This window comes from Parambassis ranga, chromosome 10, assembly GCF_900634625.1.
Source record: "Parambassis ranga chromosome 10, fParRan2.1, whole genome shotgun sequence".
Classification (NCBI taxonomy): Eukaryota; Metazoa; Chordata; class Actinopteri; family Ambassidae; genus Parambassis; species Parambassis ranga.
Window position 1 is genome coordinate 9880134 of NC_041031.1, and position 144179 is coordinate 10024312.

Here is a 144179-nt window from a genome sequence, read left to right on the forward strand (position 1 = left end):
CAACCGAGCATCAGAAAGAAAAAGAAGCAGCTTTTTATCGCTGGCAGGCCTGTGGACCTCACTGCTGCTGCTCAATGTCAACACTTCTACTGTTGAATGTTGAGACAATTTGCGGAGGTATATTAGGAGAGCAGGTTTAGCACACTGATGCCTGAAATTTCACACACGTCTCTCCATGCCTGTGCTAATGACTGACCTTGGCACTGCCGTGCTGCAGTGGTGTGCCTGGAGGACAGTGACGGAGGACTGCTGCCTGTGTTTGTTTGGGCTGGAGATGCACTGCAGGCACTGTATTGTCCTGCTCTCCCAGGACTCGTCATGCATTCCAGACAAAAAAATATCATCTGTTTTCCAGGAAGGGAGCCACATTAATTTTTCACAACTTTTTGTGAAGCTCATCAGCTATGCGTTTATCTAGGCCAGACTAAGAGAGAGAGGTCTTATACTGAGGTAATTAGCATGTGGTGAGAACAAAAAAATGAGGTTTATCAAGTGACATGTGACTGACTCATCTACATTAACCCTGGTTTGTGACCTCATAGTCTGTGGGTGTGTTCGGATCTTTTTTAGAAGTGTGCAAATCGCTGCTCTGTGGGAAGCCTGAAATACTACAGAGCTGAAATCTGATCCAATCTTCTTCATCATTTTGACTGTACAAAGTAATTAGGTCAATTATTGGCAACAAAATGGGGGTTCTGTAATCTGTAATTTAACACAGCTTGTTATCTATGCACGTCCTCAATTTCTTTCTTTGTTTGACTGCTTTCTGGTCAAGTGCTTGACACAAGACCAGGCAGAGGGGAAAAACGTGGAGGAAAATGTGAAAAAGCTGATGGAAGGATGGAGGAAATGATGCCTGAGGAGAGTGTATTTAATGTGAAGGATGTTTCCTTTAAAGGAAGAAAATGCTGACATAGAGTTTTGAATTGTGATTGAGTTGCCATTCAAAACTGTACATTCCTCTCATAAATGGAAAATACAACCAGAATAGAAAGAAAACATATTTTTATTTCACAAATCAATTTGCTTTTTCGCTGAACAGGTTTAAATTCAGTGTTGTCTGTACGCCTGCAGCGGCACTCTGCAGCAGGTCGAACATATTGACTCAAGATGTCAACAGCACTTCATCACACTGAAACACAATATTGCGGTTTCTAGACATCTCAGAATACATTTATTGTCACCGTCAGACATTAAACTACAACCTCAGGTGCATTGCACGGCCTCCACAGGCTCCCTCTCCAATTTTTAACCTCTTATTCATAATCTTATCACAGCATCTATATTGTGGATACCTTCCTAACCCTGCCTGCGGTTTTCACCAGCTGGGTCCTTTGCTGGATTGTGTTCAGTTTTAGTCTGAGGTATATGATGTGCAGACCTGTCCTGAGGCTGTATTTGGAAACAACACTTTTTTTAAAGGGACAGTACACCCTTAAAATCAAATATTCATATTTTGCCTGGATTCTGCAGTGCTGTTTACTGACCTGGATTTCTGTAGTGTGAGTGGCAGCTGCTGATTTCTACACTCTTTCTAACATTAGGAACTAGACAGCACTCTTCATGTGGTGTCCAGAAAATATACCAAAAAAGAAAACACACACACACCTTGCTGTAATCAGGAACTATTTTCTACCAAACTACCCCCCCGGTTACTTTATCGCAGTGTAGAAAATAGCTCCCATGACAACAGGATTGCGCCTTTAACTGTATAACTGGACGTAAACATTAATGCCGTCCATCAGGGATGCATGCTCCCCTGTGTGCAGTGAAAAGAGTTTGTTGGTTGAATTGACCACAGCAGTGTCTGTGGATTATTTTGAGTGCGTTGGTTCAAAGTTTTTCTTGCAACTAGGGGTGAACTCTCCCTTTAAAATTGCTCCTATTACAACACCCACTTACTACAAAACTGCCCTCACAATGCCCTTGCTACAGTAGTGAGAAAACATCGGGGCTTTGGCTGGCTACTGCGTAATCCTACCCTTTCTCCAGGTATTCACTTACAGTAAGTGAGAGCTATCATCAAATATGCAGCAGCTTCAACTAATACTGAACCAAGTATTAAGAACAACATTATTGTTTACAGAATACTCTGAACATGATCCGCTATGGATTTTTTTTTAAACTTTTCTAAACAACAAGAAGTCGTGGTGTACGTATACTCCGCAAGAAGAAGTGATTCACTCTTTAATATGTATTTGTAACAAAGTAATGTCAAAGAAGCACAGATATGCAAGAAAACAAACAGAGCAGTGGGCTGTGAGTGATGTAACACCTGCCATCTCCTCTGCCCTCTTAGTGTGGGTGATTAAAATACTGAAAGCTCTATCGCACAATCAATATGCACACTTTTTCTCTGTCTACCAGATCTCTTGGTAATTCTCATCACAGCCTGTTGCTTATCCTTCTGAAAATTACATTCTGCGCCCCCCCCCCTCCCATTCATTCAAAACGACAACTGAACACATCAACTATGGCACGTTCCCAAACCACATGGTACTGGACATATTTAACAAAAAGAAAAAAAAAGGAAATTAGATTATAATTGTTTCTTGTGCTGAGGCCGCTCACGTCCCTCAAGGCTGATAAGATGTCCAATTATTTGGTAATTTAGTTCAGAGAGAGAGAGAAAGAGCAGGACAGAGTCCGATCTGCTCAAGTATGCAGGCAAAGTATAGCACTGTACATCATGACAACTCTTTGAAGCCCTTTCCCTTATGCCCATATGACTGCTTCAATAGTCATACAGACACACTGGGGCGCTTATTTAACAAAATTAGCTCTTGGATACAGTATTGTGCTTCACCAAGGCAGATGCAATATATATGTATGTATATATATATATATATATATATATATATATATATATATATAGACAGAGAGAGAGAGAGAGACTACAAAAAGGGGATCAGAAGGTATCAGTCTCTGCAGGAGAGGATGTGGGGTTGCTGTGGATGAGAACTGGGGACTACAGCTAGCAAGAGCGATGGGCAGCTTAAGCGAGGGCTGGACCTGAGGATGAGGGGAGGAACTGGAGTTCAGGAATGAGGGGGCAAGGCTGCAGACTTGACCTGCAGAGAAGGTACAAAGAGTCAGAGCAGCGGCTGGGTACTGTTCATAGGATACAAGCTGGAGGCTGCAAAGAGAGATTGAAGGGCACAACATCTACGGTACATCTACTGGTGCAGAAGCCATCAGAGAGAGAAAGATAGGATGGCTGGAAGGGGCTCTTGGAGACAGGGTGAGGGGGACCAGGGGAAACAAAGCCGATAAGTCTCACTCACGGTAGAACACATATTCAGTGTAGCTGGTCCAGATCTTGTCGTCCGTCTGCTCGTGGGCAAAGGCGCAGGTTCCCGTGGAGTTACAGGCCACCATGTGAAAGCCTGCGTCTGCCAGCTTGTCAAAAGCCTGCTCTAGAAAAGTGAACTTGAGATAGTAGCGGGATGTGTAGCGCTCAGGGGGGCGGTCAGGGTCACGGCTCTCGTTCAGCGTCTCCCCAAACACCTCTTTGGCCAGAGAGGTCTTCCCACACACCATGATCCGGGCCACCCGGCGGAATTTGGCATCAGTGTGACTGTCACGGCCCAGGGTGTATGAGCCCCTGTAACCAATGGTGATGAACCCGGAGCGTTTGCCATCCATGGCACCAGGCACCAGGCTGGCACAGGCGGCGGCAGCAGCACCCAGGGAGCTGAGGTTCCTGGCAGTGTCGATCCCGGGTGAGGAGTCCTCCGGGTCGCTCTGACATCCCTCATCGCCCAGGGAGTTCTGCTTACTGATTTTAGGTGCCAGGATCTTGACAAGCTCTGGTAGGTTGAAGAACTCGGCCTCCCTCTGCAGACGCCCGCGTTCTGGGAAGTGGTCTGGAAGAACCAGTTGCTGGTCCCGCATGTAGTCCAGGATGTAACGGAACAGGAAACCATCACGGTCCACAAAGAAGCGGCCCTTAGTGTCCCTGGCCAGTCCTTTAGCTGACTTTTGACTGAACATCTCCCATAGCAGAGAGTCTGGCACACTTGTAAGGGTAGAGTAGCGGGTTATGTACACCTGGCCCCCAACATTGAGCTCTATGATCTCTGGGAAAGGTACCTCCTCTCCTGACAAGCCACTATCTGGTAAAGCCATGGTTCACTTCAGCTTCTAAACACCGGCTCTCAGCTGTAGGGAAAGTTTCAGTTGCAGGACTTGACAGTGTTTCTCAGCAAAGCCTCTCACAGTGACTGCTGTGGCCTGTTGCCTGTTTACAGAGACTCCAGGTCCTGCTGCGGATTGCTTGTGGGGTGGACTGGCTAAAACTGCGGAGCACCCAATTAATGTGCGCGCAAAAAACAAAAAGCTCAAGCCAGCAAAAATAACACAAGCGCGCCTGCTATTCTAACTACAGCTTTCCTTGTACTTACTAAAACATAGCGCCGAGTGTTTCAGGCGGCGGTGAATGGAGCCGTCGTGTCCATGTCCTTTGCGCGCACAGAGACGTGGTATCCTGAGGATGAAATTCTGCTTTTCATGCCAGTTCTCTGAGCAGTAAATGCACCACAGCGTCTCATAACGACTTCTCTTACTCTTAATTTCGGTCGGTGGTCCCGGCGCAGACAGGATCAGGTGGCCCAACTTCAATCAGACAATCCATCGCTGGTCTCAGTTAAGGGTACGAAGTATTTCTGAAGCCACGAGACGAAGACGTAGTTAAAGAGGTAGTGAGACGCGATGAAGACGAACATAAAGATCTCCAGCTTTTCCATAGCTCGCGGGCTGAATGCACGCGAGCTGCTCTGCTGCTCGTTCCCTGCGCTCCCGTCTCGTGCCGACTGTGACTGAACTGCAGCCTTTTACACAGGACACAGCAGCGTCCACGTTAGCCCCGCCCACCTGCGGTGACGCGCCACTGCCGTGATCCAGGTCAGAATATTCTGTCCTGCAAGAACAAAAAAACAGACCCCCCCGCTGTGTTTAGTCAGTGGATTCAAAACAATGATTGAAAAATTGAAAAGTTTTACTAAAAATGCTAATTTAGTCTAATTCACAGATTTTATTATTTATATATCAATTTAAAAAATAAAGCAAAATGTTAGCGCTAACAGATGATTTGGAGTCTCTATCAAACTCATCTAATGTCTTTAAATCTGATGCATTTATTCTTTGAGAGCACTGAACAGTCAGTGCAGCCAGTGGAAGGATGGGATAACAGTGACCTCTAGTGAACACTCAAGAGTTCTGTCCAGGGACTTTAACAGCTTCTGATTCTGATTAAATATATATACACATCTATATATACATTTTGCCGTGCTGCTATTTCAAGTTCCCCCCTGCTCTGCCTGAAATCTTGATCTGATCTATGCAGGCTGCTCATACAACTGCAGTATGGAGAAGAAAGACATTTCCTTTCCAGCAGCTCAACACTGTGTGGAAACATACACTAGACAAAAAGTATGGTTCTTATTCCAAGGTATAGCTGTAGGTCTTCAGACAGGCCAGAAATGACTGTTTGTAACTACAACCTCTCGAGTAAATAATAAATAACATGTACACGTATCTTTGTATCAGCTGGTCTGCAAACCTCACTGCTGATGGTTTCAAGCTGTTGGAGAAATCTCTTGAGATCCACATTGAGTATGGCAGATCGCCTGTGGGCATGTTGCTGGGACGACATATACCGTCGTGTTATTTGTCAGTCTGTCAAGATCATGTCATGGATCTTGTGACTGGCCTTCCAGGACAGGGGTCATTCTCAGGCTCTGTCTGTTGTGTTTGAGTTCAGAAGCCAAGTTTCTGACCAGGTCTCAGCATGTTTATGGAATATATTAGCTTTTCAATCGCATCACACAACAGTGCTCAGAGCTTGCACAGATGTTATTATAATTTTAATCTGAAAGTGAATGATACTAATGATGGATAGCATCATTAGTATAATTTAGACATAATGTAACAGATTAAACAAAAAACAAACACCAGTAAAGGAACAAGGGTGAGTCAGAGATCTGCAGAGTCAACAGGCTGCCTGGTATTCAAGTCATATTTCTCTCTCTCTCTTCTCTCAGTCATGTGCAGCCTGCCACCTTTCTCTGAGCAATCAACAGGCCAATTTTGCCTGTCTCCAAGCAATCTGGCTCTGATTTCCCTGAGGGCCCCACAGTCTCCAGCTGGCTTGCAGCACAGCAGCCTTGTTGCCGTCATCCCCACGATTGGACGACTCCGGTTTATGTGGGCCACTGCCACAGGATCTGGAGATAATATGGCCAATGTTTGTCTGCCAGTGCGACAAGTTGATGACACAGTCCAAGCTCCATTTGCTGTTCATCTTCACTGAAATATGCGAAAGCAATATGCTGCGTAACACCAGAACCCTGCAGAGGCCAAGCCAAATGTCTGACACAATATGCTCTGATGCACAACCTAAATATTATTGTCATTACTATGACTAAAATGAGACTATTGGTGCCTATTTGCACTCACTGCAGAGCAGCATGTGTATTTTTTTACTGGCAGTTTCATCATTCTAATCACATCCACACCGCAGCCCACTGATCCACAGGAATATGAACAAAACGACTACATCAAATAAATGAGTTTGACCTTGTGCAGCGGCTGGATTATCTGTGTATGTCTGTCAATCCTCATCACACTGATGGCCTTCTGAGGCTGCTAGCTATACTGCATGTGTCTCATGCTCCTCTGGTTCAAAGAGGCTTGAGAGGGAGAGAGAAAGAGAGAGAGAGAGTGGTTGGAAAATAACAAAAGATAAAAGAGCATGAATATAAAGACAACCAATCCACCATGCTACTCATACTAAACTGTTGGATAATGCAGTGGTGAAAGAGGGGTTACTTAGAGAGGATTTTATGGATATGTCTGCATATTGATCTCTGCATCCTCAGCGGTTTCCACTGACAGCAGCACCAGGAAGTGATTTATGAGCCATTTTGTGGGATCAACAGAAAATGAACAGACCGTTGTATCTATTTTCTCAGGTGTTTATGACACCCACATGAACCCATCTGCACAGCCTCATTTCCCTCATTATGAGACATCATATATCTTTCATGACAGCTAACATGGGGAGTTGTCTGCAGGACATCTCAGTGAGATTTTACAGTTGCACTTTGGTTGTTGCTGATTTAATAATGAGACTCTTGAATAATGAGGTAGAATTGACAGTAGTCACTCACACAGATGCGCAACATGAAATTAACATTAATCAGCAGCCCTCAAGCATTCGTTAATACACCAAACTTTTAAATTGAATCAGTTCACCCCACTCTCTTTCAGCCTGTCAGCACTTTGCCTGTGTCAGCCGTTACACCCAGATCTCTCAATCAATCAACTGGCGTCCTCCTTCTGTGGTGCCTCTCCCAAATAAATTTGACCACTTTGACAAATGGTTCAACATAACACATCAATCCTTCCCTGCTCGCCTACTCCTAATTCTAAAGTTTGTGGACTGACAAAGGGTTAGGATCTCTCATCCGTCAACACGCTCAGTCCAAAGCTCAATATGTGGCATTAGACAACAATAAAGGTCATAAAGAATTATCTTTGGCCTTAAAAGAAATCAGAAATCCTCGGCAGCCAGATGGTACAACCCCACAGGAATGCCATGTCAAACATCATGAAGTCAATCTATGCACATGCAAAGAATTCCTTAGTTCCACAAAGGAATCATCACAGATGCACAACCTGCTCACTAAATAAGTCAAACCTGAGTGTCTGCTCTTGTTTGAAGCACTTGAACAACTTTCTTCAATAAATAAATGACTATGTGAAATCATTCTCTTGTCATTAAGGCTTATTTAAAGATTGAATAAGAGTGTCTTTTGGTGGTTTTTTGTAAATTTAATGTGTATTTTGTCACTTCTCAAACCTACTTATTTTGCAAGTGTTAACTGGTGATAACACTTCTTTTATGAGGTTTACAATATTATCTTCTTGTTGGAGAGAAAGGACAAAAAGCATAAAAAGATAATTGTTTATTTTGGTTTTTTCCCACCAGTAGTTTATCCACAATCAGACTGAAAGAAAATATAGACTAAGGTACACGAAATGCAGGGATTTTTTTTTTAATATATCCACAATTAATTTCATGGAGACAGCATATGTGCATACTTTAAAAAGACTAATGCCAATATGATGACCACTGACTTAAGAGGAAATAATCCCGTGCTTTGGGATTGGGTTGGGTTATTTAGGACTGTAGGACTAGTGTCTGGGAACTTGTTAGTGAGCACAAAGAAAAACACAAAATCCGATCACTTATCCATAGAGCAAAACAATAAATGGTTTCACCCACCACTTTCAATGACAATTCTGATGCATTAATGGATGGTGCCCACTTGCTAGAAATACACTCAAAAACAATCTTTACCCACTCACAAAGCTCTGTATGCGTTTATTATCTGCAGATATATCTATAATGATAAATCCATAGATATTAAACTCTCATACATGTTATTAAAATACAAAAAAATTATAAAGTGCTTTCTACTGACTCAAACACATAATCTCTGAGAGAATGGCATTGATACAGCATGTTTGAGAGTTAAAAATCACTTATTTTCTGATTAGCTGTGTTCATCAGTGTTTAAGGGATAAAGACTAACAGATGTAAGGCATGATTGCAATCAAATGGTTAGCTGAGAGAGAGCACATCTGTGTCAGGTAACATCACACATACTCAACTTACAGTGGCAGTCAGTTATCCTCACTGTGGGGGCCATTAAACATGAAGCCAACCATCTGTCAAGTTCATATAATAATACAATGCTCATTTATCTGCATGATCACAGCACATATGAGAGCAGATTTCTGTGTTGGAAATGTGTACACTAAAGGGAAATTCTAACAACTGCAATGTCTCCCTCCTTGCAAGATGCCAGAAGGTTTGAGTTTTAACCTTTATGACATATTTAACAGAATATAGTCTATATTATTTATACATGGTTAATTTAACGGAACGCATTGTGTTCAGGTTTGGGAGGAAAATCCAAAATGATGGAAGTTCGGCTGTTTACATTTAATGAAATATCTTTTCAAGACGTGTCAGCATCATTGAAAACCCATGAAAGGCCCTGTCCGTTACAGAACAGAAAGCGCTGAAAACAAACGTCAGGGTAAAAGCTGGTTAATAGGGAAAAGATACAAGTTGGTGCTGTGGAGGCAAACATCTCCTGTACTTATCTGTCATCACCTGAAGAACTAGCATGACGTTCACAAAGCACCCCTTTCTGTTTTACAAGACACAGTCATCATCTTGCAGCATTTCAGCTGAGTGGGTATAAAAATATAGACATTTGAAACCCTGAATATATGTTCATATGTGATTTTTTTCCGCAACAAAACAAAACACATTTACAGCTGTCCCACTCAGTGTACACAGTCTTCTTCTTTTTTTTTTTTTTAGACTTCATTCCATCTAAAATGTGTTCTTGCATTGCCCCTGGAGGAGGAGGATCATACCAAATACAACAAGGAACAGCAATTATAATGTTGTCATCTTCATCCACTGTCCGCATCATTTCTTTGTTAATACACTAAAATTACCTCTGGGTGTGTGACACAGATTTACTAGGGAAAGAGGAGTGTGTGTGTGTGTGTTGATGACATTACAGCAACATGTCTTTGTGGTGCCTGGCTATGTGCTGGCTCTTCTCTGAAGGCCTCCTAAAGCCCTTGGTGCAGTAGTCACAGCGGTGGGGGTAGTCCTTGGTGTGAATTGAGATGACATGGCGTTTGAAGCCAGAAGCGTCCGTACTGTTATACTCACAATACTGGCACTGATAAACCTTTCTACCACTGTGTGTCTTCATATGCTTCTTCAGCTCAGCGGGTTGTCGGAAGCCTCGCCGGCAGCGCTTGCACTTAAAGGGAAGGTCCTTCGTATGCAAGGACAAGATATGGCGACTCAGGGTGAAAGTGTCGGGGGCATTGAAGTTACAATGCCGGCACTGGTGCACCTTGTTTCCCTTGTGCGTCTCTGCATGTTTCTTCAACTCTGAGGGCCTGTGAAAGCCTTTCTCACATACGTCACACTGATGGGGGAAGTCCTTGGTGTGAACTGAGATAATGTGCCGTTTTAAATCACTGGAGTTGGTGCTTTTGTGCTCACAGTGTGGGCACTGATGGGTCTTGTGGCCTTGCACCATTTCTATATGACGTTGGAGTTCCCGAGCATCAGCATAGGCTTGGGGACAGTGGCTGCACTTGAAGGGTAGATCAGCGCCATGTTTGCTCTTGATGTGAGTCTTTAGGTTGGACTGATCTGCACAGCGGAACTCGCAGTGCGGGCAGTGGTAGGGCTTCTCGCCTGTGTGGGTCCGCATGTGTTTCTTCAGCTCTGATGGGTGACGGAAGCCTTTAGCGCATTCGACACACACATGCGCAAAGTTTTTACTGTGCACTGCCAGCAGGTGACGGTTTAGCAGACCTTGTTCGGCAGTCTCGTAATCACAGTACTTGCAGTGATGCAGTTTGGGCTCCCGGTCCTTGACGATGAGCTTGTCGGAGCCCAAGGGACTGGCCTCATGGTAGCGCCGTGTGTACTCAGTATATTCTGGAGATCTCTCGCTGTTATGAGTCAAGAGCTTGTGACTCTCCAAGTGGTTATGGAAACTAACCTTCTTGTTGGTGGTGAAGTCGCAGTCTGTACACTGGTACTTCTTCTTGAGCAGATGGTCTGGGTGGTTCTTCATATGGCATTTAAGAAAGCCACGTGAGCGGAACTTTTTTCCACAGATGTGGCAAGGGTAGACTGTCAAAGGCATTCCATCTGGTCCAATGATAACAGCTGAAAGAGAAGGTTGGAAATATACAAATGTACTCAACTTTGCGAATTTTAAATATATGGGAAATCTACAAACACTAATCATCTATAATCTGTGCTGTATGCCAATCATACCGGTCTGACACTGCCGTGTTTCTCCTTTCTTTTTCTTCTTAGGTTTAGGTTTGAGAGCACGGTTTGCACCCATTCCTTCACGGATTTGCAGGAAAGGTGTAGCTGCTCCATTCTTCACCTGATCAATGGTATTACCTGAACAGACACAGTCAATTGTTGTCAATAAGATAACACCTACACAACTGTCCATGTTCTTAAAGTGGTTGTGTACACATGTTGTACAAAACATGTTGTTAAAAAAAACCTCTTGTTGTTGAGTAATCCATGTAAGGGGAAGTACTGTTTTACAACAACCTCCTTTTCCTGATGTGCTTCAGAACAGTCACAGATCATAGTTCTGACTCTACCTTGTGTATTTACAAACCATATAACCACTCTCAAAAAACACACTATATGCTGTAAAAAAAAAACAAAGAACAAATAATGAAATAAAATAAAATAAAATACCAATGTCCTCATCATCATCATCGTCGTCGCTGTCATTGTCATCCTCCTCTTCCTCTTTTGGGTGGTTCTTGACTGCCATATAGACCATCTTGTCACGTCCAACTCCCAGTCTACCTGACGATGCTGCCTCCAGATCAGGATGGCCATTCTGGTAGTCATCCTCTGTTATTACCTCTGTTCCACCTGGAAATTAACAAAATATTTTCACCTTCATATTTATTTTATTGTATTACTTAACATGTCTGGAGGCTGTTATTTTACTGACATGATGTTAGCAGATTGAGAAAGATGTAACTTGCCTAAGTCATCATCTGCTTCAGCTTTAAAGATGTAAACTTTGATGACCTCAGAGCCATCCTCCTCTTTGGATTCCTTGTCTTCCATTACCTCAGTGCTGATCTCAAGGGGAGTGTCCCCTATGTCCAACTTCTCTCCCACCTCATCCACTGTATTGAAACAAAACCACTAGTTATGCAAAAATATTACAAAATACCTATGTTAATTTTTGTTGGGTCATATGTCAAATTCTTACATGAGATCATGAGGTAATCCTCAGAGCTGCTTCTTGCATCATCATCCTCATCTGTCTGCAGAACAGCTGCCTCAGCTGGCAGCTGCTCATGGATTATGGTCTCGGAGTTGGCTTCAGTCACCATTAACCCTTGTGTCACAAGCTGGTGGTCCAGTGTGTTGTCCTGGTGTTCAGACAGCAGCTCTGCCACAAATACTTGGTCCGGCATGTCATCATGGTGGTTTGGGTCCTGGATGAGGTCTGAGGCTAGGACATGGTGGTGATGGGCCTCCAGAGCTTCCTCTATTGCGACCTCTGTCCCCAGAATATTCTCAGGCATGATCACACTGTGTTCTGAAGGCACCATGTCTTCGCTGGTTATTTCATGGGCCTCTACCCCTTGAGACTGCAGACTTTCCACATCTACCTCAAGACCTTCAACCACCTCAGCTTCTAGACCCTCCACTTCCACCTCCTCCTCAAGGCCTTCAACCACATGAGCTTCCAAGCCCTCTACATCTACTTCAGTTTCCAGGCCCTCTACCACTTGTGCCTCAAGACCCTCCACTTCCACCTCCCCTTCCAGCTCCACAACATGCGTCTGTAGCCCGTCAACAACTTCTGTCTCCAAGCCCTCAACATCTGCATGTAAGCTCTCCACCACTTCGGTCTCCAGTCCTTCAACCACCTCGGTCTCCAAACCATGAACCACCTGAGTCTCCAGACCTTCCACCTCAAGTCCATGCTCCAGGAGGATACCCTCGTCTGTCATCACATCAGAAAGAAGCATGCCCTCGGGTACAGACACTACAATGTGCTCCCCATCAATGTGAGCCAGGCCTCCCATGCCTGCAACTGTAAACATGAGGAAATCAGTGCAATGTTACTTTGACTTTGAGTATTTGGTAGGCAATGAATCCAATTTGCACAATAACCTGACAAAGATACACTTAATTACATGTTAACAGAGATGGTTTGTGAAATTTTTACAAAACAACATTAACTTTAAAATCTCTATAGTTATTTAAACTTCACACATAAAATGTTATGTTCTGTGTCATTTAGAAAAAGGTTTCCCCCCTTTTGTCAAGCACCTACCAAAGTCTTGCATGATCATGGCATGGGGCATCTTCAGTTCCTGAGTGTGCAGCTCCAACACCCCTCCTCCTTGATCCATGTCTTTACTTCGTAAAAAAAAGACTGTGAATTACAGTATTGACTAAATTAGCCAATCATCTTAGTTGCATGCATTACAACATTGTAAAGAGAAAGAAAAAGTAATGCCACTAAGGCAGTATTTAATACATACCTTCACATTTGATGACAAAACCTTTATAATAAAATCAACAGCAAATCAGAGGTGCTTCTTCCATCAAGACAATCAATCACCCTGATAAATAATACACACACAAACAATTAATCAACATGAAATACATGTTAACTGAACACAAAAAAAATAATGGTTAACTTTCATAAAGTGCTGTTGAACAGGTATTTGAAAGCTTCCTAAATGTGTCAGGGTTTATAAGAAAAGTGCTACCCCTATACTACTGGAGCACAGAAAGTAGAAAACCTCCAACTACTGAGGATTTGTTGTTGACCAGTGGCTCCATCCATTGCCTTTCGGGAGTACTGCATGCAGCTTTAACCTGAGGACATATAGCTATACACCTGGTGCTGGTTGAGCCTGATGGCTGAAACCTAACCGAAACAAAGAACTGCCCCGCTCAGTGTACTGAGGGTGAGCTCACAGACAGCGGCTGTGGTGGCTTTAGGGAGATCAGTTCTGCTTATTTAGTGAGAGGAAATGCATTGCCGTCACATGACGATTCAAAATAAGGAAAATATGTCATGTCTGCAGTGGACTGTTGTGACGGTGTGGGTGTTTTGCACAGATAAATCAGTCTGGGATAAAGACGAGCATTGCCTTGCAACGCTAATTGTTTCAAATGCACTGTAATATGAAGGTTTTGTGTCGCATATATATGCTTAGAGACTATGGTCACCAATGAAAGTATCGCGGTTATGCAATGCATAGCGGCTACTGCACCTCCACCCACCGGGGCTAACTAGCAAACAAGCTAGGGCTGATTCTACGAGCGCCATTTTGTTTTAGCATAATTGCTAATTCAAGACACGAAATGAACGATCTAATGCATCCAGTTACGCATCACTTACACCTACCGATACATTAGCAATAATGCGATAAGCAGAAGCAACAAGCAACCGATGAAGTTACTTAATTGTTTGTCACTGTAGTTTAAACGACGACTGCCGTCCGGTCGGCTAGCTAGCTTGCTAAGCTAGGTGGAGCAGCTTGTGCCGCATTATCTTCCATGTTGTTTTTCGAAAAGGCTGAAAGAGGCCCGCTACGTCCGACTGGGCCCTGCCATCTTATTTTGTGTACCCTTTTAATCGATTCAAAATAATTTTACCTGATAACGTCGTCTTCTGAATCTGTCGATGTGTTTCCCCCTTGATAGATTTGTCTGTTATTGTTTTGGTTTATTTTTGACGGTAAGCTAAGTGCGGCCTGCAGTTTTGGATCCCCGGGCACTCTTTGCTAGGCCTCGGCCAATCAGCTTGCTTCCTGACAAGCAGAGGGAGGGCGGGGGGCAGACAATGCGTGGCCTCGTTTACCGCTGATCCCTTACTATTTGCGTCATGCATAGAAGAGCAGAGTTACATTAACCCAGCCATTCTCTTAATGGGGACATATTTACGCCAGGCTCAGACACACAAAATCCAAACTTTATCACACCAACAAATTAAAAAAAAATATTGCACTTGCACACTGCGCGCTCAGACTTTGTATGCGCAGATGAGGCCTGTAGGCCATTTTGTCACAAGGGGTGGGTAGCGTCCAGGGCTCATTTGAGAAGCGGTCGCACCCAGGAAATATCCGGGATGATGACGGTACTGCTGCTGCGGCTACTGCCTGTCTTCCCCTGCTGCAGAAGGACTGCATGATGTGACTAATTGGCCTGTGGCAAAAAATGCGTTGCATTTATTTAAAAATAACCACAAATACCACTACAGCTTTAGGGTAGACTTTATTATTCATTTTCATTACAGCTCCTAATGTTTTTCAGAGGCACTCTTCATGAGGGTGCATAGCTGTCTAAGGCACAAGGCCTTTGTGCATAAACATTTGTTTTTTTTATTTATTATAGTGACTTCCAAACACCAAATCCACTTCTAGATATGCAGTAAAAATGTCTGGAAATACAGTACCTTTAATGACTCTAAATCACTTCTGGAATTAAAGAGTTTGCAGCTGTAATGCACCTTGGCACAAACCATATTTTTCCTTTTTTATATGATTCATAAGGGCAGTGTGGTTTAGAGATGTCACATTGCTTTGTAAGCAAACACATATACAACTTAAATCTGAGGATTATTTTAACTAGGAACCACTCATTCAACGTTTAAAAAATAATATTCACACAGATCACTGTGGGACACACATGGAAACATTTGTCATATTTCAGCAAAGATGAAAGGCTCAGGGAAAACAACATAACCAAGCATGCAACACTCAGCACCTTCGAATGAACAAACCAGCAATATCTTCATTTAAATTGTCTTCATGTTAATTCTATCAACATATCAATAATACAACCCTTCATAAACAGCAGTTTCTCACAGTTACCATACAAAAATACACAAACAAAATCTTCTGGAAGCTCTGAGTTGGTCCAATATAACACATGGTTTTATAGTGTGTGTGTGTGTGGGTCTTCTCATATGCCTACACATCCACTCTGTGTGTGGGTTTACAATGTTTCATGCTAGGGAAAAGATGAACTACAAATCCAGTGCAGCCCAGTGTTCCAGTCTGAAATGAGGGACCGAGCGGTTGTGAGACACATCCATCCTCGTAGTGTTCTTTGTGTTAAGAGGTAAAAGGAGGAGAAGTCAGGTGGGGTTGCAGCAGTGAACGTCCTTCATCACAAGGGGAGCTCAGTAACAGCCATCTTTCCAGGATTCATCTGACATTTTAGTCATGCCCAAAGACCTGTCATTAAAATAGAGTCTCCTTTTACACAAAAGATGGAGCAGACAGGTATAAAAAAAAAAGATAAAAATGGACATAGTCCTCATCTCTTTATTCCCTAAGAGCATTTGATTATAGCACTCACCTCCTTGTAGGGTGTGCAAGTTTGCTTCTCGTGGAGCCTGATGGCAGAGCTTGACCTCGCCCCACTGCAGGCCTTCCTGCCCCAATGGAGGCCCTCCCTGGTACATAGGCTCCTCCGTTAGAAGAACCTGGCGACTGGACCCGGCGGCCTGACCCTGCAGGCGGGGCTTGGACAACAGGCAGGCCTCTGGAAGGCTGACGACCAGCTGCCATGGTGCCCACAGGAGTGACAGCTTTAACAGGAGTCCGCAAAGAGAGAGGAGACTGGCCGTTGCTACGCAGCCGACTACAAGCCATACCTGCAAGAAAGGCACAGTGGTGAGATTCAACCTAAATCTGAGTTGCTTGTTTAAAACAAATACTGTCCACAAGGCACAGCATTTTTTCATTCTATCCTGACATTTCACTGAAGTATACAGTATGCAACAGTTCCAGAGTATTATTGTGTAGCATGCATGATATTAAATGACCTACTTCCATAAATTGTTATTGGAAGGTCAACAGTGAATACAATGCATCAGCAGGCTTAACAGAAAGAATGTGAGGCTCATTGTGATCACTCACATTCACCATGATTTTTAAAATAAGCTGCACCTTTTATCAGTAGAAACTGACTTCAGATGGCAGGTGCTGTGCGCCACAGTTCATCACCAGAACACAGCGTCTCCATAAAAGCATATGAGGAGTCTGTTTTTTTGTGTTGATTCTTGGTGTTGATAGTCATACCATATAGGCCTTAATAACACCATAGCCATACCAAAAAAAATCTGTCTATGCAAGCTGGAGAAAAGCAGGGATGGACAATCAAGGACACCTTCACACATGACTCCAGACATTATCCAGACTTTAACTGATCTTTAACCTGTTGGCTTTCTAGCAATTTAGTCTGGGTAATGCCCAACTTAGCTGATGTGTGAATGCAGCATTCAAAGCGAGAGGGTATGAACATCAATGTTGGTGTGGCAACCATGCCATTTGATTGATTTATACTTTATATGCTGGCCTGCACATTGTGTTATACTTTTTATAATATATATACAAATACATGTGATTTTGATATTAACAAAAAAAAATCCTGAATGAGTCCTTTTCCTCCCTGTGGAGTGGCTAAAGACAGTTACCCACTTCAAACTCTCGGACAATTTTTGGACTTGATTCTCCAGACTTGAACTGGAGGTCATGTGTAAAAAGGGCTAAATATAACATTGGAATAGAGGATTAATCATGTAGCAGGTGAGTGGAAAGGAGGTGATCTATTCATTACTTGGGGAATGTCAGGAGGTGGGGGGGTGGGGTTGGGGGCATGGTATAGGATGCTTTGTGAAACTGTAATTGCTTGTAGTACAAGTCAGTTGTATACAATCACATGGCTAGAACAGTACCATTACCAATAACATTAAAATGGCACGTTTTTAATGTTTATATAGATGATGCTTTTTGTCATTCTACAGGGGAGGTTAAAAAACAATCTCACTTGGTGAGATTTAAGTGACACTGTACCGGACTGTATGCAAGGAAATGCAGGTGGTGTTATGTTAGAGGGGTGGTGGGGACCAGGTGAGGAGGACAGGGTTACCTGTGGAGGGGGAGTGAGTCAGGTGAGACATGCGATTGCCAGAGCTCTGGAGGTTAGCCTCCATGCTGCGGCTGTTCCTGACTGCCTCCAAGGAACGTAGGCTGGTGCGGGGGGCCAGGTTAGGCATGCTGTGTCTCAACTCCTCTGGAACCACACACACAATGCGTTTAACAAGAGAATACATACTGAGGAAGAACAATTTTTCATTTTTTTTTTAAATGTTCTTCACTGTGGATAAAAATGCTTAATCTTTACTCTTCATAGCCTACCCTCACTCTTGGCAAATTTTAGCAGCTCTGCGCTGGGACCCTGGAGAGATCGTCTGGGTGTTCTTGTGCGTGGGGCTCCGAGTCGGCTGCTGTATTCTTGGCCGTGGTTGGAAGTGGAGGGAGAGAGGCACCGGGGTGAGCCTAACGGTGATGGGGTGAAGCGGTGTCGTCGCTGGGGCATGGAGCAGAACTCATCCTCTTCATCTTCCAGGCTGTAACTGTCAAACTCCTGGTCGCTGTATGTGCCGCCCCGGCGCAGGGACTGTAGAGATGCTGTAGAGCTGCGCCGAGATGCAGACGCTGAGCTCGAAGCATAATCCTGCCTCAGACCTGTCACCAATAATATAAAGTTAAAAACCAAAAGGGAACAGAGAGAGACCCACCCACACCAGAGGAGAAAACAACTGTGCACTGACTTAGTCATGCATGAAGGTGCCTTCTTGTCATGTTGGTGTTTTAACTAAAGACTAAAAGACACTTAAAAGCTACAGTGGTTTGGATTCACTACCAGAAAGGTAAAGAACCCAGAATAAAAGTGTTAGAAAGAAACTTTTGTTTCTTAGTTTTCAGCACTAAAATAGATAACGACAGCAAAAAAGTATGTCTACATGTACAGTAGCTGTACTCTCTTTGTTAGGCACACAGATTCATACACAAAGTAAACGTTGCAGAAAACCATGCACAGCTTCAATGCAAAGTTAATGTGTTAGATCTACTGAAGTGTAAGAAAATGACTGTGCCAAGTCCAACTGTGCTAGTTATTTTTCTTTATCAGCCGCCATAAACAGTGAATCGCAAACACATTGACAGGTGGCGTGTACCAGTATGTATCGCCTTTACTCACTCTCTTCCTGTAGGCGAGCCATGATCTGGACATCAGTGAGATCCTGCAGTTTATATCCCATGGAGATGGAATCATCTGATGTGCTCAGCTCACTGTCTATAGATGACTGGGAGCTCAAGGCTGAGTGCATGCCTGCGACACCTGTAAACACAGCAGGGTAGTAGTTAGAACAAGTTGAATCTCACACATGACATGGCAACAATACCGTTCACAGTCCTTCCACCTCTTCACAATAGCTGCAGCAATTTGAGGTGAGCAATGGCAGTATGCTTTCATAATCCCTCACTATTACTGATGTAAACTTTGAGAAAGATATTTATCATGAACAAACAAACAGGTGACAGTTGTTGTCTTTTGTGTATACAGATGGTGGCAGATTTATACTTGGCGCAGAGCAGTCACACTACAGTTTAATGAATAGGGCCCTTTCACATCACAAAATGAGTTTGACAAATTGAGTAAACAAAAGCCCCCCCCCACCAATATTTATGAACACATCTCTCTAAAAGCTCTTCCCTACAGCTTTGTGCATAAGTCTAGAAATGCTTGTCTGCTAGGGATGCCCAGGACAGCAGTCCCCCCCCCTGTGAGGCACGCCTGTCTGACACAGGCACAAAACTCAGACTGAGACTAACGGGAATTGACATACTCCTCCAGCAGCATTTGGTTACATAAAACGTCTGGGATTAAATAGAATCACCTTCTCCAACAAGCTAAGCATTCACATGCAAAGACTGGTTATTTACAGGGCTTTCATCGGTGTCAGCATTGTTGGTGTTTGCACAGCAAAGTGCCACATTTTGGAGTCAATGTGGAAAAATAACAAAGGCTGTAACATCAAGTGCAACATCCACACACATACCATACACACTCAGCATACCAGTGCTCTTTTAAGCCCCATCTTCGATACACATACATACACAGTATATCGGAGTGTAATGCAGGCTTATAGTATGTTGGCTAACTAGAAAGTTAGAAACATTTGTCATGCAATAAGTTATCAATTGCAAAGAGGCCTTTTTAGGAAGTCCATATTTGCCTTTTTTGAGCTCATAAAAATCATGGTAGAAGCAGAAACTCAATCTGGACCACATAAAGTGATCTGTAATATAGAGCAAAGGTATGCTGCAACATGTACGTATAAAACATGCAGGGTAGTCCTTTAAATCCCCACAGTTGGACCCCTGTGAAGACACACTGCCAATGCATTAGTGCACATACATTCAGTATCAGCTGACCGACATCTTTACAAAAACTGGCGTTATTTTCCAGAAAATGAGGTGCACAGTGTGTTAATGCCATGCCATACCTGAGCTGCCACAGGTTAGTAGGGTTTTGTTAGTTGATTTGTGGTACCCAGGAGAGATCAGGCCGGAGCCTGCTGAGCCTGATGAGCCTGCCTCTGAAGGGCTGCTGTACATATTCCTCCACCGAGATGCTGCAGGGGACATGACAGGAGAGATCAGATATTCTCACCACAGCATATGCACCACACAAAATGTGTAGACAGTGTGAGACCTAAGGTGGGTGTATATCATTTCACAAAGGAGTTTTGAGAAACTGTCACATTATCTGCTTGCTAAAAGCATGATTTTGCGAATTTGCTGCCTTCACCTTTTCTTCTGTCTATACTGTTTATTTTTGCATTTTCAGTTGAAACGTTCACTTTGCCACCAGGTAGTTTCATGTGTGCTGTCTCAATAGGACAGCTGTCCCAGAGGGGTAGAAGGTAATTCAACTCAGCCTATGACTTCATGTAGTCACCCAGCCCTGGTGTGAATGGCTTTGTTGTTCAGGTTCTGCAGTGTGCAGGAAGCAGGAGCTGCAAGCAGGATAAATAATGAATGGGCTCTATTGGATCAGATGCAAACGTCTGTCCACGCACACAGACGTAAGCACAGTGGTGAGTACTCAGGGTTCATCATTCAACATAAACACAGATATGTGTAGATGACCAGCAGAGATGAGAAGAATATGATAATTCTCAAAAGGGGGTAGAATGTGGGTGATAGATAAATGGCAGGGATGTGACCCAAAATCTTCAGATTAGATTATTAGGAAAGTTTTTAAGCATTAAGATTGATAGAATCAGAAAAAAAGTTTCTGCTGCCTTTTAACATTCTGGATCTCACACAGCGAGGTGCACTGTGCCACTGGGGATTAGTGTTTTCTTACAGTGGGAAAACAAGGTTTCAGATCAGTGTCTAAAGTGGGGTATGTAGGATCAGAGGCATTTCCTTTGCATTTGTTTGGGGCCATATTGGTTCCCCTGCCACATTTTCACCAGGGTATCCATGGCTTTCAGCAAGAAAGGCACAGCCTTCTTCTGCAAAAGGGTTTAGGCAGCTATGTTTGCATTTAAAGCTACAGACATGGAAATCAGCACCATACAGGCATGGCAGAATGAACAATCTGTGTGGGGTTTTGAGGTAAAAATATGCATTCTGGGCACTTTATATTAGGACAGATAGCTTATAGAGTTTAATGGAAAGATGAATGTATAGATATTTGTTGAATGCATACTCTGGTCCAAGCGGTTGATCAAGGTCCGACATGCAATTTCTGTCTCTGGGCTGCGATGATCAAGAGCCTGCCGACACCACTTTAGCGGAGAGTCTGGGTCTAGGGTGGGTCCTGGGTCTAGAGCGGGTCCTGGGTCTGCTACTTGCTTTTTAGGTGACACATATAACCTGCAGGACAGAATCATACCAGAGGAGAATGTATTATTATAACAAGGAGTGGTGTGGAAAAAGAAGTAAGCCTAATCTGCTTCTTATTAAACAGGGCAGTCAGAAGTGCTTTCTAGAAGTGCAAAGGGGAAAACAAGCAAGAGATTAGTCTGAACGGCTGGAGTGCAAGGTATTCACTTACTAATCCTGGGGAAGCTGTGTAATGTAGGGATGTTTTTCAGAAGGGTGTGACATAGGCAGCATGACGGAAGACGCTCAATCATTGAGAGGTTTTCTGGCAAGAGGACAGTACTGCAACAAAGAACCTCCCCACTATACAAACAACCAGGCTGAGTGAAGTACATAATGTAATCAGACCAAACATTGAGTGACCAAATACCCAAGTAAGTGGTACATCTCTCAACAACTTTATCGCAACTTTAATTATGGTCCAGACCGAGGAAGCAATTTTGGATGTAGTGGCTTAGTAGGGATGTGGATGTAGAGTTCCTGCTCCCACCATCATCAGACAAACGTTCACAAACACCTCTCAAAGGACAAATGTGTCAATGTTCTAAACACTTCCTCTGCAATGTTTCCAACGTTGCCCCAGTGAGAGCAAACAGCCATTAAGTCAGCACGAGCTTTGAACTGATGATCACATGGGCTGCTCCGTTGAGTTGGATACATAAAAGGTCCGGACAGACTGGTTCTGGACCAATCAGCTGCAAATCATCTTTCCATTGGGCAAACACAAAAGGAGCCATTTCCCGCTGGAATGAGCAACAATAGCGAAAGCAATATTCAGGTCACACTTCCTGCCATAGAGCATGGCTTCTCAGCATCAGTACGGGGAGAAAAATCATGATCGTTTTTGATCCTTTTAAATCTTTAGTTTTTAGATTTGGTCACAGACACACTGATGCCCCTTTATAGCTGTTCTATTTCGTTGTTCAAATAATTTGGCTGCTAAATCATAAAATGAAGTGTATAGAGACCAACCCTACATCAGAAGGCACTGCTGATGTTTGGTTTTCAAATAGTCACTACAGTGTTAACATAGGAAACCCAACATTGATGATCAACAGCATCACAGAGCCTCAATAACACAAGACCAACTGCAAATTTAGGTTTATCTTGCTGAAGTGCTGAAGTTGTGAAGCTTAAAGCAACAGTACACTTTCTACACTGAAATTTGCGCAATCTGAAACTGCTTTCTCTTCTCATCAAATGTTAGCATGTTTCACACAAAGATCACACTAAAGTCTCAATATAAGACACCTCTCTGCTTGCTCACAAACCCTAAACTGCCTCAGGGCCTGCTGCCATTACACAATCAGAGACATGCTTTATGTCAACTGTGTATCAATACTGGACTAGACCGACCTCAAGCACAGTGGCTGTTTTGCTGTGACTGCCTCTACTGCCAGCTCAGAGCTACAAAGTGAAAGGGGCCTCTGTGACCTAGGAGCTTTCAAATCGTTTATGTCTGTCGACACCGAGTGAATGATGTGAGAGTGCTGCTTGTACAGAAACACATGGAATTTACCGGCGGAGGTGTGAAAGAAAGGCAGTAATAATTACTGCATCGCTGATGACAGCCCGAGTTATTTAAAACACTGGCTGTCTGAATAAAGTTCTTCACTTGCTAGTAAGGACATAATAATTTAAAAAAAAAACCCTGACAAAATACAAATGAACTTGCCAAACGTGTGAGACCTTGCTGCAGTCTGCTCACACAAAGGGGGGCCTCAGATCACATGCTGTGCAATCCCACCCAAAGCAGTTTAGCCACACGGCAGCATCCAGCCCAGGGCAGATCAGATTATGTTGCTGTTGGGATTACACCGTGTTTTGGCTGTGATAACCTTGCAAAGCACATATGGTATGGCTAATGATGTGAAACTCAAAATAAGCCATGAATAGTCTAACTGTTAAGCTGCTAAAGTAGCCATCAGTAACACAATATGGTACCTGTTTCAGACAATGCAGCGTGTTCTGCATTAAACTCATGTCTGGACTGACCCCTGGCATAAAATAAACATGGATTATAAGCAATTAAAAGAACGGAGGAAATGTTTCCAAATCAAACAAGCTTTTTATAACCTCGCCTACACTCAGGTGGCGTTACTGGCTAGATAGCCATTTCTGTTGACGGTTAGCATGTTGTGTAACGAGGCTTAACAAATGCAAATATGTGTCAGGTCAGGTGCATAACTATTTTCTGTATGAGGTCCCTTGATAGACTTGATAGATAAGATCTGGTGACAGCAGCCTGTTAAATATTCTTTGAGTTCAACAACCATAAATAATAAAAAAACACTTCAACCTGTCAAACAGGTAAGAGGAGAAAGTATAAGCAGCTGCTCATTTGTTTCTTTCTGCTTGTGAAAATAGGCACACAGATTCCCACTTCCTCTTCATCACTCTATTATCTTTAAAACAACAATATTTTCTTCCTGCAGTCACAAAAAATGTCTCTTAAATGTCCACTGAAAGACACCATGTTAGCTGTAGTTTTTGTGTCAGCTCAAAGACAAGTCTAATTTTGTACCTGAACAGCCTGATGCTATGTAGTCACTGTCCTGTGGGGGAGTAAACTCAGAGATTATGAAATGAATGAAAGGGCACAAATGACTCATGTGGCTCAGGGGGGCTCTCTACCTATAGACCGACAAATATAACAGGAAACTTTCATCTGTGCTGCCATCTTCCCCTAAACGCCGCCACATTGTATGAATATTAGTTGTCAGCGTGTGTTAAGCAGCACAGGTAATACAACAGAAATAACTGGGATCAGAGCGGTGCAGAGACATACCAACTGTCCTCGTCCTCTACTTCTGCACACTCATCCTCCAAATCTAGGACATCTACTTCATCCAGTGGAGGTTGGTCCACTCCTGAGTCGCTCTCTGCAAGTGTCTCTGACTCATAACTTTCCTGAGAAGGACTCTCTGGTGTCTGGCTTTGCCCCTGAGACTGTTCTGCTCCGTTGCTGCAGGCTGAAGTTACAAAGCCTCTGCATGGATCCTGGTCCTCGTCTTCCTCTTCATCCTCTTCATCCAGCCTGTTGGCCATGGGCAGAGGGGACATCTCTTCACTGCTGCTGCTATCGTGGGGGGGTGACAGCTTAAAGTCTTTGCTGCAAACCCCTCCGCTGTGGTCTAACCTGAGCTTGGACTTGGACTTCACCCCTTCACACGTCAGCCTCTCGTTGATGTTGACAGCAGCTGTGAGGTTGCTGTTGGCTCCTCTGTGGATTACAGTCTTGCTCCCCCTGTTGCGCAGGGTCTCATTCTGGACCTCCAACCTACGAACGAGTTCCTGTAGCTTTCGGACCTCCTCCAGCTCCACCCCTGCCAGGTCTTGACCCACCTCCCCAGCCCCCTCGCACCCGGGCTCGGAGCTCTCCGTGAGGCCGGTAGGACTGCCATTGTCAGGCGGGGGAACCACGCTGGCGCTGCCCGGGACCACCATACTGCAACGCTGCTAGGAGACACACAACAAAAAAGAGCGGCTCACTATAACACACTGAATTCAATATAAACACGATCACAACACGTGTATGCGCACTTGAACGTACACATTAGGCTGCTGAGTGGGCACTAGCTTGGCAACAACACAACTGTAGCTCACGAACAGATGTTCGTGTTCTCGGACTCACTCAGAGGACGCACGATAACTGCACAGAATCAACACGCCACTGGTGGTTAACAACACTTTAATTTAAAGACCCGCAACTTGCATGATTAGCTACACGAAGACGATGAACACGTTCAAGTGTGACGGCAAATCTGCAAGTGTAGTTATAATATCTACTCGTATGTGTTTTGTTTGAGCCCCATGGTCCATGTTAGCAGGCTAGCATGCTATCAACATAACAATCTTACCAGTAACTGAACCGTGTTGTCCCAGTTCTCCCAGCGAGTTGATGGCTGAGCTTGCCCGCCACTCGGAGCTCAAACACCCCTGTGCACCAGCGACCGCATGAATGAAGAAGCCACTTACGGCCACCTGAAAAGCTCCGCGGCCGGGTAGTGATTGTCAACACACCGGGGAAACTCTCCGCTAGCTTAGTCCATGTTCTCTTGTTGTTGCTAGAGCATCACCGACAGCGTTCACCACGTCGCTCTGCTAACTAGCTTGATGATGTAGGTAGTTAGCCCAGTGAGCAGACCTGCAGCAGTGCCCTCCCCTCCCCCGACCGACTTCCCTGTATTTAGCGCCTCTCTATGGGCAGACGTAGCACTGCAACAACCCACTGTGCAGGCAGTATATGTAGCAGCCGCTGAGTGTCGCTGTTTACAAAAATGCCGACACCATGTTTTTTTTTTAATTTATTTGTATTTAAAAAAAAGCACATGATATTTCTTTTGGGAACTTTTCATCATTTTTAATAGGCTTGACTTAGATGGATAATTAGACAGTTATTTGAAAAATATATATTGATAATGTAATATTAACGTTATGCCTGTGTCAAATTTAATCCTAGCAGTTATTTGTGGAAAAAAGGAGACCTTCAGGAAGTAGCGGTGCTGGTAAACATACCTGTATAACCTGTTCTGGCAGAGACAACAATCACTTGCACTTAATAACTGCACGGAATAAACACAACAGCCACTGAAAGTGCAGGTGTGACTGTAGATAAGCAGTATAATTGTGACACCAGCACAAGTGAAAGCAATGGTCTGTCTATGTTGTGTCATTATTTCTAGGTGGTTGTCATGGTGCTAAAAAAAACATGCATACATCACTTTTTGCACGTTCATGAAAGAAATCAGTCCTTTTATTTATTTTTTTTTATCTTAATTCTGACTTCCATAATCAAAGAGTAACTGAGGCCAGGTTCGTGTAGATGGTTACTGGTAAGTATCTGCATGCATTTGTATGAGCGAGTCTCAGCAGGGAGACAGTCTGGATAAAAGACAGTCTGCCCTATCTTAGGCAATACACACACAGTGTGAGGCAAACACATGTGTCCAGTCAGTGATCCATGTGATTCATTTTTTTCATTCAACTCAGGTTATCACACTTAACGTCTGACTTTGAACTTTACATAAAGATACATGCACAAGGATGAAATACCCAGACACTAAAACCTTTAACCTTTCTTGTCGGCAGTCTGGAATGTGTTACTCCACAGTGAATCCGCACCCATTGTCTGCGGGTTTAGACCTGTTTAGACATCTAGACTGAAATTCACTGGACAAGAAAGATTCATTTTGACATTCAACAAAAATGTGTTGCCCATGTGTAGCCAGGGCGGGATGCACATCAATGCTCACGAGCTAGATTTGATCTGAAAATAAATTGTTTATGTAAATGATGTGTGTCTGCACATAAAAATTATTTCTGCTTTATATTTATTTGCACCTTGTTTGCTTTATTATGAATATAAGAGCACTGGAAAATATCTTAAAGTCTTAATAAATTACACTAAAATTATACTCTACAGACGATTCATTTTTAATTTAGCTGCAATTATTTTTATAGTCAACAATTATTTTAACCATTTTCCTCTGAGATTATTTGACAATCTGTCAAAATAAACACAAATGTAACTCAAGCAGAACTCTTTTGACACATTGATTTTTTATTAAAACAAAAATATCATCCTTTGTTTTTTATAATATTCCTGAATGGCACCATTTACAGGCATACTCATGGTCCTGAAATATGTTTGACAGATTTCTGGTAATGAAATGATTCTTCTCTCTCTCTTTGTAAAGCCTACACCCTGTAAAGTCTTGCTCCGTTGCATGGAAAAAAGCACAGATATGCATTCATTAGTAGTCCAGATTACAGACAGATCTTTTCCTGTAGCATCAGCCCCAACACCCTGTCTAATCAAACATGGCAGCACAGAAAACAGAGGCAGAGGTTGCAGTGATGGATAGGTTTTCTAATTGGAAGACGAGCAGGGTAAGACTGGAGAAAAGGAATCATGGCCGGTTGTTTTCAGTTACTTCCCCTCTTTTATGGCTTTTTTCTCCTCTTCAATTTCTGTGGATCAGAAGACAGGGAGAGATAAAGTTATCATATAGGCTAAAAGCTATCATTTTATATACATTTAAAGACACATCTAAAGCATAGCTGTCAACTATTCTAGATGTTATGGAACTGTAAGATTTGACAGTGCAGCAGATGGGTTAAACCATGCATTTGGCTCTGCTGCTAATCAGCTGCCTGAAATTCCTGTCAATGGTCCGATGTCTCCAACTCAGATGATCCCTCGAAGTACAAAGCAGGAATTTAAAGTGCACTTCCACAAAGTTAGAAACTAAAGCACAGGCAACAACATTTTCTGTTTAGTTCCAAGAATGCAAAATCCTACATTTCCCACAATGCATCATGCTAGTTAGACTATGACGAGCATCAATTTGAAACACAGACGTTCTGGTATCACATAAGTCTACCTATACTTCCTCATGTGTAAATGTGTGCCAGATTTTTTACAAGTTTCTTATTTTTCTGTGCTCTTCTTCTAAAGTCTCATCTTCAGCTGCCAGCAGTTCCAACCTGCTTCTCTGCCTCTTCTCTTATACTAAATTCAGATTAGAAAAGAGCAGAAGTCAGACAGCAGGGAGCTTCTCGCCTCTGGAGAGAAAGGATAAGCATTTTGACATACTTTTTAGAAGATATCTTCTTCCTGCTGCTTCACGACACACCAAATCTAAAGCTGTGTTTTTTTTCTACTGCATCTGAGTCTCTGCTTTAATACTTTCCCCACAGTGCTGTTTCTGAAGCAGAGATCTGACAATAGGGGTAGAGTCTGTTAAACAGGTTGGCATTAACCTGAACCTGGACTACCTCTCCAGGTAGTTGGGTGTGTTCCTGTAGTTAATCTGTGATACAATGTTTGCAGACAGGGAGGAGCAGATCCATAAAGGTGAAGTGTGAAAAGAGGTGGATGAAACAGACTTTTGTTGGGAACACTTACCCTCCTTAGTTGGAAGCCGATTCTTTTCTTGTGTGTCGGTCTTCTTTAGCTTTTGCTTGTTGAACTGCTCCACCTCCTGATTGACTGGATTGCTGTCGCTCATTTTGAAAGAGTTCTGATGGATAGATATGGGAGAGAGAAAAAGACTGATTCTAATCAACCATGCATTCAAAAACACACACATATTCTGACTGACACGGTGAGATGCATGCATGCCCATACAGGTGTGGAGTTATGTTAGGCCATACACAGAATTAACATGTACCTACAGTATACCTCACCTCCACACAATGAACACAGCTGCTCTAATGTAGTGTCAGGTTACACAGCACTGTTATTTACATGCATCCAGACCCACAAGCCTGATCTGACCTGGGAAACATCACGCTGTACCTGCACACTGATTTGCATTTAATGTGCAGGTATGTGAGAGATTAGGTAAATATTGATTTACACAGGGACCGATAAAGAAATAAACTGTGCAGCTGCCTGTGGGGGATAACAAAGTTAAGGACAGAAGCCTGCCTTTCTTCCTGCACTGTTTAGACTTCAGTAGGGAATTTCAGGGAGGTTGCCATCAGGGCACTGCCTTACCGTCCACACCTAGAGATCTAACAGGCTGCCCTCCATGCTTACAGTGTGACAGGTAACAGTGCTCGCCACAGACCTGAACACGACAGGTTAGGTTAAAAAAAAAAAAACTGCGTTTAGTAGCGTAATAATGACGCACAGTGAGTGCAGCAGTGTGTGCGCAGAGGAATGCAGCACTGACAGATACCTACACCCTGCAGCAGCATAACGGAGTGAAAACACTAACTGGAGTGACTTTATGGCCTAAATCCAAATGTTGCATAACACAGGACCTCTGTTACACATTAATAACTGTCTTAAAAAAAATTAACAATGTCCCCATCATATGGCATTGCATGATTTTAATACAGCTTTAAACGTAATGAGACGACGAACAGAGACAGCTGAGGGTGTTTTTACCTGGTGCAGGGCTGCGCAGTGAGACTGTCCTTTACAGGTGAGATGCGTCTGTGTAATCCGTGCAAAGCCAACGGTTTAAATAGAGACAACACGCCCTTCTTCACGCCAACATGGACACCGATGCTCTGCCTCTCATTGGCTCCACCAGTACAGAGGGAGAGTTTTAATTGGACACGCGTTGCGTCCCGCCGCCTCCCTTCTTACTGGCTGTTTCTTGGCCGGAGTTCTTGTCATGCAGTCAGTGTTGCAATCATTTGTCACACGGTCTACCTGCATGGATGTCTAAGACTGAGCTGCAATTGTAGTTGATATGGATGAGATCATGTTGTGTTTTTTTTTTTTTTAACACAGTGCCATCTAGTGGAGTGCCTCTGATATACCAACCCATCAAAGTGCACAGCAGGACTACAGGTGTAATTATATTATATTCATTTATTTTGCAGCTAGAGTTAAAATGTTTGTATGCTGCATTATACATTCTGTATTCTGTATATAGGTATTTACTTGATTTTTCCCATTCAAACAGATACAAATTGTTACTGACATACATTGTAAACACACTTATTTCATCCATATATATTCATACATATCAGCTCTCATGTAGCCCCTCAAGAACCCATGTAGCCAAGCACCTTCCACTGATCTTCATATTTTGGGACCATCTGTGACTTAATGCTGATTTGTAACTATGCACTTTACTTCAGCCAGAGAGCTGCATGCCAGGAAACACTACATGAGTAAGTTGCACATGTAAACTGATGACTTCATATAAATGTACATAGAAACAATATAACAGGCAAGCTGTAAAAAAACAAACAACAAAATAAATGTGTAAACCTGAATGAATGAACTGAACTTATTACGTTTAATACATCAATATATAAACACAATGCATTTATTGACCAGCTGCCTTCACATTTCTAAGTGTGTTTGGGCTGTTCGGTGTTCACACGGTGTGCTTTGGCTGGTATAATGTCAAGTTTGTTTTAAGTTAGCATATCACACAGCTGCAAATCAAGAGGAATAACCTGCTCATGTTATCAAGGCAGCAGTGGGTGTGTCTTCATCAATACACAGTCACCATGCATCCATCTCCTTATGCACTGATTTATGCATTGGGAGTCTCCTGAGAACCAGACTGTCAAAATAAAGATATCAGATGCTGAGGATGCTCAGCAATCAGATTTTTTTTTTATTAGAGCCTTAAAACCATGATCCCAATATTGTGAAGCTGCCATTTCTAAAAGTAAATTATGATTAAGGATTAAGACCACTTCCCATCATGCAGTATGTCCTGCATTCAATTTTGGCTGATGAGATTTTATTCATAATTGTCTGCTATATTAATAAATGTAAAAGTAGCAGTGGCTTTGTGAGGGTTTTCAGAGGCTGAGTCAAGCTTCCAAAGAGGAAGTCAAATAGATTGAGGAGGAGGAGAATGTGTTTAAGCATTGGACAATACAAATGAAAGGCACCTGTGAGTCAGCAGCACTGCATTTACTGTATATTTCAAGTGCATGTCTATAAAACCAGGGTTTAGTTCTTAGCAGTGGTACTGTATTGACATACTTAATCGGCAGTTTGATAGAGTAGCTGAAGGAGCTGATGCATTGTTATTAACACACCCTTTTTTCACAACAGGCAGTGTGCTATTTGGTCAATAGCACACTGAATTATAGCTGAAAGGTGTTTAACTGGTGTGGTTTCAGAGTTCACCGTCATATTGTTGAACTGATGATGTTAGTATTAGCACTTGTGTGTTTTGTCATCATATGCTAGTCAAAATGACACTAAAAAGCAGGATGTGCATTGAAATGCAATGTGTCGCTTCAGCCTGATCGCTTCTCCTGTCTGTCATAAATAGCAGTGGTGATTCCCCACGTGATGCACGACCTTAAAATAACCAGGGAACCTCCTCGGTACAGCAGAATCAAACTCTGCTGCCGAGACTTCCACAGCATCCTCCAACAAGCCATGACCCCTTTCAGCTCCCCTCCTACCTGTGCCTGCATGTTCGCCACCAGCACAGACAGTGGATACAGAGCCAAGCTAATTGCCATTGAGGTCAGTGTTCCTGAGATGAAGGAGGAGGCCAGAGGAGAGAGCCCCTGCCCTGCCACAACAGCACACATAGGCTCCTTTAGGCCAAAGTAGAGGGAGCTGCCCAGGGTGTTGCGGGCTGTGATGGGCAGGAAGCCCCTGTAGAAGCCTGAAGACATTCTTTGGTCCTTCAGCTTCAGGAAAACACTCCTCATGGAGGGAAGTTGCCGGTCATTCTGGCTGTTTTGTAGCACGTTCTGGACACGCTCAAAGGGCGTAAAAACCACAGCTTCGACCAAACCAGCACCAAACCCAGCCAGAGCAGGCAGGGCAGAGATAGAGATAACATTAAGGGATGACGTGGAGAGCTGGCGGAGCAGGGTGTCCTGGAGACCAAACAGCAGCGTGCCAGTCAGCGTCCTCATCACTAATGGTGGAGCCACACCCCTGTACAGCTTGACAGGACCCTCTTTGTAGAGCTGTCCCACTGCCTGGTGGACTGAGGTGTTGTGGATTTGTTGACGGAAAACAGTCTTGTAGACAGGGAAGACGATAAGGGTGGGAAGGGTGGAGAGCAGGCTGGAGGTTCCTCCATGCAAGTAGCTCTGGAAGCATACCATTGTGTCCCCAGGGCCCTCCTCATGTTGTTTATGGTCAGGATTTCCTGACATCTTTGAGCTTAGAAAGTGAAATCACAAATTATTTCAGGTTTGAACTCACAACAGTTAAACATACAATCAACAAATGAAAGATAAAAAGAGGGACATTACAGCCAAACAATTCAACAAAAGAAAACAAATGAACCTACAGTATGTGATCATAAACCGCTACTCACCCAATCAGCTGTCTACGGGCTGCAAAAAACAACAACAACAAAAAACAACTTATTTTCCACCGTTCATTGTTGAAAGCTGAAACAAGCACAGAGGTCCTTTTCTTTATCCAGCACCGCACGTTGATGAAAGATGTTTGTTCTGTTTGTTCGACCAGTAACAGCGGCTGAATACACGATGGAAGACTTGCAGAGGCATTAAGGATAACGGCTGAGCAGTAAGCATTATTGTGCCGGTGTCTGTGATTGGCCCGCCTCACGTAGAATAGCCATTGGTCAAGATGGTTTACGTCACATCACCGGGGATTGGTTGCATCATCTATCAATCAAGTCCGCTAATTCGAGGGAACAAGGGCGTGTTCGAGATCGAGATTGTTTACGTACTCTTATCGAAGTCATGATGTGAATAACATACGTGTAGTCTATAAATTAGCTACAAACAATACTTTTAATATTTACTTACACCAGTACTTACATTTGAACTTGTGTGTGTGGTAGTCTTGTAGTTTATGTCTCTCACTATAGCGAACTGGTGTATGTATTATAGGTATTAATGTGTGTACACACAGTCGTGTCCTGTATTATATTTCACATAGCCTAAATAAAGCTTATGATTTTGAAGCAATTGTGCAAACCTAACAGTTAAGAATATGTTGTTTATTTATTTAAACCTGAAAGTTTCAAGTCTCAAAATTAAAATGTGAGGTAATACAAAATTATTTTATTTGTATATGGAGCTCTACAAGTGCATATGCCACATCAAACAACACGTTCTCTCAATATCCAACAACAGCCTTCTACACCTGACTGCATGCAACTTTTAATATAGTGATTTCAGCCATTTGGTAAGTGGTTCAAAAGGAAACAAAAAGGTGTAATGTATAAGATTTTACGCATATTTAATTTTATTAAGAATGCATCCTCAAATAACTGGCGCATTTATCCTACTAAAAAGGTAAACACAAAGGTCTGGATTATGCACAGTAATGACAAATCTTTCCTCCAGATATACAAAAAGAAATGAATCATGGGGATATTTCTGAAGGAAGCTCCAGCCTGCAGAGACCCCAGGCTTAAAACCCAACAGCTTTGCTGTAGCAAGAACTTCATCTTTAGAATGTTGTAGGTTAAATCTCAGACACTGGGCAAACCCCACTCAATGAGGGCACCTCAAGAGTCGAAAGGAACATCTGTAAATAAATCATTTATGGCCTGCTAAGACACGCAAAAGTGTTTCCACTCAGTGAGAGAACAAACAGCAAAATGAAGGCAGGGAAGAAAGCAGGATAAGACTGAAGGAAAACATTTCATTTCAGACTGTTGAGGCACTCGCGGTTGAGTGGAGCTTCGGTGGCACCGTAAACTACTTAAATACACATTTAATTTTTTGATTATGGTCTTTCGAACAGCAGAGAATAACAACAGCAACATGAAAAACTACATTCGTTCAATGTAACAAAAAGCACTGTAACAGCTTTATATGCCAGATGCTTCTCCTGACCGATGAAACCTGCCAGGAATATTTTTTATGAGCTCTTTGATAACAGATTAAAATGACTCCTGGGAAGGTTAAATATTCAGGAGAAACTCTGCAGCTACATGTTACGAAAGAAGGACAAAGTTCACAGTGGATAAATACTTATTTATCCATACACAATAATTACGCCAGCCTAAGATGATAGCTTGCGATTGCTTTGGTGTCATTGACACTCGCTTAAAGTGTGAGGGACTTAAGTGAGGTGGGGTCAGCATTAGTAACAGACATGACAGTTACCATTTAGCAAAACATCATTTTTAATGGTAGCGTTTGGGATGGGGAGGGTGATGGGGGGGTTCCCTGTTCTGCCATTTAGTTGGACACCATGTGTTACAAGGGAACATGGCTGAACAGGTATGACACAGACTCGCCGTTGTGAGTTCTACGAATGGCCTCTGCAAGGATCATGGAGATGTCAATAACCTGGAGGTAGAGAAGAAGAAATGCAAGTCATTAAGCAGAATAAAGAAATACCAGTTACACACTTCTAATATTGACACTGAAAACACCTCCTGACCTGTATTTTGGGACAATGCTTCATCTTCTCCTCCTGAGGGATTGTGTTAGTGACTACCACAGCTTCAAAGCAGGCATTGTTGATGCGTGAGATCGCGGGACCCGAAAATATGCCGTGGGTCAAGATGGCATAAACCTTAGTGGCACCAGCAGAAATTAATCTAAAGCAGAGAAGAAGCAAAATGCATTAGAAGTCATCCACGTGGCTTTGTAACAAAGGTATATTTATGACTTCTGACCACTGGGTAACACTAATTTTCTGGTTTTCATTTCACCTGCCACTGGGTGAGATATATTGAGTGTTAGTGAACATTTTGTCCTCAAATGTATTGTCTCAGAAGTAGGAAAAACATGAGCAAGCTGAAAGATTTCAGCAACTTTGACCAAAATTGTGATGAGTTAGGTGAGAGCATTTCCAAAACAGCACTTGTGTTCCCCAGCTGTACTGTCAGTACCTATCAAAAGTCCAAAGAGGGAAACGCAAGCAAAGGGTAACAGTGCAGTCTGTTGGAAATTGGGGACAAACTTGTATGTCTACTAGCAGTTGTCAAACACCACTGCAGATCAAAGCTGTAGAGGTAAAAAAATTCTCTGATAACTACATTTGACCCTGGAATAAATGTTGAGCCAGATGTTATGAATGAATTTCATCTATTCTACAATGTACAAAAAACACTGCTTGCTAGCATCTCCTGTAAAAGGTGCTTACTTGTCAGCAGCATGGCAGATTGTTCCACACGTGTCGGCCATGTCATCCACTAGAATGGCAACACGGTCTGTTACATCTCCAACGAGAACCATGCGGTCCACCTCGTTTGCCTTTTTCCTCTCCTTGTGAATTAGTGCAAAGTCCACATTCAACCGGTCTGCTATTGAGGTGACCCTGCAGAGGGATAAGCAAAAAGCCTACAAGTTAAAAGTGTATTTGTACAAGTCAAATTATAAGTTTGTTGGAATTAGGTAAAGTACACAAAAGATTAAACTTGAGTAAATTCCAGAGGCGATATGCTCAAGTTAAGCTATGTTCAAGGGTAGAACACAGATGACAGTGGTGCCGAATATACCTCTTGGCTCCTCCTGCATCAGGTGAGACGATGGTGCAGTTTTTCCACTCAGGGATATTCTCTTTGATCCATTTCAGCACAGCAGGTTCTGCATACAAGTTATCAACAGGAATATCAAAGAAACCCTGGGGAAAGAAAGACAGTGAAGTTACAGGAGCCTTTCCCTTTAATTATGCTGTATATGGCACTGTGAGTGAGATATCTACTGCAGTGAATGAGTCATACAAATGGGTATATACTTGTGTCTGCTTTTCTGTTACCTGTATCTGTGAGGCATGCAGGTCCATAGTGATTATATGGTCAGCGCCCGACACCGACAACATGTTGGCGACCAACTTGGCAGAGATAGGAGCACGGCTCTGTAATGAAAATAGATCTCATTAGTCACATGGAGTAAGTGAACTGGCGAGTATGGCTCATTTCTAAAAATAACACTCAACTGAGAGCTAAGCAATTCAGTTAATTGACACCACCAATATAACATTTTGACTCCTGTTCTTAGTGTTTATATATATGTCCAAAGAGACACTTTAAGAGAATTCAGAGATTGGAAAGTGCAATCCTTTCATGCAATATGATCAAAATGGTGGCATGAAAATAAGTATCAGGCAAAAGATGACAGCAAGGAAAAAAAACAAATACAAAATGCAAATATGCCTGACTGAATGGCTGCTGATGGAAATGGCTGCAGGCTTCTTGTCCTGATGCTGGATGGCAAATGGCATGACAGAAGTAAGTAGACAGATATCCCTCACCCCCACCTTGTCCTTCTTGTCTTGCCGGGCATATGGAAAGCAAGGGATGACAGCAGTGACCCTGGAGGCCGAGGCAATCTTACAGGCATTGATCATGATCAGTAGCTCCATCAAATTGTCATTGATCTCCCCACAGCCACTCTGCACAATGTAGACATCTTCCCCGCGTACGCTCTCCCCTATCTCCACGCTGCCAGAGGTAAAGAGGTGACAAGACAAACAGCACTTAAGGCCATGGAGCTTACACAGAGTGGCAGGCAAGAGATAGATGACACAGAGTAAACAATGGACTGTGTCTGCGTGTCACAGGATCTGAACAAGGGGTAAATAGAAAGAAGAAGCATGCTGAGTCAGGAAGTGAGTCTCCTGATGTGATGTAACTTTAAGTGTGTCATTTGAGGCATCTTCACGCTAGGGGCTAAGAATTAGCTGCTAGATTGTTAAACCTGACTGCTAATTCTCAGCCCTAGCATGAATTCTGACCATGCCCATGCGTTGACTACAAGTTCCTAGCAACACCGCGACACCACGTTTCTCATTAACCTTTTCTCCACACACGGGGGTTGGTGTCGTTGTATCCTAGCGACATACAACATTTGCGTACTGGGTCACAACAGCAAACAACTCACCATGTCTCTTGGTTGCTAAATTTTTTCGTAACAACCTTCCCCAGTTCGAGACCCAGGCGGTCTGCTATTTTTTGAGACAGGTCCGGATGTGAGCTACCGCTAAATATTTTGATGTTCGGCATTTTGATATAGTCCCGGGCGTCGTACAGTCCAAGCGGGCTGCGGCAGCAAGCGGCCGTCGAATCAGAAGGATTGAGTCCAAGACAGCAACTGGAAATAAATCAACAGTTGATGAAACAGTCTCTGTCGAGCTTAACTGTGCTCCCTACCTATCCACCATTATGCCCCACACATCAAGCGTGCGGCTCTTCCTCCCGGGGGCGGCGCGCACGCTTTCACTTACGTCCCGGCGCGATGACGTCATTCTGGACGGCCCTGTCGGCTGGCCACATGTGACCAGCGGGGCAACAGAAGCACATGACAAGGTGTGCAAACAGTGATGTAACTATAATAAAAACAGCAATTAAACGACAGTTTACACGTAACAAGTCGCAGAGAGGAACAAAAGGTCACGTTTCCCCGACAGCTGGACTGTCTAAATGTTTTCTGAAATTCGTTGGTAAAAACATGTCGTTTAAACCGTTGTCATGTCTTCATCTTTCCTAGCACATTTTGGGAATTGTATGAAATGACAAACTCTCACTTTCCCCGTGTTGCGTTAAATGCTTATTTCAGATTGTGTCTTATTTTTATAGACACACAGGAACTTCCCCAAGGACCTCAAAGACAAAATGACAACCTTTAAGAGGCAGAAGTCAACTTTCTCCTTTAAGCTGCACTGCCCATAGAGCAAGAGGTAAGAAGGACACACAGGGACAACAACCATAGGCCTATAAGCATTTGCTCAGCAGACATGTTGTCACCATATGGGAAGCTTTCATTTTCATTTAAAGTATATACAGCAACATTCTGTATAATGAGGTTTTACTGATGTAAAAGATAATCTTATTGACACCTTTCCAACCGATCACATCCTTTCTTATTTTCTTTGACCAAGACACTCCTCTAGCTGTGGCTCTGCTAAAATCTGCAATCTTCAAATGACTATTTAAACAACTCAGGACAAATACTTGTGACAAATGTCAGCAACAGAAACCATTTCTCACATCAGTGGTAGATGTTGTGTCAAGTCAGTGACGTTTGTGCTATTGAGTCATCAGGTTTTTGCCTGAGAAAAATAAATGAAGCAGCCAAAGCCGTAAGAACCTGCTTGTGACACATTTCCTGGAAGTGTATCTTTAACATGACATCATTTGTCAGTTTAGTTTAGTGCATGCAATGCCATTTTCAAATTCTCTGAAAGAGTTTATATAATATACTTTATTGCTCTTTAAAACATGAATTAACTTTGTACACAGACAGAAGACCACAGTGACGACAAGATAATTGACAGTAAATAAAGACAGGAATGAATAGGTGCACATAAAAAAACAATGGATCAAGTCATGGCGGGCCCATCGTGTGAATGAAACACAGACTAATTCACACAGTTTAGCAAAGCAACTGGAACAATGACAACCACAGAAAATGTTTATTATAACGTTGAAATGTTCAAGTGCTGATGAGAAAACATACGTTTGATTTTTTATTTATAAAAATAAACATGTCCCATGCTTTATACTCATAATATATTCTTTAAAATATATGATTTGCTATAGTCTCTATGTTACATGACTACTATAAATATTTACCTTACAGACATGTTTTTTTTTAATCTTTCCTATTTACAAAATAGTGAAGAATTTGGATCAATTTTAATGTAACAAGTAATGTTTTAAAAGTGTTTCCTATCCTCTCAATGCTTTATCCTATTATTTACATTTACAGTGTAAAATTATACATTTCCATACGGAATATCATTTTGCAAAACATTAACATACCCCCCCCCCCATCCCCAAACCACCACTTTATGAAATTATCTGTACAAACAGTATCATCACCTCTAACGGTCAAAGTATCTGCCCCTGTCTAATAAGCAAAGGGAAAGCATGCAGTACAGGAAATGAGAAAAACATTGTGTATTTGTATGAGAACGCCACATTAACAGCAGTGGGAAAACTGTTAAAAGAGAGTGCTTTCAAACAGATTTGTTCATAAATCAAGTCAAAAAGAAAACAAGAGTTATATCCTGTGTTCATTTTTCATATTGAAGACAAAATCCAGTATCAAAGAAGAATTGTAGGTGTGCTGTAAATGCTTAGGACACAGGTTGTACAGAAAGTAGTAAGTGAATATTCCCACTGATGTTTGTCAAATGTTGAACGTTGTGTTTCCAACACAGCATTCTGAACCCTTGGAACAGTACCGCCTTAAGGAAAGGGTATATAATGAGAGTAGGCTAGAGTAGCAGTTTACAACAGTCCAGCAGTAAATGTCCTGCTCATAATTGCAAAAACAACAGCACCAGCAGTACCAGCGACAATGAATACAAAGTTTAAACACCAGCTCTCCGAACTATGACAGCCATCATGAAACTTCATTGTCGGGCTGGTGCATACGTTTTAGGTCATTGTTCTGAAATATCTGGCAACAGAGTGCATTTCATATTTCTAAAAATATTGGCGTGAAGTAGCAACATGTTCTATTTCTTGTCACGAATGTTGTCGCAGCCCAGTTGTCACTTTTAATTTGGCTCCACAGCACTTTCTTTTAATAGTGTTTCCACCATACATGTTAGGCCAGGACAAGTATAAAGCTCTCCAGGAAAAACCAGAGGATGAGACACAAAGAAGATTTCAGACAGGAAATGATGTGTTAGTTTTATTAAAATACATAGAAAACTACTTTGTGTGTTTCGCATATATTTGCTAGATTGCACAACGTTGTGACAGCACATAGAAAGCAAATCTGTTGTATCTGAAAACCTGAATAAAAACAAAGATCTTTTAAAATGGATCAACATCAGCTTTGAAAAGATGAGTAATGGTGTCAACTCAAGTAAGGATTTCAGCAGCAGAGTGATTAAAAAACACCGAATTAAACATTAAAGAATACATTTCCACTTCAGAACAAATTTCAGAGGTTGTGCCAAAACATGGTGATAACTTCAGTCACTTGCAAGTGGATATCAATATTTTCATATTATGATTCACAACCAGTGTGATGCAAGTGAGGTTAGTGGTGGTGTAAAATACACGTCTTTGTGTTAGGTACATGGTGGGTATGTCACCTGCTCTACAGCTGAGTGAGGTATCAACACTCATTACTGTACAGTGGATAAGAGTGTGGCTCGGGCCTCTGCTACATTGTCTGCCCTGAGCAGGTGTGATTCATACCTGCACTGTTATAGTGAGAGAATGGGCCTTTGTCAATCAATCAGATTACAGTGGTGCTTGAAAGTTTGTGAACCCTTTAGATAAATATAACCCAAAACATCAGGAGATTCTTCACACAAGTCCTAAATGTAGATAAAGAGAACCCAATCAAATGGCCAAGTACAAACGGCCTCTCTCATTTGTTTGATTGCATTCTCTTTGTCTGCTTTTGGGATTCAGTGAAAAATTTGTCGATGTTTTGGCTCACACTTATGCAAAAATATAGAAAACTTCACAAACTTTCAAGCACCAGTGTAGTTGTCTTTTAGTGCTTTTCTTTTCCCTATACTGTCACTTACATTTAGACTCTTGTATCAGTACATCAGACACTGTCCACATAGCCAACAGAGATCAGTTTTGCATTACAACAGTGAGAAAATTCAACAGACACATCACCATCTAACCAAACCAACCCTTTGGACTACGCAATTTACAGAAGTCGCTACTTGACGAGATCTCTGAAAATATTTTTGTCCAAAGCATACATTTATTTCTGATATATTATAATTTGAGTTTAGTTCTCTTCATTCAATACATTTCAAATATATTTTTATAACCTTTTTTTTCTTCACAAAACTTCATATTATTTGCTAAATAGACACAACTCAAATATACATTACATATAAAATATTATACTTTAATGACTTATGTATAGTGTAAATATTTATATGAGGTGATTAGCCCTGTCTCACCCAGTCTGTTGTAGGGTTCTCATTCCATTGTGCATTAGTTTGGTGTATCTTAATATTTCAAAACAAAATCCACAAGGCTACCTCAGGGCCTGTAAACATGGGATGAAACAGTTGCATTGTAATTTTTACTGAGGATGAGTCATTGCACATTTTGTAAAAATTGTAAACAAGAAATAAATAATGGATCTGGATAGAGTCACCACCCACATTCTGGACTGTTTTGATTACATTCCTGCCAGTTTTGTCCTTACTGGGCAGGCAGAGTTTTGATGGGTCGAGTGAGTGAGCTCATGTTATTGGTGTTGGAGGAGATTTGAGGACTCACTGTCTTTGTTGGCAAGCTGCTCGAGTGTCCCATTGACTCTTCTGCTGCACGCAGAAGCAACGTGTAGTTGATAGCTACTTCCTCAACTTTTCTTAATAGCTGCAACCTTTGAGATTCGGACCGAACCCCTCTGACCAGTTTGATAAAGGTCTGAGTTAGTTCACACAACACTTGAAAGCTAGCTGAGACGACAGCAAGCATACGTGTTGGGCTTTTTTCAACGCTTGCCACTCGTCGACATGATGCTCTGAATTCTTTGAAGCGTACTGCCAGCTCCTGCTTGTACTCCGCTATCCGTGAGGGCTGAAGACGAGCTTCACCCTCAGCTTGTGGGCTATTAGCACACTGACGCAGGATAGCTAGCAATTCATTTGCATCCAACTGGGCATTTAGGAAACCATCAGGCAAGCTGAAAGTTTTCCCCTGTAGGGCTTGGACCCGCGCTAGGCTACCCTCCAGAGTACTACAGGCTCTCAGGTCTATTTCCTGTGTCTGTGGTTCCTCCTCTTCCTCCTCTTCTTCCTCCCCACTGCAGTCCTCTGCATTAAGAACCTGGAGTGTTTTGCTCACGACAGGGAAGGTACGTGAGTCCAGCTCCATACCTGGAAGGACCTGAAGGGGTATGGAGTATGAGAGTTCATCTTTCTCACTGCTTTCATCTGCGGCCTCACACTTCCTGTAGCAAAAACAGAATGAGCAGCATTTATCCTTGTCATCACTGTCTTCACTGGGCAATGTCAGCAACACCTCCCCAGCCCCTTCTTTGCTCTCACGCAGTAGTTCCTCTCCCTGAATGAAAAACACACCTTTTTTCCCTTTCCCCTCTGTCTGATGAGACTGAGTGTGGATTGGCTCTATTGGGGTGGGGAGCCTCAGCCCTGTTGCCCTCACTCTCTCCATTTCCTTTTCTAAACTTTTGGCTTTGGGCTTCACCTCAGCATACACCGGTGTGCTAGTGCTGTTATCTAGTTCTCCAATGCTGTATCGCCTCTGGAGCTTCTTATACTGTGGAGCCCCCATGCAATCAGTTTGAGAAGTACAAGTGGGCAAGCAGGAGCCATGCTCTCCCCTTGGCTCTCGTGACTCAAGGCTGGTAGATCGTATTCTTGTGGTCTTGATCTCTAAGGTCTGAGGTCTCCTTGTAGCACCTTGGGTGTGAGGGACTTTGGAGACTGCTGGAGGGGTCTTTGAGATAGTTCTCTCTCTGCCTCTGTTTTGTGTTTCTGTTGCAGAGCCAACTGGTGTATCAGGTAGTCGCATGCCACGACACATCCGCTTACAGTCACAACTGCGTCGCTGCTCCCTAGAGATCCCCGGTGCCTTGAGGACAGGACTGGTACGCAGTTGACAAGCACAAGGAGTGCCTGATGGGACAGGTGAGGATCCTTGGGGCAAAAATTCTCCCTGTAGTGACTTGGGTTTTAGCAACTCCTCTAAAAATTCTAGCTCATACTGGCGGACTTTCTGCAACTGAGCCCTTCGCTCATCTGTTTCACGACGCATTCTTGCTGGGAACGTTGCCGAAAGAAGATTTCTGAAGCTTAAGAAAGGAGCACTGCGCTGGGATTTCCCTTTACTGCTGCTTTGCTTCTTTGAGTCCCTAGCTGGGAGGGTGGAGACCTTATCTACAGGGGGGCTAGGTGTTGTTGGATCATCTAAAATAGGCAAAGATTTTAAGGGGCATTTCTGTGACTCAGGGAGGGATTTGACCTGGGCACCCTCAGCTTTAGTTTCTGTTGCTTCTCTTTTCTCTGCTTTCACTGGTAAACGAGGAGAGTGCTTGGCTTGTATTTGTGGGCTGGGCTTTGCCAAAGTAGGATCTGCTCCCACCCTCACTACGTTTTCTTTGCTGTTAGCAAGCTGGAGGCCTTTGGCCCGAAGACGTTCATCATCTGTAGGGGAAGAGGACTGAAACACCACGATCTTCTGAACCTGTGGGTCTTTAAGTGTAAGTTGAGATGCAGGCTCCTGCTGAACTGGACATGTGCAGAAAAGATCATCAACTGTTAGAAGTTCTGTTGAGCTTGAAGGCTTCATGGTCTCACTTGAGGCAGTCTTGGCATCTTGGCACATATTTGAAGTTGAAATCTTGACAGAGGCAGTTCTGTCCACAGGCAAGAGAATAGGTAAGGCTTTATTTGTAGGGTCTGTACTAAGAGGTGCTGTCGTCTTCCCTTTTATACCGTCAGAGAGATTTTGGGTCACTGTCTCATCAGAAAAAAATATTAATTTAGGATCTTTACTGACTTGAGCTGTCAGTGAAACATCAGACACTTTAAGTTCTTCAAGTGGCTTGGAAGGGGGATCAGGGGTGTTTGCTTTGGTAGAGTCAGAGTTTGCTTTAATTTCTGGTTTCTGTTCAGATTGATTAGGGTCTTGATTCCCACCCTGCTCTGTCACAACACTAAGTATTGCAGAGTCTTGGCTGGGGCTGACTTTAAAGGGAACAGTCTTGCTGAGAATTACTTGCTTGGGTGGACAGCCAGCACGAATTTGACCCACAGAAAAGGCTCCAGTACCAATGGTCTTTGCAGTGCAGCCTGGGATTGCAAGTGGAAAGTCACGGCGGCAAATTATACGCTCCTTGTTAATGTGATGTGCCAGCAGGTAGGCCTGGTTCTGGTTCTGCTTCATAGCTGTCACCATTTCAGAAACATCCGTCAGTTCAGAAGAGTTGGTCTCATGGCCTGAGTCCAGTGATGACTCAGGTGTAATGGCAGCTAAGACAATCAGTCCTAAAGAGAAAAAGAGCACAGTACATAGTTAGAATAGCCAAAAATCTACTATTAACACAGATATATAACTTTAGACTAATACTGTATAAACAGTTGAGTTGATAAGTTGTGGTAATAAAATTGAAAACTCAAAAAAAATTTTGAAGTGGTTTTCACCATCAGTCCTTCAGAATCAGATTTACAGTCACTGACTGATTCATGCACTAAAGGGCTTGACTCACCCGATAAGAGCTTGTGCATGCAGGTTTATGTGGGTGTACAAAAGTGAGCACATGTCTTTCTTCATGGGAATTAAATTGAAAAAAAAACATTGTAGACTTTAAACACATAGCATACTGTATAAGCTGTTGTTTTTCAGAAGACTTGATCCAAAACAGTCTTGGACTTACATACAGATAACAGAATGTCTTTCCATTCCACAATGATTTTAATTTTTGTATTAAAAGATACTTTAAATGTGCACAGCTGTACTGTGTGCTGTAAATGTGTAATTTGAGTGGATAGGTACTACTGTGGGTGAGATGTGAGCCGTGGCATGACTGAGGTTGTTGACCTGCAGTCTGTGTTGGCTGTTGAGGGTGATGGGGGTAGTCCTCAGAGGCTGCCAAAGCCTCAAGTGCCTGTAAGGTGGACACCAGGGCATCATCTAGCTCCTGGGCGTGATCTCTGACTGTTCTTGTGGTCACGTTATCAATCAGCGTCACAGGCACATCTTCCTTGGGTTGGGCCAGTTTCCCAGAGCTGACTCCAGTGCTGGCACTAGTTCGAGCCTTCCTCCCTCTTTTTGAATCATCCTCATCAGAACTGTTGTCCCTGAAACCAGGTGGTGGGGCAGCAATTGCAGGTGATGGTGGCTGCAGCTTCTCTTCTCCACCATTTACCTCCTCTTCATCCTCCTCTACATTGCCAGGGGGCGGTAGGGCCATAAGGTCAACAGCACCTCCATCTCGGGAGGCACAAGCACTAGAGCAATGTTTCCCCGAGCTCCCACTAGTGTTAACTACTGTTGATAGGCCTTCCGCCCTAAGCCTGGCTTTGCAAGAGTCACAGAAATATCGCGTGGCTTTTTGGGATTGACCTATTGTTTGGGCACGGATACGAAATCCTGCATTTTCTACTGCCGGGATCTCTAAAACCTCAGCTAGTTCCTCCGTACTTTGTTGGGTGGGATCTGACTTGGTTCGGGGGCGTCCAGGGGGCTCCTGAGGAATAAAGTTCTCATTGATGTCAAGTTCAGCTTCAGTGTGTGTTTGGAGCTCTGGAAAATGTTGTTGCTCTCGAAGATGGACATGGCACAGGCCTAGGTGCTGAGGCTCTGCAGGAACTACGGCCCTTGAAGACCCTGCCTCCCTGTGTGAGCTTTCCCTCTCGTCCCCTCGCCGCCCTCCACTTGGCAAGCCGGTTGCCCCAGTGCGTGGGTGGGCATGGTGGGAACTTCTGTAATCTGAGGATAGAATTGTCAGAGCAGTGGAGAGTTTGAGGTATTAAGAACAGGTGGGGACAGAGAAGATCCAGATGGAAAAAGCGAGAGGCGACAGCTGGTGGTCATATGTGGATTTTTTTTTCAGATGGATGTTGAGAGTTAGAGTTTGCTCGACGTTAGAGGGTTAGATTGTAGTGGAATGTGATGATATGGTATGGTACGATTTGTCTTTAAAGTAGACTAAGGCTGGTTCAGCAATTGGCACAAAGCCTGTTCATATTTGAACAGCAAATGTTTTATGAGAACACCAAAAAGTACAATTCACTATTAAATTCCACACTGTTAGTCTATCTTCCAATGAGTCAAGATGGAGATGAGAGTGTAGACAGCAGAGGGCGCCATGGAATGGTAGCTCCAGGATGCCTGGATGCTGTAAGTAATGATTTCAGTCAATGAAGAAGCAGCGTCCATCAATGTCCATGTAGACTGAACATATAAGGAAGATCAATAATTTCTGACATGCAATATCTAATTTGATTGTATAAACAATGTTGGTATTTATTTATCTGTAGATTTATTTAAACAGTTGATCCACATTCATTTCACACATTTATACATACAGTTGATGTATTTGGCCTGAACTCGACAATGGAAGTCAAGAAGACTTCAGTCATACCTGCTTTGGTCAGCTGAGGCTGACCGGGGTTCCGAAAGTATATGGTCCGTTTGGGGTCCACAAACAGCTTGTAGTAGCCAGAAATGAGGGATGCAAAGTTACTGGCATCAGGCCATTCCATGAGTAGGACCAAGGGCTGCAAGGGGTGGTAGGGAGGGGAATTAGGACACTATTTAGGGGACAGGCAATAAGCATTGCCTGCTCATTTCGTAAAGTAAATTTGGAAGAAATTGCAATGAAAGATTGTATCCTCATTATCTATCTTTTGGTTGTAGTTCATCTTTTGCAGTAATACCTTTGCCTCATGAATTGACACCTCCACACGAGCCACTCCTTGGCTCTCTCTGTACAGCTGGATCTTGGAAACCCTACTGAACTCAGCCAGAACTGTTGTTAGGTTGTTTTTGAGGTCAATCACATGACTGATGCCGTGTCGAGGACCCACCAGTAGTGTTGTAGCTGATTGTTTCTCATCCTATAGAAGAATGCAGGACACTTTTCAGGATCTGCTCTCAACACTGTACTGTTTAGAGTGCTTTAAAATATCAAATTAAATTATTGCCATATTTCAACAACATGCATGGGCTTGAAAACACAAAGGAACACTTAATGGAGCAGGGGGTTAAGTGAAAGAGATTCAAAAATGTATTACCAGCCCGACAGTGTGGAACAGTATTCCACCAAAAGGTGGAAGGTCATTAAGCACACGCATGTACTGCAGCTTTCCTTGGAGTGGGGGGACCTGTCAACAGAGTGATAAAGAAAAAAGAATAAATCTTTGAGATGAGAAATCCTCCTGTACTTCCTGTGGCCTCTTGGGGGCACTGTCGAGCCACAGTTCTTGCTAATAAAACCTTATGCAACAGTTACATCCATAGGGATGAAAGCTTTTCCAAAGGGCTGATTAAGTAGACATAGCCATACAGTACAAAAAAGTAACATCTCGAAAAAGGCAACAGGCTTTTGAAATTTGCATTTTAATTATAAGAAATTATAAGAAATTAATTTACAGTAGTAGTCACAATCATTTACAGATGTGTTTATAGCAGTGTAACCAAAGGTAGTAAACTCATCCACAGAAATACCTGGATATTGCAGTTGTATAAGTTGTATAAACAGTTGTTAGTGTGAATATATTTTATGTAGAGAAACCTTGTTGCCTGATGGTGGTGGATGCTGGTAGGTCTTCAGCAACTGAGACAGGCTTTTACACACATTCTTGTCCTTCACTGTTGGTAGTAGAGTGAGAGGAAGGAAAGGCTCGAGCCCCCACTCTTTTCTGTGAGAGAAAGCAGAGAGAAGGATGGCAGAAGTAAACACATGAGAAAAACCAGTGGAGTGCTTAATCAGAGTACAAGGAAGATGTCATAACTGAGGAGACAAGGGAGGTTTTTCATCCCATGGGAAGACGCATTAAGCTTACATCCTCTATAACTCCTGGTTTGACATAGCCACCATACAAGTCTATCAAAAGTGCAGTGAATCTGTTCTGGTTCTGTGGTTGTGATGTGGAGCTAATTACTTGCTAGGTTGAGGTTTTGAAGAATAAATGAGCAAATTGAGGGAGAGATGTAATTTCACAAAGCACTAGATTTCTTTGTCTCATAACGACCCAGGGAAAATGGTCCTTGAATAATTTGAGTTTTTAATACTATTGGGATTAATTATTAATCATTTAGATATTACTGAATGAACAAACTTCACTGTGGGACACACTGATAAGCTGCTCAGAATTGTTAATGAGTCAAATGTTGCACATCAATTTTGCCTGTAATTTCTCACAAGTTCCTTGACACTAATTTAGTTTGTGAACTTACTCAACATGCTTGAGAGAGATCTTCTGATTGGGCCTCGCTGAGGACACGGTGATGTAGATATGGAGCGCAGCCAATCGTAATGTGGTGTCAGATTTCCAGTCCATGCCAAAGCGCTCCTTGATGACGTCATTGCGACTCTGTGAAAACATGATCAAATCTAATTTCGTACGCAGCTAATAGGAAATCGCTTTTAAAAAGACTGGCATCTTTTAATAAGTATAAATTCTAAATTTATGACATGTGATGTGTTTTTGTAGCATTTGCGTCAGGGCCATTGTGTCTAACTCAATCAAAGAAGGCAAAAGCAGACATAATTAGATTCAAATGAAGACATTCCTGGTTATTTGAACCTAAATGCTTTGGCTCCCTTGTGGCCCCCTACTGCTTTTCAAGGAGACAGCTCTCCAACAGTATCATGAGATTGAATGACATCTGTTTAAATCCCCCTTTAATCCAGTGTTTTACCTGTATATAGAGGTACTCAAATGCAGCGGGGTCCCTTCTTAGCAGGTCTGCAGGGTCCTTGGGGAAGAAGCAGACGCGGAACAGACACTTCATCCCCTGGAAATAGGTTCTATGCACCACCTGAGGGGAAAGTTACGATGTCAGACAGATAACAGCTACATCTTTGGCTTTAGTCACATATCACAGCATCATTTTTTTTTCTTAGTGAACGGGGAAGACTGATTTCTGACACCATGGAGCTTTGCAATGCAATGACTTATGGCTAGATACTTGAAGTGAAGACACCAGCCAACAACTACCACAGCCTCATTAGTGCAAAATATGACAAAGCTGAAAGATAAAACATAATGGTAATTTTATATGTCGAGTTTGAGTTTCTAGAATGCCATCTGTTTTCCTGTGAAAATTGCCGGTGATTCTCAAAATAACACTTTTTCAAATAAGCATTTTGGTGTTTGCGTCCTATGTTGAATTGCAGTTTTTTCACAGTCCTTGTCTAATTGCTTGCTTGACTATAGCAAAACATCATGATTGGGTTTAAAACAAACCTTTTACATCAACCTCTCCTCCTTTTTCTAAGAATTGGCTGAATGAGTTGGTTTTCGGCACTCATCCCTGCCTCTTCTGCTCCTTCATGGTGACATAAACCTTGGGACTTGCAGTCCCAGTCCCAGTTTTGGACACTTCATTTATATGAGCTTACATGCTGAATTTCGTTTTATTATTGGCAGCAATTATTGTTACTATTACATGTAAACCAGATATAACTGGACAGCTATTAACAACTTCAATGGATGGTGTTGAACTTTTACATGGAACACATTTATAATTGAAGGTTCTTTGAGAACTTATTCACTTATTCATACCACCACAGGAGAACGCACACCTGGTTGTTGCTATTTCTTTCAAACTGCTTATCGCTTAAACATGATTCAAACAGTTTTTGGCACACTAATTGCACTAATTTCTCGGTAATGGGTGTCTTACATGCGTCAGTGGTTGGTTCTCTTGCAACAGATGCAACCTCTGATTCTGGTCCAGACCACCTGCCTCCAGCACCAAAGCAAAGTGCTCAATGTAGCGCAGTGAGAGGCGGTCCTGCAGGGAGGAGATCACATCCTGGAAGGAGAAAGATCCAAGGAGATGAGAGACTAGAATACATTTTACATGGTAAGAATACATTACTATAATTCCACACCAGCAGAAAAAAAGGAATAACAGATGCATTTCCACCTGAATTTCTTTCGTGTTTATACAGTGTAGTTTGTCAAACTGATATACTGTACTTGCAGTAAGTATTTTCTGTTTAGACTCTTTAGTTTGAAATAACATTTGTCATTTTGTGCAGTAAAAGCAATTTACTGTGCCACGTGCACGTTCAATAGAAGGAAGTAATGTGTGTGTATGTTGGGCAAACTTTTACTCTTGTGCAGATTATTATCTCTAAATGATGCAGAGTTTTTCTCATATCCTCTTTCTAAAATGCACAGGAAACCCTATCTAAGAGGAAATTCATGGCTTATCACATTTTACTTTGGGTCATGCCGGTTTTATCAATTCTTTGCCCTTATATGTAAGTGTAATGCTATAAATACTGTATTTTTCCTGTAAATTTCAAAACGCAGGCCTATTTAGAGCTTTTAAATAAAAGCATACACTTATAGCCTGCTCCCCATAAAGAATTTAGTTAACACTCACTGATGTATTGTGAGAAGCAGCCACTCTTGGAAAACAAGAGAAGGCAGTATTGACCTGTGCGGCCTGCATTAAATGACTCCTGGAAAGCCGCACGGATTGTGGCCTAAAACACTGCGGGGAAGCTTCTTTAGTTGACAGACATTCTAATGGGCGTACAACTGGGTATCCTGTTGTGCCATTGATTTAATCTTTGCCATTGTATCATTGATCTGAGCTTTCTTATTGTGCTGAAATTCCATTTAATTAGGCTGACAGGAGAGAGCTTCCTTCATCTCTCCTTTAAAGTGCTTCCGTGTTTCTCTTTCCCTGCGTCAGCCTCCATGAGCAGAGCAGAGATTTGTGAAATCTAATAGAGTCCGTTTAATGAGTCTGCTCGGAGATGTCAGGCTCATCTTAGAGGCTGACATAGAGACAGAAATGACCTCTGTCTGAGTGAATTCATTTGTTGCTGTATGACCTTAATCATATTAATGAGATTTAACATTCCAAAAATCCAGAGGATGAATTGAAGTGTCATAAAAGTAAAGTTATTTTTCTCAAAACAATTACTTATTGAAGATGAACTTGAAAGGGATCGTGGCCTTTAGGGATTTATGGAAAAATTGTGTGACAGACGCTAATGACAATGAGTCATATGTGAGGAAGCCTACATATATATTGTATAATTTGACCTATAGTATTAATAAGATGTCGGTGTCACAATAATATTGAAATTCACAGCTGTGCAGATACATACCCTAACAGTGGTGCGGCTATCAAAAGTAAAGGACTTAATCTGTCCGTTCTCCAAGAACACCTTCAGCACATTTGGTATGAGTAGCAAAGAGTCGTCCTTGAGCATTGTCTGAAAGAGATTGAAGGACAAAAGAACTTTGGTTGGGTGAAGAAAACATGGTGTGTGCATGTGCTAATTTGCTAAAAGGGTTATCAAGAATAATTACTTTCATTACCTGTAAGGTTGGTCTGTGGAAAAATCAGTGAAAAGATGTGCAAAATAAAGATAGAAAAAATAAAGATGTTTCATGCAAACAATACTTTAACTGAACTCTAGAGAGTCTGAGATGGAGCAAAACTGCCTTAGGAAGCCCATCCCAAGCATTGAATCATGATCAAAGGGGAGCTTATTCAATTTCTCTGGTATGCTGGTTCAATGTGTATGCCATGCAAAGAAAATTGGACAGTGGGATTCAAAGCATTCACCTCAGTTGTGTTAGAGATGTCATGAGAATAGTGTCCTGATTTATTGTTACTGCTTTTATTCAAAGCATCAGTTAAAGAATGAAAAAGTCGTTCACTCCTTTCTGGCTGTGATCTGATATGCTGCACGCTCTCTCCTCCTTCCCCGCCCTCCCCTGCCCACTTTTTTTTTCAACTTGCTGAAGGCTTTTTAATAAAATGACAAAGTTCTCATTATGCAGTTTCAAAGACACACTGTTGTGATCAGACAAAAAGAAGGTATCTTAAGGTAAGAATTGTAATGGAAGGCAAGGAAACAGCCTTGCAGGCCCACAGGGATCCTCCATGAGTTTTTGCTAAAGCAAATCTTATCCTTTTCCAGTTTTTCTTTCTTTTTGTTGTGTAAAGGGCAGACATCATTGATCATAGCAAAGGAGTGTGGATTTATAGCAACAGTGTAACAGTACAAGCATTTAGTTGTTATGGAGAGCTGTGTCCACAGCAGATGCCCAGCAGTCTGTTATTGGAGAACCTAAGTATTCAGAAGGCTCCGCAAGCTGTTCTGTTGTGTAGTCAGTAGATGAGTAGAGTCTTGAGTTATGAGTGAACAGCTCTTTATCCATACTGCTGCATTAACACAGGGTTGCACTATAAGAGACACTGCAAGCCCCTAGAGTTTGTAGCAGTTGTCACGTGCAGACAGTGTGCTCAGAGGCAAATCACTGCTGAGGATATAAGACTCATCCATTCCTTCTCTCCTTCTCTCATGAAAACTCAAGCTAGGTGGCCAGTGCTGATGAGGTTTCTAAGGATCAATACCTGCCTGTGGGGCCTCATCACTGAAGAAAGAGATTAACAAAAATGTTGGGGGGGGGGTCTGAACTCTCTGCTAGTCTACAACTGGGAACCAGTCACACATTATTGGTAAATAGCAACAATAGCATGTTAAATAACATGTTAACAATAGCGTTAACATGTCATTTTGCCAGCTGGTCCTTTGTTTTGTGCTGCTTGTCATTTTATCTTTCTGCCATGTAAGCTTATTTTCCTCCCACAGATACAGTTGTATGAGAGACTGGACAGTTATTATCACTTTCTGATTTTATTGTATATATGGTTACTGAGCATTGTCGCTGATAGCTTGAGTATAATGTAACCTGTTCTCTCCTATGTGTGTAGTTGTAGTAGTGACGATGTGGAGATGTGTATATCATCTAAGGGGAGAAAGGGGAGAGATAAATCATCAATAAGTCATGTTACTAATCTGCCTCATCCTCTGTATAATCTTATTTCAAATAATACTAATTTTAGCCTTCATTAATGTATTTGGAGTAGCCTTCCCACAACCCTTATTACACCTCTCACCCCAGGTCAAAAACATCTTAACCCTGTGTTATTAGTAGTTTCGAAGTATTGATTAGTCTCTAAGTAAAATAAGAGCTCTGGCACAGGCAATCAGGGAACTCACTGGAAGTTCAAATGACTTAGCCTCTTGGGGCAATAGTCAGTTGTTTGGAGTTTCGGGTGTAGCCTGTGGATATCAAATATCCAGACTAAGACTGTTTACCTTGATACAATCAAAACCCAGCTAATCACATACCACATAACAACCAAACAGAAACTAGTTTTGAGTCCTCAAATCTTCATTGGTCCTTTGAGAAGCCATACTAATCAATACCAACCACACACACACACACACTGGCTGAGATAAGAAGATGGAGAGAGGTGCTTGACAGTTTTTCTGATGCTTTTGAGATCAATGATCAAACAAACAACAGTAGGGTGAGGAAAGGGTACCAGCATGTGCTTGCATGCCGGTGTCATAGACAGACATGACAAGTCGAACTTACTGAGTCTGGGTCGCTGATGGACACTTGCTCTGAAAAGCGCACTTTAGGCGGGTTAGTTCGCAGGCGGGCCTTTTTGGCTGCACTTATGAAGGCAGACTTAGGTGACTGAGGAGACAGAGAGAGAGAGAGAGAGAAACTCTGCTTGAAAGAACAGACATACGTAAATGAAAGAAAAGCCCTTGTAAGTGCCTGTGCTAAAGAAATGTGTTGGAAGAGCTGGCTAACGTTGCTGCAATGCGACAATTGGAAAACTACTAACCTTTTGCTAACATAATATATGTTTAAATATTTATTACTGTTGTAGTTGCAACCAGTTGGCTTAATAACACATAGATGAATCCCTGCAGACTTGTTGTGTGATGCAATCATGCATATGGATGTAGGACTCAAATGATCAGAGCAGTAACCATCTGAGTTAGTCAGCTAAATGAATGGTCCCATTATATTGGTATTGTATGGACTGATAGATGCACACACTATGTTTAATAAATCTTGTGTGCCCAATTGGAGTTGCTCAGAAGGGGTATGGGAAAAAGAAAATCACTCCAATGTGTGAAGCATGTCCATGAATACTAATGTATTCCTGCATTGTATTACATGCACTCTTGGAGTAGTACTGTACAGTGTTTCTGTATGATTCATTGTGAAAGGAGAAGTGTTAAGACTGTAATCCTGAGGGAGAGGAACATGAAAGAGCGTGAGTGTCCCATTATACTACCTGATGGGGCTGCAGCACAGTGAGAACTATAGTGTCTTTGCAGCGTCTGTGGAAAGGCGACAGAGAGAGAGAGAGAGAGAGAGAGAGAGAGAGAGAGAGTGGAGTGGGTTAGATAATGCTAGCAACAGCACAGTGTCTGGGGAGCTTGTCCAGTTTATATCTGCCATTTCCTTGCAGTTCTTCCGCTGCAAAAGGGCTGAGTCATCCACAGGTTTGTGTTGATGTAACGCATCACGTCAAAAAGAGACAGTTTGTTCCTTTTGATCCACCCTGTTTACCCATGTCCTCTTAACTTCCCTTTGCTTCTGCTGCTAGTCACTGGGCTTGAGAACTCCCACCTGTTCCTCCTCCTCCTCCCCCCACCCTCTCTCCTGGGACAGTAAAGGATGTTACCTTACAAGGTCTATGACTCTCTCTCGGGGCGCGTCGCTCACCGTCTCCTCGTTAATGGCCAAGATCTGGTCACCAGGGAGAAGCTTGCCAAACGAGGGGCCGTCTGAAGAAGAAAAGCGAAATCATACATATATAGACACACACAGAAACTAAACTGCTAGCACTCTCTCTCTCTCCCTTTCTCCCTTTCTCACATACTGACCAGCAGAGACGGATCGAACAATTACAGGCCTCTGACTGCCTGCTATGAAGCCAAAGCCTTGAGTCGGGTGGCGCTGGATGGTGACCTGTCGAGCTGAGGCAGGACTTAGGGTACCACTGTCCATACCATCCTGGTCCTCCTCTAACATTGCAGTGCTGCATTCACAGACAAAGAGAGCTGATGAACCCCTTTTTTCATGAAAGAGCAGATACAAAAAAAGAAGGAAGACTTGGATCACTGTGTACCTGTCACATGCGTTCGTGTGTCCATCCTGGACCTTGGCCATCCCCTGATAGGAGGGAGCAGCATGGGACGGGGTTGCACTGCAAAGGCTGCTCTCTGTTTTGCAATCATTCACCTGTTCAATAAAACGCAAGACGCAAACAAACAAATGAGATTCAAAAGTAAAAAAAAAATACTGGTGTTCTAGAAGAATGCTGCAAGGAAAAATAAATGTGAAGCTGAAAAACAACATTTGAGTTCAGACATTTTCCACTGTCAACATCTGGCTTTGTGTAAGATGAAAGCAAAATGTAGGCTTTTACATTAAAAATATATTTGGTGGCATTTGAGACATGCTTTCAGAAAGATTGTCATTATAAAGAAGGTGTGACATAAAGTACACAGAGGATATAACACATTAAGGTCTGAATCTGCCAGTTTGTGTCAGTGTGGACTGAACTACTGCTGTGAAGCTCACACACTCTTTTACAGATGCCTGTGTGGGAAGCGGTGAAAGCAAGATTGCTGAAAGACTGAGAGTGTGAAGTGCAGTGTGTGTGGGTTTCTCTGTTTGTGGCAGAAAATGGAAATTATTGTGAGACAGATATTCCTCCTCATATCTGATCTAGCACTCTTGATGATGCTGACTAGAGATGAGACACTGATTGTGATGTTAATGCTGCAGATGAGCTAAAACAGAGAAGGAGAGAGAGAGAGAGAGAGAGAGAGAGAGAGAGAGAGAGGGGGATAAAGAGCATGAAAGTAGTGCTGCAGATTATTATGCAGGGATGCACTGTTGAGAGCAAATACCTTTCTGAGTGCTACAGGCTGAGAACAAACTGTCAGTAACGCAAAGCTGAGTCACATTAGTCAATAGTTCAGATTCATATTCTTGTCACTTGTTGTTTCTGATAACAGTGGCTTATAGGGGAGCACAGCTCATTTACACTTCCACTGATGCATTACTGATCTCCACCTTGTGTCATGATATCAGATGATGGTTAATCTATCACAGCCAGGCTTCATATTAGGCTCAGTTCATGACAAAAAATCTATTATATTGCACATGCTTTGAATTCCAATTATCCAAATAATTTAATGAGATTTGATTTGAATAAAAATCTCTCTGTGTTCAGTATATACAAAGGATCATCTGTCTGTATCAATGGTGCGCAGTCGGGACAAATGATGCTGCACCAGCTGGTCCTGCCTCTAATAAGGATTACATATTTTGATTAAGAATGATTATTTTCTCTTCTGGTTCTCTCAGTGGATCCCGACAGTGCGCTACCTTTCCCATTTATCCGTCCTCCCTCTGTCCCTCTTAATGTCTTACTCTTGCAAACCATCTGTCTTCCCCTACAGTTGCTAGAAGGACACCTATTGTGTTAGATCTTTTTGGAGGCTCCTCTGACTGGCCATTTGTCAGGTGGGTGTGGGTGTTGTGTGTCATTATAAATGTCAGAGACACCTCAGCTCTTCTTCTTGCATAGAGAGCAAGATTTGTGACCTGAGAATGGAGACCTATTCTTGTTGAGAGTTCCCACTTCACTGTTATCATAGCAAGTGCTCTGTTGTAGAGGAACTGCTGAAAATGTGCAAGGCAAAAGTATAGGTAGTAGTTGAAAGAGAGAAAAATGCTTTCTTTGTTTTGTTCTGTTGCTTTGTGAATACCTGACACATAATTTGGAGACTTGTTGTGGCATTCAAAATAAGAGAACAGGAAGAACTGGACAGAAGGGAGAGCCATTATAGGAGCCTGTGGAATCTAAAGCTTAAGTGTCATTAAAGATAAACAGCAATTCAGCAGCTAGGCCAACCTTTTACTGAGAAAAGACACAGAGGAATTCTGTCAAGAAATGATCCTCAAGGGCATCAGCAGGCCCGTCCGTTGCTATGACTACAGCACTTGGTAGCTTGTTGAAGCCAGGCGGATGGAGGCATAGTGGGTGGATAAGAATAGTGATGTGGCCGCTACTAAAGAGTGAGGGCCAGCTAGACGCTCTCCTGCCACCCTGCAGCCATTGTGACCAGATGCCATCATTTTCTCAGGCACTGCAGGTCGGAGCATACATACTTGCTCTGTTCCGGTGTCCCTGCCTGAAGCAGCTTACCAGGCCTCAGGCTGTGGGGACAGTGACCTTTTATTTATATTCCTTCCAGGCCTGCATTCAAACAGGTTTATCATTAGGTTGGAGGGACAGTGCTTTTCAGAACACCGAATTGCTTTTTTTCCACAGATCTGGAGGTGAAAATGACTCCTTAAATAGATTTTGAATTTGCTGCTTTTCAGGGTGAATAACCAGGAGTTATAGCAAACCACACACCAGAAAACCTAAATTCATTGAAAGGTTTGTCCATGTTTATTTACAGCCTATGGTTCTAAATTATATCCAGGGTAAAGTACATTCCAAAATAGTGTTACATAACAACAGTATGGCTGCTAGAGCTGATGGGCTTTCAGTAAAGAAGGCAAACTGGTCTGAAAGTAATGTTTCATGAGATGGACTTGAAGATCTAAACTTCATTCCAGATACACAATATTACCATTCCTCTCAAACATTGTTCACAAATCTGTCTAAATGTGTGATAGTGAGTGTAACCCATGGTCCAAATAGGGTAATAAATAATTAAAATCAATTAAATAGCATAAATAATATATATCACAAGTACAAATATATATATATAGTTTATAAATAACAATGAAAACATAGCAATGACTATTTAATAAATAACCCTGTTAACATACTCTAAAGCTCCCGTTTATTTTCTCTCAGCTTTCATGTGAGTTGAAATTTAATGTTACTGTCCCTTTAAGACGCTGTCCCAGGCGCTGTGTGCGAGCTCCTGACGACACGGATAGAAACAGACGCTGACCAACTGATACACGCAAAATCTAAAGACCTCGTTCAAATTAAGTTTATCCAACATCTTGTACATTTATTTAACATATTTAGGCAACCCTCCAACATCAAAACAGTGATTTTGATGCGAGTGCTTGATGACGGTTTTGGTAAGTTTACTTTGTTTTTAAACTCAATTGAATTGAATGGACGCATTACAATGTAACAAGCTAGCGATGTAAAACTGTCACAAAGACCTATCAAACTAAATTACTCAATGTATCCACACTGTTTTATGTTAAAGAAGGAAATTTATGTAATGTTGTTCCCTGTCTCTGGATAATTGATCGATTATTTTGCGTCTAAAGTTACAGTTGATTTGGCGTTGCCATAGTAACAGTTAGCAGCGAGAAAGGAGGTGTTTCTCCTCTAAATTAGTCTGAAACGAGTGTGTGAAATGATTAGAGGGTTCATTTATTTACTTTATGTATTTGTGGCCTGTTGTGCAGGCCAGGTTTTTTTTCCTACCCCCGGGAGAGTTGAGGACAGCTCAGAGACAGACCAGACTCACTGGAACCTTCAGTTAGCCGCGAGACAGCGCACACCAACTGAAAGACGTTACGTGAGCATGATGGCGAGCCTACCCACGGAAGATAACCTGCAAGGACTGAAACACAACGGACCACTGTTACGGTTTGACCAAGACAAACTGAACTGAACTGTGATATTTAACAGATCAAATTAGAAGGGGATCCCCAAATTGAAATTATTGTGTTGCAACACAATTATTTAGGAATTATTGAGGTGTGAATAGGTAAATGTATATGCGACATGGTTAAGGTATTTTATTTTTTCTGTGTGTTTTCCTGCTAAAGGGTACCTGAATACTTACCTTTTGTGAAAAGATCACACTAAAACTAACCTAAATACTTACCTGTTCCCTAAAGAAAAGAGTTAACTCCAAGAAAAACAGAACAAACAAAGATAAATAGCTGAAAATTAGTTAAAGCAATTGTTCTAAATTAGCTATACAGAATATAAAAGACCGGTCTAAGAGAAACAGAAAGAACTAGAGCAAACCAGTATTTAAATCTTTTTAAACTCTATTTAAATAAGAAGGACCAAACGGGTTATTTTATACTGTTTATTGCTCATTTTGCACTGTAAATATTCATTGATATTTTTATTGATATTTTAGTACATATTTTATTGATCTATTTATTGATACTTTTATTATTCTATTTATTGATATTTTATTTCATTATCTATTCATCTGTTTATTAACCTGTTAAATATTTATTGTTGTTAAGTAAACTGCCGGCTTATATACAAATCTTCAAGTCTCTGTTCCTAATATTATTAATTACACCACTCCACGAACCTAGAACTGGTCCATCACTTGTTTTCAGCGACACAAGTGTTACATGAGCACTTCTGCTTTGCTGAGATAATCCATCCCACCTCACAGGTGTGCCACATCAAGATGCTGATCTGACATCATGATTAGTGCACAGGTGTACCTTAAACTGCCCACAATAAAAGGCCACCCTGAAATGTGCATTTTGTTTCTGCTTTATTGGCGGTCTGGGGACTCAGAACCAGTCAGTATGGCACCATTTGCCTCATGCAGTGCAACACATCTTCTTCGCATAGAGTTTATCAGATTGTCTATTGTGGCCTGTGGAATGTTGGTCCACTCCTCTTCAATGGCTGTGCGAAGTTGCTGGATATTAGTGGGAACTGGTGCACGCTGTCGTATACGCCGGTCAAGCACATCCCAAACATGTTCAATGGGTGACATGTCCGGTGAGTATGCTGGCCATGCAAGAACTGGGACATTTTCAGCTTCCAAGAATTGTGTACAGATCCTTGCAACATGGGGCCGTGCATTATCTTGCTGAAACATGAGGTGATGTTCATGGATGTATGGCACAACAATGGGCCTCAGGATCTCATCACGGTATCTCTGTGCATTCAAAATGCCATCAATAAAATGCACCTGTGTTCTTCGTCCATAACAGATGCCTGCCCATACCATGACCCCACCACCACCATGGGCCACTCGATCCACAACATTGACATCAGCAAAGCGCTCACCCACACGACGCCACACACGCTGTCTGCCATCTGCCCTGAACAATGTAAACCGAGATTCATCCGTGAAGAGAACACCTCTCCAACGTGCTAGACGCCATCGAATGTGAGCATTTGCCCACTCAAGTCTGTTACGGCGACGATCTGGAGTCAGGTTAAGACCCCGATGAGGACGACGAGCATGCAGTTGAGCTTCCCTGAGACGGTTTCTGACAGTTTGTGCAGAAATTGTTTGGTTATGCAAACCAATTGTTTCAGCAGCTGTCTGAGTGGCTGGTCTCAGACGATCTCGGAGGTGAACCTGCTGGATGTGGAGGTCCTGGGCTGGTGTGGTTACTCGTGGTCTGCGGTTGTGAGGCCGGTTGGATGTACTGCCATATTCTCTGAAACGCCTTTGGAGACGGCTTATGGTGGAGAAATGAACATTCAATGCACGAGCAACAGATCTGGTTGACATTCCTGCTGTCAGCATGCCAATTGCACGCTCCCTCAATGCTTGTGGCATCTGTGGCATTTTGCTGTGAGACAAAACTGCACATTTCAGGGTGGCCTTTTATTGTGGGCAGTTTGAGGTACACCTGTGCACTAATCATGATGTCAGATCAGCATCTTGATGTGGCACACCTGTGAGGTGGGATGGATTATCTCAGCAAAGCAGAAGTGCTCACTATCACACATTTAGACAGATTTGTGAACAATGTTTGAGAGGAATGGTAATATTGTGTATCTGGAATGAAGTTTAGATCTTCAAGTCCATCTCATGAAACATGGGAGCAAAAACAAAAGTGTTGCGTTTATATTTTTGTTGAGTGTAGCTTCAAACAATCAGCTTCATAGATGGTAATGTGAATACTCAGTAACTAAATTAAATTCATATGTGTGACACATTTCTTTAAAATTTGTATTAGATTTCACAGAAACCAAAAAGCATTATCTGGGACATCTTGAGCATGCTTCCTTCCTTGGTGACTTTAACGTTTATGAGCAAAACTCAGTTTAATTGTAGTGAACATTGTATTAAATATTGTAGTAATTTCTGTGGTGTAATTTCCTATCTAACAAACACAGTGGACTCTGAGCTTAATAACACTGATTAATGCATTTCAAACAATTGAATGCAGTATTTTTTTCTGTGTGTGCAACATCATTTAGACTTAATTAGTTTACACTATTCCCACATGCTGGAGTTACGGCTTAGCCTTTTGGATGCTGAATCTCAAATGTTGATTCTTAATTATTGTATAATAATTATATTAATTATGGAATTAAAGATTCCATTTCTGTAACAATGAGAATGGCGCTTCCACATGGCACACTGAATTATCTGGCTATGGCCTGTTGATGCTTGAGGAATTTTCACTTACTTAACTGTTACACTAATTGTTAATCTTTCTGATTAACTACGTCTGGTAAAGGCCCGAATTAAAAACGTATAATTTGAATCAGAGATGGAATCGGCTTCAGAAACCTGGGACTTGTGCTGCACTAATTGGAAGAAAAGTCATAAGTGGCTGTATGTTATTGGATCATTGTCTTGAGATGGCAGACAATAGGTGTCAGAGTGACTGATGGACAGGCTGAGCTCATATCCTCTATCTGAATAAATTATTCATGTGTTATAGAATAGTGGGCCTCAGCATTTTGTGAATTTTGTCTAATATTGGTTTGTCTCTTGGTTTAGGGATGAATTACATTACTGTAGCATGAAGAAACAAGCATGTATGGCGACACAATAATAGCATTAACACAATCGTCTTCCTTTTGATGTTGCTGAGTCTCCATGTATGTAAGTCGTGTTGCATACCGACACGTCCCATTCAATCACAGACAAGATCCTCTGTGAGCCTTAAGTGCAGGCTGCCAACATTTTGTATCATATGTATCAAATCCTTGATTCTAGAGAAATCTTGTTAAGATTATGAAAGAGGCGACACAATAATCTCTGCATTGCGCTGTGAAAGGAGCCTTCCCAGACAAAGATTCTCTGCCTGCCTGTCGCATGTTTGGCCTGTATGAAAGCCGTTCTGGCAACATGATCGCTGTCTTCAAGCTGCTATCACTTGCAGGCTGTGATGAAACTTCAGCTAAATATTTATTGTTGTTTTTTTAAGGGATTTGTGACTTGTGATAGACAGGCCTTTGCACAGAGAGAGCCAATCAAATGAAGCCATCGGCACAGGGCCTAATTCTTTTTGTCAATGCAGATGGCCTCAGCCCATCCTGCAGAAATCCGGCAGGACAACACAGCCGGTTCCTTCTTTGGGCAAAGTGAATGCTGATATATAAAACTCTGGCCTGGACGTTCTTCCTGATAAACTTCATTATGCATTTTATCTGCAGGGATGGATCATTTAAAATCTTAGCAGCTAACATTGCATTTCCATCTTTATCTGGCAAGTCACTCCTCCCCCATCCTTTACCATTACTACACAGTTTCATTCAGTCTGACATCATACCTGTGCACTGTATCCCACAACTCCCTTACATAAATGTTTTTATTTAAAATGACAAATGTCTTGATTCATTGATCAGTGTGTCACACAGCTTCACCTGCTTCCCCCAGGTTTTCTCCTCTTATTCCTGCTGCCAAGTAAACAATAACAACTCAATATTTGCAAGCCTTTCTCGATAAGCTGTCCACACAGCTGTAATCTCTGTCCTATAAGATAAAGATTCAGATTTAGTGGGGATGCAGGAATCACCTCTCCTTACACACATGGCCTCCTAATTAGGCCCATATGGCATCCATTCATCAAGCTATGTAGACTAGTTTATCATTTTTATTCTTGGAATTTGTCGCCCTCTCATCAGCTCTCTGACCTGTAGTTATTTAGAAAGTGTCTGCAGTAGTTCCACAGACAGACTTTTCTTGCTAGACAGGCCACTTGTATTTGTTTTATCTGTTCTGTCACAAACCCTGGGCTCCTGAGTGAAGGTCTGCCTACCTGTACTACAACTATCCACAACCAGCATCCTATGTTGGACTTTTGCAGGATCACATGGTTTAAGACCTGCACAAACTCCACTCAGCCCTGACAGCCAGCTTATATTCATGTATTATACACTGCACCCAGTTATGTAAACAGTAGCCACATTTCTGGGGACAACAGGTTGCAAAAACCCCACTAAGATTGAATGTGTTTTTGTTTCTTGTGTCAGTACAGGATGTGTACTGTCTCAGAAATAAGGTTGGTAGAAAGTTAAGAGGAAAAAGTAAATAGAGTTTGGAGAGGATAGGACTTCTTTGCAATGGAGTTCACAACCTTGATGAATCAGCAACACATCACCTTACTTTCATTTCCAAATTCCATCAAGCAACAATTGAAGACATAAGGGACAAACCCCCCTCTCAAAATGCTGCTGTAGCTTTTAAAGACGGACATCTTGGCATTCTTACCTGAACTAACCTCTACTTCTCTCTCTGTCCTTCTCAGAGTGGCATTAACACTGTTTGTATTAGCACATTGACCAAGACACATGAAGATATATGACAGTCGATCGTCTTTGTTGTGTCGTGATACAGTGTTTTCTGATGTAAACAGATGAATCTACATTCCTCACACATATGTACATTGAAAAGTGGGATGATTGCAAAATAATATTAAATGTGAAAATCCTGATCCAGGAGGTTTCTGAAGTCTACTTCCTGGTGCACAGGGAACATGTAAGTGGAGAGAAGGGGATGTTTAGGTGACACTCCTGGTGAGAGAGAGCAGGCAGATGGGAGTGGTGATGCCTGAAGAGACAACAGAGTTGAGTCCCTTTGGCACTCCCCAGTGTAGAAATGTAAAAAAAAGCAACATCTGCCTGGTCACGTGTTTGAAGGCATCTTGGTTCCACTCGACTTGACTTGGCTGACCTCTTGGTCTTGGGCTTAGCTGTTCCTCTGACTCACTCCTACATTATTAATGTGGTCATTGCACCACATGACCTTCACCACAACATGAAAATTAATATCCCACCTTCCACAGTGCACAGTCTGCTGGCCAGCTTAACCCCACAACCCCTCTCTTAAGAAGAAGCAGTATGGTAGTGCCAGCCAAGAAGACCTATAGGTTTAGATCACTGGCACTTGTTGTTGTATTATTGCAGGGCTGTTATGCTGTGATCTTGACATGCATACTTGTTATGATCCCAAAAAAATCTCTGCTAAATCTGTAAGGTAGCATTTCTAGACAAAAAAAATGTCTAAGATTTGGTGCATCTTTTCTTGCTTGTGTGGTAAAACATCCTGCAGTATCTACAGCATTATTCTGTTTTATTATGTATAAACTTCACTTCAGGTCAAAGAAAGATTGCAGTTGATGACAAACACATTATTTTTCCCCCTGACCTTAACCAGAGGGCTTTGTTTTGCCTAAACCAAAATCTGGACTTGATCGTTTAATAATGAAGTGCTTTGTACACCAGCCATCCATCCCAGCCACCACCTGTCAGCTCAAAGAGCAAACAAAAGGTTTCCCAACTTAATACAACTTTGTCATAATACAATCATTGCACTGCAGCATACTTGGGAAAATAATTTAGTTTTATCGAGATATACAGCATTGAATCTATTTGTAACCGGACAATAAGTTAAGCAGCTTTGATTCCAAGTGACATTCTCTGAGCTTTATTAAAATATAATCTGCATAATGTCACTATGTTGTAAATACAATTCAGCAGTGAATGATTGTTGTTGATTTTATTATTAATTAATATGATGTGACGGGTTAATATTTGTCAGTTTTAAATAGTTGTTTTTTTCTTGTTGATTTTATTTAAACACTTCTCTGGTGGTTGGAGTAGTCTAGTAATCTAGACATGAATTACCAGATTAATTAATTATGGAAATATTTGTTAGTGTCAGCCTAATGCTGTAACACTTTGGACTTGACCACTGGCACAGTGTCTGAATGTAGTTCTGAGATGTTTTTTCTGCACCGTTAATATTGACTGACGGGCTGCTGCAGCTCAGCATGGACCATGTCTCAATGATCCAAAACTGTGCCTGACAGCAGGTTTTCCCCCCTGCCACAGCCATTTAAAATATATCTTTGCTGTAAAAAAAAAAAAAAGAAAAAGAAAAAAAAAGACAACAGGGACACACGTGGTATGAAGAAGAGGGACAGTGAGCGGTGGTTAAGAGACAGTCTGTCACAGAGGAGGGATGGGAGCCAGAGGTTAGTCAGGCAGGTGTTTACTGAGCAGGACTATCTTTGATTAAAAGGTGGATCAGGTTAAGAAATGCAGTTCATCCATGTAATAGCTTGTTACGACTTTCCCCTCCAACGGCCATAAACAGGAATATTTATCGAGGGCAAGAGGCAAACTTTAATGTCCAGATGCTGTGGTAGAGGCCATAAATATTAAGGCAAACATGATGGTTCTGCTTGAAAAGAGCCAAAATTGTAGGCAGTTTTTATTAATCTGCAGTCTGCTCATAACTACTCTCTACTTTACTAATTTGAGATAAAACTCTTTTGCTTTTGTATTTAATTTCTTGCAGCAAGGAGAGGCTTTTAAAGTGAGTGTGAGCTTGTCTGGGTTTAGTGAATGTACAAGCCATCTCTTTAACCTTATGGTAGAGTCCTTTTTCTGTGAAACAGCACATCACTGGTTTGCTGAAGGTCAGACGTACAGTGTACATAAGAGAGGCAGACACACCGGAAAAAAAAACATTACCATAAATTAGTCTGTGTGATGCGCTGAGTCAGATGCTTACTTGTTAGTGTATTGAATGTAAATAGAAACAATGCAAAATCTATCAAATGAGGTAGTTTCTTTATATGCTTTAATGCACAATATTCACACCAACAGTTCTGCTTGTGTATCCGTGCACATGTAATAGAATGTTTTCCTTCTCCTAAATTATAGTGTGGTGGCATGACAGAGCAGTAATTGAGAATTACTTTAAATTAGGCTAGAGGGCAGTAAACGGAAAACAAAAATATGTAAAGTGAAATAGGAGGCCAGGGAAGTAAGAAAAAAAAGGTCATCCTTTGCATTACAATAAGCTTCCTTAGATAGGGAGGAGATACAGTTTCCCCAACTGGTTATTTTAAATCTGTGTTCTTGGGCTTGGGAGGTTCCACTTGACTGCGTTTGATTCATCAGTCAGCAGGAGCTGAAAAGAGACCGTCAGGCCTGCGTACAGCAGTATTCTCTCCCCAAAGTTTACCACTCAGCCTGTTCTCTGACAGCACTGTGAATCTGTACTGCACAGCCTGCCTCAACTTCAGTCCCTCATTTATTCCTTGTTATTTACACAGCATAACCTTTCAAGACATATAAATACTGTAAATAAGACACAGGTTTTAAGTGTTAGCACTGAGACCAAGCTACCACCAAAGGCTAATACTCCTGACCTTTACAAAATCAATTCCAGACTCCTTCATTTTTTTGTCTGAAGTGTCTGAAAATGACACCATTAGCTCGCAGTGGGCCTTCACTATAGCTTTCACATACATAGGAAGAGAGACATGATCAACTGCTTAGGTCCAGTTGCCTGTAGCCAGTTTCTCCCTGCAGTTGCCCGCAGCTGAAAACTGAGAGGCAGAGTCGCTGTGACAGCAGCAGAGCGGCTCTGTCTCTTTGCTGTCACCCTTCAGTGAAGCACACAGTTCTCAGCAGCTCGCCTGACAGCGGAACGACACAGAGTGACACTCATTCTCTACGAAATACAGCATGGCTGCTTCACCCTCCTCCACCCCCTCCTCTTCCGCCTCCTATCGCTGCCACCCATGAGATATCACCCGCACGCCCCTCCCAACTCCGCCCTTCTCTGACTACCAATAAAGTGATCGTCTCCCGCAGTCTGCAGCATGCATCTCATTTCCCATACACTCTTTCTATTTTGGTGCCTCTGCCTAATATTCATTTCTCACAGTGTAAACTAATTTTCTGACTCACACTTCCACAAATCATTTTGTAATGTTAATTCATGCATTCTGCATAACTGCACATAAACTGATGTTACAAAATGCTGTGTTCATTTCTGCAAATCGGCACCAGACGCCCAGTCTGCAGGTGTTTCTGTGTTCTGCCCATGGATTTTACATACAAGGACAAGGAGTGGACACACAGTAACTTTCTGGCCAGTGAAGTGCATTTTTACTGAAGTTGATCTTTCTTTTTTAAAGATAATACATCACTCAGTAAACTGTAAAGCAGGTTCATATGTGTAGTGTGTTGGTTTTGTCTGTCAGAAGGCTCCACCCCAGGTTCAGACCCAGCACGGGGTTGATTTGTAACGCAGCCTCCCTGCTGTCCTGGTCTGGCTGATCTGGAGGCTTGTGTAACATTTCTCCCTCCCTTCTCTCTTTCTATCTCACTCTCTCTCTCTGTCTCTCACCACTGACTTATCTAGTGCTGGTATGTTTTAGTGTGTGTGCAGAGAATACCAAGTGGCTGTGCCATCAGGGTGTGTAATTATCTGGCCTGCTGAGATGCTGTGCTGCCACTGCTTGGATGCAGTCAGGCCACACTTTTCTCCTGCCTCAGCTTGGACCATTGTCCACTGCTGTGCAACAGCTGGACACCTTTAAGGTTTTCTAATGTGTCAACATAGTTGTACCATGTAAAACCACCCAATCAGATGTCCTTTTATCAAACATGACATGGAGCAGCAATCTGGAACACATGCACCAGATTGCTTTCCTGAACAGAGGTGCTGCATCATCTCTATTGAATTAGCATTTTCATACAATGCCTGTAACCAAAACTCTGGTAACTATAACAATTGTCTCATTGCAGATCAGTAATAGGTTTATGTTAATTTAGACAACGGGAGTTGTTTTACCTCTAGCAAATGTTTGCTTTTGAAACATGTTTAATCCTGTTTTTAACACCTAATTAATGCCTAACCACACAGAGACACACACATATATATAAAGAGTTTCAATCCCCCACCCTCAACCACCAAAGATTAATTAATGTTTATATATTAGTGTTTTTTTTCAATGACTTTGGATGACTTTGTTACGAGTTAGGTGATACACAAAATAAACACAGAAAATATATGATGTAGTATTTGTGTGTAACAGTATATTTTGTGAAGATAACCATGTCACAGTTATTCAGCTCCTATGTAATATTGTTGTTTTTAAAGTTGTTTTTTTGCCCGATCCTTCGTTTGTTTCAGCTGTGATGCAGATATAAGCCCCACCCATGAAGGTGAATTGCGATCGTGGATAAGACATAGGATCTTCTACAAAAGCTAGAGGAGATTATTTAATCACACCTGAAAGGCTTTGGGTATAAGAAGCCCCAAGATTTGCCCTGTGTGACTGTGGAACACCTACAGTACAAATGTTTCAGTGGCAAATACAAGGTGTGCACAAGGACCTCAGGGCCTAGTTGACTAGAATTTGCCAGGAAGACTGCAGTTTTGGGAGACATGTATATGGACTGATGAAACCAGACTGGTCATGTGGACCAGCAGTATGTCTGGTGTGTAAAAGTCCAGAAAAAAAAGCACACATGTAGTGATTTATTCTGATGTTGCAGATTTAACGTTATCAATAGTGCAGAAAATCGACTTCAATCGATGGCATGGAACCAACATCAAAACCCATCTAAACAAACATCCTAATGCGTTTGCAACAGTTTTGATTTCTTTGTATTTACAAAGCTTTCACTTGTGAGTATTTGTCAAGCAGGAAACAAACACGGCAGCATCAAAGCTTCTTGATGAAAAAGATTGTATCGAATGTTTTAATCTTCTGTCTTTTGGTTCAGAAAGACAGTCCAGGGACTTTCTGACGCTCCATAATATGCTGTCTGCTGCTCTCACCATCAGTGTGGAGGAAATGAATATATGCTTGGCTGCTCTTAGTGCTTTAATCCATTTAATGCACCCTGGGCAAAGGAAAGGAGAGGGGAATATGTAGCCTGATGCGGTGCATGCATCTAAAAGAGCTTGACTATTGCATTGAAGCAGAACTGCTGACTGTATGCAGTTTTTGTGGCAGTTGTCATTGTCATGTGAAATTCACTTGCAAGGATTAGTCAGAGTGTTCAAAATGTAAAGATGCTTGATATCTTACCAGGAATAAATGAGTGGATTTCCTGGACCTGATCGACAACACTCTCTCTGTAGAGCCATGAGACATTGACCATTTCAATAACAATGAGGAAGTACAAAGCAGGGTTTTTACACGTTTGATTCTGACTTTAGAGACATTAGGAGAGGACAATGAATAGAGACATTTGAGAAGATAAGATCTATCATTTCCTAAACCTCTCTTTTATGAATTCATTTTAAAAGAAGGTGTCTGGTGGAAAACGAACATGTGGAATGATGTTTATTTCAGTTGCATGTGTAGGTGGCCCTCTGAGCGATGGCTCCACCATGATTTGTGATGAATCAGGCTGCAACTGTGCACTTTTATCCATGTTAATGGGGTGCGATCAATAAGGCAGCTCTGTATCAGCAACCACAGAGTGATAACTGAGTATGAGGTGGGAAAGGAACCACATGGCAATCGATGTGAATGTGGTGATAATCAACAAGATTGCAGGTATTGCTCTGGGTGGTCTGTCATATTGAGCCTGTTGCAGGACCATTTGAAGGGATCAATCTCTATTGCGTAACGAGCGATTACACTGCACCTGCATTTGGGGTCAGGATGGTAAAAAAGGCATAAATGGTTGTATTTGCATCATACATAATGAGCACAGGTCTCTTTTGTGACCTGTTGACTTGTCCTTTTTTATTTTCTATCAGTTTGTTACCTAATCAGATTCAGAATTCACTCAGGATGGCACTTGCTAATGACAACAAAATAGATTCAATGATGGTAGATTGCACTTCTTTGTGTTGGACCTGAATAAGCCAGAGGTGTTTAGTGGCCTTGCGGTGTTCACTCCCTCTCTTCTGGCCCTGTCTCAGCTAATTGTCACAGTTCGTCTCCTCTCCTATCCAATTCGCCACTGTGATAGCCTGTGCTCAGCCATGTGTGTGAAGTTTGAGAAAGCAATGTTGATTGCAAAGTGGTGTTGTTATGACAGGGCCACTGAGAGGTTTGTGCAAAGCTGTGTTTGTATGTGTGTCTGACAGAGAGAAAAGACCGATTATGTGCTTCTGAACCATTCAGTGTAATAAGGTCAGGTGCAGCAGGGAAATGTATTTACAGTGTAGTATTTTGTACAGTGCATAAATGTATCAGAGACATGTGCTGGTGATCAGTGTTGGCAGGCCCATTATAGCACAAGTAAAACAAGCTGAAAAGTGTGTAACTGTACTGACAGAAGTTAACCTGTCAGCAGCCTTGCTGCAGCTTTTTGTCGCACTGTGACAAATGTAGCGAGGCTTGTAGGGTTCAGGGGGAAAAAACATCTTTTGTTTTTGTGATAGCTTCATTTTCAAAGCTTCGACTTTCCAGGTGTTCATCCACACATAATATTTTTAGCTTTTAATTAGTTTTTTTTCTGGCAAACAGGGAGAAAATATAAAAAAATGTGAAAGTGTGCACACTTTGCTCACTACAGATTTTATTTTGTGACAATAAGCGGGCCTCCACATGCAATCGGCTTGTGTAGTCAGTCAGTCAGGAGCAGACAGGTGCTGAGCCCCGATATGTTTCTTATCGTCAAGCTGCCTCCTCTTTGCTCATCACAGTCCAGGGCGCATCACGCATACACACACACACACCTCCTTCAATCTGATATGGAGGAAGAAGCAGTAGAGTGAAGGGACAAGGAGGAGAAATAAGAGGGTGTGTGTGTACCTGTTTTGCAAAAGAAATGCCAAATGCAAAAGAAATTGCAAAATAATGAATTAGACTGCTGTGGCTGTAGAGTCCTTCACTCTCTTATTAAGAGTGGGGCCAAGTGCTGCGTTACTCGGGTACCTCTCAGCATTTTACTTAAGCGCCATAACCAAGAGGAAGCAGGGAAACAGCAGCCAGAAGCTCTGAGGTGACATTTACGATTTTAAGATGAGAGCTGTGTGTACTTAATTAAGAAATAGCTGGGGACACCAATGACTCTCTTCTTCAGTGTTCTCTAGGAAAGCTTATTTCATGCTCCAGAAAGCTTCTACATCACACACACATGCACAAGCATGTGTGTGTGTGTGGGTGTGTTTGTTAGAGACGTACATGTAGTAAGAGAATAATAAAGCCCAGACAGACGTCTTTAAGCATGCAGATATATGCAAGCAGGAATTCTGTTCCTGTTGTGTACACAAGCAGTGCTGTGTGCTGATACATTAAGCCCTCTCAGGATATTGCACTCAAATTGTAAATCAATTCATTACTTTTACCCTTATTAGGCTTCTTGTAGACACACATACACACTTGTTTGTGCTTCTATCTGTGTGACGACAGTCATTAACATAATGTAATCCCTAGCTCCCAACCTTAAATGAAAACAAACACATATAGATGACAGAAAGGGTTGATTGCTAATGAATACCAAAAGTACACACTTTCACAAAGGCACTGCTGCATGTCTGAATCAGTATATATTACACACTCCATCCTGCCAGCTCTATTGTATAAAGTCCGTCTGATGTCCATGTGTGAGTATGATATATTTTTGACATCAACAATTGTCATTAATAATGATGATGATTTGTCTTATGGCAGACCCAGTAACTATATGTTACAAGACAAACTTCTCCAGTCCGCAGTATTGCATAATCAGTGAATTGACTAAACTGTGTTAAAATAGAATTGTCACTTTGTCTCTTTTTAGTAAAGACTGACAAGTGCTTACACACCGCTGTCTCATTCCATCCAGTCTCTTATAAAATATAATTTCCTGTCACATTTTTCTAAAATACCTGTGGAGTCGGTGGTGATTTTACATTTTCCTTGGGTCAGTGATCACCATGGCAACCTGTGGAGCACAGTGCTGCTTCCACAGTGCAGCAGCTGTGAGCCTCAGGGATGAGAAGCGGAGAGAGAGGTTATGAGTAAGACGATACACTGTACAAACCCTCGAGACTACACCACCATCCTCTTACACATGTTTGTCTTTAACAGCCTCGTTCTTTGTCTGTTTCTGACTCTCTCTCTCTGTATCCTCTCTGTCTTTCACAATAATGCACTCTACAGTGATATGTTCAAATGTTATGTTGTTTCCATTAATATGAGAGCTAAGTTCGTTTTACACATCTCTCCCTCTGTCCTCTGAAAATTGATCTGATTCTTTGTTAGGCAGATCCTCGCCAGAGAAATGGTGCAGCAGTTGTGAAATTATTGCTATTAATACGAGGTGTCAGCAACTGAAAATGTAACGGTGACTTCTGACACAAGACAAGAACATGAAAGCCTTAAATTGAAATAAGCTGAGTGAACACTTTCCTTGAGACAATTTCTTCCAAATTGTAATATGCATAGGGCATACAGACACATTTCCTCAGTCACCTTTTTGGAAGTTTTACAAACATTTTTATTTACTAGTTGCATTTCATATTAAATGGCTCTGCAGGTTCATGTTATCAAGGTGCTGCATTTTACAGGAATTTAGCCTGCATGACAGCACTCAGAAGCTGTTAATTTGCTGATGGCTGCTCAGAATGACCTTATAAAGGAGATTTTGGCTACACTGACAATTTGGATTTATAGCTCAGATCCAATTTCTTCTTCTTATATATGGCTGTTTACATTATTTATAAATGTCAGATTCCAATTAAAAGTAATCACAGTCCTGGCCTGAACCAGTCACTTCTAAAATGACTGTTTGCCCAGATTAGGGGAAAGAAAGAAAAGAGTATAGAGGACCACGATGAAAGGGGCTGAGAGGATCAGAATCCATATGATTTGTTAAAGTCACACTGTTGTGAAATTGATCCATTAAACATGAGCAGAGTTGGCTTTCGCCTGTATTTGTAACATCTCTTTCTTCTCTTCTGACAGCGTAGAGTTTTTTTTGTGGTGTTGCATCGAGTGTGAGGACACTACTTTCGATTGCATCAGCATAGCAAGAAACTTGTGCATAAAGCAAATATTTCTCAACCAATGCGGTCAAACCTCAGCAACTTTTAATATTTTAGCCTTTGCTGTTGTGGTGTTGTCAACAATGTTACAGCTTTGAATGCAATTAACATGAAAATACAAGCCACAAAATGCAGCCTGCTTTCAAAAACAGATTTCACACTGACTGTGAGGCATGTCTCTTTAGGGATGAAGGGCAGCACAGCTCTTATAAAAGGTAATAGAAAAATCTATAAGTACAAAAAAATAAAAATCAGCAATACTTGCAAAAAGGAGCAGAGCTGTGAGAACACAGAGACTAATACTAATCTACGTCTTGTTCAGAATTACATTTCACTTGTCAGACTCCATTTTGGCTAATCCATTACCACTATGCCTTTAAGCCTTTTACATGTATTTCTGTATCAGTCATTTCTTTAGTGGGAAAAGTGGATGTCAAGATGAAACTCTCAGAATACATAATGACTTCATTAGTGGTCCTTCTCTGTGATTAATTGGAGTGCTGTGTCACCCACTGTGACAGAGCCGTTCATTGCCAGACAGTGTTGTGACAGGAGATGAGTATCGTGTTGATGAGTCTGGAGATGATCACACCCACTGGTGTACACTTGTAAGAAACACACAGACTCACAAGTAAGCAACATCATCACACACATCCTGTCTTAGCCAAGCATGCAGATCCCACTGATATCAAGAAAAAGAATTCACAGAAATCCCACCTGTGATCAGCCAATAGCAAGTTCTACCAGATTTGGTTAGCAACAGCAGTGTTTGCTTCTGTATTTACCACAGCTCTTCCTCTTCTATCAGTGGGTTGGCAAAACCCCAGCTGTGATAACACCCTAAAGATGTTGGCATCTCTCTGTCTAAAACGGAGAGGAAAGACTTCTGAGGGGTCTCACAGCCTTTCAGCTCAAGGGGCCACAGATAAGAAAATTCACTGTGTTTGATGGCTGCTGTAAGCTCAACAACACAGAACTTTCAACTACAAGGAGCATGATGCAAAAAAAAGTGGTATCCACTGCTCACATTGAGTGAGAGCCCTACACATACAGTAGATATGGAGTAGCAGAAAGAAGCAAGAATAAATAGTAAAGTTGAGTGCCACAGATACATGGAGAGGGCAGGGATGAAGTGAGACGAGGGTCACAGCGTCGATCAGAATAAGCTACCAGAGGCTGACAGTCTGTCTGCTGGGTTTGAGCTGGTAAATGCTTCCATCTAGAAAATCCATCCTGGCCTTTGAGGAATTTGTCTGAGTGATGCTGGCTCTGAAGACTTTGAACAAGGTGTCTGGAGCCTGTGCAGCAGGGAAAGCATCATGGTCCTGCAGCAAAACTCAGTATGTCAGACAGAGAGAGCTCTGCACTATTAACTCAAGTGGCAGACTGTTATGTAATCAATTTTATCAATACAGCCATTGAATTTGGTCAACTTCAATATCACTAATGAAGCAAACGAGAAAAAGGCTGGAGGGGATCAGTGCTTGAGGCCAGAACTTGATGTTAAATGGCAGCTTCACTGTATTGAAGCACCTGTCTTTGATGAAAACCTTTGGAACTCACTTGAGGCAGGCCGCCACCTCTGAGCTGACCTGTTACCTGCCTGTGGAAGGTTCAAATAGCTCAGTGTCTCTAAAGGGTCCTATTTAGTGTCTCTTACTTTTTATGATGCCATATCTTAGAGGAGGTTTTACGGGTAAATCCCACAATTATCCCACAATCAGTTTATGAATAATTTAAGAAGATCTTAGGCACAGAAAATGTGAGAGTCCGATTAATACCAGCTAAGCTACATTTACATATTATTAAGTGTTTCTGATGTGGCTTCACCTCAGACTTAATCACCGCTGATATGTCAGTCTGAGCTGGGTTTTTTTTTCCCACCAGCAAGCGCTCAGAAATTATTAAAGGTCGAGCAATAGCTTGCATATTCCAGCAAAGAAAAAAAAATAAAGAAAAAATTGTAACACAGAAAAATACACTCCTGTCTCCATGTTAGTAACACCTTTCATATGCTTCAGTAGCAGTTTATATTACCTCCCCTGGCAAACCACAGAGGGGTGTTTTTTATGTTATCTGTCCCTAGTGCAGGAGGTCCTCTGCAGCGTTCTCCATTCATCATTTTGCTCAAATCTCTGTGAAATTGTAAAGGACACTGGCTTCTCTCCTTCAGAAGTAACTCAGTACTCGGGTTTTTAGGGGAGAAAATATGCAACTGTGAAGCTAGAAGAAAATGTCAAATATATTTACTCCCTTCAATTGTCTGTCATTCAATCCACCTCTTTGGATACAAACTAAAATGTCTTTCCAGCTATGGCTTTCCTACCAACTTCAAGGTACCTCTTTATCATTTAAGATAACACACACATGTCCTGAGGGTGTGTTTTTCAAAATATTCTTCATAAACATATCATTCATATTTTCATTTCATATGCCTATGGTTTAAACCCCTGGCCATATTCTTCATAAACATATCATTCATATTTTCATTTCATATGCCTATGGTTTAAACCCCTGGCCCAAATGGGCTATTTTGTTGTCTGTAGCTTTAAATGCATTTTAGCTGCAGCCTCTTTAAAGAAGCTGGCGCTGTCTTTTCTGCCAGAGAACCAAAAGGGCAAACCTTTAAACCCTTTAAACCATGCAGTTTTAAATGAGCCAGGGTTAGTCCCTTTATGACATCACAAGGGGCTTCAACACTAAATGACTCTTTAGACCCTTTTCATCAAAGGAGAAAGGAAGAAAATGGCATTTTCTCATCATTTGCGAGCCTTTAGACAGAGTATGTGAGTAGACCATGAGCCGGCAGATCTAACACAGCATGCCGAGGGTTCTGCACTGGGTTCTGTTCACTTCATATAATTTACACCATGAGGAACGGGCCCATAAGCCTTCATAGTCTGGCCTTATATGCTTTGTCTCTACACACACTGCTAAAAATAGCTTTGCATAACAATGGGCCATTATTGGGTGCTAATCCCTCTAGCTATCCTCTGACGTTTTAACCTTAATTTGTCAAACTTTGCATGTTTAATTTGGTTTACGATCAGGGATGTTTGGTGCTAAGTAGCAAATATGAGCTTTCTTAAAGGCGATACTATAATATTAAACATGTTGAACATTTACCTGTATGTCAGCATCAACATAAGGCACATAATCATGCAACAGAGCTGCTATAATGCCTGTAGACTGGTAGCTGGGAGTAATTATGAAAGTTAGCTGCTTGAGAAAACTCTGCATGACTCACTAAGGATGCTTGAACACTACGGGCTACATGGGAACTGAGATGAAACCAGCAGCAGAGAAGATGACATTTTTACAGATAAACCCAGACATGTTGCATTGGGAATGCAAATGTTGTTTCCTGACAGGTCCTGATGGCAAGTTTATAATCCTAACATCTCCCATAGACGTTGTAAATATCACCTCAGCGTACAGCCCATGAGACACAGACGAAAATTTTCATTTCAGTTCTCTGCTGCTGACTCGTGCTGAGAGGTCCAAACAAACACAAGTGGCCACCTCTCTTAGACAATAAGTGGGCCCATGCGTTGATTATAAGCCTGAAGCACTGTGGGGATAAACAACTTGTTTTTTGTGTTTGCGAACACTGTGTTTCATTATGCTAATTAGGAAAAGTTTCCAACTGATGATGAGTATTCCTTTTTGATAATACAGTGCTGCGTTATTACAATGAGGAAAAAAAACCCAGATTCTCATTGTGCACGATTTGGTCTACAATTGAAGCACAGTAATAATCCTAATGTTATTTGAATTGCATATATATTGCATTTCCAGACAACTGATTATGACTGCAGCGAATTTGCTAGTGATATTGATGCAGACTCTTTATGCTGCAGCCCTATTATGCTCCCTCATACACATCACTCTGCTATGGCAATAGCCACTGGCTGATGTACCTGGCTATAACAGAGAACCCCACTCTGCATCAGCCCTCTGCTCACTGGCATGGAATCAATGCAGAATTGCAGTTGGGAGCAAAATCTGCAGAGGATGCATACACACACGCACACACACAGAGCTGCGTATGTGATTGCACATTTACTGCAATATCATGACAACAGAGGAGTCCCACACAGACAGAGTTTATAACCTCTAACAGGAAACATGTAGCATTTTTGAAGAAGACATAGAGACGGAGGAGGTCAGAGTATGAAATTGGGCTCATTTTGCATGCCTTATTGTAGCTCGATCAGTCACTGAAGAAAGAGTTTATGCATTTAAGAAGGAAAAAACTCTATAGCTTTTGCCTGTGGCTCATTGATAAAGGATTTAGCACTTTATCCTTGTAATACTAGATTTTAAATGCTTTTGGAAAAGAAGGAAGTAGGAAATCTTTTTTCACATGACTCATGTCTTAATAGTCCCGTTAGCTTTGATTTTGATTCATTTCCACCATGGGAATAATCTCACAGTGAAGATAGAAGGTAGAAGTTTACTTACGATTTTTGAATGCTGACTGGTGGACAAGAGTTTCTGTTTTCAAGCAGGGATCTGCCACAAACACACACAAGCATCCGGACTGTGTATCTGTTAGGAGACACAAAAGCAAAATGAAGTTTAACATCTGTCAATCTCTGTAGATGCTGAATAATCCACTGTTGCTCAGTATCGGAGGATGGTCAAGAAATACGTAAATACAGGGGGAATGTATTAGTTGGTGTAGGTGACATGGGCTAATCAGTTGCATAGGTTCCATCTTCCTGTAATGCAGTAATAACGCATGGCATGCTGATGCTGCCAGTAATTGACAGTGGAAACAGTTTACTGAAGTCTGTTAACAACATCTGCATAATAATGTGCCACAGGGCATCTAAGAGGCGTGCTGCAAACAGTGGTTTATGTTGTGAGGCAGTGACAGGTGTGATGCTCAGATTTGAAATGGAACAGGAAAACAGACTTTAATGGAAATTAATGGTGACAAGATCAAATGTGACATTAGCAGCTCAGAAAGTCGCTGTATTCACTGTTATCACAGTTCATTTCTTTCATGTCCTAAAGAGTTGAACGCGGTATAATTTGTCACTGTAGCACTGCAGCACCAGATCCCTTTGCTGAGGAGGACACAGTCTGAAGAAAGTGACATTAAACATCACATCTACACTGAGTTGTTTTGCTGAAATTCACATTCACAGATTGGTGCCTGTGCTGCTTCTGTTCACACTCTGACCTTTGATATTGTAATGTCAGCAATTTAAACAATTCACATGCTTTTTATTAGATTACAAATACCGTGAAAAACCACCACTTTGAAATTTAAAGTAGAGTGTAAATGGTGTTTGAGTAGTTTTTGCATTCAGGTAATAATAAAACAATAAACTGATTTTCAGACTTTCAGTTGTCTAAACTGCTTTTACAAGGCTAAATGCTCAAGTGTTTATTTGATGCTGTACTATCATCCTCTCTTCTAAAGAATTATAAAGTTTTCTTTTTGCTTTGGATTTATCTAAATACAGATAAGATCATAGGCACTCTTTCTAATTAGATTAAAACATTGGGCACAGATTGGAGCTGGCATCAGTGCATACCATTATGGCTATAGATGTACTTATTAATTCTGATCCTTAGTGGGAAGACACTTTGAGCAGATGTTTCAGAATGGTCTTAGGTAGCTAACCTGCATTTATCTAAACTGCCTGTGGGCCACTAGTTTTCTTGTCTGACAATTATTTTAAGCTGCTGAACAACCTGCACGGTGCACATCCATGTTCTTCTTTGCTCATCTTGCCTGCAGTACAAACCTCAAGGTAAAAATGTAACAACTGTATGTCAGATTGCGTTGTAATTAATCAGAACCTGTCTGATCTGTAGCCTTGTGTATCAGCTTATAGTCTTGTACTCTTATTTCTGGCACATGTTTGAATGTTCTACCTGTCAGCTTGAATGCAGGGATGTTTATGAATTCTGTTTTCCTGATCTTTGTGACTCAATTGATACTGCTGTGTGACTATTTTTATATCGTCTGCAGCTCCCTGTCTCCTTTTCAGGTTATTGCTGTAGTTTGGTCTTTCAGACATCATGTTTCTTAATGGTGAAGGTGATGGCTGGTGTCCATGGTGACTGAGACATTATTCCCCTCTGCTGGTTTAAAATCCTGCTGACAGAACTGATGGATATCCAGTCACAGCACCTAATGCATGTTTAACAAGCCCTTTTATTTATTTAGTTTGTAGGTATCATGACACATGATATGGAACTAACCACTGACATTAATCATAGAAACATGGTCACATTTAATTTTTCATCACCCCTTTTCTAAAAACAGATGGATTCAGATAGCCTAACCCTTGTTGCGCATAGCAGTGTGGTTTAATGGACTCAAGTACATCTGCATTTATTTTATAATTCATTATATATGTTATGTTTTAGACAGACATGCTCAGAACTTCTCACTTGAACAACGCATACAGACGGCCTCACACTCCCTCTGAAGCTGACTCAGGAGAATTTTATGTCTCATGTAGAATCCAAGATGAGAATCTGATCAGACATTAAAGAAGGAGCATGTTAATGTGTACTGTAAGTGAGGCTGAGTGCTCTTATCTGTGATAGTGGGGTAATCACTTCATTATCTTGCACATAGCTGCGACTAGCTGCCCCTACCATAGTGTCTGTGCAGATCTGTGACATCACAGTCTCACCGAGGTCTTCTTTGTAGCCACAATTGTAAAAAGAACACTTACACAGCAGAACTGGACAAAAAGGGTGAAACAATTTGCTGGAAACAACAAGGGTAAGGCTTCACATATTTGAGCACTTTAGAAGAGTGTTGACTTTGCACTATTGACCTGTTTTAAAATATGTTCACTAATCCTCTGCCATACAGGCAGTATACACAGCAGAAAGTCACAGTGGTGAACTTCCACACATATCCAGCTGATACAGAGGGATGCCATAATCCTTTCTAAGTCTCTTTTGTTCTGGTTTTGTGTCTGCCGAGAGAAGAATTGCCCCTTTAGTTGCTAGCTACTCCACTATGTTCACCAGCCTCTGTGTCAGTCAGCTGTTTGATGCTGAGCAGGTAGTGTGTAGTCAGTTTGTGGCATATTGGACAGCAACAATGAGCTGATGCTCAGTTGATGATTGCCATTTTAAAGTATAGAAAAACTAAAATAGGTTTTCATATAATAATTCCTTTAATTTAAAGTCAGAATTTCCACCAGGTACCGTTTCTGTGTTCAGTTCACCAGCCCTTCAGTCTTACATTGTTCTTCATTCAGCCATTGCAGTTTCACCACGTTCTGCGAAAATCTGCCAGAGGAAAATAATCACACATTATGGGAATAATTGGCTTTTCCATCATGAGTCGAGTGACCTTTACATTCAGGATCATGTTGACATCACACTCTTTGATTCCCCAGCCTGTGGCCACTGACTTGTATTGATGCATTACACTGGATTCATGCTGCAGCATACTATATGTGACATCAAGGTTTAGCGTAGGCATTACAATGAAACCCGGTCTCGGTCAGGTTCGTGTAACTTAAGGTCAGGTAGGGTCTTCTGTCGGATAATACATCGTTGCACCATCAGTTCAGGAGTATAAATATTCTGGTATGGTGAGGTTCAAAAAGGCAAGTTTATTTAAATGATTAATAATACAGTTGAGTTGAAGTGTGTGGCCTCCAGAGAATGCCTTAGTTACTTGTTTAGATTCTCCTTCAGCAGCTCTAAGAGTACAGATTTTTGTCGTCTTTGTAGATATTCAGGTTTAATCAACTAATACTGAAAGTCTTGCCAGGTTAGGTGGTATATTGTTTTGCTGAATACTTAAAGAGTCACATAGTTAGACCCTGAGTAAATATGTGAGAGCTGATATACATTTGATTTTTATTTGTAGATACTTTTGAGTTCAGAGTGGAGGAAGGACCTAAATAAAGCCAGCAAAAAGCATTTATGAACATCCAAAAATCCAGCAGAACATTCAAAGTTCAAACAAAAGAGCCAAAGAAGATAAAAGAAAACTAACCAGAAAAAACCTTGAAACACTGGACACACTGGAAACACTAGAAGCACAGGGATGATCCTTCACAGGATGAACTGACACAGACTAAGGGGAGACGAGACTGAGACCCCGTTTACACATAGCCGGTATTTTGAAAAACAAATATTTCCTTCCCTCCGTTTTCCAAAATAACATCATGCACACATCATCGTTTTCAAAAAGTTTCAGTTTACATTAACCCGCATAAATACGCTCCCAAGAGCTGTCATGACTACGCCAGGTCTGTGGATGGCAGTGTAGGAAGAAGGAGAAAGCCGTGCAAGCCAATCAGAAGCCTCATTGATGCAGTCTGGCTCTTTCAGTGTCAGAAGTGCTGAACCTGGAGACCTAACATGTCTCTGCTCCTCTACACAGTAAGAGGAGCTGTATTTGCAAATTACATAAAAAGTGCTTACACCAACAGGAATGCAAACGCTACCCGTAATGCTTCCATTACTAAACTACAGCCTGCTCCGGCAGTCGTACTACATAAAAAAGGTCGCACGAACTGACGCGCAGACTGCCTCCACTTTTGCCGGAGTTTTTAGAAAGATTCCTTTTCAGAGGCGAAAACTCCGTTTATGTGTAAATGAAAGGCACAAACAAAGAGTTTTTCAAAATACTCCTGTACGTGTAAATGGGTTCTTAAATACACAAGGGTTAACACAGGTGATGACAATCAAGGGGCAGGTAATCATCAAGGAGGGAAACGCAGGAGAAGTAAAACAAAGACGCACAAGGACACTCGATTACAAGCATTCCAAAAATTTCCAGAAAAAAACAGCAAAACCCAAGAATCAAAACCAACCAAACTGAGGATCATGACAGAAAAAGTGTTGTTGAGCCACCTCTTGACAATATAACATTGCATGGAAGGCTCCTTACTTCATCCCTCAGTCTCTTTCTCCTCACTCATCTCCTCATTATTTTATCCTCCTCTCTTCTGTCCTCCATCCATCATCTGATTCTTGTGTTCCACAAGACCCTTTGTTCTTAGCAGAACCCTCTCTGTATTCTTCACCCTCTCCTCTTCTCCCCAGACATGCATTGTAACACTTCTTATTTGTCTCGTGCAAACAGTGTCTGCATCTCTCCTGCTCTGCCTCCCCCCTTCATTCCTCCCCACCGGGGGTTATTTCTGTAGCCGGGGCAAACACTCCCAACACTGTGTGCTTTTTCAGAAGATTGTGTTGTGCTCCTGATGTATAAAAAAATACCACAGCTGTTCAATTTTATCTTTACACTCAAACTAGATGTAGTGGAGTGTGGACAGCTGTTAAAAATGTAGAAAAAAAAATAGAAAAGAACATCTGAAGCCCATTTTCAGGTGCATGCTGTTATCTTTGAAATTTTGTGGCTTTGTCATAATTAATTAATGGATAGCATATTGTACACATCATCCATATATCAACACTACACCCACTGGGATGGCACCTGCTGTGTTTCTATGGTAACATCATGAGATGTCTGGTGGCAGGTACAATTAGTCATCATCAGTAATTAGAGCTCTTTAGCCCATGGTCCTAAACCTTTTTTTTTAAAATGTAAAGGGGGAAATAAAAGCCAAAAAAAATTAATTAATGTAAACTGTGCTTTGCATCAGTTTTCAGCACCATGGACAGCAGCTCACCACTTACTGTAGAAGAGTCTTTTCAGCCAACACATTCATTGTTCATTGGTTCATTGGTTGCCAAACAGTTTTTTAGCTTTTTTTTTCTGGCACCCAAAATAGATAAATTAAATAAATAATGATTTAAACTCTAATCTAAGTTATTAATTTTTGTCTTGCAATTAGCCTTGAGAGAAAAAAAAACACTTTAGGAAGCATAATGGGCTGCAAGAATTTCATAATGCATCATGCTTTCCTTCAGAAGTTACTTATTTCTTCTTCTCGGCATCCTTCTGTGTTCCCTCAATTGTCATTCACAGCGTCTGCTCACTAATGGAAGCTTTAAAGGGACCACTAAAGAGGAAAATGATGGTTAAACAATTCTGATATATTTAACAAACCTCTTAGCCATTTCATTTTCTGCATTAGTAGTGATGATTCAATAGGAAAGGCTGAGGTAAGGTGTCAGCTAAAAGCCCATAATGAAGCAGCCTGTTTGTCAGGCAGAAAGATAAGGCCTGTAATTGCTCAAGGTCCTGTATTGTCAATATGCATCCTAATGCCTTCAAAGGTTCCGTGGTTATAAGAGTAGGTGCTTTGGCTTTTGCTTTTTTTTTTGCTAGATAACACATGGCTGTGGCTGATGGAACTGTTGGATGCATGTGGATTGTGGAAAAAAATGGAAAGCTATTTGAATTTGGATAGTAAACCTGCTGAACTGTCCAGACTCGGTGATATCTCAGTGGTCCAGCTGTTTTTCAAGAGTAAATGGTTTCAATATAGTGCAAGTTTGTAGTGTATGTGTGTCCACCAGCACACACGCGCACATCAATACTGTTTGTGTGTGTGTTCACACATGTACAGTTCTCAGTGATTTGTGTGTTTTGCCTTTGATCACCCCGCTGTTAGATGTTCTTGCAAGCTCCTAACCCAGTTAAGCTTTTAATGGAAAGCTGTGGGTTGGCCTTTTCTCACTGTGCCCTCTGCTGTGACATGCTTTACCTTAGAAAAGGGAATACTTGCTAATTAAGATAGTTAGTCCCCAGGGGTTGTTCTCTGCTGCCAGCTTCTGCTCACTGTGAGAGTGTGAGCTTGGCATGTCTGCAGGAACCACAAGTGTCTGTGAAATGTATTGGATAGTGAACTTCATTGGTGCATATGCATGGTCACAACTTCTTAAATATGTCATTCTGATTTCATAGTTCTGCATTATATATTATTAATACACAACAAGTATGTTGACAATTACCAGTAAACAATAATTCATCCACAAAAAAAATCCAATCTGAAGAACTGATGAGATACAAACTCTGCAGCTCTGCAAATCAGGATTGCACCTCTGAATTTTATAATGGGATATACCAGTGTTTGTGTTTTTATGAATCCTATGAAAGCAGCACCAATCAATATTTATGTATTAGTTTTGGGTCAAATTATATGATAGGGATAACACATAGTTAAACGACAAATAATTATTGTGTGACTCTTGTAGTGTTTATTTAACCTTGCTCTAATCCATTAACAACCTAAAACTGCCACTCACCCATAAGAAAATCAAAGAAGAAATAAACACACCAGAAAACAATTTATTTGATTTAGTGGGGATTTAAGTCTTTCAGCTCTCCCTGTCCTACAGTTGGAGAAAAGAATCCATTTCATTCAGTCACTGCCTGAAACCCAGAGAATTTTCCAGTTGTCATCACTCTACCAGTCACCCGAGCCATGACATCCAGGCAAGCGATTCATTCTGAACACCCACAAAGATAAAAACAAATGTCCTTATCATCTAGTTAATCAATGTCACAAAAAATGTACCTTCTTTTAAAAATTACGCCAATGTGCACAAACCCAGAAAAGACTTTTAGCATCTTTCAGCACATTATTTGATTCACTTTCACATCTCATAAGCCTCCTTTCGAGCAAAAGCAGCTGTTTTGAGAAAACTAATAAACCCTACCTGCACATCACCACAGACAAACAAGTCGAAGCATCAGATGTATGTTGATCTGTATCTGCTTAATTTGTGTACAACTGTTCAACTGTCCCTAAAATGCCAAAAAAACATCCTGTGCTACCCTAATGGGACTGGCTGTCACACTACTTGCTCATTTTCTTGTTTATTTCATTCACACCTGTCTGTTTTCACATCCAGTAACTCTGGAGAGGCAGGATCTGCAATGACAGATCATTCCAGATCCTGCCTCTCCCATCTGCTCTGCAATAACCCCAACCTCTCCTGCCATTCCCACACCTGTTCTCCATCCTCTCATTTTCCTCTACAGAACTTAAAGGTTAACATGCATTCACTCCCTGACAGACTGCCTTAAGCTTCCCAGCATTTCTTTCCTGCCTGATTACCTTCACATCTACATTCACTGCCTGTTTCTCGGCTCAACCTTGGCATTTTGATTTGGTTGGTCAAGTATACTTCTGCAAACCTGTTACCAAATACTACACTGTACAGAATTTATTCCTCTCCGATTATCTCTTTTTGCCCATAAAGCTTCTGTAACTTGTCTCTGAGCTCTGGACCTCTACATGTTTTTCTTGCTGCTACATGTGGCTTTAGTAGCAATAACAGATCAAAGTGTTTTTGTTGTTATAATGGCGCCATACAGAGGCAGAACACCATGTCAATTGTAGTCAAATATGTCACAGCTTTGCGAGCACCTATAACTTAAATAGGATATCTACTCAATAAATTTAGTTAAGATCCAGAATTAAACAATCCATCAGGTGGAAGATGATGATAAACTGACACAGTGGTACTATTACTTTGGCAACATGTCATGTCATGCTGGATTAACGGAATGACTAATCTGACTCTAAGGCTGCCGTAGAAAGACCAAAACAAGGTGTATGTTGAAACTTTAATCCAAGAGGCTGGAATTTATGTCCCTCTTTCTCTCCGACACAGTCAAGGCATTTAAACTTCCATGAAAGCATTTATAGTTTGGGTTTAAACAGACCTTTTATTAACATTTTACAAAGCAAAGTTCTCCATTCTGCAACAAGCTTTTCTACCATGTTTTTATTGAATGCTATATGTGCACATTTCACACCAAGACAGCAGCAACACTGGTCCCTCTAAGCTTCTCTTGTGCATTGGTAACACACTTAATTTCCACTAACTCTTTATGAAATCTGCCCGTGTTTAGACATCCTGCAAAGTAATAGATGAAGAGGATAATGTTGAAAACATAATGTCCTTGGTGTCCCCTTCATGCTTCTGCAGCTGTGGCATTAAAGTGACTCCCTCAGGGCTGCATCAGTGCTTTAGCTTCCAACAATGTCAAAACAACAGCAGAAACCCCCTCCTTCTGGAAAGGAAATGTCAGAACCTCCCTCAGCTAGAAAAGTTGGCACTATCTTGTGCATTTTATTTCCATCAGTAAAAATCAGCTGGCGCCGACATCAACTTGTTTTATAATCCACTTTGTTATTAACAGCTACCTGGGTATTAAGTCTTCTTACCATGTGCTCCATTAGCCTTTTAAATACATCACACATAGAGTAACTTAACTAATGTTCGCCACTGACATACTGTAGCTATACTATTCTCCCCTGAGGGCGAGCTGAACAGACCTTACTGAACTCATTATGATGATTTACTTTGCAGCTTGATGTTTACACCCCAGGACAATCAGCATGATTACCTAATGCGTACAGAAGGGAAAATAAATGCCTAAAGGAGAAGGTGGGCAGCTAATTAATATAGTCTTTTCACAGTACGGTCCTGTGTATGAGAAAGCGAGGTGTGTGTGTGTGTGGTGGTGCTGATAGGAGGCTTTTGGAGGATCACCGACTTCTAATTCCCAGCACATCTCAGAGATAAGGTAAAATTGGCTGGAGTCTTGGGACACCTGATTGCTTGCTTGTCTTTAGAATTATCACAATTACCAAGATAATTTTAACTCTGGTTGGGCTAGCAGTGCACTTGACCTCATGATACCATTATGTGATTAGTCCTTATGACCAGTATTTTATTTTATTTTTTTTGCTCAGTCAGGGTTTGTTTTTCCAGGTGCACAGAGAATTAACTAAGCGACGCTGTAATATCGACCTACGGAAAGCATAGGCCAAGCTAATAGATGGGGATCCAGGCCAACAATTTTTACAGGAGGAAAAAGGCTTCTTTCAGCTTTTAGTCTCTGATCAGCAGAACCCTCTTTAAACACATAAAACAGAAAAGCCAACAGCAGCTTGTTGGATTTTTAATATGGCAGAAAATAAAGATTTTAAGAAATTAGAGTGAGGCTCTGTAAATTATTCATGTATTTGGTGATGCCCCCTGTAGGCCTTCATGAATTCAGACGTTCTGCTGTAATTCTTTCTGTCTAAACAGAGAAAAAACAGCTTAAGGTTGAAGCTCTGGAAAAAAAATGGATCCCACATCCACTGTTAATATCCTCGGAGGTACTTCTGTGTTGTTGTTTTTGTAACATTTCTAGATTCAGAGAGCATTCCTTCTAATGTTTAGTCTCTGTCTCTGGTACTGTATGCACTCTGTCCTTTGAGGTTTCTGTTCTTTATATCTCCACTACAGATCAGAAGGCAGTATTCTACTTTTTATTCACTACATTCTGGCAACACAGTCTCTAGATGCTTTACAAATTGAAAAAGCAAGATCAGCTATTAGTTTGCTGCTTTGTTACCATTAGGTTGTATATCAAGAACTAAGGTTCATGGACTTACTATAAAAAATGTTTACCTTTTATCGGGGTAGATATCCAGCAAAACATAAAGGAAATTAGTATAACATAATGACCATGCACCATTTCACGTGCTACTGCATGCCTGAGAGGATGTTTGATAATTATATGTCCTTTTAGAAAAAGCCATTTTTTTAATAGTGTTTTATCAATCATGGTCAACTGAAGGTTATTGCTTTTATTGATTTTTAGATGCAGAGACTTGGGCTTTTCTTCAATCTAAAAAAGTTTTTTATCCAGCTGGCAGCAGCTTTCGTCAGAGCCCTGCAAAGCTTAAATATAGAAGCAAAAAAAGGAAGTCATCCCTCATGTCTGTGACACAAAATATTTAATCCAAACAGAAATGTTAATGTGTTCTGCACTTTTCATTTGAATTCACTCTTACCTAAAATGCACACCTCATAGTGTCTTTCACAGCCCACTCATCTCTGCTGTGGAATCTGTTCTTTATTACATGAACGTACTCTGTGCTCAGCATAAGGAGTTTACGTCAGCAGCCAGAACACCTGTGACTAATCATGTCTTTCTCTGCACTCTCCCCTTTTTCTCTTTTAATGTCAAACAGTGCCCAAAATACGCCCCCGCACCACCACCACTTAGATACTCTGTGCTGAGAAAATCACTATTATTCATGCTGTACTTTGCTGCGGTGTACAACAAAGCGCCGCAGTATAGAGGGCAGAAACATTGGAAAGTATGAAAAAAAAAGCTTGATTACAAACAATCAGCTTAACTTTTGCCTCATTTTCACTCATTTGCCTACATTAAATGCTGCCAACAATAAAGTTCAGTTTAATTTGACTGATACTGCGCTGCATGCAGCCCACGTATCAAATATCAAACGTCACAGTGTTTCAGGACATTTTCTGCTCCTTTTTCTTCTGTTTCCTGCTTTAATGTGGAGCCTGCATTCGGATAACGTAACCCTTTCTACCCCAAGGCCCCTATTTTGGAGGGCTTTTGCAGCTAGCCAACAATAAAAAACATAAAACACTGCACTAATCATGTAAAAAAAATATATTGCATATCAAATTAAACAGGAGAAACTCAACTACAAGCACATAAAAGTCATATTAACACACCTCAAACATAACTCATACATAACATAAAGAATCTTTAGCACATACAGGCTTCACCCAGGTGTAGATTCACTCTGTATAGCACAAAAACATTCTCTGGAAAAAAAAAAAAAACTAACAACCGGCAAAGGTTGTCTTTAAATCTGCCACTTGCCCACAAGGAATTTGCATACTGAAATCAGATAAAATTGCAGCCGCAATCAAGATAACAAGATTACATGTTATGGTGCAAGGACACGTGGATCGGATGTCATTATCCAGTTAATGCATCTGGGTACAGATCACATTTGTTAGTTCATAGGTAAGTAGGATAACATCAGTCATTCATAGTGTAGCACTGTCATTTACAATTAATTGAATTAAATCAAAGTTCTACCTTTTTATCTGCTTCCATGGCCACACAGGTTCATATAGTCACCCGTTTGTTGAGTCTGCTGGTCTGAAAGGCACAAACTATGCTTGTGTTTGTCACACAAATCTATCTTGTGTCCTTCCACAAAATATACAGGTAGATGCAGAGACAGAAAATGCTTCTATTGGTCTTTACGATTTATTTGTAGCCAAATGTTTAGTAATTTCATGTCCAGATGTATCACAATGCGTAGGGAAAAGCTGGTTTTAAACATGACAGTATGGTGGAGCACAGGGTTGCCGATGGTGAGAAGGATGAGATAAACTTAACAAGTCAAACAACAACACTGTGTATATGTGGGAGTGAACGTGTATTCACAGTTTGTCTTTTTGCATCTGACAGAGATCCTTCTTTGTCATGGATCAGCTAGAGTCTGCATGTTGTCAAAAGTACAAGCGCAAAGCTCCATTTGATGGTTGTTCTGCCCACGTGTAGTCATCTCCTGTACCCAAATGCACTCCTGAATAAACTAAATTATATATTTGAAATTCAGAAACCTTTAGGTGGCCCACTTCCCACTGGGAGGATGAGTCCACTGACATACTGAGTGTAATCTCGAGTAGCCAATTATAACTCTGTAACATAAACTAGAACTCAATACTTTGCTTCAAAGGCCACTGCCTTGAACTCTTTAAGAGTCAAGACTCCAAGGGAACGCGGTAAAAGCATTGCATCATAACAGGCTTGGCCCACCGGAGAGCCTGAGGCCATCTACTCTGCTAGTCATGCAGAGAAAGCTATTACACAGACAGAGTCACAGTCTGACGACCTTTTTAAATGTGGAGCACACCGAAAATCTACAGAAAGGCAGGAATTGTGCGGGAATAGATTTTATGATGGGAACCGAGGAGAAACATGGCAGCCTGGAGCCGCAGTCCGACATGGAAGACAGAGCATTGTTAAAGTAATGAGATAATTTAGACATCAAACCACCATAACTGTGAGCAATATCTGTCAGACACGTGAGAATATAGGTTTACCTGCATAGCCTCCCTATTTAAATGTTGTCAGTATTATCCTACAGTATGTCATATTATCTAAATATTACTTTGCCCAGACTAATATAATTGTCTTTATGGGGATTTTTACACAAATGTGCAATTTAAAAAGGCTTTAGTATCAAAATGTATAATAACACAGCGACTGTCCCTCCATAAGACTGTAATTGTAACTAATCAGTATGTTTAGAGCACAGTAACACAAAGAGAGTTGTGTAAAGGAGGTATGATACAGGAATTGTCGCATCAGTGTAATGAGGAGCTTTTTGCTTTCCATGTCAGGAAATTGTTCACCATTCAACAAGATGATGTATCCTCTCTGATAACTCTGAAGAGATCTTCATATGCTGACGCACTGAGAGGACTTAATGACTCAAAGAGTGCAGCTCTCCATCTAAAATGAAACAGTTTGTGCTGAGGGAGACAAACCATTAGTACAAGTGAAGAAAGAAACCTGTCTACAGGGTAACTTCTAATCCTGGCTTTGCTGTGGCTGCCTCGGTGTGTGGCGTAGGATACAGAGTCGGCAATGCAGCAGTGGTTTAATTACAAGATTAGAGCAGATTGTTCGTGTTTAATGACTGGCTGTTACCATGCACACGTTTCTCCTCATTAGCAGGTGACGCACAGTGTCTCTGCCCATGACAACAAAATATGTATTTAGTTGGAGAGCTGCATAAAAGTTTCATCAGGGAAGCGAACAGAGCAGGCTAATGATGAGGGGGAAGAGTCTTATGCTTAGCTTGTGAGGCCGCTTTGATCACAAGATTAGGTGACACTTCATCCTGCCAGGCTTCAAGCTATGTGCCTGGTGCTGAACAACGGTTGTTTGGACCAATCAATGATGTGTGGGGAACTACTGGGAGCTACTTTTGGTTGTGAGCGGGTTCTAAATGGTTGACTTTATCTTGCAATAGACGGTGCCGGTTCTTTTGCAAAGTGTTTCCAAGGGCAACTTCACAAACGGCTCTATGTAACAAACTAGTGTTAGGTTACTTTTATGGCATTGGAATGGTATTGCTAGTAAACCAAAATATAGTCCTCAATCATCCGTAAAGATGGATGTAGTTTCTTTATAACCCCTCTCAGTCTCCTCTCGGGCTGAGAAACTTGACTTTTGTTTTTACCTGCATAGTTCATCCAGTCACAAACCACTGAACAAATCTATGATCTATAGTGCTGTCCCCAAGGGCTGATGGGTAATATGCAAAACAGCTCAGCCTGCATTCAGCAACAGCCATAAATTTCCTGCGAAGAACTGGGAGGAGCTCACAAGGGCTTTGATTAGGAAATGAAGTGGTGTAGTGTTGAGGCTGTGCACCGTATCCTTTTGCCTCTTCAGCATTCTTGTCATGCATCTTTAACGTCATGCTTTACGGAGCACCGTAAAACCAAGATCATTAACAGCACCTGCGCTGCACCACGAAAGCCTAGCCTTCATTTAAACAGAAGAAAGTACAGACACACATTTCATCTATCTTGGAGCACAATGGACGAGCAGCCAGATCGAAATGGGACATATGGGATTCTGCTCGGCTGAAAATGTTGAAGGTTGAGGTGAACATTGATTCCTGGCAGCAGAGCAGGTCACGCCCCCCCACTCTGCATCAATACATCACAGTTGCCCTTTTCGTCTGCCCGGTCCCAGATGTGACTCTGTCTGTCAAATCTGTTTTCTGGAATGAAATACTTGACTTTTATAAAATAATGGGACCACTGGCTACAAACACAGATATCATAAAGCCAATACTTTTATGTACATGCTGTCCACATGCTGTCATAAGCTGCAAAGTAATATTTTTAGCCTATTTACATATAAGCAATGCATGCAGATGATGCCCACATACTTGACTTCCTTAGACGTGTTAGAACACCCTTTGCCCTGTCATGTTTCCTGTCATATTTTATGACAGAGGCTTTGCTCTTTAGGTCTCAGTACAAATGCATACTTGCCTTGTATGATTTAAGGACTTCAGACAGAAGCCTGTTGTGTTTTCTCCATGTTGCTGTCTGTGCCTGGCTGTATGCTTTTTTGCATGGAGGACAGGTAGTCAGCACAGCCACTCTGTTTGATGCACCAACTAACTGATGTAGCACAGCACAAGCCATTGTGAAAACTGGCTTTCAGAGTGCTAAAAGATTCTTTGTGCCCCCTGCTGGGGGTAGCTGTACCTTGAGGCATTTGTTCATAATACAGTGAGATCACACACTGTTTTTACCCAAGTCAAGAATTCATAATTTCACAACTTAACTTTTCCACCAATATCTATCCTCCTCACGGAGAGACCTCTAAAAGTCCTCCACAAGTTTTGGGATTCTGCTGAAAGTGAGTTTCAGTTCATTGGTGGGTGAGGCACCAAACAAACCTAAAACATTTTAATGTATAGCTGAGAACAAACATCTCCAGCAGCCTTTTGTGACAGGCTAATAGTAGCTTGTCAGATACATATATATGTGCTTTAAAATAGCAAATATCAATGTAGTGTGTTTTCACCACTGGAAATCCTTCGTTTGGTTTTTGTGAAACATACAAATTTAAGTCAAGAATCACTGCCATTCAGTTTTAAAGACTGCAGCTTGGGTGACCTTTTCTGAACACCTTCAGAAAGGTACCTCTCATCTTTAATGCCTAATGAAGACATTCAGTACTGTAATGGAAGTGTGTGGGAGTGTGTGGTAGTATTTGCTTTCATAAATGTGGGAAATGCTGAGCTACATATAAATGAATGTAGACTAATCTCCATTTACAGGATGTCTGAAGATATTTGTGTGTTTTCAGACACGTGTAGTTTTGAAGGATATGCCATGTATTTTTGGAAGGAGGAATGGCTTAGTTAGGGGGTTCATAGTACCTTCTCAGATAAATAGATTTTCTATCCACAATGAGATTTCCTGTTCTCGCTGCATTCCCATCACAGCTTAGCCTTGCAGCCTTCTCTGAGAGCCAAAACCTAAGTCAGTTAGTCACATTGAGGCTGCCTCCTCCATGCATCATGCTGTGGTGGCCAGCCTGTCAGCTGAAGCCTGAAAAGATTTTTGAAACTCTCACCTTTTTTACCCCTTTAGTTATCAGAAAAGGAGCTCTCAGTCAAAGAGGCCCTGGTGCTGTCAGTCAGGGAAGGATGAATAATAAAAAGTCTGTGTGTGTGTGTGTGTCGAATATGTTTACTCTTTTCAAACGGGTGTCACTTCAGTCACATCTTAGTGTGACTTGGCCTTGTCTCCTCTTTTGTGTGATTCAGTCACATCCATGCCCCTGCCTTTGGTAATCACCTGCTCAGGTCCTCCTCTCACAGCTGCTGGGGACGATTTACGTAAGAAGGTGGAGATTAAACGTGGCTCTGAAGTTTCTCCTTTTCAAAAGCAACCTCCACTCTGCCAGCTGCCAGATCCCCCACTCTCTTTTCTCAGTGGGCTTTGAAACTTGCAGCAAAAAAAAATAAAATAAATAAAAACAAGGCAAATAACTTGGTGAGTGTGCACAGATTTATATATTTTTCCATCTTCAAACGGCAACAGTGGTAGATATAAAAATAGAAACTGTCATAAATGCATTAATCATTTAACTCTGTATGACTCCAATCAGCTGGGTCTTGACTGTACCACACACAAAGTATTCCCCAGGTTGAGGCTGTAGAGGGAGCATAATCACAGGAGACAGCTTTGTTCTCACAGCCATGTTCTGTGCAGAGATCGTTATCTGAAGAGGAACATCTGTCTGTCTGAACCCATAAGCTTTTGTCATACTAGGCTCCGTCACCCGACTCAGTAAGAAATCCACTTAACTCACAGACACACACACACAAGCATCGGTGCAAACTGATAACAATACGCATCCGAATCCAGCACCAGCAGAAACACAAGGAATGTGTGTCACTTTCTCCCCGATGCTCTGACAAAAGAGCATGCAAAGGAGCCGCATTCAAAGGAATCACACAATCTTTTCAGAGAAGCTGAAAGCGCTCCCTCTGGATTGAAGGTATGCTTGTTATCTGTCCCCGCATCATAAATGATCACAATGACGTTTGAGCAAAGAGGGGAAAAAAACTGAACCCAATCGTTTTCATCCACATACTTATATTCACAAAGAAAGCAAATCTCCAACAAAGGGGCAAGGCACGCATTACAGTGCAGCGTGTGACGTGCAGCACAGCTCCTGGGCTCCTGCAGGGGCCCAGACTGATTTACTGTCTGCCAGACTGATGAGCCTGTGAGAGGCACATTGTGTTATTGGCCCTGGCCCCATCAGCCAGGTGTGAGAGAGATTACAGCTTTTAGCTGAGAGCAGCACCTTTGCCCAGTGAGACATTTGGCAAAACAGAGACTTGGCCACATGTTCTGTTTGCCAGAGAGACACATGAAGTTGTCAAAGACAACGCACAAATTTTGGCCAGTTTTAGATCTGTGTAGCATAACCTGAAAACCTGTGAGTGTGAACTGTGGGGGTTGATGGTAATACTGCATAATTAATGACATTGAATGACATTAAGTCAAATCAATATATTTTTAATAATTTTGGTGAGCTTGTTACATTAACAGAAATTGAAGAGTGCCTGTTGAAACTCCAGCCCTTTAAATAACTTTATCACAGCACCAGATGGACAGTGTATTTATACCTTCTCTGAGCTGCCCTCCTACTGTTACAAGATGTGTACTGTCTACTGTTGCTCATTTCTTTAAATTGGAGCCTATTTCCAGTGCCAACACCACTGATTGGTTACATTGTCTTATAGAACATACAAAACACAACAATGGAAAAAAAAACAATGACAGAGGTTCTTTACACCACAACAACACTTTCCATAATGTTCAGCTATATTATGCTGTAATGGTCATTTGACTGGACAGTCTTACCACAACCTCTACTGAAGCTTTTAATTACATTTTATAACATGAATGTCTTTAAAAAATAGCAGTTATTAAACTGTTTTAGCCACAATAAATTATTTTTGTGTGTGACTAGATTGACTAAAGGCGATGATCACATGTGATAGACATAGTCCTGTTGGAGATGCATTTGCATAATGAAATTTATATGTAAAATGAAGTTAGGGCCTTTTAATCAGACGTGGGCAGCCTTTTTCCCTTGAGAGAGCTTCAACAGACCATGCATGCTGTGTGAGAGAAAAAAAAATCACTTCCAACTTGTTCCGAATTAACATTTTTGTGAATATCACACACAGCTGCTTTGTCAGTTAAAAAAAAAAAGATGTTGGTAACACAGGAGTCTCTGGAAATTGACTCATTCATGGAGCCATCCCCTAGAGGTTGCAGGGTGAACTGCAATTTCAAACACTTGTGCATGGGCTTCATGTCTTATCCCTGGAGGTTGCTGCTTGGTACAACACTTTATACGTCAACAAGCTTAACTGCATTCATCACACTGCAGAGATCAGATGCTTAGACATCATACCAGTTATCACTTTAAAATGAGATCCAAAATGAAGGCAGAATTGTTGAATAATTTCTGTTAGTAATGGTTTCAAAATGGCATGTTAGCTACTGTTACTCTTCTTTGCTTTATTCATCTTTCAAAACTCATAATTAATCCCATTGTGTTCCCTGGAAAAAGGACAAAAAACTGCAGATCAGCTGCTCTGATTGTACAACACTGCTGCATCAAACTGCCAGAATTAGATGTAGCATCCTTCTGTGTATTGCTGCTGTACACTCTGCGAACTGATTACACTTTACTCATTCAAATCATGGCTTGAGATGCACAAATCCCAACACGCTTCTGCCTCGCTATTGTCTTATTTTGACTTTTTGCTTTCATTAGCAGGTGAATTATTCATCTTCTGTGTTTGTTCTGCTGTGCATTGTCAGCACATTTGTTTGGAGCACATGCACACTGAAATATAATTTTACAGAAGCAGTGTTCACAGTATTCTCAGGAGCAACGACAGGCCATTAGCAAAGGATTTGTCTAAATCCAGACTTTTCACCTTGGAGTTGCTGAGTGAAAATATGCTGGGCACAGCACCATTTATCACTGCTGAACCCCTTATAGAAAGATACTTCATCACCAACACTGAGATTATAAGCAGACGTGTCCTTTACTGTGTTGTTTTGGTTTCTTCTGTGTGAATACAGATACGCAGGCGCTTACACATCTGTGATAAATCTGTTTTAGTCAGTGGAAACTCTTGTGGACTTTTAATCATGGCTGTGGTCTCCTGGCAGGTGGTCTAAGTGCCCTTCATTACATGCTGATACTTCTCCAGAGAATGTACTTCACTGCCCGCTGAAGACCCACATTACCTGCAGACCATTAATTAACCAGATGAGAGCTTCATCTTAGCAGTGGCTCTCAGCTGTGCAGACCACGATCAGTTAGAGACGATAAAAAATTCTGGACAAGATCAATGGAGATTCTTTGTTTGGTATAAATCAGCCTAAAAGACATCGAGCCCGGCAGTAACTGTCAGCTAATGACAGGAGGAAGAAGATATTAGAAGGGGATGACCCTAATTCCTGTATGACTCACTCTGGGTGTCTCAGTGTGTGTTTGTTTTGCATCTTCTTAGCAATATGTAAGGCCACATGTCCTCAGATAGGGACCACACTGCAAGGCGATTACAGTTTCCTTGAATCATTTTCTGTGACAAGTCTGGTATGAGTCATATCTGGTGTTTGGATTACATGTAAGGCTCAGACTACAGACACAGTTAATACACTTTAAAATGTTTGACTTCTGATGTACCATGGGGCACCAGCTGATATTAAAGCAGTGTGTAACTTCTGTCTCTCCCTACTGGCTGTCAGAGTAATGACACAGAGTATGATGTGACAGTGGGACTGCTCATGGAATACAAGTTGATTATTGTCTTGGTCCATTTGTCACACTCTCTTCTTTTTTACTTCCATAAAGTTATTTATTTTTTAATTTTATTTTTTAACCTGCTTCTAGAGGGTCGGCCTTCCCTCTAGTTGCTGTGGCCTATTGAGTTACCATGACTACGGTTGCTCCCCTCTTCAGCTTCACTACCAATGTGCCAACATTAGGAATGCTGCCACAGTAATACAAAGAGACTTACCTGGCACTGATTGGTTTAAGCAGCATTGTGTGAACTTGGCAATGCCTTGAACACAATGAAGGTTTATTTAAAAGACCCACACTGTAGCATTAAACAAGGATTATAAATGCGCCCAAAAGCCATATGCTTCAATGAAATTTAAACTTCATAAGAGGAACGATCATTCTGTTGGGCAGAAGTTATGCTCGGTTGTTTAAGTTTCTTGTTTCAAATGAAAGTCTTCAGGAGGCACAAGAAGAGAATTTCATACTACAAGCCTATAAGTGTAAAAGATGCCCTCTGAGTAATTCAGATTGATTAAACCTCAGACAGCTTCAGATTCACTTTGTAATATAGTTTCACACTTAGTGAGCACAGCAGATTTTGTACATGATCACTCAGCCTGAAAGGACATAAGGAAGGGGTTTCTAATGGCCTGCATATAGCAAGAAATACATCACATGACTAAACCTGTAATTTAATCTCTTATATATACCATAATACTCTGCTGTACTCACAGCTATAGAAGAACAAATGTCCATTCATCTATCAGCTAGACATGTCACAAATATGTAACAATGAAGATAACACTATAAATTTCCATGAAGATTAACAAAGAGAATCATCTCAGAACATATGATCATATTGCCTGTCATCATCTGATAATGGGACTGATACATCGATTAAAACAACCTATGAATACACCGCCATTAGACACAATCTATGTATACACCGATACATAGATTGTTAGGAGTTAGGTTGGTTGGACATTGACTTGATACAAACCTTCACCTGGGATCTGAGTCCCCCCCTGAGTGCCCCCATTGAATACATAGATGTGCAGCCGAAGAATTAATGTGCACATATTGAACGTTACATTTTCCTACGTTTTACAGTAAGGAACCTGCAAGGATCAATCATGGACTGCATAGATAGATAGATAGATATTCATGCATAACAGACTGCTATTTCTGTGAGGGCGTCTTCTGCATATTACATAGTTTGCCTGCCAAATTACATTAAATGTTCATGTTAGGCTGCATCCTTCCCTTAGGCTTAAGGAAATTTAGATGTAGGAAGGGTGGAGGCTTTTAAGCATTCAATAAAGCCATCTTTCTATTTTCCTCAAAAGAATCTGAATCCATTAACAATTTAAATTAGTCTTTTCTGAGGAGAATGAATGCACCCTCACACAATCATGGTGTAGGGGAAGCTTTTGTGTGAATGTGTGTGCGTGTGTGTATGTGTGCATCTGTAGGTGCAAGTGGGGGGTTGGGAAGAGACTCTTTTACAGTAATAACTCCTCGTGGGTTGCTCTAGCTGTGCGTACTCATGGATGAGTACACACACACACACACACACACACACACAGAGCATGCAGTGTGCATGCTAACAGACCTGTGGGCTGAAAAAGCTACAACCACCTGAACACTGTCTGTGGATGAAAATAAACCCTGTCTGTGTGGATTTCAAAGCTTTTTACTTACATAGACAATCACTCTCACTCAAACACAATCCGACATACTAGCATCCAACTACAATGCTGAGCTTTTTGTTGAAGTCAGAGCTTGTGTTTGTACATAGATTTGTTATGTTGACAGCAGAATCCAAAACAGCTTTATGCAAGAAAGCATCATAATCTTCCCAGGAATTACACTGTCTGCTTTGACTAAGTTAGCAGAAAATGAATCCACATTTTCTCTGTACAAATCGATATACTATAATGTGTAAATGTGCAGAGAATACATACAGGTTGTAGCACCTAATCTTTTTTTTCACTTGCTGCGACATTCAACTGTAAATAGGGGAATGCGTTACAAGCCTGCTTTCCATAAATTAAGATTATTGCCAGAACTCTTGTTAAAGTAAAAGTATTAATATAAAATTGTACACAATGAAGAAAACCTCTTAATACATTTAGTGTTTCACCTTAATGTGATGCTGAATGTGAGTATTTGTTTTGAACCAAATTATTTAGTCTTTTCTTAAAATAGGCACAATAGGTGTTGACGATACTACGATAATATAATGGTCTAGTTTGCAAACAAATGTCCCAGTGATTTAACTATAACATGCACAATGAATGCACTGTTGTGCATTCTCTAACAAGCAGCTCTGATATCGACAGCTGTCTGGCTTCAGTCTAACAACTCGAAACCAGCTTGATTGGCCGTTTAAACAGCTTTGAGAAAGGATTGTCTGACGCCAAGTGCGTATACAAAATATAAGCTTCATAGTGAATGCCTGTGTTGAAGAGGTGGGCATGTGTTATTAAATTACTGCTTTTAAATGGTGTACAATGACAGGTACTGTGTCCACTGACTCCATGGTGCACTTTGTGACTAGAGGACTCGCCTTGTGCTGTGTTTACTTTGAATGAAGCATGATGGGTTTGTAGTTTTTAGTCTAATAAGTGTTACATTTATAAAAAGTGTTTTTTCAAAGGCTTAATTATTGTAGACTTTGTACTTGCACTCTCACATAGAAACACACACACACACACCTGTAAACAGTGATAGTGTGTCAAAGAGTTTCATTTTCACACCTTTGAAGTGAAGTGCAGTATTATGAGGAAGAGTTTTATCTTTGGTTTGCACAGCTTCGGGGAGAGAGCAGCTCACACATCAAAGAACCCCTCAAATCTCCACAGAGAGACAATAACAGAAGATTGAAATGAATCCTCTGACTTATTTACTCCAACAAATCATTTGTACCAGGAGAGATTCCCTTAGCGCTCCTTCTCATTAGCTGTTTCTTTCAGACAACAGTGTTTTGACTGTAGTAGGAATTATTGCTCTGAACTGGGCTCTGCTGGCACCTTTTTAACGGTTCTGGTTCTGTCTTATTGCACGGCACACTCTTCAAACGCGAGCTTAATGAGCATAATTGTTCCTTCCGTTAGCCAAATGCAGAGAGCACAATGAGTCAGGTACTGAATGAATCTAATTTTAATTATTTCATTTGGTACTAATTACATCCAAGCTGCAGTAAATGTAATTATTATAGATGCTGTCACATTAGATTTATTTTAATGATGTTTCATGACAGCGTCAAAGCCACTACACAGGTAAACATGATTTTTTTTTTAAAGCTGGAAACTAAATAATACGACTGATGAAATATGTCAAATATTGACACATTTATAATAAAAACAGTATTTAATGGCTTTGAAATGGTTCCTGGGTTAAGGTCATCTTGAGCCTGAATGCTGGCAGAGAATCGATCTCTTTTGGTCGTGGCAAGTTTTTACATTAATAATGAAGAATGAGGAGAGGTTGTTGTCCTTTAATCAGGGAGAAAATCTGAAGCACAGCGGTAAGTAAGACTCCGAAATGTGAGTCAGTGAAATGATTTGGATTGTCAGCAAAAGGCTAAGTACAATATATATAAGCCAGACCCTGGGAAACCTTTTGTCACCTGCATTATGTGCAACATGTGTCTTAAAGTTCATATCTTTCTTCCTTTTCATTTTTTTTCTGTTCCCTTGTTGGAAGTTTGGTTTTCTTTCTGCCCCTTTACTTGACTGATGACCACTAATCTGTTTGTAATTATGATGGTAAATGTGAATCATACTTCACAGAATAAGTGACTAATCAGTGGAGGAAAGAGGAAAATTATAAGGTCCTCTGTTTGCAGGCCAACATACTGTACCCTCCATTTTGTGACACATAATTTTGTGTTTTGTGTGAAAGGTTTTATTGTAATGCCTCAAATACTGAAATTGTTGTCTACTAAAAATAATGAAATGCTACCATATGATTTGAAATGTGATTGAACCGCTTTTTTTTCTGCACATAAATTGCCCTCTTCGTGTCTATTGTTAAAAATAGAACACTGTCATACTCGTCTGCCAGTGCTTGTTGCTTTTTATATATGAGATTGTACTTGTTTGATCTTTCTGAACACAGATCTCCATCTTATGAAAAGACTTGCAGTCTTCAGCAACAAAACCCGACAGAAAATCCTCTGTTTTATTCCAGACTTCTAAAAGTGTATTAAAAGTGACGCTTTGTGAGACAAGCAGCAAGGCCACTGAAGGCTGAGAAACCTGAAAGAGCTGCTCTCTCTGCTGACGTGGTGGTTCCACTTCACAGAGCCATATCTGCTCTAAGAGTGAGGCGCTTTCACTCCTGACAGCTTGTTAGGAAATGCCCCGATTTCAGTGACGTTCATTATTAAAAATTGTGTCCTTGGAGCTTCCACCTGTAAGACTATTTAAATACCACAAGAGGGTTCTTAAATCTTGAGTCATGCTTAAAGTGAAGCAAGATTTTTGACACTAAGCTTAATGCATTATACAGCACCATTTTTACATTTAACTATTTTTATTTAATACAAAAAATATACTGTCACTGTCTGACACTCTGGAGGTTGTTTTCTCTGCTGCTGTAAGATCATAAAGATCACCAGTGATCTATAACTCCATGTCTTCACATGCCTCTCCCTTCTTATGTCTGTTTCTCTGACCATATGAGAATTCAGAAAAAATGCATTAACTCTACTCTAGTCTCTTTGACTAAGGGCAAAAAGGCAGAATTGATTACGTTACGACTTAAGAGTATCTTGATTTAACCCATCGATTGTTTTCTCTTTCAGTTTCACGTTTTCGAAGAAGAGGAATGTTATGAGAGGGAAGAGCAGGAAGAAGATGGGTAAGAATCTGCCAGTTAAACCGAATGTTGACTTTCTCCATTAGACTTTAATTTGTCCTCTTGTAGTTTTTGCACTACAAAGTATATTTGATTATAAATTGGTTCTAGCTAACCCAAAATGGCCCAATGGTGATGGAGGTAACAGATATGACTTCTTTCCTTCACCATCACCTGGCAGGGGGAAGAGAGAGGATGCAGCAGCCGGACGTGCCACTGTCACTTCAGTCATGACACATAAAGATGCCTGGTCAGGGTCTGAAAGCATCACTTTACGAAGCAGAAGGCTCTTGTCAGATTTCAACTTGAACAGTCAAATAATAGACTTCAGTGGAAGTGTGAGGAAGTAAGGCATAGCTGCATGAGGCCATGACAGTGGCTCTTTTTAAGGCACCGAATCATGTGATTGAAGGAATTGGAGTTGTTGCCACCAAACTGCAACCCAAACCATGGCCACATAGTTTTCACCCATAAAACTAGCTAAGCAGTTCTTATGCCTAAAACTAACCAAATAGAAAGCTTACTATTCTATCACAGTGAAGAGGAAACATACGTTCAAAAGCTGATGGCCCACTCTCCTGTTTGGACTTTGGATGACCTCTTTGGATGAGGACATGTATGGAGATCATCCATCTAAAAGGGTTAGGTTAGCCATGACAAACAGGGTATAAGGGGAGGTAAACACATTTCAAAAGGACAACCATTCCATTTTACCTTCACTTTAGCTACCATGGCAACATGTCACCGCCCTCTTAAATGCATAGAGATGCAGCCCTATGAAGCGTTTTTTTCCTTGGCTCAACTTGTTTAAGCACAAAACAATGTTGTGCCATTGTTGCTACCTCACTGGTATGAGAGCCCTCTTTTAGCTACTGATTAGTGTCTAATGTGCGTAGAATAAAATATCTATTTAATATATCTAGTGGTAAAATACCATGAGATGCCCCTGATCCTTTCCATCATTGTACTTGTACAGAATAGTTTCCATGAAGAGGAAGAAAAGACACCACAGGGCCAGAGAAGAAGAAGAGAGGTGGGAGACAGTGGTGATGGAGAGAGACGGTAAGAGAAGTCCATTAAATTCTTTTAAAATATTAAGTAAATATATCTATCTGTTTTCAAACATGTCTCCCCATTTCTTGGGTGGTAGAACTGCTATACTGAAAGATTTAGTTCAATCTGAATTTCCACACATGCAGACATGGAGTACAGACTATGATGGAAATTTCTGATTCAGTCTACCCACTACTATCCCCTCTGTGCACAGCTGCCCGTCTTTGCTATTTTTTTTTGTTTCCAAAACTGCCCCAAATGGAGTTTTTTGTTTGTTTAGTTTTTTTGGTGGACAAATCTGTTGCAAGTCTTTGTTTTTTGCCGTTGACAAATGTTAGTGCTGAAACCTAATGAGATAATATCCTCAGAAGAAAAGGGGCTTGGCTGCTGACTGAACCTGCAGAAAAAAAAACCATTTGTTTCCCTTGTATAGCTGCAGAAAGACTCACACACACAAGATGGACTAGATGATGATTTAGTGACGCCCAGCCATGAAATGTTATGGATATTTTTAACAGAGAAGAGAACGTGAAATTGCAGTAAATAAAGTAATTAGCTGTATCGCCCATGGCTATGTTTGTACCCTGCAAAAAAAAAAAGAAAAGTCATCAACATGATCCTAGCGGTAATGATTGTACCTCTACTGTGTGTGCACACTGTGTTTGTGGGTTAAGCATGCAGAGTTGTGATTGTGTGCGAACATGTGAGAATGAAAAAAACTCATCCCAAAGACTGCACTTATCTCCCAAATGATTCATGACCCTGAGCGTTCGTAGCATGCGCCTATTACTGTACGGCCGATGTGGAGCCTCCATCTTTGTCCTGAGAGTTTCTGCAGTCAGAATGAGGTTTTGGAGGCCGGGTTCAATGGATGAATTGGCAAAGCATCAGATTTTTGACAACAGTTCATCACAGTTAAAGCAGAATCCGCACCATGTCCTCTGTTCAAAATCCTGCTATGACCTGTTTTACAGTCAAGCTGCAGGTTGACTGTAACAATGCATCTGTAAAATGAACACAGCTTGTGAGGCATGTTTCATACTTGCGCTGAAAAACGTGCAAACCATCAAGCCCAGTCACATTTACTGCTTCTCTGCTCAGTTTCAGTTTCCATATTTGATCAGTGAAGTGCCATCTCCTTTGCTTGCTCAAGCGTGCTCCTCATCGATGCCCTTTTGCCTTCATGCAAAGTATTCCTGACACAATGGTCCTTCTCAAGAGTACGTATATCATGGATAAGTGTTACCCAGTACAGTTCAAACGGTTTCTCTCAAACGTCTTAAGTGTTTTTATCCATCCAGTATCATACCTTCTTGGTTACAGGTTGTGATGTTTGCCCACGCTTTGTTTTTATTTAGAATGATTTGTTTTGAGGTAAAACATAAAAGACTTTGGTGATTACATTCATCTCTGACACCTGTGCTCCTCTTAATGGAAAATCTACAAATATAGATATTGTGTAGTTACAGATACATCACTGAATGACTATGATTTGTATACATGATATGTATAAGCAGCTAATAAGCCTTCACACTCAGAGATGTGTTACCAAGACTTCCAGATCCATAATGCAAATGCATGATGTTTTTGCAAGTCTAGAGCCATGCTGTGAGGCTATTGGTAGGAAATAGTTTAGAGCTAAATGCTAATGTCAAAGTGTACACACAGGTGAATGAAATATTGACGGCTTTCTCATTCATTAATTCACAGTCCAGTACTCCAGTCCAGTATTCAAAGTACTTTTATTTTTGCATTTTGCACAGCTGAAAATATTTTTGTCTTCTATTTCCCAGTTGATAGTATGGGATCCTGGCCAAGTTAAGTAATGACTTCACACCGCACTGCTTCTCTGCAGAGCAGTATAGCGTGATTCTCAGAAATGTGCTGGCACAAAAGATCAATTAATATGCATGTTGTTACTCAGATATTTATCGCCCCAGTAACACTGCTGGAAGTTTATTACTGTGGCTGTTTTTTTGTGAATGTCTGAGATCACATCTCAGACATCAGAAACATAGAAGGAGAAGGAATCTATCTATCTATCTATCTATCTATCTATCTATCTATCTATCTATCTATCTATCTATCTATCTATCTATCTATCTATCTATCTATCTATGTGGCCACTCATTTTGTCTAGTTTGCATATGAGGTTTAGAGGTTTCCATGGGAACTATAATCGTTGTATAATGGTACAATTCAGCCTTTAGTTGTCATATTTTGACTGAAAATCATCCTCTCAATTACCAACATATGACACCCAAGTGGTGTTTACTTCACCACAAAGCTTGACTGCTCATCACTTTATAGTAACATCACAAACATTTAATACAAACAGAGACATTAGCGGGTGACCGGAACATATACAAAAAACTGGATGTACATCCTCATTGATAGTCTGTGTAGCCATAGGCTGAAAAGGACAATAACATTACACTTAATCATGCATCGCTTGATTACAGTGAAGATAGACATTATCCTCACATGACTTCAGTTTAGGTCTATGTCATTTAGCATGCAGAAGGATCTGCTTCTGTTTTACATTGCTGGAAGGAATACACTTCTGTCTAAGCCATGTATAATTAAAGTAAATACACGTCTCCCAACAGTCGAGTTCACTGGCATGAAAGGTACATCAGACTAAAGTTGAGATGTGCTGTGGGATTTTTTGCATGTAACATATATTCCGGGGCTCAATAGCGGTTGGGAAACACTGTTTTATATCTTGCAGCACTTTTAAAACTGGACACAACTCATTTTGTCTAACAAGACAGAAATAAAGATCAGATTTAACTCCAGCAGGGAAAGCAGTTGGTGTGAATGTGCCCATTGATGTGTATCTCTGAGACTGCTCACGTGTCTTTCAGCAGAGCTACCTACTTGTGCTTATCCACCATGGTAAACTGTTTGTGAGACTGGAATAGTGTGTGTTGTTTCTCCTCATTTAAATAATCTCTACTGTAACTGTTGTAATCTTGGTTTTATCTAGTGCCAACTCCGTTTTTATTCTGTGCTTTAATATGCCTCTGCAGCGCTGCCTGCCCCGTGCCAACTGGTCCTCCTTACATGTTCATCAGACCTCACCTCTTTGATGCTGATGGGATTTTGAAAGCATGTCCAAGCCGGGTATTTGTCAGCAGCAGTCAGAAAATGTCAATGAGCCATATTATAGGAGGTTGTACACTTGGGCAAATGCTGCACCGCAAGTTGTGTGAGTATTGTTGTACCCCACAACCTTGGAACTGTGTTTTGCTCTCTAATGACTAAGCAGAAGTTGACAGAGAAGATAAAATAGCAGCTGCGTGTGAAAGTACAATGTACAGCAAGATCATAGGAACTATTTTTGGGGTTGTGATGTGCTTTTAAATGTATTTATTATATAGAGTTTCTGGAGCTAAAATATAATAATTTTTCCTCTATACCATGCAAACTCCCACAAACTACACCCGCATTTTCTGCAAAAAAATCATCTCATCAACCCCTGACATCCATTCCTTCAAACGGCGGCCTAACCAATGTCGAGCTGAGTGACATCTAGACTTTGCATTATGGCTTTTAAATCCAACCTCAAAATCAGCCGCCATCCATTCTGAAACATGCTGTATAATAGAATATATTGATTATTGTTTTTTTTTCGCATATGCTGAATGCTCTGCCTCTAGAATTAATCATGGCATTGAAAGAAGTGCTCTCCCCTCATCTGACTGCCAGCCAGGCTGTCGGCGCTCTCATTCGCTCCATTTTGCCCCCATCCAGTGTCTCTATGACGTGCACGTTCACATGATGAGATCAAAGAAGCCTGGTCATCTAAGTAATGGATTTCTTACTGTTGATTCCTCCTGGGTCCACGGCCCCTGTGCTCAGTGATATATGCTCTGTGCAACGGCACTGGACAGCTCATCTCTCTCAGCCACAGGCACCTCTGCATAAGCACATTCAACCAACAGCCAATCTCTGAAAGGCACTTTGGGGGTTGCTGCTGCCCTGGTCATTGACGTCCACAGAAAAATAACAAGCACTGTAACCATTTTAAAGTCCTGTAACAAGATAAAGAGAAGTTGTAAACTGACCTTTTCCTTTCTAGCTGAAAAGCGTCCAAGCTACAACACAAGTATTTCATCTTTTCGGCTTCATTTACATCCTTCATTTTCACCTGACTCCAGGTTACTACCCCAACTCATACCCTCCTCGGTTTGGTGTAGCAACATACCCACACTCATGGGCTTTTCCTGCTCTCCAACCTTCCTTTAAAGTCTTCTGCTCCATCAGGAGCACTTTCAGCTCCCCTGCTACACAATGAAACACAGCCTTTACACTTTAATTAAAAAACTGGCCAGATGTGGAGTTTGTGATGAATATATAAATTACAAATGAAGCAATGTGGGAAAACAAAGCCACTGGTCACCCCCCTGCAACACAGCACAAGCCCTCAGGACATGGAACTCACATAAATTACACAAAATGCCACAGACTTTTAGTCGCTCGGTCTCGCCTTCTCTTTTTCCCATCTCCCCTGCTACATCCCTGCTGTACCCTCCTCATCCCTGCTGACATTCCCCAGACATCTGATGGATATCAGACCATGTCCTGCAGGAGACATATTCCATTATTATGCTGCCACAGTGCTCATCCACAGACCCATCTCCCTTCTAATCAATGGCCATGCAGCACAGCAGCAACTCAGGCACGCACAAACAAGACACACACAGAAAAACCTTCAGTTAATAACCAAACCAATAGTTAAACACAGATGACAGTCAAAGAAATGAAGTCATCTATATCTGAAACGATACACAGCCAGTTTCTTTACATTCGCACGAATCAGTATAGATAGAAATGTAGCTGAGCAGCTCCAGCTGTGTTGCCTCTTACCTGTGTGTCTCTGTGGTGGTCCTCCTCTCAAGCTGCGCTGGTTGAAGACCCCTCAGTCTACACAGCCATGCCCTCCTACATGGGCATGCATCTGTGGGGCAGATCAGAGCAGTGCTGTCTATCTGTCAGCATGGAGAAGAGGAGGGATCAAGGATCACAGAGTCCTCCCAGCCGGCAGCCCCATCTAGCGCATCTCCTTGTGTCTCCCGCTTTCCCGGGTCATTCCAGCCAGCCCCTCATCAACCGCAGAGCCAGGGAGCGAGTGTTTGGGGGGATGGGAGGTGCTTAGAGGACTGAAACGGACATGGAGCAGCGAGCAGAGCACCTCCTCCTCCTCCTACATATCTGACTGCAGTCAGTGGACATGCTACAGCTGGAGTCTCTGTCCACCTCCTTTTTTCTCCCTGTGCATATGTGTGCGTTTTCGTGCGTCAGTGCTGGCTCCTCTTTGTGCTGTGTGTGAAAACGGAGTCTATTCCCTCACTGTTAATGCTGCCGGTGGATCCGAGATGCTGAGGCAGTGTGTATGAGAGAGAGAGAGAGAGAGAGAGAGAAGAGGAGAAGGAGTGGGATGGGAGGAGAGGGAGACGTGTGTGTGTGTATGTGTGTGGGAGCAGGGGAGGGACAATGGCAAGGGAGACTATAGGAAAGGTTGTTTTCCCTCCTGCTCTATCTATTAGAATCAATCAATCAGGGATAGATGACTTAGGTAACGAATGCTTCTTACCTGAGTGCATGGCTGTGTGTGTGTGTGTCTGTGTTACACAAATGAACAGGAACAGACATGTAAACAAACAAGAATATGTACCGGCTTGTGTTCAGCAATCTTTGCACTGTGCAAACACATTTCTGTAAGTTCTGTGCTAATGAGTATGAATAAAAATAAATAAAAGGAGAACTTTACATACATGTAAAGACAAGATTACACACATAAAAAAGAGGGGCAGATGCTCTCAGGCGCTCAGTATATCAGCAGAACCTGCAGTCCTAACAGGGTACCTGCCTCCCCAAATGCCCAGGGGAACGATATATCACACCTCAACACTCAGGGGAGCAGAGGAGAGAAGAATAAATATAATGGCTCCTGCAGTGAAAGACACCCCTACAAAGAGAACTAAAAGGCGGGTGGGCCATTTAGTGAGCGGAAAGAACAGGAAAGAAAGACCAGAGGTGAAATGTTCACTTTCACTGACCGGGCACTGTGTTTTGTTCTCTGAGCATGCCGTCTGTTCTGCTTTGACTGCCTCAGAATTATAGAGGGAGGCTGTGAGGGATAAAATGAAGAAGAATGAAGATCTGCAGATAGGAAAAAAGGGCTTTGAAATCGACAGAGAGAAATAGGCTGAGAGAAGCAGACAGAAATAAATGCAGGCAGTGAGACATTTTTCCCTCTGATAAAAAGCAGGGGCACTTACACAGCTCTGGAGGAGCTTACTAAACAACTCCATCCTTTTTTCTAACTTAGATAAGTCTTTGCATGTCTCGCTCTTTAGTTGTACACATGTCCTCAGCGAATCCCTCACTTCCTGTCTCTTTGTTGGCTTTGTAAAGTAAGCCATCATTCATTTTGAAACCAGGATTCATTGCAGGAACAGTCAACCCGACAGAAAAGACTTCTGTCAACATCCCAGCATGTCTCCAGACTGTGTATGTCCAAGGAGATTGTTGGTATCTTTTGATGCATTTAGACAAGTAGATTTTACATGTGTAACATTTTTCACTCAGTCTGACATCTGTGGCTACAAAACTGTTTTGATAAATTGGGAAAATTGTTCTATCCATTCCGAGCACATTATAATCAATAGGCCTGGCCATGTATGTTTGTATGTTTTCCATTGGAGGTCAGTTCTATGCAATTCTGTGAATATGTGTATCAACAGCCTTAAGATACTCGCAGATGTTTTGAATATTTTTTTTGCTTTCTGGAGGCTTATTTTTGCACCAAAGTGCTTTTGGACTGATTTGCTGAGACAGCCAGTCTCATTTATAATCTGCAGCATTTTCCTCACAATGGAATGATTTATTTGATATCATGTGAAGAACTTTTGAAATTCCTTACCAGGCTCATAGACATCGCTAACATTTCGTCTTGCAGGCCTGAGACAGCTCTTTATCACCTTTTATGTTGGCAGTTTCTCTCCACAGCTCGTCATATAGAGTCAATGGTCAGGTCCCCGTGGCTTCACATTATAACACACTGTGTACTTCATTCCTGTTACTTTAAAAAACCTGAATTCAACAGAAGTCCCTTAGCTGCTGCTGTCACTGTTGCTTCTTTTCATGCTATGAATCATATTTTACATGGGGCCAGACTCTCTCCCATGGCAATAAACAAAGTGAAAGGTTTAGTTTTACCCCACACCATCTTTTTTCCCCAAACACTGAGTATTTTTGCTACCTAAAGCTAAACAAAGAGCCAACAGTGAAAGAAAGGAATCCGGGAGCACAAAATAGACTTAGGCTAAGCTCCAATTCAGAAAAAGGTTTGAAAATCTAAAATCAGATCAGGAATCAAACTGGAGTCTCTTAGCCTGTCGTCAACCAATCAAAACATAACATGAGGTTGACATTTATAGTCCTTCAAAACAGAGTTTGAGACCAAGTCATTGTTTTGCACGTTATTCTACAAAATATTATATTACTACAATTTGAAAAATTCTTTTACATTAATACTGTACACTGAAAAATCTGGCTGAAGAAAGTGTCTTTTGTATTTATAGATATAGACATATTTTCATAAGACAACTTCCCTGATGACTTCTGGGCTCCACACTTGCATTGATAGTGGAGTTGTCCATCCTGCAGCTGAAAACAGGACTAATGAGGGTGTTTTAGTGTACAACCTTTGTTTGTTGTTATATGAGACCTAAAGCAAGCACTTGTGTGGTGATGGTGTTCCCATGAACAAGGTCAAGGTCTTCTCTTGTTAATGTCCTACATCTGCAAAGTAAAGCTACCATTTAAATGAACCACAGTCACACACTTCCTGATTGAGAAACATCTACGAATCATAAAGGAACATTTGATGATAGTGATGATGCTTCCATACCCTTGGCAGGAGATGCCAAGGGTATGGAACGTCTGCATGTAATGTAAGAGCAAGTATGAATTAAGGCTGTTCCATACTCCGCGAGACAAAGAGCGGAGAACGCACTCCACGGGTGGTAAGAGATAAAAAAAAAGGTCTTTTCCGCACTGAGGTACCATACTCCGCGAGACGTGTGTGCAGAACTCCTCATACGGCCCGCCCACTAAACTATAAGGAAAGACTTTACTGAGTTTTTTAACACACCACAAGGACGTGTGCCATGGCAAGAGGGCATTATACAGAGAGGGTGCCTGCAACAGCGTGAGATGTCCGAAAATGCGACATTAAAAGTAACAATAGCAAAGATTCAGTGTTTGTGCCTTTATGACCACATTTGCACATCTACTGTGTTCCAATGTGCCTGCGATACTTCAAACTGTCCGGTGATGAGCTGTGAAGATGCGACATTAAAAGTAACAATAGCAAAGATATACAGACATTGTTAACGAGCCTATTATGCCCGGGTATGTAGGAGTATATAGAATGGTAATAACAGTCACCATCTGGTATGTGTGAATGGCTGTCTGGAGTTATTGGTGACAAATCACCCTGACTTGCCTTTCTTTCTTTCTTTTATTGCTCATCATGCAAAACCGGTATGGTCTTATCTAAATCTGTTGATTCAGTGCTGTTTATACACCTACCTATATACCTGGAGAGGCTCTTGCGCTTCTCCACTTTCATCACGCCCACAATAAATTTCGACCAATCACAGCATGGTTGCAGCACAGCCTTGAAAGACAAAGTTCAGCGGGCGGTCAGAGACAAAAAATGACGTCATTTTGTGGGCGTAACGTCTGCAGGGGGGAAAAATGTCTTTGTCTCGCGGAGTATGGATCCAGCTTTATGTCTCAAACGGCCTCCCATAAGACATAAATACCATAGATAAGGACACGTTTCTAATTATTTTCAGGTACCGCTCTGATGCACTCAAAACATATGTCTTTGCATGATTTCATCATGCCACTTACATTAAATGTAAACCAATCAAACAATATTGTTATGATTCTGTGTTACTTGTTTGTTCTTTGTTTTCTGTTTAGCTTTCATTCCTGCCCTGACCTCTTGTGATTTTGTGATGTGTGTTGTCTTGTTTTTTCTGTTTTATTTTGAAAGTCCATGTTTCCCCTTGTGTTCCTGTGTGATTTACTTCCTTGGTTTTCTCGCCTTTAGGATTGCTTGCCCTTCCCTAATGTGTCTCACCTGTGTCTTGTCATCCTCTTGTATTTAAGTCCCGTGTTTCCCTTGGTCTTTGTCAGTCCGTCTGTTTATGGTGGCGTCTCCAGTGTGTTCCTCAGTGTTCCCGAGTCCTCCTGTGTGTTCCCGTCCACCCTTTTGGATCTCCTTTGTGTTTGGTTTGTTTTTTACTTGTTGCCCTTGTTTGGTTTGTTAGTTCCTTTTACTCTTTGTACTTTGTGTTCTGTGAATCTTTTTTCGATTAAAACTCACCTTCAGTTCACCCCAGTCTTCCTTTGTGTCTGCCGTTGGGTCCTTACAACCTTAATACACAGCAAACATCAAAGTATCTAGATTATATTATTTGAACACCACCTACATTTGTGGCTTAAATGTAATGTAATGTCTTTTTCTGGATTAAAACAATCGTCCTTGGTCTAACGAGATGAAATGAGGTTTGTCGTTTTATGAACAGGCTTTGACTGTTTTACTAGTGTCAGTCTTCTTGAATGAACTAACATGGCTTTTGTTTGCTTAATAATAATAATTACCATCAAATCCTCTAAGATGCACTTTCATGCTATAAGTCCACTGATCAGATGATGTCTGGCCATCTGGCATAAACATGTTGTGTTGTTTCTGGGGGATGCAATTACCATCCATATCATTTATTCGTGAGGAAGTGTGTAATTTTGTGGACTTTGATTACGTTTTTTTTGTTGTCGTTTGTTTCATGTGACGCAGCTATTTTTTGATGGTGGTTTCTCTGCATATCTCTTCAGAGACTCTTGGTCAGACTCCCCTTAGCGTCTCATAGTAACACAGAGGAAACTTCCTTTCAGTCCTGTCATTTTTAAATATGCAGTGAGGGCTTCACCACAAATCCCGAATCATCAGATATGAAACCAAAGCAACACTGTGGCTGTGTTCGAAATCACTCCCTAATCACTATATATGGCCCTATATAGTGCCTCCGCCATTTTGTAGTTCTGTCCAAATTCTTAGTGAGAAATTGTAGACCCCATACAGGGCCCTGAATGTATCCCACAATGCATCTTGAATAAAAGTAGTGTCCATCCGATGGTCACTACTTTTAACAATATGTACCGTCATGCATTGTGCGGACTGGTTAAAAGAACGGGAACAGAAGTTACGTCACCTGTCTTATAAATATATTGACCATTTAAATAATGTAGCATGACCGGTTGTGTTTTTGTTTTATTTGTGTTTTGCCATAAAATGTTTATTGAGCTATAATGGCACAAATAGATCGGCTTGTTTAATTTACAACAGCAATGACGTAATTAACGGGGACAGAAAATGATGGAGGTAGTGTCCGAAATGTCCGAAAATGCTTTCACAATGAATGAACACATATATGCTGTCCTACATTGACCTCCCTATATGTGTGAGTAGGGAGTGAGTGAGTGATTTCGAACACAGCCTGTGTTGGTGTCAGGAATTAGGTGACTCAAGCAAGAAAAAGGAGGAGGAGCTTGTTGCAGATGGGAGAATTTTGACTTGTGACATGTGGTCTGTGTTGTGAAAGGTCCTGTTTGATCCCTACAGGTTTTTTCTAAACCTCACAAAGTGGTTTTGTTGGCTAAAGCTTGAGTGAGTAGAGTGAACTGTCTAGTGTAAAATAGAGCAAAACTACTTTACTTTACTTTAAGTAGTAGTAGTAGTAGTAGTACTTAGTATTTTGCTGCCACCTTTCCAGCTTTGTTACTGTCTTCTTACAGACCTCATCTAACATGATCTTGTGCTCTCCTGCACTGTGTGACAGCTTGGGATCAAGGTGTTTTTTTATTTTATTTATCTATTTTTTACCACAAAAAGCCTACAAGTTGTCATTTTAAGTGCATCATCTTTGTATAGACAGTGTCGACTTGTTGTAAACATGAACATTTCAGAATGTACTTTACACCATGTACTTGTGAGCAGTAGAAAACCTCTCCTGGCAGGATGTTCGGCCTGCAGACAACCATGCTCGCTGCACTACGTGACTGGACTGAAAGGGCAGTCAGATCAGTTAGCCACTCTGCCACACTGCACCACGGACCTCTATATCAGCCTTCTTTATTGCTTCTTGTGAGATATAAAGTCTCAACCAATGCCAATCCACAGGTGTGTTTTGTATTTGCTGCAGTAATACAGTTAAAAGAAATGATTTAAAACATGCTGAGTGCTCAGTGTGAGATTAACAGCAGTTTAAAATCTGTCCATTGTAATTCATCCCACCTCAAATTTCTATGTAGCCTCCGAGTCAGACCTGATTGAGCAGGGGAACCAGTTGTGCCCTGACCTGAGGTCCGCTTTGGAAAGCAATTCCTGATGCTTGGCTGTGTTAATTTAACTGTGTCATCTGCTGCTAAATTAGGCTTTAGGAGTGAGCTGAGGCAGTGACTGAGGCAATCTTGTGGAGAAGAATCAACCCTTACGGAGTGTGAGTGTGGGTAATTATGCATGAGGAAGATGGTTAGTGCTGCATTGGATGTTGGCAGAAGACTAACAGATGGTAATTCCCTTTCAGTCTTGCACTCCTGGCAGACGTCTGGATTACTGACGCACTGTTGTCTATACATTCACATAGATGACACTGCCTGGCACACTTACAAATGTACAGTTACAGCTGTTATGTACCATTCATGTCCTCAGGGTTATGGTGTATCTTAGGATCTTCCATGTTCTAATAGCCAGCATTACAAACACAGACTCCATTAAGCAACACTCAAACATTGTTGAGTTTCAGAATAAACTGCAGTATTAGCGATAATGCAGTTATTTATTACCTGTTTTATGCACATTTGTGACATCAGCTGTGACACACTACTACTGACAGAGGAACAGCACTGAATCTTCATTTCTAAAACAGCCTTTTTTTCTTAATAGGATATGCAAAAAACATAGTTTTACTTAATAAACATTTTACATTACAAATTGTAGCTTTTCCTCACAATCTGTGTCTGAAGGTTCTATTTCAATAAATGGCTGTGACCATCTGTAGGCATCAAGCCAGGTCTATTGATAAATCTGCAAGTGCACTGCCCGGGCACAGTGTAATTACACCCAGTGTTTACTCTAAGTCACAGGAAAATGGCACCAGGCTGCCGTGAAATAACGGCACACACACCTCAGCGGCTATAAGTCAGTGCTCTGCTCCGGCTGGCATTGGAGGATCAATCCTGCACACTGTTGACTTTCTTTTTCATCATGTTTATAACACAGGATGAAGTTTACTTCCACTTAGACATGCATGGTCCCATTGATCTGCATAGATTTTATAGCTCTGTCACATCAGTCTTATCATTTCCTTCAGGGTGTGATGTGTGATGAAATACATCACACCCCGTGTCCTTGTGTTACATGGGAATATTCAGCATTTGGCAATTCTTCAGGCAAGCCGGTCTGGTGCTTCTACATCATTGTTTCTTATTTCTTGCCTTTTTATTCCAATTATCTCAGAAACTGCTTGAGAAATTGATAATAATGATTTAAAATAAATTATTATAATTACTATTCCCATAGGAGGTCTGCATTGAGGGACTACACTCTCTTAACTCACTAGCAATCATATCGATCATCTCCTTTATTCTTCCTTCACGACCTTGAACATACTTGTGAGCTTCCAACTTAGTTTTCCTCTGCAGATTTCTTCCTAGCTAGCAGATGCAAGGCAAGCTAATACTTGGTAGAGGGGGCAGATTTAATGTGAAGCTTTAGTTAATCCTCACTTTTGGAAAATGTAATAAACATAATGAAATTAACATGTTCTTTCTTGTCAAGTTACATATTATTTCGCTTTAGTGTCTGTTTTTAAAACAGGGTTAAAACAATCCAGGAAGCAGTAAAGATCCTGTCACTTCTCACTGTAGATGGGTTTTAATGTAAGAACAACTCTGGGATGGATGGGTGGAGTCACACCATAACTACATGGCAGCCATTTTGTAGTGCAGCTGCTGTAATTACTGCAATTTACATTGGAGCTTTTTAACTACTAGGAGTGTTTATCAGTCATCAACATTGCTGTAAATGTGCCAGCGTCTATGTGTTTTTTCCTGTTTAATAAAAATACTAAGTGGTGGAGGAGCCCTGCCAATTAGGAGCTTTAACATTTGGCAGGTGTTTGTGTGTTTTGTTAGATTTTCCAAGCTGAAGCTGACATACTGTGTTTGCCAAGAGTGTTGCAGTAATTTGGTTTTCTGTCCAACAGTGCTTATACATAGTGCTAAGTGTTGTACCTGTTGTCTTACTATACAGTGTGTCAAGAGAGGAGTTTTGTCGTATTTATCCAGTTACGCAGCCAGAGCCTGAACTCAGGCTGTATTAACAGTATCTGATCTGTCTGATCTGTTTGTTGGTCCACACATACTGAATATGCAAATTTGTATCTTGTCTGTTTTGTCTGTATATGCTTGTGCAGGTAAATATTGTCTAATATTGTGCGTGGGAGTATTACTTTGCACAGGGCCAGCATGCAGTGAAATTATTATTCCCTCACAGTTTACATCACATTCCATTAGAAGTTTGCTTTTATTGCTCTTTTGACTTCATTTCCTTCCTCATTCATCCTCACTTTATTTCCGTCACAGTATTGCTCTGTGATGACACAGTGTTTGACAGCTGCAGTAATATTTCCTCACACTACTTCTGACACCACTAAATTTGTTCTGCTTTGGTCTGATGGTTTTCTAGCAGCCCGATGAGATCCACGATGTAAACGTTTCCTTTTTATGTTTGGATTTTGGTAACGGGCCACCTCTGTCACATTTTATTATGCTAATGACCAGTTCTCATGAACATGTTTGTTACATCAAGTTAAAAGTGAAGTTAGTCATGGTGTCACTCTCAAGGGCTTACCACAGATCTATTTTTATATTCTGCATAATGACCTTACAATGTATTAGTCCATAAACTTCAAGCACATTGATAATAGGTCAAATTTAACAATGCATACCCTGTTATGGACTGTCAAACCCTGCTGCAGCCATGCATGCTGTGCATGGACACTCGAGGAACAGCATTTTAATAATTAAATTGGTCATTTGTTTACTAGAAAATGGTTTAATGTATGTTTATGCACATGAATTAAAGGTAGGATTCAAGCTCCCTCTTAGAGGTGACTCATACATATATTGTTTGCCTTGTGAAAATATATTCATTCCAACAATAATATGTTTTAGAAGCTGTAACATAAAATGTATTTGCTGTGACAACCCTGCCACTCTCAAGTGGTTGAGCACTCTCAAGGTTGAGTTGGACTAATAGGAAAATATCATGTTGGACAAACTGAAATACATTATAATGCATGCATGTACTTGTTCTACACATATTTATTAGATGGAAATCCTGCCCACAATTTAATTGAGTTCATCCATTGATGTCATAGATGTTATTTTTGTTTTTTTACTGTCAAAACAGTGTTTTTTTAACTAAAATCACTGAAAATGTGCAACATAGTGGCTCCATATTCAGATGTCCCTTCTTTACTATCTTAGTGCTTAGTGTTGTTTCAGGGAATGTGCCATGGACAGTAAAACATCCATTCCAGTGAAGTGTTAGGAAGTTTGACTGTGAGTGTAATTGCACATCACACAGTTAATTAAAAGAGAAAAACAACCACAGACCTTCACATTTAAAAGTGTAAACAGTCCGTAGTTCTGTTTGTTGGAAGACCTGTGCTGAACTGAAGCTGCAAGCTTCTTCGTACAGAGTTAATAAACTTAATTAAAAACATTCATTCAGTGTTCCATGTGTACAAAATAATGTTTACCCTGTGATTTGCTTGATCTAATGTGAAGCCTAGCCAGCCCTCTTCATAAACATACATTTAGAATATTTCTTTTCCATTCTTATAATATTACATTTACACAGGGCTTCACTGTGACAACTAAGGATCAAACTGAAAGCACATGCTCTCAATGAGCCACCACCACACTCAAAGTCTCGCAGAGTGACAGTTTAGTTTCACACACTCTAATGCTCTGCAACACACAGGTACACACTGATACACACCAGAAATCCCAACAAATCCTAAGTTCTGCCAGCGGTGACCTTGCCTGAGAGGATGTAGCAGCAGCTTGCATGGATGATTGTGATCGTAAGACTTGAAAGTCTTTGATCTGAACAGCGGGGAGGCTTAACAGTCAATTAACCCTGTGATCTCTACTGATCCCCGCGGTTTACAATGCTGTGCCGCCTGTACGTACAGATACAGTACATACTGCACACACACATACACACACAGACATGCACAGGCAGATGCCCTGCTGCAAGATAATGGCTCCATCATCGGTCAAATTTGCACTTCAGATTTATGTACACAGATGTCAATCCATCTCATCGTTTACGGGGGTCATGTGTTACACAGCCTGGTGTTGGCGGTTCACTGAGATCGGATTTCATGAGTGGCTGAGCAATGAGCGAGAAATAAGACTGTTAATATCCACATTGACCTTAGGCTGAACTGACATCAGGCCCAGCTGTACTGTTTAATGACATATCGACTGATTGTTTTGAGAATGTGAGGCCGCAGGTTAAAAACATACGGACTTACACAAGAAAAAGAAACATTTTCAGAAACATGTCTGTGTTTTTTTCCACTCTCGATGTGAAGGAGACAATTTGTCAAAGGATTTTTTTTCTTTCCTTTGAACACGATTTTCCAGATTTGTACCATTCATGTTTTGTAATCGTGCTTCAAAGGGCTTTTTCCCCTCTCATCCAAAGGAGATTTTTGAACAATGGTTAATAAATAGCAAACTGAAGCTCTCGTCCTCCAGGAATGATGTGCCTGTAATAATTAGTATCTGTAATAATAAAAATGGCATTTTAAAAGAAATAAAAATGGTTCAGGGATGATTGTGATCTATTATGTGGTTCATTAGATTTGCTTTTAAAGAACTGATCAGCCTATTACCTTCTTTTATCCAGGGCAGAAAACACAGAAATTTCTTTGTGTACTAAATTCCAAGAAAGGACACAGACAACAACCAGGTGGTCGTGATGATAAAATAATTTGATGTTTTAAGCATGAATGAGTAGTTTCACCTTGCTTATCATCACCATCTCACTCTCTCTAAATTTATTTTTAAGAAATCAGCTTTTTCATTTTTTTATCTGTGTTTGATGTTTGATTACATCCCTTTAATTCAGTTCAACCTTGTCTGCTCCAAATCCGCTGTGTTCTGTCAAATCAAGTTTGAGTTTATTAATTCTCTGCAATTTAAAGAGTGCATTTGGTTCCTAGACCTGCATGAGGCGCTGAACAGTAAAGAATGGACCTGACTGGGTCTCAGATTGTTTGCATTAACCAGGGTGGAGACATTTACACCATGAAAATCTGCATGCTGTGTACTTCCTTCAAGTAGAAGGAAACCTATGAGGTTTCAGCTGTACATCATCCACACATGTAATCTCACTAAGATTTTCCTTCACCAAGCCCAGCCTTTGTTGTTCATGTTGAACACATAAAAGGCCTTAAAAGAACAAAAATAAAAACCAGTGTGTTGTGTTGAAATCTAGTGTTTCCCATTGGGTTTTTTATTTTAAACCTTCAGTTATCTACCAAATGCCAACAAGTCAGAAAGAACAATCATGCAGTGTTGTGCATGAAAGAAAGTCCACATAAACTGTCAAGAGCCGGTATTTATTTGAATAGTTCTTTGCCCGGCATATCAAAGACTTGTCTACGTCATTATAATCTGACTAAAAATAGCTTCAGAGACTCCAACCAGTGTATTACACAGGCAGACATAAAACAGACATGTTAGTACAGAGCCCTGGGCTCCTGGGTCCCAGATCAATTTGAAGGCCTTTTTGAACCTACACAAAACAATCTTGCACTCTCCCTTTCTTAAGAACAACAGGAAGCCTGGTTATTGCTGCTTACAGTTGGTTTGCTTACAGAGCGGAATAAAGTGTCTGTACCCCGATGAATGCCAGATAAACATCCTGTCAGGGGACAAATCAGCAGTATGAGTCTGAGAATTACCCACAGAAGGTCTCTGTATTGGCACAGTATGGAACAGAACTGTGTTCAGATCCACATAGGGATGTGGCTTCTAAATTTGCTTTTTTTATATATACATTTACCAGTGTAACAAGTCACTATTTCCTGTTTTTACTTAAACATAATAAAGTTGATCATTAGACACACGGTTAGTGGCAGCTGACTCTAGTTCCATCCAAATATCTATGACCTCAGCAGCCCATTGTTCCACATGCTTATTTTACTGCTCTAATCTCCACATCATGAGTTAATTATCTTGTTATCTCAAGATAAAAAATTAATGGTTTTTCAAGGTCACGGCTTCAGTATAATTGCTGCTACCTAAATGAAAGGGTAAGGCAGCAAAGCTGATAGTGGCAGGCAGACAGTGGGATTCAGAGGCTGAAACAGAGATGGAAATCAAATGCAGTTTTTTCATAGCTGTTTGTGGAGCAAGGTTTCAAAAACTGATGCAAAACTTTACAAAAAAAACCAAACAAGCTTCACCTCTGTAGGAATAGAGTTATTAGCACACTTGTATGATGCTATTCAGAGTCATCATCATTGTGAAAAGTGTCCTCAGGTTTGTCACTTCTGACTCCCCTATGACAAGGTGGCGACTTCTCAACTGTCGCACTTGCAGCCTCAAAATCAATGGGTGATATTATGGGCTTACATCCACTTCCATTATACACTCAGCGGTTATTTCCTATCGTTGCTACAGTAACAGGGAAAAAATAAATAAATATACTGTGAGGAAAGTATTACAGGGCTTTGCTGTTGGATTGCAAAGCCGAGTCATCAGACTTATTACTTTTTGTACCAGTAACCTAATTCCCAGCATTCCTACCCATTGTATCCCAGTTATTATAACAAGCATGAGGTACAATACCAAGAGTCAGACTGTGCGTCATCCTCCAACACCCTCAGTCAATCTAAACCCCTCTGACTCGAGCCATCTGTCTGGGCCGGCTACTGGGACCATCACTGTTTACCTCAGGGCTCCGCTCTTTGTTCCACTCACATCAAAACAGCTATGTCACCTGACCTTTTTTACTGTTTCAATTCTTGAATTTGTTAGTACTCTTGTGAAATTTACCCTCAGGCCAGTGTAGTGCTTACTATGACAGCATAAGTCTGAGGTCAACCAACTGTCCTGCGGTGCGACTTTATTCATCTATGAACAAATCGATGTGACAAGACAGAGGTAGCCTGTCACAACATTGGTTAGAATGAGTGCACTTGTGTGCAGAAGAGTTGGGAAACTACAGAGAAGTGTGGGAAGAGACTATAATGAACTCACGGTTTTCCTTAATTGGAGGGTTCTACTACACATTATTGAGCCTGTTAGATTAAAATAGATACTACTAAATTTAATTCATTTTATTTTTAGATGTTATTGGTCCTTTCAAATGGCAAAGGAACGCAAATGGGGCCAATTGAGCTAGTAGACAGTAACTATGCTAGCAGTCTGTGATGCTAAAAACCTTGACACCATAGACTATGTCCCATCTGTATGCTTACTGAAACACTTTTGATGCATTATCCACTGTGGGCACAGTGATCATTAGTCTGTGTCAGCTTATCTACCAATATCTACATCTTATTGGCCGATGGTCAATGTTTCCTTTAAAGGCCAATATCTGCAAATGATTGGTCAGTGTCAGAAAGATCCCAGTGCTGCTTGCAGGTGAACTCTCCTCTGATACCATGTGTATCAGGCTTAGTCTGCAGGATAACAGCTATGCTAACCCAGCTTCACTCTAAGTTAGGCGCTGAGAGTAATAATGCATCATCAGTATGCTTTGGCCCACATCTTAGTGTTGGAGCTGGCACCTGTAAGACTCATGATTACCACGGTTGAGGCTGTCACCTTGTAGAGGCTGAGGGGAGACGTGTGGAACTGTAATAACAAGACTTTTAGAAACCTGGCATTCAGATTGTAGACAGCAAGACAACATGCTAGTATCCTTGATCCTATAACACGTGGATTATAATTGATATACTGTGCCTGAAACAGAATACAGATTCATGCACAGTGCAGAAAAGTTTCAGCACAAAAAAATGTTGAATGACCTCTACTTCTCTCCAGTGACCTCTGTTGAAAATTTAGATTTTTCCACCTAGAGAGCAGCTTAAAGGGATTGCTGAGACCATGGAGGTCATGGTTTATAAAGCAATGTCATTTGCAATGGATCACTTTGCCCTTGAGTGTGTGCATGGGTGTAAATGTCAGTACATGTTTGTTTGTGTGAGCTTCTGTGTGAGTGTCCTTGATTATTTTTTTTAAACATGTTCCCATCATCATCATCATCAGCAGCAGCAGCAGCAGCTCTCAGCAGAATAGTTGGTCTCTGGGGAGGCTGAGATAAATGGGCACTGCATCATGGAGTCATGAAGTAGTCTGCTGCTGTATCATCGCCTTGTGATATTCTTTTGGGAGGTGAAGAGGTAGGAGGAAGTGTATTGTCATATGTTCCAATCCAGCAGCCATTACCCTGCTTTTTTCTCTCCCAGCTTTTTGTTTCTGTAGTTTCACTCCACCACCATTATTCCCTCACATCCTGTTCCCTCTCCTGCTCTCATTAGCCGAGGAGACGGTCTCAGTGTTCGGTAACAAGTTACTATTTTCTGTGTATTGCTTGTATGTTTGGATGCATTTTGTGTGTGTGTGTGTGTTATCCCCCCGAGTCTCAGCCTGTTGGCCAGTAGCAGGCTGTGTCTTTAAAAGCAGCTCATTAGTGTGTCCACTTAGACTTCCAGACATCTCTTTCTTCCTCCACAGCTGGTTCTGAGCGCATTAGGCCAATGATGCTCTCTCACTCTAATGGAGCAGAACGAGAGGGCCAGCACTGAGCCGCTCCTGTTTGCGCTCCTATTAATTATCCTTTCTTAACCAACTTAAACTGCAGTACCATGCAGCACAGCTTTGTAAAGCTTTTTTTAACACAGTGGAAATGCACTCTTGTGATTATCAGAAATGCTGACAGCTGAATGTTTTTATGATGTGCTTTTTTTTAGACTAGAACAACATGATGTGCTGCCCTTATGATACCCGTGATATAAAGATTGATATCTCAGACACAGCCATCTTGGTTTTTTGGGACCATATTTGGACAGGCCACATGTTAGACCTTTAAAGAGCTGTTAGCAGAGACCAGACCCAGCAATTACAGTACAAGTAAACATGCTGGAAACGGATTCCTTTAGAGCACATATGTCAAAGTCAAGGCCCGTGGGCCGAATCCGGCCTGCAAATGAATTATCTATGGCCCCCAGGATGATATTTGATTAGTATTAGAACCGGCCCGCAGGCCGTAGCCGCCCGCTGGTGTTTTGCACGCTCCAATACTACATTTCCCACAATTCAACGGTAACCCGCGGACTCACTGCAGTGCAGCAAGCGGACTTTGGCTTCATCATTCATTAGCAGTCAGAGCAGATGTCAACTTTCAGCTACCTCCTCCCCAAAAAATGGCTAAACGGAAGGTGGATGTTGAGAACAGGGGGTTTCAAGCTCGGTGGGAGGCAGAGTACATGTTCACTGAGGGAAATGGCAAACCTGTGTGTCTTCTGTGTGGAGAAAGTTTGGCTGTAATGAAAGAATACAATTTAAGAAGACACCATGAAACGTCTAAGAAACACACAGACAAAGACAAGAATATGGACACGGAACAAAGGCTACAGAAGAAGAATGTACAGGACATGTGATTTTTCTTTGAAGGCAGTTTGTTCTTGTCTTGAGGTTACAACTAACCATTGTGATTAGCAGGGAGAATAGCTTGCCAACTTTTCTTTCAAAAAATAAGTTTGTGTTGTTCTCCCAGTGCGTATTTGTTTCGTTTCACTGTTAGTGGGACCCAGTGCGCTTTAGAGCACCTCTCACTTCACCAACTTCACACAATAACCATAAATATGAGGTTTATTCATTTTGTTTATTGTATTTATGTTTCAGTTTGTCTTTGCACATTCCCTGTGTTAAATGTCTGTGGCTTCCTCCACCAAACTGCAGCCATGGCTACATTCAGTGTCAAACAGTACACACAGTACACAAAAAGGTCAAGATACACTCAGACTCGGGGGCCAACGTGGCAATGCTGAGTATACTGTTATATAAACACAGACCTTTTCTGGAAAGACAGGCACTAATGCTCTTCTGTAACTGACTGAAACTAAGCTGCAGGAGATCACAGTTTGTGCAGTGAGCTCTTTACATTGCTGGAAAAGGGCTGTAAAGTTGTTGTTTATTAAGAGTTTCTTCTTCTGGGCTTTATCGATGTATCTTTGTCCATGCAACTGTGATTAAACCCCTTTAAAATCACGGCTAACGTGAATATGATTTCCCCAGGCTAATGCTAATGTGTTTGTTTTGTTATTAGCCAATGAAGCTGAATGCATGACACTGTAAACAATGCCTGTTTGTGTTGCAGGAGCGTATTAAGTTTGAAAAGTCTACCGTATGATTGAATTTTCTGTGTACATGAACCTTAAATGATATTCCTGATAAACATTTGAGGGCAGCTGGAAACTATTTAAATGACTGAAAGAAAATGTAAAGATGATTTTGAAAGCTGACTGCTTTGTGTTTGTTCTTTAATCAGGCTTGCACTCAGTGTTATTCTTAGAGAGGGAGGCAGAGATGGAGGATTCATTTTTCATGGAGCCATTTGATTTGCACATTTGGCTTTCAAGGATTCTCAGTTGCCACGTGAAAACCCAGAGTATTTTTCTGCAGCTGAAAGCTCGGCATGAATAAGTCAACAGTGTCAAAATGTTTATTTATTCATTTATGAGTCGCTCCTCAGTGACACTTCTCCGCAGGATCTGTCCGTGGCACCTCAAACAAACGCTTCTGTCCAAATTGTAAAGCAGATTGTTGTTATGGATGTGTGAACTCGGCTTTCTTTTTGAACCTCTAACCTTCTAAATCTCTCATTGTCTAGGTTGGACAAGCATTTCCAAGAAAAAACCATCATCCTTATCTGAGTTCTCACTGATTTAGCATGAAATAACTGAAAATAATGATTTAAACATTCCAAATAAGTCTCAGTCTGCTGCAGCTTATATTTGGTTGATGTTGCTGTTGAGCTGCTGTTTCACTCTTTAATATTACACAAGCTGTTTTTAATCCAGTCCTTCTCACTGCCACCAGAGCAGCGTGACTCTCAGGAAGTAAAAAAAAAATGCCTATAATGAGAAGTGACTGGTGTGTGGAATGATAAAGGGTATTAGATTATGTCGGGTTATGCGTGGTATAGCCGCATACTTTCAGTTTTGCAAAGTTAGCACCCAGCTTCAAAGCAGCACACATTCTAGAAAGCCATACACATGATTCAAACAAAGAATTACAATCCAGCAACGGCAGCCTGCAGAGGTGCCAGCTGGCAGCCCGTTTATGTGAAGAAGAAACAAAACGACAGTGAAAGCAGTCAACATCTTATCCTTCTTTATATAACTTTGCAAAGTCAGACAAACATTTTCTGACGACTAAGAAGCAAAAAAAAAATGTCCATTTTAGAGTTCATAAGTGTTTCAGAAAAGTAAAAATGCAACACAGCTGTGATTTGGATTTAAAGTATCTGCATTTCAGGGACACTTTCAGAGGGGATCTTGTGTCTGCTGTTTAAAAAAAAAACATAATGGATGCTTTCAGACATCCTGAATAAATACATCTCTAAATATTCAATATCATTCTTACAGCTCGGTTATTATATTATATATAATTAGTTGATTGACATTCATTTACGATACCTGTTTTGATAATTAATTAAAGCATCTCTGCAAAATGCCAAACCTTCTCTGATTGCAGCTTCTTTAGCGTGAAACCTTTTTTAGTAAAATAGCATCAGTTAGCATGTACAGTTGTCTGTGACTCATAACTGTTTGCTGTGCTGACCTCACAATTTATAATTGGGGAGATTCAGACGAACACAGTTAATGCTGAAGAAAACGTTAGGTCACTACAGCGCTGTGGGCCCTCATTAGACCATGTCTTCTCATCTTCTGTAAGAACACACCAATATATTGTCCACAGATGCAGCCTTTCACAGTTATTAATGTTCTGCACATAAATAGAATTTTATAAATCACAGAATCAACACATGGACACAGACTCCAAACCGATGCTTCGCTTCATTTAGTTTGTTTTCTTCTGCGCCATCATTTCATTTTCTTTTTCTTTCCCAGATTATTCTTTTATTATTGTATATAACCAGAGAATTTAATTGCATTTGACATACAGTATGTGTACAAAATCTATTTTTCTACAGGCAGTCGGTCAGAAAGCAGGTTCAACACTGCAGCTAATAGAGTGATTTGAAGCAAAGCAAGAAAACAGCAGGTGTTGAAACTCAATAAATTCGATACAGGACTAAATAAAATACAGAATCCCTCCTGTTGCAGTGATGCTGTTCAGCATAACGTTTGTACGTGTATTTATGTGTGCGCCAGCCTCAGTTTGTATGTTTATAGACAGAGACAGAGGTATTGTGGCTTCTGTTTCCATCCTGCCAGCATAGCTGTTTACATTGCTGTGCCAATAATTGGATCAGAGTATGCTTATTAGTGGGGCGCTTAAACTGTGACACATTTCCAGCAAATCGGATATATGTATACACACACATATATGTAAATACATACAAACATATATATATATATATATATATATATATATTTATATATATATAAGATGTAAAATCACACAGGAGATTATAATATAATAAATATAATAATGCTGATGTTCATTCCTGAAACCTGAAACGAACTGGTTAAAAAAATTGCATTGAGAAGTCTGAGCACCGCAGAGACCGTGATCTCTCACATTACCTCACCTCTGCTCTCCCTGCAGGCAGTACCCAATAGCGTTGCTTTCAGCATCTTGGCAGCTTAATCAAAGACAGAACGTCCTTAGTGGGTTTAGAAATGTGCAGGCAGGAACAGACAGAGCAGGCTTCTCCTCACCTGTTGTCTCTGGCTCAACAAAAAAGAACAAATAAAGGGAAGTAGCGTAAAAGTCATGACTCAAAGGAAGAATATCTAGCCCTCACAATGAAAACTACTTTGATTTGTTTTTAAACACAACACAACCTAGTGTGTTACGGCGAACATCTTAAGGCTGTGTGAACGGAGCCTATTTTTCAGAGCTGGTGGAGAGGAGGTTAGGGTGGATGAGTGGGTGAATGATTCAACAAAGCCAAAGACATACTATTGCATGTATGCTCTCTCCTTCCAAATATCCATGTGACTCCACAGTGAGCCTGACAGTCCAGCTGTAATTGTGTCTCTGGTCTGAGCTCATGTGCATGGTGTTGCACTTTGTTCTGTGTCTGGTTTACCAGTCCAGGTATTTATAGCTCATATCTTCCATGGACCCTGGATTTTGCTTATTATGTATGGAATCTTTTCAGCAGGCAGACGCTTTATGGCGATGATTACAGGTGTTTGTCTAAATTAACCCTCAGCTCCGCTTTAGGAAACATGGGAATACTGCACAACACCACTCAAATTAAATCTAATGTGTCTGCTAATTACAGAATTTATTTTCCTTCCTCCACACTCACCTTCAACTTAATCACAGGGTTCTCTTTTATTCTCCACTGGGGATAAAACAGTTTCTGGGAAATTCAATTATCTGGGTGGAAGATACCGTTCTTTGACTGAACATGTGACTGGCCTTGATTCAATTTATTTCTGCTTCCCTCCGAACTGAGGTATCTCTCCATTTTGCCCTCTTTCGACTTCAGTGGTTAAATCCTAGTTACAGTATAAATAGCCTTTAAAGATTTCATAATATTTTATTTTTTTGTAGTGTTTGCCTTGCAGCTGAGAGTAAAAAAAAAAAAAATCTTGTCGGGATGGAGCAGGTTCTCAGATACTGCTATCTGAAAGAGGCTTCAGTCCAGACTCATGTAGGGAGAGAGGAAGCTCTAGAGAGAACCATGGAGAGCCAAACAGACAGAGCTGGAGATTAAAAGAGTCTTTATGCTGCAGGCTTTTGATTGTGAAACTCATAAAGGGCAGGAAACTCATGTTTCTATGATATTCTGCTAGTATCAATGCCCCCCTAACCCTCATCCCCTCCCACACACACAAACACACAGCATGGTGAAAACCTGCAAACCAAACCTGACACGCCCTGTCACAGAGAATCCCTCAGGTTTTTTTTCCCATTATAAAACAGCCTGTTTGTCTTTGCTGTGGGTATAAGATGTAAAATCACACAGGAGACAGTGTGAAGAGAAATAAAAACAAGTCTTATAATCCCATGTGGGCTGAAGCATTTCAATGGATTGAGGCAATAAAAAAATCCTTCAAACATCAATTTTACAATTAATCCTACAATTTGTTCTGAATGATGTGAGACAAAACTACAGGTACTAAAAATTAAAAATTACATCCACATACACATAGTAAATAAAGACAGCGTCATTTTAAAACAAAATCATGTAATTAATTAGAATTAGAATAGTTAATAATTAGATCATAATTAGAAGTTAGTTAGTTAGTTAATACAACACAATAACTGATGGCAGATAATATGAAATGGTACATTAATAACTTCCAAATGAGACAATTTAACCATGACCTGTAAACTTGGTGGTGACATTATCGCCATGTGACAGTTTGCCACAGAACTTTTTTTCTGTAACAACAGGAACGTCTGGGGGAAAGGCCACAAGCTGTTTGTGAAGGGAATCTGTGAGATGCTAATTTCTGCATAGCCTTCAAAAACGTGTCACTCTATGATGAACTGATAAGAATTTGCTTCTCAACTGTAAACACAATTACACAAATTAAAAGTCACAGTTTACTTTCACAGTGCACAGAAACATTTTGGAAACCAGAGCACATTATCTGAGCTGCTCAATATGCATGACATAACTGCCATCAGTCTTCCTCTGTATGAGAGATTTTGTGACACAACACAAGCTTTATCACTGGCAAATAAAAGCTGTCGAGCATCATAATGACATAATAAAGTTTCCTCCCAACTGTAGCTGTTGTGACCTGTGATGGTTTTGACCTTCCTCATGACTCTGATGATCACTTTTGATTGAATAGTTGTGGGAATGTGCAAGCAGGTGTGTGTTTGTGTGTGCATACTGGCATTCGCTGGGGAATGGGATGTAAAAAAAAAAAAAATAAGTTACAGAGTTTGACACCTACTCCATCAACTCTGTGAATTGTGGAAATGCATCGATCGTTGAGACAACATTATTGTGCCTTGGCTGGCCCAGCTGGGGAGGAAGATAACAGAGATAACGTAGCTCGTTTCTCATGAGAGCATGTTTCAGTCTGTTTTCTGCCTCGGGCGGTGCATCTGAGGAGACGTACATATGTGAGGCTGTCCTCTTTATGTTGTTTGGATGTATGGTAATAGGCAACATTCACATGTTTGTTGTGTTTGATGTTAAATACGTTTTTAAACTAGGCTAAATAGAAAAATGTGCGGGATTACTGCCTGCTGTGAAAGGTTTGAAATTTAGAGTGGCGCACGCAGACACACATCAGGTCATATCATCTGTCTTTTATTATAGCATAGTGTGAGGAGGTAATGGTGCAATATGTTACCCGAAGACAGCTCCAAGGTTAAACGTTTGTGTGCTCTGCCCCATCACAGTTATGTTGATGAAAAGAGAATATTTCCTCCTCTCTTATCTTTTTTTCTATGGGGCCCTTTGGATGATAATGAAGTGCTGCTGAACATGTGCAAGCTGCAGGGGAGTAAAAGATTAGAGGAGGTCTTATGCAGACTAATAGACTGCAGTGTACCTGAAGGTGGAGCTTGGAGCTAACAATGTGCTTTTGGGCATAAAAGAGGGGCCTGCAGCCTTTGCAGTGGCTGAAGTTTAATGAATGGTTTTACAGAAAAAAAATGAATGAGCACCGCCTTGTATTAAAAAACCAAAATGACTGAAGACATCTGAGACTCTCCTTCCTGCTTCCCTTTCTTCTAACTCATGTATTTATCTCAACGTTTCCAGCTATGCAAGCCATGTTTCCTGTTAAAGCCCAAACACCACATTTTAGTGCTCCTTCTCTCTCCCTGTCCACGTCCTCCTTTTGTCCAGTCCATGTCTCCGTCGCTCTTCCAGAATGAGTCTCATTTCACTGCCAGCTCATTGTCAGAGGAGGAAAAATGAGATCATGAGACACAGAGGGACACAAAGTAGGCTTTTGACACTAATGGGATTATGAGGTGGGGGATTGAATATTAAAATGAAGAAGGGGAAATGTCAAATGGACATCTGAGCAGAAGGCAATCACCCTTTTATCAGAGCTCAAAGTTTTGCCCGCACTGCGCAGCAGTGAGTGGTGGATGTATGAGAGATGACAGGAAAAACAATGCATGCTCTCAACCTGTTAAGTATTTTATTATGTGCCATCTTGGAGAGAAAGAAAGAGAGAAGGTGGTTTGGCATAACACTGTAGAAGGACATCACATGGAGGCTATGGCTCTTTCAATCATCCAAGGACAGCTTGCTAATAGAGTTGTTTACATGCAAACAGCGACTCTTTTCTCTCTCTCTCTTTTCTCTCTCTCTCATGTAGAGCATACATGCATACCATTTACATGTGTTTTTGTCTTGACATTGATACAGACTGTCACCAGTATAACCTCTGCACTGAATGAAATACATCAAAATCAAGCATCCTTAATGAAGATGTACTGTTGCGTGTGCTGTTTGCATGTGTGTATAGTCAGCAAGGCTTGATCTGGTACAAGCAGGCCTGTTAGTTTAACCTTGTGCCCTGCATGCGTGCGCAGCAGATAATGGGCACTGTTGGCAGGAGCCAGTTAGCATCCTCTGACTTCGCATCTGCCATGTGGGCTATCCAAGTGTGATGCCAGCTTCTGGAGAGGCAAGCTAATGCACCTCCTGACTGATTTAATTCACACCTCTACCTCTCTGTTTTAACACATTGTGAGTCAAACATGCATGCGCTTTTCTTGGTTTTTGCAGAATCCCACTGTACCTTTCAGAGCAGCAGCAGGGTGGTAGCAGGAGCAGAGATAGACAGTTGTTTAATCAAATGTTCCAGGTTTGAGCTGCTGTCCGGTCCTTGAGTGAGATGCTGAATCCCTAAACCCAGAGGGAATGGCTGGCTTTTTTTTTTGGTTTCTGCAGCTGACTGGCTTGAAAATGAGATCCCTTGTTACTCTGTTGACGAAATGACAGTTTCTGCTCTTGTTGTGGTCTGTGGGTTACTTAAAGGGCAGGAACATATGTCTTGACAGTGAAATATCTCACACAATAAGGGCTGGAAGACCGATTTATCAGCTTTCAGTGGAACTGAATGGTATTATGATGGCATTGTCTTACCAACCTAACAGTGTGGATATTCACCCAGAACAGCTCATTATGCAATGTGCATGTAACTGGGTCATATACAAAATCTGTCCTGCTAAATATATGATTGTCAGATTGTCAGTATCTCTGTTCAACTCTATGTCAAAGACCCACATGTCCATGTAGTGAAACGGTCTTCTGGAAATTCACATAAACTCTTTGCTACATGCAGCTGTATTAATTTTTCAAGAATATATGTACTGTGGGCAAATCTTAAATGTTTCACTACTTTAGTTAACGGTGTCATCTTTAATTAAAACCTGTAAACACAAACACACACCCACATGCACACACACTTCATTTAGCCTATGCTGGAGGCTCACAACAGGGCAAAATAATAAAAAGATATTTTCAGTGATTAATGCCCTTTTCTTCCACCCTGTGGAAAACTGACACCTCTACTCAATCATCTCCTGAATCTATTAGAAATTATTGATTCTCCAGAAAAGAGAGAGAGAGAGAGAGAGACAGAGAGAGAGACCACAAACTGCGAGTGAAGCACAGAAAGATATAGATGACAGACAGACAGATGAAGACAAACAGAGTAAAGCAATAAAGACGTCGTCTCTCATCAGTAATTGAAAAAATGTCATGCAAACAATCACACCAAACTTTTTTTATATGTATATGTATATATATATATATATATTGTAAAACATGTTGAAGAGTTTGGCAGAAGTTTGGGGAATTTAGTATAGTTCCCGCTCTGTATCTGGCCTCGGGAGCAGAACGTTTCTGATGTGACCCTTCGGTGTTGACCACATCCTGTCTTCCGTGGCAGTGACTGATGTAGAGAGACAAGAGCGGAGTGGAGAGAGCGCCTTTCAAGGCTGAGCCAGTCAGTGAACCCACCAAGAGAGGAATGGGCAGGAATTCAGAGTATTCAAACACTGACAGGTCTTCTCTGGAACAGCAGAAATCAAAGTCAGACCGTGCCCTGAATATATAGGTGTAGTGGGTAGAAGTGTGTGTTTGTTTGTGTGTATATATAGATTTGGCCTAAGGGTCATCATTTGATTTTAATTCCAACAGACAAGTATGGCATTTCGTGGTGAGCTGATGCTCCCTGAGTCTGACACAATTATTCGTTGACAGTGCACCTCTGACTGCTTTCTTCCTGTCTCACCAATCTGCAGACATGTTAGTAAGTGAGGATAAAACCACAAAAAAAAGCTGTCCTGAAGTCCCCGTGGAGGTCACATGCTTCATGAGCTGTGATGACCATGAAACAAAAAAAAGGCAATTCCAAACAGCAACGTGAAAAACAGTTCTACATATATGCAGCTGGATGTGCTGAAACACAGAGAAACCTCCCTTATGTGTGTGTCAAAGATAGTTTCACAGCAGCATGCTAACAATAAGACAATGTTTGTCTGATGTTCAGACAGTCCGCCATGTTGGTCCACACACATCATTTTTCGTCCTCTTGCTTGATTGTTAAACTCCTAACCAGTAACAGTAGCATCTTGGAAGCAACTTTACTACAGTAGATTACAGCACAAAGTCGCCCATTATAATACTGTATGGCTTCATTTTGCATAGCACTGTAAAGCTATTTAATTTTTGCTTTGTGCTTTTGTCAACTTCAGGGTCACAGCAACCCCTCTGGGGCCTGGTGCCCCAAGTTCGCCCTTAATACAGACTGTGTAACAAACAGACAAAACACGAGGCACAAAAAAAGCAAACGGGAGTGGAGAAAACCCCCAAACTATGTTGAAGGCTAAAACAATAGACAGGATAAAAAAAGGCTACAGCCGAGGTAGCACAATAGACAGCCTGATCGACCTGTCATTTACCAGGGCTGTCCTATCGGCAGATAAATCAGTCACCGACTTTCACACAGACAGAAGCTCCTCTGGCCACTAAGTAGTTTTATTTTTGGTTGATTCCTTGCTCTGTACCTGCCAGCTATAGCAGCAGTCTACTGATACCAGGATTGGTTCTGATGGAAGTTAATATATTTGACTTTAAAATGCCTGGAGGAGAGGAGTATGTATTTGAGTATTTATCATTCCCTAACATGTTTATTCAGGCTTCCCCTAAACAGTATTGAAACTGAGAAGCAGAATAATAGAAAATTGTCAAAACTTTTATGCATGGGCGATGTATTATTTACTCTCAGCTGTTCACAATGTGCACAACAAATGGAGAAATAATGAGTGCACTGGATTATTTCTCCTCTGCTGGAATCACTGTGTCCTTGGTGTGGCTACTTTGAGATTTACCTGAAGGCAAAGACACTTGAGCTTTGAATTAAGAAGATGGTTAATAACACAGCTGCCACTACTCCACACTCTGCATTGTTGCTGCATGTCACCTCCTTTAATTAGCCCCCTGGTTGGGACTCAGCTGTCTGCTTTGTGACCAGACTCACTTTCTAACCCGCTGTCCAGGAGTGAGAGCAGATGTTTCTCACAGTATGATTAACTCATGAGAGTTGACTGGTTTGTGTTACTGTAGTCGTATTGCAGTTAAGTTAGGATGGCAGAGCTGATAAAAAACACTTTAACACGTCCATGAATAACCTAAATTACCCTTGTAATCTAATAAGCACAAGGAGAAGTAAGGCCTTTATTTTAATAGGAGTATAATTCGAATCCAGCTAAAGGTAGGCAGGTAAAGGTGACCATTGATCCACTAATCCTACTGCTTACAGGTTTTAGTGAGAAGGCAGTCAGCCTGTGTTTCATTTACACCTATGGATTATCTTTAATCCACTCTTCATGTGTCTTCATCTTAAAATAGATACACTTAACTATACTGTTTCCTTATCATGTAAGATAGATAGACAGACAGACACATTCCCTGGATTTCGCCTCTTTAGTGTCTTCTGTCTCTTCATGTAATCCCAGACCTACTTGATGATGCTGAGATCAGGACTCAGTGGGGACCGTTCCATCTGTTGCAGGACGAATTGTTCTCTGTGCCTCTGGCTGTATGTTTAGGGTTGCTGTCATGTCGCAGAATAAATCTGGAAATCAGACACATCATTTAGTGAGATTGTAAAACATGTGAAAGGCACAGGACTGTATATAGACAGACATGCTGCATGGCTCTTGATGTGTACTGGCCTCACACACGCACATGAGGAGTGACATTTATTCTTTGACATTTACATAAATTTGTCCTCTGGGTTCACACAGAATATTTGGAACCATAAAAAAAACCTCAAATGACAGCTGCTGTTTACTTACAAATGTAAAATTATCAAACAAGACAAAGGAGATCCCTGGACTTACATTATTGTAGCCATCTACAAAATGTAATAAACCACGACAGATGTCCAGTAATCGACAAGCCATCTGTGTCTCAAAGAAACCTTATATATGCTGTAATGTGCTTACAGTGCAGTGACAACATTCAGAGTGCTATTAGCTCTGTGGTACATCTCGGTGCTACTTTTAAAACAGATAGCAAGACCTTCAGATGTTTATTTCCCCGTGGCCCTGTGGTCTGTTAGTGGGATTTCACAAGTGTCAGAGCCAGATGGTGTGGACATGCGCGTCAGTGTGTGTGTGTGTGTGTGTGCGTGCGAGAGTGCATGCTTGTATATTTTAGACAGAATAGAGCAGGTGTGCCTCTCCATGCTCTGCAGTATTCAATAATTAAATATTAACATTCATCAACATACACATGAAAGCCATGTTTAGAAGCAGAAGAGCAGTCTGAAATGCACTTGTTAGCTAACCCAGCCTCCCCCTGCTCTGTCTTTGTTAACAGCTCTCCTGGTGTGTAAATACCAGCCTGGTGATTAATGGTAGGATGGAGGTCCTGTTGTGTCTCTGTCACATCATCTATCATACAGTCCAGGATGACCAATGCCAATGACGAGATGAATGGATCTGATAAGCCGGGTCTGCCGGCCAGTTACTAACCTCGACATGACTGTTTATTACTGTTTAAACCACTCAGCCTGGACGCTGATTACCACAAGACAGCTTGAGCTAAAACAGGAATTTCCCAAACCTAAAGAGCTCCCTGACTACATGTTTAATTTACCATATATAAATACATAAGAAATAGATGAACAAACATATCCCTCATTACCTATCAAGCCTTTCTCATATTCAGTTTTTTGTTTTGTGCCAAAGTTCAAACTGGTACTTCTTCTATAAAAATAAATCAATCTAGATAAATACATCCTCCGTTGTGTGGCACACTGCTGCAGACATGACTAGCATGAACATGCCTGCTCGACAATGCAGGGAAGCATAGGGCAATAAGACATATTACATCTGGAGCTGAATCCATGCAGCTCAAGGGCATGCCCTGCCCTTTCTGAAAAAGGCTGCATGGTGCTTTTTGCCACAGAGGGGCATTTGGCTCTCACCTTCACAGACCCAGAGTGGTTATCACCCATGGGTCCTCCGCCCTTCTGGTCTCCAGTGGTGAGCTGACTTTCTGAGTTATCAGAAGAGCTGAGTCACAGACTTGATTCCCTGATTGTAAAGTCAGAATGTTCACCTCTGCCAGGTCACTGACAGTCTTTATTTTATAGTCATACATTGTGTTTTTTATCATGTTCATAAATCTCAAAGATTTACTTTTAAATAAAGATAAATTAACATTTTATACTAGCTGCTGTTTTTTGTGAAGAGTTAGGAAGCTCAGTGTGAGGAGAGTCCGGTCACTGCCAATCACTGCATGTCTCAGTAAATACAAATGTGATGTAGCTTGAGGTGGGCGTCAGGCGTCTAGGCTGACAGCTGTAAAGAAAGCAGTTTCTGCTAAGTTGCTTTATGTGGATTGACTCACTAGTGGCCATTCCCAGAACTGCAGTATCTGGCACTTCATTATTTTCATTTTTCAGACTTGGTGCAAAATCTGCTCACAGTCAGTGATGTGTGTTCTATCTTCCTTCAGTTATCTCTGGCAGAGAGGGAGATCTGCAATTATAGCTCATTACCATACATGGGTATGAAATGGCATCTTTAAGTTTGACATTTTGTCTCACTTGTTTATTTTGGAATAGGAACATTCACTAATATTAATTCATATTGGATGCTTGAAGAACAATATTCCCCTGTTGACACTCTGCAAGGTGCTCTGAATGATAATATTACTCTGAAGGTCATTCTCACAGTTTTATCAGCAATGCGCCATAAATACCATAGACCTCATTTCTTATAAATCACACACCGGTAGTCTGCATAAAGCCTGGCAGCTTGTTATAATATAGTTATTACGATGCATATTTTATGGACCCTAATGTGATTCTTTTCTAAGCATTCCACTGAAGGCAATAAGTTTTAATCAAAAAAAGGTGAAACACTGTGGTCAAAAGAGCATGTGGACCAAATTTAGACTCTCTGTTTCACTGTGAACAAGGCCACAGTCCAACAACTCAGACCACTTCTCCGTGGGTTAGCAGTTCAGCTAAGTCCACTGACGTTCCCAGGGGTCATCAGAGCAGAGAAGGCTGAGCTGGCGGATCCTGGCCGCTATGCTTGACCTCCCGACAGTCCTAGGTAATTGGCAGTTGAAAATCTCACCTCCCATCTACAAAAGGGATGTTTCTGTGCTCAGCATAAAAATAACATGTCTTCCATTTACACTTCAGAACAGAACATTGACTTTCACCAGTAGAGTGGGAAGAGGGAGAGTGCAGAAGTGTTCAAGGCTTTGTATTTTTCTCTACTTCAGAGGACAAATTATATGTGTTAAAAGATAAGGTAAATGTTGAGTACTTTAATAGAGCTTAACTGTAGTTTACTCCTGGATGGCTGTAGCTCCCGTATTTCCCTATATTCACATGTTGGTTATAGCACATTAGCACCAAATGTTGGTATTAATGTAAATGGACAGCTGGAGGGTGTGATAATTTTCTCATTAGTTCTGTGTTTGATGGATGAAGAAGTTGCTGGATCGGCAGAATAATGAAGCAATTTGGTTTGCTCAAAATGGCTCACATGATCCTCCACCCATCCATACAGCCATCTGTATATATAGGAGCCATATTGGATGATATACAGAAGTTATTATGAAGAAAAAAAAACCTTTATTCATATATTTATGACTAGAACGGTTTATGGACTATGAGCCAGAGGTCTCTGAACTCTGCAGGTGCACCCTGTCTACACACACCTTTACATATGACTGAGCAGCCGTCTTAGCTGTTTATTTATTCAGTTAACCTAGGTCTCTCTCAGAGAGTGACCCTGTCACTTTCATATCTGTCTCATTTCATAATGATCTCTAGCTTCACACCTTTCACATACACACAGAAAAACCACTAAACCTTTCACTCTGCACCTTTTTGCAGGCCCCAGAACACACACACACACACACACTGAGACGCACATTACAGCTTGCAGTATGCATGACCCACCTTGCCATTATCTCAACGCAGAAATAATTTGAGTGTCAGGTGTTCCATCAGGGAGCAGTGATTATTCACCCTGTCGCTTACTGTGGGATTCAGATGGGTGTTGTGGTGGGAGTGTTAAATTTAGTCCCTCGGTGGGTGATGGTAGAGATCTGACCAGGCAAATGAGAACTGTGACTTATGACTGTGCCGATCAGTTTTTAAAAATGTGATGTGTTATCCTAGTTTTAAGATCGTTACACCAAAGTCCTATTATCTCCGCTAATGACCTCATCATTCAAAGTGAACAAGCTTTATTCACTCCTCTTGAGATTCACAGAACAAAAGGCAAAGACTGGAAGGAAACCTGAGTGTTTTTTTCTTTTTCTTTTCTTTTCTTTTTTTGCAGTGCGTCCACAGGAAATCGACCACTCACTGCTACTTCTTCAGTACTATTGAGTGGGAAGCTGAATAAGTTCACTACACAGTTCTACAATCTGTTTCTTTTCAGCTTGCCTCAGCTGGAATGATGATGTAAGAAAGATGTTTCGTCAATTGAAACTTAAGAAAATAGCCACTCCAGACAAAAGTGTCTTTATAGGAAACATCTAACTGGGAAATTGGGATTTAAAAATGGCAGCTATTGTGCATGCCTGGTGCTGTCGAATGACTGATGCTGACTGAAAGCACACAATTCCCTGATACATGGGTATCACTTTTGAAGCAATTGGTTTCCTCAAACCAATGGTTCCTTCAATCACAGGAAATGGTGGATTCTGACCTTAGTCTGACACTGGGGAACACGGCACTGCTAGGAATTATATATAAAAAATGTCTTTCTAGACACATGTTAATGGCTGAAGAAATGTCCCAGCATGGGATGAATAAAGTACTTTTGTTCTATTCTATATTCTAAATTGAGCTAAGTGAACTAGACAGCTTGACTTTCACTTGTTTGCACCTACAGGTTTTGTGATTGACAACTGCATTTAAACACTCAACAATCGAACAAAACGGGCTCCATCAGCTGTAAGCTCTGCATTATGGAGAACAAAAAGGCTGCAGTATGTGATTAGACTGACTGACACACACTCACAGGTTAGCTGGCACACCAGGGGCAGTCTGTTTACAAAGCTATAGACGCAGCAGTGTAACCTAACCATGGCAGTGATGCAGTCAGACAAAACAATGGTCTGAGATAGCTCTGAAGGCATCAACATTTAAACCAGTGGGCTCCCAGACACAATAAGCCTGTCCTGCTTTATCTGTCCCAGGAGGGCTCAGCCAGTCTAATTCCATTACAATACTATGCAGAGATGTAATTTACACCTTTTCCCTCTGATGGCATAGTCTGTGCCCAAACATGCCTATTCATCCATGATGGCAGCCTACTTCTTTACCCAAGACTCTTTAGTGTGCTCATGTGAAACTTCTAGGTTTGTGGAAACATGCAATATGAATTAAAAGAGAGGTGAATACCTACCATTGGAGTTTTAGGAAAAATGTGCACATTCAAATTACATACAACAGATTTTTGTTATTTTTTTATCTTGCTTGTATTTTACAGTAAATTACACATAAAACTGTGATTAAAAAAGTGTCATATGACATTACATTGTAACTAGAAATGGACGAATCTTTGGCTGGCAAGTCCCAGGTTAATGCAAATACGAGCAAAGCAGTGCTGGTTGGGATGCTGCATTCGCAGACAGCTGGTAAATCTTAAATGGCACTCTCCTGTCACTCAATGCACTCACTCCTGTGCATAAATCCTCAATATTATTCAAACAGGTGAGCAACAGCACAGTTGTTAAAGGTGGACCGAAACATTTCTGCTGTAAAACAAGGTGGTCCATAGGGACTTTTGGAGCCACTTTCCAGTGAACAGCCAAGGTCGGCTTGTCAGACTCCTGCCTGATTAACACTTGACATACAAAAAGCAATTCTTTTCTCACCGGTGTCCATCACACATAGTTTTAGAAATCAGGTCCCATGTGGTCAATGGGATACAGTCGGACTTTGTCTCTGCGTGCGTTCAAACAACACAGTAATGCTTTTTGTTATTTTTACAACACTGGGCTGCAGAGTATGAAATGACTTTAAAATTAGGACAGAGGATGACTGTAATATGCGCAAATTGCTTTTGTTTTATGATCAATAGCCTCAAGGTGTCTAAATGAAATGTTTGGATTTCAAATGGAAACTGAAATGCAAAGTAATTCATTATGCAAATATGCTGATTCTCAGTGTTTCAGATAAATGCCCTAAAAGTGGATCTGTTGTAAGTGTCACAGAAGATGCTCTGCAGAATACGGTTGCTGTTACAGTAAATGTTCCATTTTCAGCATAAATGTGGTTATATCACAGTGCACCAGCTTTCATATCTGTGACATTTCTATATTTCTGCACATACTGTGCTTGTATGCGCGCTTATAAGTGGATTTACTTTGGTTCCTAAATGGAACAATTAAGTGTTCAGAGGCACCTTGGCTTATTCAAGTGTGCTGATGGATTTAAAGCCCTGCTTAATCGGATGGAGCAAATCGATGGTCTTCTCTCTCAGTCAGTGAGTGGGCAGCCTCTCTCGCTGTCTCTCTCTCTCTCTCTCTCTCTCTCTCCCTCCTCTCTCTCTGACATTTAATGTGATTCATTTTCATTCCAGTGCTTCTAGAAGATCTGCAGTAATTGTGTACTTTAACCTGCCCTCTGTCTTTTACAGTCAGGAAGAAAATGCCACGTACCACTTGCTGCACATCAGGTTACCATGATAGAAGCTTCGTGGTTGGATAAACTAAAATGTATAAATTTAGTTGTCAACAAAAATGGCAGTGTTTCTGTGGCCCCCATCCATGTTATAAGTCTCTCTATCTAAGTTCTACACTTACAGTAGTTCTGTAAAAATGGAGCTCATTTAAGCAGTTTCCTCCACTGATGCAGAATGTGGAGAAGCTACAGTAGACTGACACTAAGCAGAGAGTGAGAGTGAAGTGACAGAAGCATATAAAAAATACCACTTGGCCAATCAGGGAGTGAGATTGAGGGACACAGAGGATACATACAAACTGTGACATGGTGTCAACAAAAAGAACAGAAGTACAGTGGAGCCAAATAGATGCATGTGAGCCTCACATGTAATCAAGATCCTAATAATCTGCCCATTCCTTATGCACTGCACTGTTATGATTGGCATCCAGGCAGCCATGACATCAGGGGCCACCAGTATTTAATGAAATGTCTGCAAAATATGTGATGCACACAGATGAATGCAGGCCCAGAGGAATTAGCCTTATTATTGGTCATGAAGGATGGAAGGGATGGAAAATTGGCTGATGGGTGTGATTGATAGAGTGAAGATGAAACCAGAAGCTTTATAATTCAGAGCCCTACCACAAACAGTGATAAAATGTTCACCATGAGTTCCAGGGATGGGGTCTTGATTTTTTATGATCATATAAATAATTTACACATGATGCTGAGAACAGGCAGGTCAGCCTGTTGAGACACACCGTAGCATGAAAACATGAAGTGCAACCGTTCTCTCTAAAGTCATGGTGGGCTTCACTTCATTGTTTGCATTCATCAATGCTACAACAATTGCTACAGGAACCAGTAAGAAAACAGTGGGACTTGGTAAATCTGCAATAACTCTCTCTCAATAATATATTTTTATGATTGCCTCATAAACAAAGTTTAAAATGTTGATCATAGCCTTTTCAATTGTACACATGTATTAATGTAAGTTCACATTACATTTAGCACAACTATTTTGAGTTCAAAATTCTTTCGATGTTCTTTATAGAAAAGGTGGAAAAAATATATTAACCTGCATATTTGTAATATATATTATGTGATTCCATTCAGAAGGGTTGGACGTCGGTGACTGACACTTACAACCATGTAGTACAAATATCAGATCAACAGCAACTGCACCTTTTCCACTCAGAACAGTATTATAGAAATATCTCTCTACTAGAGACTGGCTGGTACAGTCAAAGGTTCATTCTTTGGTCAGACTAAGTTGTATCGTGGCAGAACTTGTGCAGAGTTGTAATAAAAGTTCCTCGCTTGCTGTGCTGATGCAGTGGCCTCATGAGGACACGGAGCCTTTGTCACTCCGAGTGTGACTTGTCTCCGCTGCTGAATGTGGAGAAGCAGCCAGCAGATGAGTGCAAGTCAAACTGCATTACCATGTAGCAGAAATATCATCTAAAAAATCCACACAGGACACTGTCACTTCTGCCTGCACTTTTGTCACACTTCTGTCTGGTGTCTTTGGTAGTGCACAGTTCTCTCAGACAGCTCCAACACAGGGGCCGAGTCTCCCCACACGAAGAGCGACTCAGTGACAGTAAAGAAGACATTCAAATACCTGTCTTATTTCTACAGTGGAGACACCTGGAGAAAGAGTCTGTATTCACACTCTCAGCATTTGTTATGTCTGTGTCCAGAGTTTTTTTGGCACAGAAAGAACAATGTATGCATACACAGACACACAACAACAACACACACACACTTTCATTCACATTTCATTTTTACTGACATAGTACAACTATGTCTAGCCATCATCAAGTGTGGTAAAAACCTACTTACAATACCTACAATACTACACTGCTGCACGACAGAAATGAACCTGGTCATTTTTATGACAGAGGCATTATGCTTTCGGTCCGTCCATCTGTCATCCAGCGAGGAGGCTGGGTTCTCACAGAAGTCCATCCTGCCAAGCTTCAAGCTGTGGAGCCATTTGTGTCCCGTGAGCAAGTCCTGGCAGAAGTGACTGTTTGTTCATAAACCTTTCTCGTTTGCTAATAGTTTTTATTTTAGTATCAGTTGCATGTTTCCCCTATAAAGGTGACAAAAACCCATAACCATGGCCAAGAACACACACACACATGCTAAATGAAAAAATCCTGTGGTGTCATTTTATTTTATATATTTCATTTTATAGCAGTTTAATGGCTGTTTATATCACAGTTATGATGACAACATGAGGACACAGTCATTGTTATTGTGAACAGCAACGTCTCAATATGTTGCAATCAGTCGTCATGGGGAGTGGGTGCCACAGTATTTGTTACAGAAATAATGATCCAGTGATCCAATATTACAACATGCAAAAAGCTTTCTGACCTTTATGCTTTTTAAAGCCTGGTTGATGTAATTGCATGGAAATCTTGATTATTTACAAAAACTGTACAGATAAATTCTGAGCTGACATATTTTAGAGCATTAAACGGTGTGCAGTGCTGGTTATCCAATCATTAAATTTCTTTTTAGCAGGCATTTAATCCGTTTGGGATTTTACTGAGCAAGCTGTGAGTCTAATTTTATCAAAACAGGCGTGGATTAATGCCAACTGTAGAAAGAATTTATCCTCATGCACACTTAATGAGTGCACTGACTTTTGATCCACACAGGGCAAACATCAAGGCTTCTGACACACAAGCTAATAAATACCAATCCAGTGAATGCTTATTCTATTCCTCAGACACATACAAACACATCATCTGGTTGTATTTCTGATTCCCAGTACTGATTCCCAATTCTAACAGCGTGGAGGTGACGCTTCTCTTCACATGCGCTGAAGCGCAGCGGCACTATTTCATCGCTGCAGAGGCCATTGTTTGTGCAGCAAAGAGAAATGTCACGATGAAGAGTGACATTCCATCGCTTGTTGCAGCACTCGACACCTGTCCCAATGAATGGCTCCCAAGATGAGTGGTCACCTAAGGCCCTCATATACCCCACTGTGTGGTGGAGAGTCTCTTCTGTGCTGTCAGATGCATACAAACTAGCATCAGGCATCATCAGTGGTGATGCTGTATCTAAACACTGTTCAGTTTAATTCATTCAGAATATACTGACATAATCAAATATATATATATAAAATGAATGGATGAATGGCTAGTTCAACTAATAGAATTTATGTTAGGTCATTTACGTCTCTCAACATTTATGTCGGACAGTTCGATGCTGATTGTTTTTCCATTTTTTTTTAATAATTCTCGACGTGCTTGTTTTCTGTGAACCCACCCACACTATGAGAGTTTTACCTGCATCACTGCCCCACACAAACAACACGATGATGAACGTTCAGGCCTGAGGCGCAACTGTGCTCCAACTCTGCGACACTCTTGTGTGATTTCATTCCCAATTTATCTGATTTAGATGTAGCAGAACGTGCGTTCAAAGCCAGCAGCAGATGTCATTATTCAGAACATTACTTTCTGATGGCAGCCTAAAAAGTTGCTTTTGCCTTTAACCGCTGCCATAAATCAGGGAAAAGCTTTTATGTTTCATTATGGGTTGGAGGCATTATCCATCATTTGTCTGCTTTCAGGTTTGTTGTCTGGTCTACACACAGAAAAAAAGGAATATTTAAAGGGTTAGATGGTCTTTTGTCAGAACGACTAATGCTTAAAGTGCTTGCTCTCTTCAGATGTGTTAAGTGGGAATAATAAAAGTATTGAAGTTTTTTTAATAATTCCTTCAGGTTTAATCAGTATATTTTCCCTAGTTCAAACATTTATTGTGTGGTTCATTTAACGTCCCTCTTGCCTACAAAATAAGCTGCTAGTGTTACAGTAAAAGACCAGACGTCCCAAGCTTCTAAGACCTGTTCGGTCAGCTCACATATAAATCTGTAGTTTGGCTCTTTATTGCATCCTACAGCACAAATATGAAATCAGGCTTGTAAAACGGTCCAAACTAAATCTTATAGGAAGTTGAACTTTGCTGGGGGTTTTCATATCTCCTCTGAGCCTCTGCGTTTCAATTTGCTTTTATCTTCATCTCTCCAGGTACAATGCAGCGTGTTCTGAATTTTTTTTTTATTCCTTAAGGGTTTTACTGCAAAAGTGCCTCCATGCTGCAGACAGCTGTGGCATTATTTTTTCAGGCTGTCTGTTACTGTCACAGAGGAGTGCTCTGTGGGAAGTTTAAACATTCACAGCGACTCACAGATGAACTGAATAAGATTTTGTTGGAGGTCAAAGTAACTGTGTTTTCACATAAAAACATGTTATAAACAAGTTATATATATAAAGAATATGTTTGCTGTTATTTTGAAATATCACACAGACATCTCTAATAATCAGCATGTAGTCAGCTGTAGACAACAGAATACATGCATGTATGTGCACAGGTCTTATAGCAAAACAATTTCCTTGGGGATTATTAAAGTTTCATATTATCCTAAATCCTGCAAATTGTTGGTCAGATAGTGAAAATGACCCAAATTCAAACCTTCACTCATGACACTAGGGATTGTTTAAGCCCAGGCTTCAAACCGACACAGGTTTAGGAAAGAGGATTTTGCTCTGGGGTATAAAACAAATACTTCCACAATGTTATACTGCAAACTTTCCATGTGATGTTTTGAACATGTCTCCCATCAATCACCAAGCAGACCAGTACCGATGATTTTTTAATAACTATGGGCTTCTGTTAGGACATGTTGACATAATTTTTTATTCTTTTGACATTAAGTGAAGTTTATTAACACTCTTGAGTCTGGATAGATGTGAGTGTAACCTGCAGGTTCAAATGGAAATAAACCCATGAAGTGATAATTCTAGCTTTAGTTATCAAAAGCAGCCAAACTGTAACTAAACTCTTAATCGTCTAAGCCAGGGGTCTCAAAGTCA

The 144179-nt window shown here is 41.2% G+C and overlaps 7 protein-coding genes across 11 annotated transcripts; all 7 read right to left on the bottom strand.

The window, feature by feature from the left end:
- Window positions 1–367: 367 nt before the first annotated feature.
- Window positions 368–4806, bottom strand: kctd12b (potassium channel tetramerisation domain containing 12b). The gene is made up of 2 exons (XM_028416738.1): window positions 4566–4806; window positions 368–4486 (listed from the first exon to the last, which is right to left on the bottom strand). The coding sequence occupies exon 2, from the start codon at window positions 4126–4128 to the stop codon at window positions 3277–3279; it is 852 nt and encodes a 283-aa protein (XP_028272539.1). The 5' UTR covers window positions 4129–4486; window positions 4566–4806; the 3' UTR covers window positions 368–3276.
- A 3235-nt stretch (window positions 4807–8041) lies between these two features.
- Window positions 8042–14443, bottom strand: znf711 (zinc finger protein 711). 2 transcript variants are annotated; one of them, XM_028416585.1, is made up of 8 exons: window positions 14285–14443; window positions 13159–13239; window positions 12948–13033; window positions 11871–12704; window positions 11638–11784; window positions 11339–11521; window positions 10892–11026; window positions 8042–10780 (listed from the first exon to the last, which is right to left on the bottom strand). In XM_028416585.1, exons 3-8 carry the CDS (start codon window positions 13024–13026, stop codon window positions 9600–9602), a joined length of 2559 nt encoding a protein of 852 aa, XP_028272386.1. In that variant the 5' UTR covers window positions 13027–13033; window positions 13159–13239; window positions 14285–14443; the 3' UTR covers window positions 8042–9599. The 2 variants fall into 2 exon arrangements, with proteins under 2 accessions (XP_028272386.1, XP_028272384.1); XM_028416583.1 differs by having other exon boundaries at window positions 12948–13049.
- Window positions 14444–14902: 459 nt separating this feature from the next.
- On the bottom strand, window positions 14903–25533 carry LOC114443100 (SLAIN motif-containing protein-like). Of its 2 annotated transcripts, none has more exons than XM_028417011.1 (9): window positions 25239–25533; window positions 24167–24834; window positions 21203–21369; window positions 19989–20117; window positions 18680–18820; window positions 17836–18165; window positions 17567–17710; window positions 15992–16289; window positions 14903–15867 (listed from the first exon to the last, which is right to left on the bottom strand). In XM_028417011.1, exons 2-9 carry the CDS (start codon window positions 24823–24825, stop codon window positions 15813–15815), a joined length of 1923 nt encoding a protein of 640 aa, XP_028272812.1. In that variant the 5' UTR covers window positions 24826–24834; window positions 25239–25533; the 3' UTR covers window positions 14903–15812. The 2 variants fall into 2 exon arrangements, with proteins under 2 accessions (XP_028272812.1, XP_028272811.1); XM_028417010.1 differs by having other exon boundaries at window positions 24167–24837.
- Window positions 25534–26920: 1387 nt separating this feature from the next.
- On the bottom strand, window positions 26921–29432 carry tmsb1 (thymosin beta 1). Its single transcript, XM_028416877.1, has 3 exons — window positions 29279–29432; window positions 28289–28403; window positions 26921–27351 (listed from the first exon to the last, which is right to left on the bottom strand). Exons 2-3 carry the CDS (start codon window positions 28389–28391, stop codon window positions 27311–27313), a joined length of 144 nt encoding a protein of 47 aa, XP_028272678.1. The 5' UTR covers window positions 28392–28403; window positions 29279–29432; the 3' UTR covers window positions 26921–27310.
- A 1239-nt stretch (window positions 29433–30671) lies between these two features.
- On the bottom strand, window positions 30672–32390 carry LOC114442889 (solute carrier family 25 member 53-like). The gene is made up of 2 exons (XM_028416735.1): window positions 32154–32390; window positions 30672–31996 (listed from the first exon to the last, which is right to left on the bottom strand). The coding sequence occupies exon 2, from the start codon at window positions 31987–31989 to the stop codon at window positions 31108–31110; it is 882 nt and encodes a 293-aa protein (XP_028272536.1). The 5' UTR covers window positions 31990–31996; window positions 32154–32390; the 3' UTR covers window positions 30672–31107.
- A 642-nt stretch (window positions 32391–33032) lies between these two features.
- prps1b (phosphoribosyl pyrophosphate synthetase 1B) lies at window positions 33033–37009 on the bottom strand. 3 transcript variants are annotated; one of them, XM_028416709.1, is made up of 7 exons: window positions 36652–37009; window positions 35930–36212; window positions 35528–35626; window positions 35268–35392; window positions 34913–35086; window positions 34205–34364; window positions 33033–34110 (listed from the first exon to the last, which is right to left on the bottom strand). In XM_028416709.1, exons 1-7 carry the CDS (start codon window positions 36771–36773, stop codon window positions 34018–34020), a joined length of 1056 nt encoding a protein of 351 aa, XP_028272510.1. In that variant the 5' UTR covers window positions 36774–37009; the 3' UTR covers window positions 33033–34017. The 3 variants fall into 3 exon arrangements, with proteins under 3 accessions (XP_028272510.1, XP_028272513.1, XP_028272512.1); XM_028416712.1 differs by having other exon boundaries at window positions 36029–36212; window positions 36652–37008; XM_028416711.1 differs by having other exon boundaries at window positions 36023–36212; window positions 36652–37008.
- Window positions 37010–40806: 3797 nt separating this feature from the next.
- Window positions 40807–76774, bottom strand: frmpd3 (FERM and PDZ domain containing 3). The gene is made up of 16 exons (XM_028416433.1): window positions 76684–76774; window positions 54381–54493; window positions 54136–54290; window positions 53934–54036; window positions 53541–53586; window positions 52823–52927; window positions 50533–50640; window positions 49086–49217; window positions 48099–48218; window positions 47634–47770; window positions 46969–47095; window positions 46469–46558; window positions 46112–46291; window positions 45817–45952; window positions 44271–45161; window positions 40807–43717 (listed from the first exon to the last, which is right to left on the bottom strand). Exons 2-16 carry the CDS (start codon window positions 54419–54421, stop codon window positions 40905–40907), a joined length of 5184 nt encoding a protein of 1727 aa, XP_028272234.1. The 5' UTR covers window positions 54422–54493; window positions 76684–76774; the 3' UTR covers window positions 40807–40904.
- Between the last annotated feature and the right edge of the window lie 67405 nt (window positions 76775–144179).

Bases quoted from the DNA above. Each gene is read 5' to 3' on its own strand.
- LOC114442889 (XM_028416735.1), bottom strand. From the start codon at position 31,989: ATGTCAGGAAATCCTGACCATAAACAACATGAGGAGGGCCCTGGGGAC.
- prps1b (XM_028416709.1), bottom strand. From the start codon at position 36,773: ATGCCGAACATCAAAATATTTAGCGGTAGCTCACATCCGGACCTGTCT. The intron at 36,213-36,651 runs GTGAGTTGTTTG...TACCTCTGGCAG, and splicing joins TTTAGCAACCAAGAGACATG to CGTGGAGATAGGGGAGAGCG. The intron at 35,627-35,929 runs GTCAGGCATATT...TTTTCATTACAG, and splicing joins TTTCCATCAGCAGCCATTCA to AGCCGTGCTCCTATCTCTGC.
- LOC114443100 (XM_028417011.1), bottom strand. From the start codon at position 24,825: ATGGTGGTCCCGGGCAGCGCCAGCGTGGTTCCCCCGCCTGACAATGGC. The intron at 20,118-21,202 runs GTATGCATTCAA...TGTCCCCTGCAG, and splicing joins GATCAACCGCTTGGACCAGA to CATCTCGGTGGAGGAATATG. The intron at 16,290-17,566 runs GTAACCCTGTCC...CCTTTCTTGCAG, and splicing joins GACTCACTCCCCCTCCACAG to GTATGGCTTGTAGTCGGCTG.
- kctd12b (XM_028416738.1), bottom strand. From the start codon at position 4,128: ATGGCTTTACCAGATAGTGGCTTGTCAGGAGAGGAGGTACCTTTCCCA.
- znf711 (XM_028416585.1), bottom strand. From the start codon at position 13,026: ATGGATCAAGGAGGAGGGGTGTTGGAGCTGCACACTCAGGAACTGAAG. The intron at 12,705-12,947 runs GTAGGTGCTTGA...TCATGTTTACAG, and splicing joins CATGATCATGCAAGACTTTG to TTGCAGGCATGGGAGGCCTG. The intron at 11,785-11,870 runs GTAAGAATTTGA...GTTTCAATACAG, and splicing joins GGATTACCTCATGATCTCAT to TGGATGAGGTGGGAGAGAAG.
- frmpd3 (XM_028416433.1), bottom strand. From the start codon at position 54,421: ATGGCCAAGGTCCAGGATGGACACACGAACGCATGTGACAG. The intron at 47,771-48,098 runs GTAAAACACTGG...ATGTTTTCACAG, and splicing joins TTGAGTACCTCTATATACAG to AGTCGCAATGACGTCATCAA. The intron at 46,292-46,468 runs GTAATACATTTT...ATTCTTCTATAG, and splicing joins TGTTCCACACTGTCGGGCTG to GATGAGAAACAATCAGCTAC.
- tmsb1 (XM_028416877.1), bottom strand. From the start codon at position 28,391: ATGAGCGACAGCAATCCAGTCAATCAGGAGGTGGAGCAGTTCAACAAG. The intron at 27,352-28,288 runs GTAAGTGTTCCC...TCTGATCCACAG, and splicing joins TCGGCTTCCAACTAAGGAGG to AAATTGAAGAGGAGAAAAAA.